General features: G+C 41.5%; 3 protein-coding genes and 1 long non-coding RNA gene across 10 annotated transcripts; 2 read left to right on the top strand and 2 right to left on the bottom strand.

The window, feature by feature from the left end:
• The first annotated feature begins 12,034 nt into the window (after positions 1-12,034).
• On the top strand, positions 12,035-16,298 carry VAX1 (ventral anterior homeobox 1). Its single transcript, XM_085229229.1, has 3 exons — positions 12,035-13,062; positions 14,590-14,777; positions 15,650-16,298. Exons 1-3 carry the CDS (start codon positions 12,825-12,827, stop codon positions 16,193-16,195), a joined length of 972 nt encoding a protein of 323 aa, XP_085085355.1. The 5' UTR covers positions 12,035-12,824; the 3' UTR covers positions 16,196-16,298.
• A 42,967-nt stretch (positions 16,299-59,265) lies between these two features.
• SHTN1 (shootin 1) lies at positions 59,266-117,761 on the top strand. Its single transcript, XM_085229019.1, has 17 exons — positions 59,266-59,584; positions 67,354-67,406; positions 74,414-74,474; positions 78,113-78,207; positions 80,272-80,440; positions 83,595-83,692; positions 84,688-84,769; positions 86,747-86,841; positions 97,394-97,540; positions 97,627-97,780; positions 99,756-99,861; positions 101,639-101,721; positions 104,139-104,248; positions 104,450-104,503; positions 107,769-107,889; positions 108,115-108,298; positions 115,834-117,761. Exons 1-17 carry the CDS (start codon positions 59,527-59,529, stop codon positions 116,042-116,044), a joined length of 1,881 nt encoding a protein of 626 aa, XP_085085145.1. The 5' UTR covers positions 59,266-59,526; the 3' UTR covers positions 116,045-117,761.
• A 230-nt stretch (positions 117,762-117,991) lies between these two features.
• Positions 117,992-135,334, bottom strand: ENO4 (enolase 4). 7 transcript variants are annotated; one of them, XM_085229020.1, is made up of 15 exons: positions 135,091-135,333; positions 133,902-134,030; positions 133,215-133,405; positions 132,243-132,376; positions 130,306-130,472; positions 129,976-130,101; positions 128,557-128,622; positions 127,807-127,872; positions 126,773-126,940; positions 124,731-124,856; positions 122,355-122,550; positions 121,363-121,430; positions 120,685-120,802; positions 118,310-118,506; positions 117,992-118,184 (listed from the first exon to the last, which is right to left on the bottom strand). In XM_085229020.1, the coding sequence occupies exons 1-14, from the start codon at positions 135,223-135,225 to the stop codon at positions 118,331-118,333; spliced, it is 1,866 nt and encodes a 621-aa protein (XP_085085146.1). In that variant the 5' UTR covers positions 135,226-135,333; the 3' UTR covers positions 117,992-118,184; positions 118,310-118,330. The 7 variants fall into 7 exon arrangements, with proteins under 7 accessions (XP_085085146.1, XP_085085147.1, XP_085085150.1 ...); XM_085229021.1 differs by having other exon boundaries at positions 127,807-127,869; XM_085229024.1 differs by lacking the exon at positions 120,685-120,802 and having other exon boundaries at positions 135,091-135,334.
• LOC146543886 (uncharacterized) lies at positions 134,066-135,084 on the bottom strand. Its single transcript, XR_014884596.1, has 2 exons — positions 134,404-135,084; positions 134,066-134,308 (listed from the first exon to the last, which is right to left on the bottom strand). It is a non-coding gene; the product is annotated as an uncharacterized LOC146543886 (long non-coding RNA).
• Positions 135,335-143,426: the final 8,092 nt, after the last annotated feature.

Here is a 143,426-nt window from a genome sequence, read left to right as displayed (position 1 = left end):
CAGGTATAGTTCCCCAAAACCAAATAACCAAACCGCTCCCTGCCCGATTTGTTTTTCCTACTGTCGATGAGGTGAACCTTCTGCATAGTTATTTCTAAAACACCGGGCAAACCACAGGCATAGGAAAACACAAGTGAATTCTCTATTTAATTGTGCAACTAATCCATTTTGAGCGGGTAATGGATAGCGGTGTCAACAGGTACGCAGCAAGAGCCAAGTGCTCTGTGCTCAATGGAAGACCCTCCTTCTGAATGAGGATTATGTGCAAAATGTAAGTTGGCAAAAGGATCCAAATTAAATTCCTGCTTCAGTTCATTCAGATTAATTTTCCTGATTGCTCTCGCCCACCAGACAACCAAATCCTTGTTTATAGCTGCTCCTTTCCTTTGAAGCAGTTGATACAAATCCCTTCTCCTGGGGAGTGTTGCAAGGTGCATACAGTAAAGATTGTGATTCACTCCGGCAGTAATTAGAGTTATATAAATACCTGAGATAGATTTTTATATCACTGCTATTACTACAAACATTATTTGGAGATATTGGATCCACCCGCTGACTGCTTCCAGTGTTTTTTTTCACTAATATGCCAAGAGAAACATTCCAACTAATCACCTTAATGGAAATTAGAGAGGAAAATGGTCTATCAGGACATCTAATCTATCCTCACTCAGAAGAATTTTCGTACATTTTTCTGTCCAGCTTTAAATTTAAAAACAATCCATGAGAATTACCCTGCAGACTTGAGAGCCTGTTATACCCCCAAAGCTCAGAAGAGAGAGGCAATGTTAATAAGGGTTGCTAAAAATGTTTTCTGATGGTCAAGCACATATTCATTCTGGAGGTTTGATTTTAACCCATAGCTTTATGATGCACATCCCTCTGACAGCTTAAACATGTGTTCTCTGCTCTCCATCCATACACCTGTCAACACGACCCTACCAGGTTCTTAATACCTTTTTTATGTTCCCTTACAGAAGGTTAACAGAGAAGTGCAGGTTTAGGGCCTCGTTCTATACAGGAACGTGACTGCTTAATTACGTCCAAATTCTTGCTTTTTTTTTTTTTCTTGCTTTTTTTTTTTTTTTCTTCCCATTTAGGCACACTGATGACAAGAAATGTAATTTTTCTTGCAGATTTTTTTCTCTGAGGGGATTGGAGAAGCTGGAATTTTCTCTGGTTTGGCCTCAATAGGCATTCAGTGCTGTTTGTCACTCTGGACAGGTGCACCCATCACAGAACAAGCACACGGTGTGACAGCACATGGGAGCTCTCTGGGGCAGGTGAGTGCATTTCATTCACATTCTCGGTGTGATTTTACCCCTGCCTAAGGGATGGTGCCATTCACCCTTTCCTGGCAGCTCTCCTGAGCTGGGCAGCTCCTGTCCCCTTCTCCATCCTCACCTCCAACACACAGAGAAGCCCTGGGATGGGGTGACATACCCTGTCCTTGCCCTTCTGCTGGTGATCAGAGGGTTGTGCAAATTTAGACTCGAACAAAGCGGTCCATTAGTAGTGCTCCTGCCTCCACAAGCTGTGCTCTGTGTAGGATAGGTGCAGTTCTCCTCCAGGCTGAACTGGATGCAGCCAGGGAATTGCCCAGGCAACAATAAAAAAAATGTGAGACAAAGCATTCATTTACACCACTTTATTTCTGTAACAATCAGAGAAACTGGGATGGACCATTGTTAAAGATCACTATTTCCTGCGCTGCAATAAATGTCTCATCTTCCCTGATGCTTGTTTATTTTATAAATGTCTCTGCTTTGGCTTTCATATTTAGCTACCAGCAGGACACCATTATTCCCTGACAGCTTTCTGTTCCTTCTCCATTGTCGTTACGGCCAAAACGATGCTATATTGCTGTGCCTGGCTGGGATGGTGGGGCTTTCTTACCATGCTTTTCCCTTTGCTTTTCCAAGCTGGACTCGCAAAGAGGCACAGCACATAGGTAGCAATGCTAAAAAAACGATGCTTTCTTGAAGCAGCTCTGCTTTTCACTTTAAAAAGCAAAACAAAACCCACAGTCCTTTATTATAATTTTTCCAAGCACCATGGGAAGAAGCCGGGTTTATGCACACGGGCTGTGCCTGCATTGCAGCCCTGAGGCTGAAGGCACTGAGCAGAGGGTTGGGGGATGCAGGAGGAGATGCTCTGGGATGTGGGCAGCAGCAGAGCCCCATGGGCTGGGAAGCAGTGACTCTGAGGGCAGCACCCTCACCCTGTGCCCATGCAGTGTGCTGGGGACCTGCCCGTCTGCACACGGGAGTAGATTGAGTGCCTGTGAAACACAGCAAGATTAGCAGTGTAGGGCCTGCTGTAGAGCTCCTTGAAGTCAATGAGAGCATTTCCATTGATTTCAAGGGCTCTGGATTAGACTCTTTAGCATCCACAAATGAAAGATACTGTATTAGAGCAAACCGTTATTATTTAGGGCCACACTGCCCATCTGTTGTGCTGCTCTCAAAGCATCACCAGCAGATCAGCAAAACCAGCAGAGCCCCATTACGTACCGCTCTGCCTCTCCTTTAAACTGCTGAAATCTAATAACCCACCTAACTCTCATGGCTCTTGGAAATGCACACTGCATTCCCTTTAACGTGGCCATGTCTCTCTTCTTTTTTTTCTTGACAGAATTCCCACTTGGAGGTATCAGGGCTTTCCTACAGCTCTATTTCATTTACAAAATAAGTGGATCGTTATTTTTCTTTAAGAACCAAACTTCAACCATAAGTAATTTCTAGAGATGTGTCAAGTGGCTCAGCATAAACGTTAATCTTGATCTATTGGTTTGTTAGATATGTTTACATCCAATCAGTTAGCTCTTCTTAAACAAAAGTGATTTAAAGCCCTTTCTGGAGAGCATGAAAATGATTCCCCTGGCACTCAGGGCCATAATCCAACAAAAGCAGGCTTATCTTTAAGCATATGAGTAGTCCTGCCAAAGTCAATGGGGCTCCAGATGTGTTTAAAGATAAACACACACTTGAGTGCTTCCCTGTGTTGGAACTCTGAATGTTTTATTTGCATTTCATTTCCATAGCAGACTTTCACATACATTGAATTTTGTATGCAGCAGGAGGGGATTGTTGCTGGGTATTATACTGAAATACGATTTTTAAGAGTATGGAAAGAAAAACCCCAATCAACCATATGTCTTTTAATGATTGAAATTAGTTATTTGAACTACGTCCACATTAGAATTGATTTATTTTGGGCTTGTAGCAGAAATGCTAAGAGATGGCTTGACCCAGTAGTTTAGCACCTGGTGGGAAGGCAGGGCCAACCCAGGGGAGCTCAGGTGCATGCAATGCAATGCAGTGCAATGCAATGCAGCTGAGTGACTGGAAGGGGTGAAGCCAGGATCCACCCCTTCCCAGACCTCATTTAAGGGTTGGCAGTGGAGGCAAGGGTATCTTGCTGGAGATCCCTGCCTACCTGCAGCTTTCTGAAGGTAAGCAGCTTTTTTTTCCTTTATTTCTGTGCCTATGGCTGTTGTGGTTGAGCAAGTCCTCACTTGCTGTAGCCTAGGGCATTGCTGCTCTGCTGTCATTGCTCACTTTCCATCCTGTTACAGAACAGAAGCGCTACGCACATGGAATTGGGTGGCCTGCTGGTCCCCACCCCTGTTCTGCTACAGGTCCATGTCCCACCGAAGGCATGTTACTTCATTTCTGCAAACATGAATGCTATCAATATTGAGTTCACCTCACTGCAGTTACCTATGGCATGTTTGGGCTGTGATTTGGCAATAGGCAAATCTGAAAGCTTCTGTGGATAAAATAAAATGGTGAAATTCCTGATCAGAAAACTACGTGGGCAAAATATGCTTCTTGAGCTATCCACATGTCCTAGGGGTCAAATTAACCTAACAGCAGCTTTATGCAAACGTTTCTGAGCAGTTCTTAGTATTTCTCAGAATGAGCCCAGTTATGGATAACTGAGCTCAAGGTGAAGGTGTAGCACCAAAATCACCTCAGGGAGTTAAACTAAGCAAGGTGAGCTTTCTAACACAGACAGTGGCCTGGATGGCCCTCTCTATAAACTACTTTGAGCTGAGTTTGTTTTTTGGACACTTGTTAAAGCTGCTCTACAAACACCTTTGGCAGGAGGAAGATGGGTACTTCATGTGTCAGCCTGCTCAAAAGCTCTACAAAATCTGTGGTGTTTTGCCCATCTAACACTGAATTCTTTTTGGCAACTCATCTTTGCTTTTCCCCTTGGGATTTCTTGGTGAAGAAATCTGCTGGCTTCTTTTTAGCCTTGAAGACCAGTTTTTCTGTTGTTCTCTGCCTCTGTGCAGTCATTTGTCCTTTCCTTCCAACTCAGCCCCATCCAAACAGCCCTGTGAAGCTCAGTCCATTATTCTCTTTCTCCATAAAGCGTTTTTGACTCTTCATATGTAGTGCTCTCTATAAAAATAAAACACATTGTGCTGTTTTAATAGCATAATTCTTTAACAGTTATGGCCTCATTCTCTTTCATTCAAAGTGCATAATTCCCACTGACAGTAGTAGGAGCTCTGCCAGCACAATAGTGAATTAGTTCCATGATAAAGGCAAATGGTTAGGTACTGGAAGGTCCAATTCTCATCTCCATTAGGATGGAATGAAGGTGTAATACACACAAAGACAGAACTGAGACAGAATTGCATAGAATGGCTTCATATGAACCAGGCAGTAGGTCACCAGCTGAGCATTCCTGGGAATTGACCCTAATCTGGCTGGAGCCTAAATCAAGAGTGATTTTAATAACATGAGCAGCACTTGGTGACAATGTCAGGTGGGTCGCAGAGTCATAGAACTACAGAATCGTTTGAGTTGGAAGGAATCTTTAGAGCTCATCTGGACAAACTCTCTCTCAGTGGGGTCCTCAGAGCTGCATTCTGCTGAGCTAGAAAAGGCTGTGTGGAGTGGATGTTGGCTTCCCATGCAGGTACGTGGGGATTTGAGCATTTTAAGAGCATGCCTTTGGAAACAAGCCAAGAAATACTTGCTCTTCACAGCCAGATACCACATCTTTATGTCATGTGTGCCTTACTGAAAGGTAGAGAGTGGGTAGCATCATTTCCACACCTTAGAGCTTAACAGCGTACCTTGGCAGGTATTCAGCAACCCTGCTGAATAACCCTTCTGTTTTCTGAATGTTTATCACTTCTGGTGATTTAGAGCATGGCCCTGAAGACCTCATTCTGTTCCTCTGACACTATTGACAAAGCAAAACGTTTTTTGTTCTTCTCCTCCACCAAACCAAAATGTGATTTAATACAATAATATAATGAAAATTAAACATGTTCTTCCATCTATAAATGTAAAATAAGCATTATTTCTTTCTTTATCCAATTGGTCTTGTCCAGGTTGTAAGCATACTCTCCAAGCATTTGCCAGCGCTACAGACTTCAGGCTTTGCTTTACAAACACAACTTGTTGAACCATCCTCCAAGGTTTGAGCAAAGCACAAGCAGAAAACAGCCCATGTCCTGAGCCTCACAGTGCGTGGATACCTCTTGTAACTTCCTACCTCTGAAGTCCCAGCTGAGCACAAAAAGTAATGGAGAAACCTTCTTCAGAGAAGAACAAACCCAAACTTAACGGCAATGCACATCTCTCACCTGTAAATACCTCCTTTGGGTGATGGATTTCCAGCTTGGGATGTAAGATTCAATCACGCCTATCGCTGTGTGCAGCCCTGCGTAATGAGATAATCCTAACAATGTCCAATTCACTTTAAAATCAAGCCAAGGTACCTTCTTCCATAACCGTCTGCTGCAGCAGCTCTCGCAGGTGATGAAACGTGTCTGGGCATTCTCTTTGCATTCTAAATTTATCATTTTTTAATTTAACTTGATTCTTGTTCTCATATGATGTGATAAAATGAAGGTCTGATGCTGTGTTCTTGAGAATTTTGACTTCCGCAATCAGCTCCACTTTAATCTTCCTCTCAGCAAAATAATTCCAGACTGTGCCATCTCTCATATGTTAATCCTATCAGCTCTGTAATTATTTTCATTATCATTTCTCGAGCATTTTTGGACTCTTCTCTCAGGAGATACAGCAGAGGATAACAATATGAACGCAGAATTAATGGGGATCTGGCATAATCCTGTGTTATCCCAATGGTTTTGGCATCCTGCTCTATTTTTGTTTAATAAATGTAAACAAGCCTTTTATATTTTTAGGCTGCTGCTACAGATTGAGCAACATCAGATGCTGATGACTCTCAGTGCAGGTTCTTTTCCCTCAGAGGTAGCTGGAAATTCAGGGCTTTTCAGATCACTGGAGCTATATGGCTAATCACTGATGATTTGCATTACCCTGTGTTTAGCCATGTTCAGAGCTGTCTGCCATCGTGATGCTCAGCTTCCCACTGTGTTTAAATTCGTTAGACAAAGTATCCTTCAGAAATCCATGCACTGTCTGCTACGGGTCCTTACAAACCAAATGGTGATGATATTTTGGCTATGTTTTCCACCATTTTCCTTGACAAACTGTTGTTAAGAACTTTGCTGAAGCATTCCTTCGGGCACCCATCTACAGGTAACAAAAACCTCTCTACGTTCAAGCTCAAGATCCAGCCCAAAGACTTCCTGTAAATGTGGTCACATTTTTCTTTATGATATGAATTAACCTTCAAGTTCTATAGCTCAGGGATTCCTAGTTTAGCTTGCAGCTCAGTGTTCCAGTTGGTCATGACTGAAACACTCAGGCAAGCAAACCCTCTAAAACATTTAATGTTGTTTATGGTTTATTCTCATGGCTCTAGCTGAAATTTCCTGCTTTCACGTGGGAGAAATAATAGTAGAGCAAAGAAGTAATAAAACACCAACATCAGTAATTTAAAGATCTCCACCAAGTCTACTGGATGCTACGCCACACCAGCACTGGGATGATGGCAGAGTTATTTTACTCCATAGTGTAAAGTGTAGTAGAGAGAGTGTTTGTTCTCTGTAGCTGTGAGATGGTGCCTGTGGGGCAGGCTCTACCCAGTAAGGCAGTGCTGCCCAGCCTTCCCCCAGTGGCAGGAGGTTGGGACTGTGTGATCCTTAAGGTCCCTTCCAACCACCGCCATTCTGTGATTTTCCTGGAGAGCACGATGACAGGTGTTTGAGGCAGGCTTTGTGTTCACTCCAACCCGAATGAAGCATTCAAAAGGAAAGAACTGAATTGCTTTAACCCAGAATAAGGCTTTTTTTTCTTAAAAAATTTATTTTTGTATTTTTGCTTTTGATGTAGAATAAATCTTCACGGCTTAAAATGGAAGTGCTGAAAAGAGTACACTCCAGGTCTGCTTCCCTGACCGTGTCACCTTAGCAAACTTCTCCTCGTGAGCTGTTTAAACCTTCAAGCTTGTATTTGCTATGGGAATGAATAGGATTGCAGGAGCTTTAGCACGCAGCAGAGGCTCGTGGGCTTGCAGCTTTTGAGGTTATACCCATGAGTGCTCGAGCAGAGCTGGTACAGCTAATTCCTCTGTCTGCAGAGGGTGAAGTGAAGGCAGAGGGAAGCTGAGTGTTCAGTGCTGATGGTCACGGAGGAAGCCAGAGACACGGCCGAGGCTGAATCTGAAGGCTCTCAATGTGCTGTCAGAGAACAAACAGTATTTCCTTCTAATTCGCTGTTTTCCCTCATGAAAAGAATCATGTCTCATGGTTTTCTCTCCCCATTGTTCCTATGACTCACATAAGCCACGGGCATGATACAGGCAATGAAGCTTTGCATTAATCTACTGTCCAGATTGATAACTCTAAGGAGCAGCTCATAATGACCAAAATGTGATTAATCATGATACACGTGTGATACCCATGCTCATTATTACTGGCCTCCAGAACAGTGCTGCTGATTCCTGCCAATATGCTCATTTTCGTATCTGGAAGAGACAATACTGTAATTACTGCCAAGTATGCAGGAAAATTAAGCAGCAGCTCGGTCTGCATTCTGCATCAGGCTAGTGAGGAGGAGTATAGAAAAGCATGGGAATCAACAGCTACAAGGAGTAACAAGTATTTTCTGTGTATACTTTATTTTAAATAGATGTTGTCTGACACAGTCATTTAGTTTGAACTGTTGTCCTGCAGAATTCTTTCTGGAAGAGGAAAGTGTAGGTCGTGGTGGACACAACAGCAGGAAAAAAAAAAAAGGAGCTGATGAAGTATATTTGGAAAAGGGTCCATCCCTGTATGATATCAGCACATTTTTCTGCAGAGCTATTTGTATCATGTTTCCTACCTGAAAGACAAATTGTCTTGCTGCAATTGAGTTCTTGTGCACCTGTGACAATAACTTCAGGTAGAACGCACCAAGAGATAGCTTTTTTACCATGGTATGGGGACACACGTGCCAGTGGTCAACACAGTAGTGCGTATATGTTAAAATTCACAGTAATGGCCATTTCCTCCCCAGGACTGACTAATGCCAGGGAGCAACTGTGGTTCATTATGTCATGCACTGTGTCAGGGAGGTGCCCCAAGCTCATGGTGACCAGAATCCCTATGAGAGAAGAACTTTCTGTGTGTATGCACACAACAAGGAGGGATTTGGGTTTCCCCTTTGTTTGCCCTTTGCAGTGCCCAGGGGTTGGATGTGTTGGAGCATGTTCTTGGCCCTTCTACACTACGTAACTCTACCATATTTTCTGTATGTTAGAAGCAACCAGGAAGGTATTCAGGCCCTGAGATTCCAGTTTAGGAAGTTAAAGCAATGATGGGCATCTTTCCTACTCATTGTTTGAAAGATCATGGTAACAGCAACAAAAATGATGCCAGGCAGTCAATGAGAAATGAAGTTCTTAGTTCTTCTCTGCATCGGAATACTCTGCAAGCTGATAAGCTGTGTGTGGAAAGCATCACAGTAGTCTGTGTAGCAAAGTACAGCAAGGGAGTACACATACAGTGTGCTAAGGCATTTTTAAGCAATATTTAAGAGGAAAAGAGGTAACCCCTAATCTGCTTATCCAGCGGTGCATGGATAAGTGTGCTGATGCTGAGGAGATCCCTGAAGCTATGGCAGCAAGAAAGGAAAGCAGGGAACCTCATTCCAGGGTATGAAAGAATATCATATGTGGAAGTGTTGTATATAAGTCAAGTAGGGGAAAAAAATGGACAAAAATAGGGGAATGGTGTTGTAGTGGCTGTTACACTACAGAAGACTTGACTTTAGAGTTGGTCATAATGTGGATTTCCTGCTTGTGCTGTTTGTAATGTGTGAGAACAAATTCAACTCATTTGGTGGGAAAGTTCTCACAGAACTGATGTCTGTGGACAGAAAGGTGTTTGTAACATAGTTATTAAGATACTGCATGTACAGAACAAAATTTCCCTGGTCTTCACTGGGTTTTGGATAAGGCCATCCTTGTGAATTAAAAAAAAAAAAAAAAGAGAGAGTATCACATAAATACAGTATTAATTCTGCAGATATTCTGCTTCAGTGTAAGCAAGTTCAGCAGCTCCATTTTTATTATTACAACAAATATCTCTACATTAGCATAAGGAAAACCAAGGGGTGAAATGCCAGGCATGCTCCCACGCATCTAAACAAACAGAATCGCTCTCTGCATTTCTCAGGTGATTAATCATTATGCCCATTCTGCCTTAACAATTATTTCTGATGTAAAAAGTGCTCACAAGAGAACTTTGTTTTATTTAGCATTAAATAAATGTATCTGACAAGGACTGCTTTACTTATATGTACACTATATCCGTATTTATGTGCCTCATGCAGCAAAGCTGCTACCCGCTAAACACAAATCTATACTTTGGCCACGTGAGAATGCCCCACTCATCAGCTCCACTTGTTGCACCTCTCCTGGGACAGCCAAATCTCTCTCAAATGTGCAGTTTTATGAGCATCCCTCGGCACGACAGGCGTCACGCAGCACTGCAAATTCATGGAGGAAACGAACTCACTCCATCCTCTCTCTGGATCCGCATGGAGCCTCGCACAATGGGGCTGTGATTTATTTGGGGCCTCTGGGTATGACTGCCATACAAGTAGTAACTAATGACAACAGACCACCAGAGATTGCTGAGGTTCGCTTGCTGTAAGGAAAAATAAAGCTGGTCCGTAGCACAGGCATTGCACATCTGCTTACGTGCATAAACGTGGCTGATTAAAATCTTGGGGGCACCTCCTTAATGGCGAGCTGGATTTTCAGGCAACAGCAATAAATTATTTTGGGTTTTTTTGTGGGAAAACAACCAAGATTTAAGATCTCCACTACAGACCAACTCTCTGAGGTGTGTCTCAGAACTGCCCGTTTCTTTCCTCCTTTTCTCTTTCCTGCTTTCTTCTTCCTTTCTTCTCCTTTTTATTTTTTCCTTTTTTCAGTTTATTCAGTTTTCCTTTTTTCTTTCTTTTCTCTTTTTTCTTTTTTCCTTCTTTTTTTTTCCTATTTTCCTTTTTTCTTTTTTTCCCTCCTCTCCTCTTTTCTTTTCTCCTTTTTCTTTTATTTTTTTCCATTCTCATTTTTCTTTTTTTCATTTTCTTTTTTCCCCTCTTTACTTTTTCCTTTTTTTTCCTTCTTCCCTCCCCCTATTTTCTTTCCTTATGTTTTTTCCTACTCTTTTTCTTACCCTTTTTCTTTCTTTTTCTTATTCTTCTTCTTTCTCTTTCCCTTTTCTTTCCTCTTCCATCTTTCCATTTTCTTTTTTCATTTTCATTTTCTTTTTTTTTCTTTTTCGTTTTCTTTTTTCTTTTTTTCTTTTTCCCTTCGTTTTTCGCTTTCCTTTTCCCTCTCTTTCTTTCTCTCTTTCTTTCTCTCTTTTCCTCTCTCCTTTCCTTTTTCCTTTTCCTTTTTTCCCCCTTTCCCTTCCTCCCTCCCTCCCCTCCCCCCTTTATCCTGCGTCTTCCCCTCCTTCATCCTGCTTTTTCCCCTTCCTCCCTCCTCCGACCATTACTCCGGACGGTCCCTTCCAGGGCCGGACCCAACAGCAGCTCTCAGACCGCGGGGCCGTGCGGGAGGCCGGGGTTCTCCAGGTGGGTGAGACGTGCCCTGGGGGTGACGCGTCGGTGGGTGACACGTCGGGGGTCGGCAGCCCGGGGCTGAGACAGGAGCCGCCCGCCCGGTGTTCGGCGCTTGTGTGGAAAATTCTCAGGGAAAATTCTTTCTCTCTCTCTCAGGCCCCCAAACGCTTTGTGAATGGGGCAGTGCAACATGTGGCCTTTCACCTCGGCCGAGAACCACTGCCAGACAGCCACACTCGGAGAATTGTTTGTTAATAGTCCAATTAGATAATTGCCATCTTTCACTCCTTTCGTTCTACGTTTCCCATAAAGGAATGAATAAGGAGAGCAGCATGAAGAGGGCTTCTGCCCCGCAAGGTGACAAGAAGGGCTGGAGCATGCTCTTTGCACAAGGCCATTTGCTTGAATTGAATCATTGTCGCCTAATCAATGGTCTTATTGGATTACGGGCTGTTGAGGTTCTCAGAGATATTGTAGCCCGGACAATGAAATCGCTAGAGTAAAACTTTTTTCCCCCTTCAGCGGATCACGCAGCTGAGATTTTCCACGGGCTATCTCCGCTCTCCCTCCGTCCCCCTCTCTCCTTCCTTCTCCCCCCTCCTGGATCCACTGCACACACAAAGCTGGCTCTTTTTTTTTTTTTTTTTCTTTTTTTTTTTTTGCCTCCTTCTCCCCCCCCTACCCTCCCCTCAACGAGCACAGCCTCTGCGAATAGGTTCAGTGTTTGCGAAGGTGCGGAATTACACACACACACACGCACACACACACACGCACGCACGGCCGCAGCGCGCACAGCCGCGGGGCGCAGAGCAGCGCACGGGGATGGCGCGCAGCGGGGAGAAGCGCTGAGCGGCCCGGCCCGATCCCGCGGAGCCGCCGACGGGAGAACTTCGGGGCTGCGTACGCGGTGCGACCCGTCGGGTCTGGTGGGATCCGCGGGGGCTTTTTTTCCGCACCCCCCTCTTCCCCCCCCCCCCCCCCATACACATACACACACACCCCTTTTACCCCTCCCTTCCCTCCAACTGCATTTTTCCAGCCCTACCCGGCAGCGTTATTCACATTTATTTGGCGTGCTCTGGAGAAAGCCACTCTATCATCGGGAGGTCAAAGGCGTATCGAAGAAAGTTAATAATGGCTGCTAATGGTGCGAACAATTCCGGGTGAATCTTGTCAAAAGTTTTTTTTTTTTTTTTTTCCTCCTTCCCCCCTCCCCTTTTCTCTCTCTCTCTTTTTTTTTCCCCTCTTTTTTTTTTTCTCCTCTCTTTTTTTTCCTCTCTCTCTCTCTCTCTCTCTCTTTTTTTTTTTTTTTTTTTTTTTTTTTTTTTTTCTGGAAGTCTCAGTCTTTTGATTGTGTGTTTCCTGAAAGCAAGACCAATCATTTCGGTTTATTCACTGGCTAAACTCCGCTTGATTGGGGACAAGCACACAAACCATCCATTACGATCTGATATATTATCCAAACAATTTAGTGTATTCATGAGGTAACCTAAATGTGGAGGCTGCAAAATTACCCGTAATCAATTGAAGCAGCGAGTGCGCGTCCCCGGGCGCCCAGCAGCCGCGTGGCTCCGTGATAAGGCGGACACAGCAGCGCGGAGCCGGAGCGCGGTACCTGCGCGCGGAGCGCAGCGGGACGCGGGGAGCAACGGAACCGCAGCTTTGCCAGTGGGATCGACCCCGACCTTCCCTCCTCGAGGTGCTGTGCGGATCCCACCGGTGTGACCCTGAGCCGTGCAATATCCAGCGGAGACTTCGCCGCCTTCTACCGCCGCCACTCTCTCTTTTTATTATTATTATTATTTTTTATTTTCTATTTTTCTTTTGTTTTTGTTTTTGTTTTGTTTTGTTTTCTTTTTATTGCACTACATGTTTGGGAAACAAGACAAAATGGACGTTAGATGCAGCACAGAGACTGAAGCCAATCGGGTCTCGAAGAACGGACACAAGGAGGGCAAGGACAGCAAAGGGGCTGAAGGAAATATCTCTACTTCTTTTCTGAAGGAGCAACAAGGGACTTTTTCTGCCTCCGCAGCTACCGAAGACTGTAACAAAAGTAAATCTGGTTCGGCGGACCCGGACTACTGCAGGAGGATCCTGGTCAGAGGTACGAGCCCGGGGTGCTCCGCGGGGTGGGGAAGGTGCTCCGCGTTCACGCCGCCGTATTTCGGCCGCATCGCTTCGCTCTGCCCTGGGATCGGGCCGGGCACTGCCCCCGGGGGTGCGGCGCTGCCCCGTTCCGGTGAAGAAGCCCCGGAGAAACGCGGTGCATCGCGGCGGAGTTCCCCGCTCCGTTCCGCCGCCGCCTGCGGGATCCGCCCGGCCGCGGCCCGCAGCGCTTCTTCCGCGCCCCGCGGGGGCCGGGCAGGGTGCGGGGCCGTCCCCGTGTGTCCGCGCTCAGCCTCCCCGTAGCGGGGGTGTGGGTGCAGCCGCCCGGCCCGAAGTCAATGAGGAGATGACGAAGGGCTTTGTGTGCTTTTTACACTCGGACGGTTTGTTTCTTTCCTTTCTCTCTGGGCCGAAATGAACGAAATCGTTCTGCTCTCAACCCCTCCCAGAAAAAAAAGAAAGAAAAAAAGAAAAAATATATATAGATATATCCGCGAAGGAACGGTGGTTTTCTCAAGGTGCGATATGGGGGGAGGAGGGAGCGCAAGGCGGAACGTGGGGCCTTGGAACAGTCCTTAATCCTCGCGCGACCGATTGACCCAGAGAGGGGCAGATTACGGCGGGTGCTTCCCTCATTTTAGCGGGGAGGTAAATTTGCGGGCAGCGAAGTTGGGAGGGATTCAGGCTACGCGGATGGTTCTGCCCTGGCAGTGGTGCCAATTGGGTCTGTCCCTTTCCTTCGCTCGGTGCTACAGAAAAGGGTTCGGGGCCGCTGGGAGCCTTCTGTGGGGTTATTTCTACCCTCGTTGCTCTCCTGTTTGCCAAAAAAATCCCCCACGATGCTGAGCCCGGGTGTCCCCATGCTGGAAGTGGGCAAGCGGCCCGCAAAATGCCTTTATCGTGTGAGAAACTTGTTTAAAGAAATAAAAAAATTTAAAAAAATTTTAAAAATCTAAAAAGATGGTTTTATATTTTAGGGGACTGCGGTTAGGGGCTCCCAGCACACCCACAGCCCCGGGGAACAAAGGGTTGCCCAAGTCCGCGGCCACAAAGCCCGGCCCGGAGCATCCCGACCTCTCGGTGGCCAAGCGGGGCTGATTCGCGATGGGTTCAGAGAGGGTGGTTTATTGCCCCATCGCCCCTTCCTCCCTGCCCTCTCGGGTTTTATTGTTTCTTGTTCCCTTCCTTGGGCGCAGCCCCGCAATATCAGGGCCAATACCCCAAGCCTGGCTGGGATCTCTATCTTGAAAGAGGGGAGTAGAGTCTCTTCTACATCCCTTTGGAAGAGAAAAGGGGAAAAAAAAATACTAAGGAAGGAAAAAGGAATAGAATAAGAAAGGAAAATTAAGAAAAGAAAAAAAAAAAGGAAAACGGTCTAAAAAGAAAGAAAGAAAAAGGAAATAGAAAGGAAAAGATAAAGAATGAAAAAAAATAAAGGAAGAAAAACAGGGGAAAAAAAAAAAAAAGAAAGAAAAAAGGAAGGGGGTTGCCTGTGTGTAAAGCTGACTGCGCCTTGCTTTGCCAGATGCCAAAGGTTCCATCCGAGAGATCATCCTGCCCAAAGGCCTCGATTTGGACCGTCCCAAGCGGACCCGCACCTCCTTCACGGCCGAGCAGCTCTACCGCCTGGAGATGGAGTTCCAGCGGTGCCAGTACGTGGTGGGGCGGGAGCGCACCGAGCTGGCCCGGCAGCTCAACCTCTCCGAGACTCAGGTACCACCGGGACCGGCCCTGCTCGGGCTGCGAAATGCCGCGTCTCCCGTATTCCGGCGGCTCCGCGGCCCTGCGCGCATTTTGCGCGCCCGCGCAGGCCCCTGGAACGGAGGGTTGGGAAGGGTTGAATAGAGGCCGGGCCCGAGGTGCCCACAAGCCGCGAGGATGCGGAGGGGGAATCGCGGAGCTGCGCGGGGAATGGGAGGCCCTGAGCCGGCTCTGCGCGCTGCTGACAGCTCCGAGAGCTGCTGCCGGGCTGCGCTGCGCTGCGGCCGGCTGTGAGAGCCCGTCGTGTGTCCGAGGGGAGGAACGGCCCCGCCGGGAGAGATGGCACTGCTAAGGGAGCGGCCCCGGCCCCGCAGCCGCCTTCATATTTCTGCAAAACATCATCCAGCAATAAATCCCCCTGACAAGCTAATTGGCTTTTTTTCTTTCCCCTGCCGGATAGCGGTGACAAGTTCAATAGTGGTAGGTTACAGAGACCGCCATGCTTTTTTTATTTGGGGAGGGGTGGGGGTGGGGAGGTCTTTTTTTTCTTTTTTCTTTTTTTTTTTTTTTCCGTATGGGCGCAGGTTTCCTCTCTAAAGCAGGTTTAAGGAGACGAGGGAAGCGGGAGAGAGAGCTCGTGCGGGCCCGGCGGTGCGGGAGCAGTGCGGACCCGGGATAGACACGGCCCGAACGGGGCGTGCGGGGCTGCGCGGAGCCGTGCGGGGCTGTATGGAGCCGTGCGGGGCCGCGGCGGAAGGGAAAAGGCCGGATCCGCTGGCAGGAAGCTCCCGGCCTGCCCTAACCCAGCGGAAGGCCGTGGGGGGGGGATCGGGGCACTTCTGCTGCCCCCGCACCTGACCCTGCCCTCTCTCCCCGGCCCGCAGGTAAAGGTGTGGTTCCAGAACCGACGCACCAAGCAGAAAAAGGACCAGGGCAAAGACTCGGAGCTGCGTTCGGTGGTATCCGAGACCGCCGCCACCTGCAGCGTCCTGCGGCTGCTGGAACAGGGCCGCCTGCTCTCCCCGCCGGGGCTGCCCGGCCTCCTGCCGCCCTGTGCCAGCGGAGCGCTGGGCTCGGCGCTGCGGGGCCCCGGCCTGGCTGCGGGCAGCGGCACGGCGGCGGCGGCGGCGGCGGCTCCGGCCGGGGGATCCCCGCACCCCCCGAGCGCCGGCACCGCGGCGGGGCCGCCCCCTCCGGCAGCGCTGCACGGAGCGGCCGCCGCCGCCGCCGGGCACGGGCTCTTCGGGCTGCCGGTGCCCACTCTGCTGGGCTCGGTGGCGGGGCGGCTCTCCTCCGCGCCGCTGGCCGTAGCGGGCTCGCTGGCGGGCAACTTGCAGGAACTGTCGGCCCGCTACCTGAGCTCGTCCGCCTTCGAGCCCTACTCCCGGACCAACAATAAAGAAAGCGCTGAGAAAAAAGCACTGGACTGACTCGAAGTAACTTCCCCGTATTTATATTTATAGTATCTATTTGTGGCGATATTTATGCCCCCCTCCCTCCGTCCCTCTCTGTGAGGCTCCTTCAGAGGGCCGGGGCGGAGCGGGGACCCCGCAGCCCCCGCCGGGCCGGGAGCGTCCGTCCGTCCGTCCGTCCGTCCACCCGGGGCCGTCTGTCCGTGCGTTCGTCAGCTTCGGTAGGAAAGGGAGAGCGCACAGGGCGCTCGATGCCCGGAGAGGATTCGGGGAGAGGAGCTGCCAGGTGATGCCCGGGTTGTTTTGTTTTGTTTTGTTTTTCTTTTTTTTTTTTTCCCCCGGACTTCAGTGACTTAAGCACAAAGGTTTGGCTTTACACACCCCCTCACGGCACCGCTGCCCGACCCTGGCCGCAGCCGGGCACTTCCCGGCGGCCGTTCCGTTCCGCGGTCGATCCCCGCTGCGGACGTAGCGCTCCGAGCCCTGCGGGACGCAGCACCGCGCCGTGCCCGAGCCGCGCTCAGCCCGCGGGTTGCAGCAACGCCCTTTTTGCCTTCCGCCCCGCTCTGCTAAACGAGTCCGCAGAGAGAGAACGGAATTGCGACTCGGTTTGCACCCAGATCCGTTGCGATGGTCGATTTTATTTTATTTTTTCTCCTTCTGTTTGATTTTTTTTTTCTTTTCCCAAACAACTGCAGTGCGCATCACAAAGCCGTCAGCGTTCTTCCTCCTAAATAACCCTCTCGGTTATCGCTCACACTTCAATTAAAACGAACGTAAAATATACAAAGCGCATCTTTTGTTGTTATTTTTGTACTTTAAGACACATCTCTGTAGCGGCCTTATCCCCACCGCTTCCCGCTGCTGTTTTCTCTACCACCGCGTATATCACACCGGCCACATCCCGCATCGATCTCCCGTTCGATTTCAGTACTTGAATTTGCCAGAAAAGGGATTCTGTATTTACTTAATTCTTCGGGATAATAATAATAATAATAATAATAATAATAATAATAATATTTCTTTGCTTTGGTTTGAAGTTTCTTTCTCTAAACTTTAACACATGACGTTTACAAACTGTATAAATGCGTGCCACCAAACTGTAACCAAAACAAACAAACAAACAAAAAAAAAAACCAATCAGACTGACAACGAGTGGAACGGTTTCTGTAGTGCATAGAATTAATAATAGACCAGAAGTGGACAGAAGGAGCTGGACAGAAAGAAAATAGTAATTTTATTGTAAATTATTGACGTCGGAAGTCTCTAGGCAACTAGTCGGGAAATACGGAACGAACCGAGCGCTGAGCCCTTGCTACTAACTTTTGTTCTGAATGTTTTGGATATTTGGATGTTTTGTATTTATGTGGTGAGAGTGAAATATATTATATCTATATGACGACGGAATTAGGTGTATTTTCGTCTTATATTCGTAGCACCCGAACTGCCTCGATCGAACACTCGCGCTGCCACAAGAAAAACAAACAAACAAACAAACAATCCTATACCTACAGAACTCCCCTAATTTTGTATTTTTTTTAAATTGATTTATTTTTAATTTCTTTTCTTTGAAGCGGATGCGGGAGCCGCGAGCAGCCGGGCCGGATGGGGACGTCGCGCTCCGCCCGCAGCTCCCGGCGGCCCCGGCCCCGTCCGGCCCCGCTCCTCCCGGTGCTCCCGGCCCACGGGCGGCTCCTGCCCCACGATGCTGGCCCTGGGCACACTGCGAGTGTATTTCTCTCTCTTTAAGTGCATAGAAATACATACGCGCACACAGGCACGTCTACAAGCGTGCGGAATGATGGTTATTAAGAAGGGTTTTCTTAGCAGCTAGTGCTTCCATCCCGCTTGGCAGCTTAGCCCTGAGAGCGGTGCGGGGCAGTGGCGGCGGGCAGCACCCATGTTTCTCAAAGCCCCCCCAGCTCTCGGCTCCCCCAGGGCCGCTGTGGAGCATCAATGTGCCTCTCCCTGTGTCCCACCGGCAGTGCACTGCTGGGATGCTCTGGGGCCTGTCCTGGATAGGATGAAGAGGGAATGATGTGGTGGCCATGGTGGTTTTTTTTTTTTTTTTAATTATTATTATTATTGTGTCTTTTTCTTTTTTCTTTTTTCTTTTTTTTTTTTTTTTTTTCTTTTTTTTTTTCCCATTAATAGGAAAGGCAATGTGGGCAAAGGAGGGTTTCACAGGTGTCTTTTGAAGAGCAACACTGCAACTACTGGTCAAGGTTGAAAAAGTGCAAGGGGAAGCAGCGTTAGAAAGATAAGAGTGCAGTGTGGCAAAGCAGAGCTGCCTGTGGGAGATGCTGGTGTTTGGGCTCTGCCTTCACCCATGTGGTTGGTGCGGCATCACCACATCCCCATGTGGATTGGGGAGCCCAGCCCTGGCTGCCTTTGCTGAGGAGGTGAACACCATCCCTAGGTCCCCAAACCAGTGTGATGGGTTCACCTCATATCACAGGGAACTATCTGCTTTGTTGGGGGCCGGTTCCTCACTGAAACCAACTGCCACACGGGGACATGAGCGGCAGTGCGCCTTGCCAGGGCTGCCCATGTGCCTTCAGCCCAAGCAGGGATTTCACCACTACCTTATGTTTTTCAGCTGGGGGTTTCTGCATCCTCATACCGCTCTGTGAGTCCCCTTTTCCTCCTCAGTCCGAGGGCTGGAGCTATGTTCAGTGAAAGCTCTCTGCTCCCCATCTAGGACCATTTGAGCCACTGTCAAGCTCAGTAGTCTGCACCAACACTGCGGCCACAATCCTTATTTTGCAGCTTTGCAGCCCTTCTCGGTGTACACGTGAAAAGTAAATATTTTTTATTATCTTATTAATTGTTTACAAGTATTTCCGAATAAGGATGTGCCCTTAGCTGCAGTGGAGTCTTGTCAAAGCATTCAAGTAAAAGAAATACTCTGAGAAGTTCTTTTCTCCTAATACATTTTTATTTTTTTTTCTTGGCTCCAAATCCTATCTGCCCCAGCTTTCTTTGGAGGCTGCACCATAGCTGGAGATAGAGGAAACGCCATACACTGCATCCCACCCAAGAGGGAGATTATTTGTTTGTATTTAAACTCCCCACACCTCAAATCCATTAGGTTCCCCCCTTTTCGTAGCTGGAAAAACTAGAGTACATTCACCTGATTTTTGTAAAAAGAGACAGAATGCCACCTGTGGCTGCGTTGCTGCATAGAGAAGTTAGAAGTCATGCTCACACACATCCATATGTACTGTATGTCTGAACCAAAACTGCTGGCAAACAATAGCCCTGTTTCCTTTCTTTGCCAACTGCATCAGCACTGTTCTGAGCCAGGCACGCTGCCTGCTTCTGTTGATGTGTTGAATTTCTTTCTCCTAGAGCAATGAACACAAACCTCCCTCCTGGAAGTACTTGCTGCTAAAAGCGTTATGCTATATCTCATGTGGGATCATTATTTGTGCCCATCCCTGCTGCACCTGAGCTTAAACAGAGGAATATTTAGTAGTAAAGCACGTAAACAAGATATAGACCTATCTCCAGTGTGATTTGTGAAGGAAATAGGGGAAGTGTTTCTGCGGCAGGCAGACCTCATCAAAACTTCAGCAGCAGCTGCACTTACTCAGGGTGATGAAGCTACAATAAAAGAAAGGGCTGCTCAGGTTATCACAGCTGGTTCTGCTGAGTCTGAGGACTATTTCACAGGAACATCATGCAGTGTTAGGTCCTGCGGCTCTCAGGAGGGTACAGCTCCCAGAATCAGCTCCAGGGTGAACGCAAGACAGCCTTCGCCAGGTCCATGTAGGGGGAAGAGGAATTAGTCTGTTTAGAGGGGTTTTTCAAAAGCATTTGTCCACCCACTTAACATGGGCCCTGCTTTATTTGCTGCTCCTCCACTTCCCTCATGCCAGGGATTAGTGCAGCCCCTGGCCACTTTGTCTCCATTTGCAACCCTGTCATCAGCCCGAGATACATGACCTTGTGACATGTAAAAAAGCACACAAGGTCCCTGATTAACTTCAGAGTATTTTATTTCTTTAGAGAAAAGAAAAACACTTCAAAAGAATAACTCTTGAACAGAATCAAATCGCAGTCACTGGCAAGTGTTTAACAAAATTACCAGGGAAGCGAAAGTGAAATCCATCGATGTAATGCTGTCTGTGCAGCAGCCATAGCACAAACCGTGACCCTGCATCGCCGCCGTGGTCCTGAGCTCTGTCTGGCAGGAGCCAACACGAAACGTTGCTGACACAGAGGTAAGAAGCCTTCAATATGCAGCTTAATCCCTGCGTTAATTTTCTTCTGAGAAGTATTGAGGAAATTTAAGCTCAGCGTTATCGCTTCTGCACGTTGTTGTTACAGTTAATGCTGTTGTTCGTATCTATGGGAGTGAATGACTCTAATTTGAATGTTGTCTTAAACGTTTCTAGTGGCAGTGAGTCGCATGGTCAATCATATGGAGAAGAAAAATTACATTTTGCATATCCATCTTCTATCTGTAGCAGTGTGACTGGTCCCTTGTTCTGTCATTAGAAGCAGGCAATGAAAATTTCACAAGCCACCTTCTGAAACATCTTCCTTCTTTTTAATTCTTTTACACGTTATCTCTCCTTCGTCTTCTCTCTACATGAACAATCAAAATCCTTTCAACTTCTTTTCATACGTGATTCTTACAAACTGCACTTAATATAACTGTTTGCCAAGAGGGCTGCCTTTTCTTTTTTATTCTCCCTGTGAGGAGGAAAAAAAAAAAAAAACCCACAAAAATAATAAATTCCCAGAGCCTTTTTTTTTTTCCTTCAACTCTGCATCCCATTCTTCTGTTTGATCCCCCTGCTGTGAGCAAAGATGAAAACATCTCATCGGTAGGGACTCACCCTGAACGCAAACCTTTGCCTGACACATGGTGTTACGACCAACACAAGAAGGCTGGATCACATGGCACATCTTCTGAGCTGCCAGAGTGAAAGAAATGGCATTTCTGACTTTCAGCTGAAGCAGCTATCCCACAAAGCATGTGTAGCAGAGGACAAATAACACAACCCAATCCACATGAAGCTAAGCCATTGGTTATTCCTTGTGTATTCAGTGATTCCGAATCAACGGGATTGGAACTAGATCTTTAAGGTCTCTTCCAAGCCAAGCCATTCTCTGATTCAACGATTCTCTTTCCAATAGTCTGTCTTTGTTGGGTGACACCCATGAGTCTGCAGAACATTTTGCGAGGAAATCTCATGGCATTCTTATATTTTTAAACATCCTTCTCTAGTTTTGTTTGTCTTATTTTAGAGCACAGAAAATGCGGACGTATAAAAATAAACTGATGCTGGGAAGCATCACGTTGGCAAGTCAGGAGCTGCAGCTTTAGAGCGGACATTGGAAGGAAGTGAGCTAGAATGGACAGAACTCAGGAAGGTTACTGAGACCACATCTAGAAAAAATTTGAAGACTGTCATTCAGAAAGTCAAACAAAAGAGGCCCTCAACCAGCATATGCAAATGTTGTCAGAGAGAGGTCAGTGAAGGACAGAACTGTATGTACAGAAGTATGGAAGGATATTCTTCATGGCTCTAGAATAAACACCAGAAATTAAGAACAGGAGAGCAGTCCTTGTTTTAGTCAAAACAAATTTAACAACTACTATAGTAATATAGTTATATACATTTCCTGATATTAGCCTGATCTTTCTTCCTTTCTTTCTTTTCATGCCTGTTTTTTTTTAGTTTAAAACCTACACAGCCTACTGCTATATGATCATAATCTCCTCGAAGCCTTTGAACAATTTCGTGAACCTAATCCTAAATGGAAATCAGAAGAAGGTAGAAGAAAGTGTCTGTTTCCGCAGAGAGCTAACTGGGGATAAACAGGCAATCCTAGCCATTCTGAGTGCACACTCCAAGATAATCTTTACACTTCTCTGGACACAGCATTACAAGCATCCTCAAGATCACCTGATTACTGAGATGAATTAGTAAATAAGAACCCATTTCATCAGGTGTTGAGGAGGACTTTAATTGTGCTTGAGCTACAAATGTGAAACTTCATACCATGGCCACAGCTGTTAAAACAACAGAGTCTTGTGAAAACGGTCTTGGATTACTGGCCCCATGCAGTGAAACATTTTTAATGAAAAGGGATTATGCTTATCTTTTCTTAATGCATTGTGTCTTTTTAGATATCCTTACTGTCATTGTTGTTATTTACTAAGAGAGCTGATATACACTCCCACTTAAATATGTTCTGGCACATACTTAATACTTTATTCTATTGGCATAGTTCTGATGTGGGCTTACAGAAAATAGTGTGAGATAAATGAGTTACTTACCCTTCAGCATGTACAAGATCCTGAGAAACTCAGTATGTTTGTCTGCTTCTCTCCCACTTGCCAATTCTCCTATTGATTTACTTGATGAAATCAGATCCCTTGTCAGATAGAATTTAAATAGTGTTTTATGAGCAGATGATCTACACAGATGACACTAATGCTTCTATCTTAATATACGCAATTTGTGTTTATAACCACTTTTCTTTTTAAAGTGCACTGGGAGATCCAAGTGAGTAAAAATCTAGGAGAACTGATTTAAAATTATAAGTGTGAAATTTATCCTTTGCAAAGAGAAAGCATCAGCCATATAAGCTGTATCTTCTGCTTTATACATTAGGCTGTATTTGATTTCCAATATGAGATAATGAAGTTTTTATCCAGAATCATGGCAGTCAGGTCTACCAACAAAGCTGCTCTAGGGAAAAGTCTTGTACTGTTTGTACAGACCTTCACAGAAGTAAGGTCTAAGATTTATATATGGGTGAAGAAATGTCTATTAGCCATCTAATCAGCTAGTGAATCTCTTGGCACATTATGGCACATCTTCAATGCCTGAGAAATACATTTGACACTGAGAACAAACGCATGAAAGCTGTATGAGCAGACTGGATTAACAGGGAAAAGATGAATAGGATAGAATAGGGTAGAATAGAATATAATGCAACACAACGCAATACAATACAACAGGCCTCTCAGCCATCTCTTCTCCAGACTAGACAACTCAAGTATCCTCAGCCCTTTACCAGCCTTGTTGCCCTCCTCTAGATGCTTTCAAAGACTTTAGCCTCCCTTTTATATTGTGGAGCCCAGAACTGCATGCAACACGTATCTCAATGTATATAACATTTGTTATAAATCTGCTTCAAAACTAGTGATGAAGAAAAGCCATAATCTTAATGGAGGATACTGAAATTGTGCTCTTCAGACTATTTCTCTAGGAAGCTCGCTCTTTAATGTCAGTTCTGAGTATGTAAGTACCCACTGTGAGCATTGGGGGACAGTGAATCCTGTTTCAATGATAAGATTGTGTTACTGACAGAAAACACTTCTGTGAGTCAAACCTTCCATCCATCAGGACATAATTAATATAAAAACTAAGATTTGAGCTGTATCTCTGTCTTTTCACCTGTAGGACAGTCAGGCATGTAAATCCAGAAGGGGAAGACACAGTGCAATCCTTCAGAGAAGCAGCTCAGCCAATGAGGACAAAGGTATCACACTTTCAGACAGAAGCTTTTTGTACAAGCGTCCTGAGCAACAGTGATGCTATGAAAAAAGTTAGTAACAATGTCAATAATGTCTCCTTTATGCATGGTCAGAGAGAAGCTTGCTCCCGTGTGGTGCAGCAGGCCCAGTAATGTCTGGTAGGCTTCTGTTGGTCTTCACGTTGTCTTTCTCCACAGGGAGCATGATGAAGGCATAGACTCCTCTTAACTTGAGACCTGACAGCATATCCATGGCCATCTCCACCAAACGCGGTTGCAAGAAACGTGACAGCGAATCTTTTCCCCTGTGCCCGGGGAGGTGGAGGCGCGGACCTCGGGCGCCGCACGGGCTCAGCACCGCGGACAGCGCCCACCCCGCCTCGTGGCCGCGTTCCCGCGTGTGCGCGGAGCCTCAGGGGCTTCAATCTGAAGCCTCAACTGCTCCTGCCAGCCCTATGGTTGTGTCTGGGAACTGCTAGGAATATCGCACTGTGACAGTGGGTCAGGCCAGACCATGCAGACCTAGGTTGGCATTCAGAAAGCCCCGGTTCTAGCACTTTGTCTATTCGTTTTCCCTATATGTATTCCTCCCACGCTCATTTATACCATTTGCAGGTATAAACTCTCTCCTGCTATGCATTTACATAATTAGGCCAGTCAGTAAGCACTGCTTTAATATGAATAACAACAATAAATTGCTTTTCTATACTTCAGCGTACAGTAAATGCTGAAAACTATAGCTTTGACATCAAGCTATTTAACGAACTGTAATGCCAGTTTATATTAAAACCAAGATAAATTATAATTTTCTACCTGTGGATATAACACCACTATTAAATACAATTATTAACTTCCATGAGACTATATTAATGAAAAAGAGATTTAAGAAATTCAGTTGTTTGAGAACTTCCAAGAAGTTAACTTGCTGGATATATTTATACATAAACATGCTTCTGCTAAGAGAGTCCTTGAAACAGCCTAAACTTCGTGACTAATTGGCATGCTTATGCGGATAAGACAGAAGGCAAGATGGAGAATTTCAGTGACAAATAAGATTTGCTATGTTCAGTTCTGCTGGCCAAAGCAGTGAGAATTCCGACAGAACAAATCCAGAACAGACAGGTAATAATAAGGGAATAAAAGCATAAAGCAATTTATTTCCTGTAAACTGCATCAACATGGAAGGGTCCTTGAGGAAGTATTTCTGCCTCTATATGGCTCTCTAATGCATGTAGATGAGAAGTATGATCTCTTTCAATCAAGATCCTGAAATGGCTCTGGTGCAGCAACTGGTGAAAAGCTGAGTATTTTTACCTTGGTTACTCTAAACTTCATTGCTTAAGATTCAAAGGCAAAGACAACAAAAGTTTCAGCCAGGATATTCTTGACTTTTCATACAGAATTATTAGATGTCCTACTGTAAGTCCTGGATGTGTGAAGACTTGTAGCATTAGAGGCAAGAGGTCACAAACACCAGAAGAAAGAGAAAACCTATTTCAGCTTATGTAAGATACAATTCTTATATATGATGTGCTTCCTGTTTAACAGCTGCAGATTAAGAAGGTGGTGGGCTTCTGTACTTGCAGAGTTTGATTTGGCAGGCAGTTGTAGTTGGCAAAGCATGGGGATTGCCCAACTGTGTATGGGTTAATATCAAATCTATTAATTCCCGAGAGTTCTTGAATACCAATCAAAGGGGTTTGTTCCTTTTAATACACCTTGCAACAACACTAGCAAGAAATATCTTTAGTCTCAATTAATATAAGTGTTCATCTGCTGGAAGATTTCTAAAGTACTTTTCTAGAACTGGTGTAGCAAAGGGGTATAGGACTTGCATTTATAATTTTTCCATTGCTGGAAATGTTTATTAAGAATGGACAATTTTTCCTCTGCATTCAGGATTCAGGTCCAGAACTCAATGGGATTCAATACACATGAGGTACTGTGCTTTAGTCTACCTAACAATTTAAAGAGATGTCAAAGAAAATTTGCTTTTGGAGCAACGCATTCTATAACTTAGAATGTGATCATTTAGTTCACTAGTTATGATCACTAGTTAATATAATTTGGCCTATTGCTATGTAATAAACACAGTTCCAAGCATAGCTTGGAACATAAAGTGCACTGAGAGACAAGAAAAAGAGTAGCACAGTCAGCACCTCTATTTTTTCATTGATCATACTAGGAAAAAAAAAAAGGAAAAAAAAAGAGTAGTAAATATTCATAAAATTACACAGAAAGAAGAAATACTCTTATGAGCAGGAAATAATTTGTCAGCCTTAATGGTTGATTATTTTTTTACAGGAGAATAATTTTTTTAAAAAAAGGTGTTTAGGAATTCTGCAGTGGAGACGTTAAAACCTTGTATTGCAGAGCTGCACTAGAGAAAGGTGAAGGGAAAGCTTGGAGTACAAGCTACCATTTATCTGGTGCTAAATACTGGAGCGTGATCCAGCAGCCCCATTTACAACAAATTCCGTCTGACTGTATTTGGCATCGTAAGGCCTTTGGGGTCAAGGTGCTCAGTTTCTAGTTTTGCCTTTTGGGTCTCAGAAGTATGGAAGCATTTCAAACCTTGTGCTTCAAAAAGAATTTAGGAAATGCACAAGAGAGCCAACTTTTAAATGAACTGGAAAGATTTTATGAGGACAGAAGATCAACAAGTGACCAGGACTCCAACTGTGAAAGAAAATGTGAGAAACAGGCACCTCTTCTACTGTGAAATTGGTCTAATTCTTGGGGCCTTTAGAGTGGCAGTATCAAACAACTGGCCAATATCGTGTACACTTTCTGCCATCCACATGGCATCAACTCCATTACCACATTCTGTGAAGCACTCAAATTTGCTACAGGTTTGTTTAACCCTTCATTTGGAAGTGGAGATGGAAATTTCTTCTCTCGCTGAAAGCTGAATGTGCTTTTCCTAACACACCTGGGAAGCCAGTCTCAGCCCAGGGCTCCAACCTATGCAGAAATGGCTCTTTAGGAAAAAAAAAAAAAAAACCTGTACAGCTAAGAGTCATATGAAGTGAGGATGCAGAGGTATCTGATCCATGGGCTGCAGGTGCAACTCCCTTTTAGGAGACTGCAGGGTACGTACGTGGTATGTTACCCCCCAGACTACAGCTGTATCTTGAAAGAAGCACAGGCTTGGACTAAGGTCCAAGCAAGCTAAATACAAGCTGCTGATCACTGTTATTGGTACATCAAAACAAGTGAAGTTTGGCACACTTTTTATTTAAACATGATGAGTATTTGCAGGGTTTGAAACATCTGATAATTTTGACAATTTGGGAGAATTCTATGTATCATTAATGAAACAAACTAGAACTTTGGTAAATGTAGTCATGACCTATGCTTCACAGATCTGCTATGTCTTTCCCTCCTGCCCTGCACTGTCACCTGGAGGAATGAGTGTCACTGGGTCTGGTTGCCAGCTCTGCAGTAGTTTTTATTCTGTGTTTGCATCACTATGACTTCAAATCCACTACTGCAAGACTGTGGGAGCAAAAAATGCAGTGTGCAGACCTCTTCCTTGTTCCTTGGGAAGCAACTCTTGCTAGTCTAGCCACCCTTACTGCTAATTGACAGCATGCAGGAGCAACCTTTTAAGGAATCTATGCGTTCTTGTGTGATTGTATCTTTTTCTGGAGGGCAAGTCAGGTAAAACTGCTTTTTAGTAAAAGCGCAAACACAAAGAGAATGAATTGTGAGATTCCTTAAACCAGTGTTCTGGTTCCTTAACTGACACAAATTCATAACAGATCCTGGTTCACAAAGATGTATTGATCATCTTTCCAAAGGAAGGAATTTCCACAACGATATTATTGAAGAAAGGGGGAACATTTTGTTGAGGAGCTGTATTTCAAGCAAAATAACCCTCCAAAGAGCATTCACTTTCAAATCAGTAACATGCAAGTATAGCTAACTCACAAAACAGCAGCCAGTTATATGCACAGACTTCAATGAGGCTTTTACAAGAAACAATGGGTCTGTTTTTAAGGGCGGTTGCCCTGTTGAAGTGCATTTCTCTGAATGGATACAATGCTGTAGTGCTGAATGGATTCAATGGTTCTGTCTCAAACACGTCCAGGAGTGTCTAGAAGTGGGTGGAGGTAGAAAGAGCTGGTGAGACCCTTCTGGTGGTTGACTCAGGCTGCCTCCTCCAATCTTTTCTTCGCTCTCGCTGGGGCCGAGGTTTCCTTTCCCTCTGGAACAAGCTTCCTGCTCTGCATGAATTTTCCCTGTCTGATATAATAGACTGATTTTTTTAAAAGTGGACTTAAAGAATTCAGGCATAACTTTGCCCGAATGAGACCTCTGAATAGGAGAGGAATCTCTTAGGAGAAGTCAGTAATGTCTTGGTGCCTTGGCTATTTGAAACTAGGGAGGAAAAATACATGCACAGATAGAATATAACATAGGAATCAATCCTGCCTTGGCCTCTGTAAGGAAAACAAGTGACCTTAATGATCTATTCTCTGTCTAGAGCACTCACAGAGAAAGCCGTGTTCGTTCCAATTCAGCTGTGTGCCCAGCACACAGCACAATGGATCTCACTCCTCAGGAAGCTCTAAGTGCCACGGCAATACAAATAAACAAGTTCTGCACAAGATGGTGAGGGCACCAGCAGCCTACAAAAAGCAGCTCTTGGGGCCACACGGAGATTGGGAGCGGGGGCTGTGCAGCAGCAGCGTTTACTTAAGGAAATTCACTTCTCTCATTGAAGACTACACTTCAGTTCAAAATGTATGCTTCCCGTTTACCTTTGTCTAATTTCACACGCCCACTCCTCTATATGTCAAAATAGAAACACAATGACTGCAAGCTTATGGGTGACACCAATGAACAATGCCATAAAATACAAGAGATGAGGCAGAAATATATAAATAGCTGCGGGCCATGATCTGCTCTCACTGCTTGTGTGCAGCTCTATTAATACTAATAGGAGTTAAGTGTGCAGAATAAAGTGACAGCTATTGCCCCTCAGCTTTGCCAGCAGTTCTTAAGTACTGCAGTGTCCAGCCAGCATTTCTACATGCTAACCAGGGCTGCCTCTGCCATCATGCAGAAGCTGCCATCAGACGTCAGGAATAATGCGCTCTTCTGGTCCTGCCTTGTGGTGTAGGATGTTTTGTAAGGTTTTCACCTCCAGTCTCTTCCAGGCTGGGATGAAGCTGCCGAGTATGGGCTGGGTAGGACAGAGAGTTTCTTCAGCACTGTGTAATATTCCCAAAGAAATCCTTGGTCTGTTCTTGGAATGGCATTAGAGGGGTGGGAGGGGTCCTGACTACTTCAGAAGGTAGTGAAGTCATTCGATGTTGGAAAGGATGATGAATGAATTATGTATAAAATAAGGATGGTGGCTACTTCTCTGTTCTTGGATCCCATTTTCAAAACCAATTTCCAATATATCTTAAAAAGCATTTTAAATGCAGCTCACCTACACTCCAGTCCCATTCTAGCGGTTACCAGATTTTTATGCACTGAACCAGACCTCCAGGGGAAGTTGCTGCGCGAATTACTTGAAGCTTTTATTCATCCTAAGGTCTAAACATGTACGTGTTAGCTCACAACAAATAAAAGAAGTTTCCTGTTCGCTGTGTGCTCCACTGTAGAGCAGATTGCCCTTGGAGGTTCAGCACACTTGGACACCTGTGCTCTATTGCCAGCATTCAGGGTACAAGTTGACATACTCATCTCTGCTGCAGGCATGCCATCATAACACCAGCCCAGCCCCACGCAGTCACAGCCCTCACACCCCTACAGACCCCACGTTCCCATGCAAAATCATGGCAGCTTGGGACATGATTCACACATCACCCCTAGGAGGATCCTGGGGACCTGGAAGGAGGGAGATGCTAAGACAAGGCTGTTGCTGCAAAATTAAAGCTACAGGCAGAATTGCGAGGTAAATTTTCTTCTAATCCACAATTTAAAGGGAGTGATTTCTTCCTCTTGCCCCTACTGCGATGCCCACTACTCAGGCAGGGTACTTAGACTTGGCTCCAGAAGCAGAACTTGAAGCTTACTGTGCCTTTTGAAAGAAAATATTGAAGGGCCCGTTATATCTCTTTATTAATAGGTTTTGACTAATCCTCTATTCATTGATGTCCATTATGAGATTATACGGCTAAAATTAAGTTAGTACATACAGTATGTCTACAATGAATTCAATAATTGTGTGTTTCTAAAGGAAAAAATGGTTCAATAATTATGGCTGAGACCAGCAACTGGCATCACAGTCTTTGTTGGCTGAGGAATATTGCTAAAGTGGGGCAGCTTTTATTTGCCTTTACAAGTTAAACCCCAAAATTGAAGTGGTTCTGCTTGCTTGGAAGAAATGTTAAGGGGTGGTAGTAGGGTGCAACAGGCACAAGCATGCATTTTTAGGAGGAATCAAAAGCCCCAAGCTGGTATCAGCGAGACGTCTGGTGGCAGGAGCTATTCTCAGAGGAGAAGAGATTTATTAGCGGTTACATTTGTGGTTTATTTCTGTCAATAGGATTTGTATTATGGGAAAATATGTCATATGGTCTAAATCCTTTTTTGAAATGACTGTGTAAGTGAAAAATTAAATAGCTTTTTTTTTAAATAGCTTTTTTTTTTCCCCCCCGACTAATTACATTACAGAGGTCTTTTTAGTGCATATAGTGCATATACTTGCTTTTGACTCTTGCTATTTCTCGTAGATTGACAGGTCATTTTCTGCAGAACTTAGATCTAAAACGAGGTAACTCCATGACAAAATGAAAGGGAGGGGGAGGATGTAATTAATTACTCAATCCTTGGGTTTATAAAGCATTTAATTCCATGTGGTAGCTTGGAGATGGATTTGAGACAGCAGCACTGGACCTGAAGGCCAGGGAACTGGTATGAATCCAAGCTGTACAGCTATCTTGACAGCAATGACAGCAAAGACCCTCTGCCCCCTTAGGGCACAACACTGTGTGAGCACCTCCTAGTCGTTGCTCTGCTCCTCAGAAAAGGACTTTCTCACAGCTGCGTCTGTGTAGCAGCCCACCCTTGTCTATTCAGGTGACCCTCTTTGAGATGAGGGTTGTGTGTCTGATAAGTGTCTCCTGCAGTTGTGCATAAATGTGGTATCTATAGTCACCAACAAAGCCAACCTTACTTGCTCCTGGGAGGTTTCGTGGATCTGATACACAAAGTGCTACATCATCTGAGGACCAAGCTGTGTCACGATATTTTGAAGATAAGGTTTGTTAGCTTTGTATGAGGAAAGGTATTTCTGTGATGCTGAACTAGCTAAAGCATTGCTTTCTATAAACTGTAGTTTGTTTTGTATCTGGTTCTTATTGTGATCAGTCTTGGATGACACAGCAGTTTTCTATGCTTAAGAAGACAAAAATAGCATACCTAAAATATTGTTCCTGCCTGATAAATACACAGATAGAATCTGGTCACAGGTGCTTTTATGAGGAGCTTCCAGGAGTGAGCAGAAGCTCACTATAAAAATAAACAGCCCGATACAAGAGATAAATTAATGCTTCTGAACAAAGTCAATACTATATGCTTCAAATGGCTACTTGCTGTACTGAGTAGATGAATTGTAAGACCTTTGCAGGGTGCTTGCTTCTAACCATGGCAGGTTTTGGTTCTCCCAAAATCTCTCCCTTTGTGTTGGCCTTGCTCCTGGCTGTGCTGCCTGCAGGATGGCACCCAGGAACCAGGCAGGGTGATCTCTGCAGTCCTTAGGCACACTGCTACTGACCCGTGCAGGTGTTACTTCTACAGTCAGGGTAATACCTTTGTTTCAAAGGGGAATCATCTGAAGGGCAGCTGCAAAGAATGAAACAAGGCAACATGAGAGCTCCCATCTTCACACTGCATCTTGACAGTGGGTGAAACCCTGCCCTCATCAAAGTCAGTGAGATTATTGCCTCTGACTTGCAGAACCAGAAGCTTCACATTTTAAATAGATGTGATATGATCTCTGCAGACGCCTGAAAGAACTGCAAGACTGACCTGAACGATTTCCCTCTCCAAATATGATATATTGATCTGACTCGTGCCACTCACATTAGCTGTGTTGCCTTTTAAATCCTAGCCTGCCTTCTACTCTGGTCCCTGGTGTGTGCACCAGGCCCAAACTGCTCTAGATTTAATTTTCTGCTGCTCCTTCTTTTGTCCTTATGTTTAGTAATAGAAATTAGTCACTCTTTGAGCAAAGTATGACTGCTACCATGCTTGGATGGGATGCATAGCACCCCAGACTGGCTAAAGAATCCCTCACAGAGAGATAGCATCCTTGGTAAAGCAGGCAGTGATATTCACATCCAAATCCACGCAGCAAAGAAGCATCTAAGCAGGCAGCGAGCTCCCTACAGACCACAGAAGAGCAAGGAAGGAAGGAGAAACGTGCAGCAGAGCAGGCAGCTGAAGGGTAATTCTTAGAGCCGTAAAATTTCAGGCAGGGATTTGTAGTTCCTGAATCTTTCTAAATATTCTTTGTTCTTGCCCTATCAGTCTAAAATCAGGAGCAATGTAACATATCATAGATAGCTGGTGCTGCCAGTTTTCTTCTTTTGTGTGCTTGCAGTCATCCACTGAGAGTTTGCACTCTGTGTTACAGAAATGGCAAACACTAAACCCCTGCTGTATGCTGTCTCTGGAGAGATGCTCATGCAAGACATTCACCTGGCCATTCTGAACAGCAAACTGATTTGAAAACAAACAAACAAACAAAAAAAGAGCCCGAGCAAATTATTTCTCTTGTATACTCACGAAAAGAAAAAGAGATAAAGTCCTCGAGTACATCAACGGCTACAAATCATGCCAGCCTTCATAATCATGTTCAGAGACAGTGGAGGAGAACAAATGCAAATGATATACACCTGTTTGCAGAAAAACTAACCTGGTTGGGTAACAGGAAAACAAGTAGGAAAAAACCCATTAGGAAAATATTTCACATTCTGTCAGCTTTTGCCTTTGTCAGACAAGAAGTAAAAAGGCAGGAGAGCATGATATTAAGATGCCACTACCTAATAATTTCTTGATAATTGCCCTTCAAGAGCAAATGACAATGAAATGAGTAAGGTAGAGCTTTCACCCACTCTATCCTGATTTAGGCAGTCTACTTTGGTACACACTTCCTTTGAGTAAACAGTACCTATAGTTATATGGGATCTATTCACCCATTGATGTACCAGGGATTTATGTAGGTGAGTCCCATTAATGCTAATGGAAGTTATGTGTGTAATTCCCCTTTTTCAGCAATGAGAGAATAGACCTTTATGTTTCTAAAGTAATTACAGCCTTAGCTCTGGCGAGGCTGTTCTCCCTACCCTCCCCCCTTTGATAACTTCTTTGCTTCCCTCCCCAGCATTGACTCTGGGAGAAAAAAAAGGGATAAATTCCTCCATTCAGAAAGGAAAATTGGAGAAATAGCTGAAAGGTGAAACAAATGTAACTAGATCCACTCATTGTGTGGAGGAAATGCAAATACAGGAAGCCAAGCTACATCCCCTAGGTTTGCTAGACAGAAGTAGATTCATTTTCCTTAAATTGTGTATTCACTGTGTATTCAGTTTGCTGGGCATGTAGGTTATTTAGAGAGAACAAGTTGGGGTTTCTTTTTGGCACTTTATCCTCAATCTGCTTTAGAAAAGCTTCACGTCTTGATACTGCCAGACTTTTGCAGAAGGTGGTAAAGAGTAAAGTGAATGGAAAGTTTCAAGAATGAATTAGTTGATTCATAGATACCACTGTTATCATCTGCAACTGAGCTGGGGGATGGTGTACCTCATCTGGGAGCTCGAGCAGCCTGGAGTTTTGTGACATCTCCTCTTAATGGGATTTCTCAGCCTGGGGCTCAATGCATGTATCACTGGGTGTGCCGTACATACAATCAGATTCCCAAGTTGTAACGTTCCATTCCTGATTTTGTGACAGATTATCAACAGTCATATGCCAGCCCTCTTATTAAGCCTCCCAGTCGCTAAGGTATAGGTGCTAATATTTTCTGAAGAGAGGGAGTCAAATTTATTGATGCATAAGGGATGTGTAGAACACAGCTGCTTTATCTACCTGTTTGGTCACTGGAGGTTTATCTGTCAAGAAAACCACGGTCACAATGTTTAGCATCCTTTTGGAAAGCCTAGGTCAGTTTTGCAGCAGCTGGCACCATATGCACCATGAGCCCCCCTCCCCAAACACAGCACAACTGCCTGGTTTGGGGCTCACTGACACCTACAAGCAAGTAACAAGGACTGTTCTGCATCCTGCTGCCCACTTTGCCCATATTCTGGGGCAGCTCTAACACCTTGGAGCCGATCTGAGCAGCTGTGAACATGGCTGTGGAAACCCTCCTTCCAGAAAACCCACAGATGTAAATCCAACAGTGGAAAATGCAACTTTAGGAATTGACAGAGGCTACGTAGCACACAGCTCAAAGTTTTGGAATCTCACAGCACACTCTGCCTCCATTGCTTTCTTTCACTTAAATTCTTCATCTATTTTTTCATCTGCAATAGAGATCAGCAGGGACAGACAGGACCCAGCAGGATCAGGCCCTCATTTAAGAATCCTTCTATTTTGTTAATCTGCCATAAAAATGAGCTGTATACTCTTGTGGGTCTTTGCCACCTGGCAGGGCTAACAGCAAATACCCAGTAGTTCCCTATAGGCTCACCCAGAGTTCAATACCCCTCCTGCCATGTCAAGAGAAGAAAGGAAGAGTGGGTGGAAACTTTTTTTTTAAGTATCAAATCAGTCAGAATGCTGATTTATTTTCTTAAAAGCTCGGGAGAGATTAACCCCAGTGACATTTACAACACACATACATTAACTGGATTGAAATACCACTGGAGCTGTGACTGTGAGGGGGAGTGAAGGGAAATGATTGGAATGAGGAGGAAAAAAAGTTCAACCTACACACTATGCACTCACCTCCCCAAGGATGCCAGAGTGGTGTTCAGAGGCCACTTCTCTCCCTGTTATTTTTTTTAAAGTGCAGTAATAGAGAGGGGAAAGCATGGCTTTGCATATCTTGGACTGGTAGCAGACCACAAGCTTCATGTGAAAGCCCAAGGAAAACCCAGAACTGCTTGGTGCTTTGGAGCAGTTACTTTTTCCCCATTCTGGGAATGAGTAAAATTTGGATTTTCCTTTTTTTAATTATCCAGTCAGTTTATCACGGAAAGCCTTTGCTTTGCATTAAACTTCATCTTCTGCTCTGGATCCCATGCAACTCAAGTGCCCGGCAAGGTCTGTGGGAGACACGGGTGGGGTCACAGCAGCATTCCTCAGTCAGTGCATTCCATCATCTGTTCTGCTGACTTCAGGCATGGCTTGTAACGAGGACTTTTTTTTTGTTGGAATGTCTCAAATATGCCTCTTTTTCCAGAGACAGGTACCTTGTGCTTGTAGGCAGCTCCCCTGGTATGTCACAGGAACAATGTGTGGTAGCTGCACCCACCAACATCCTGCTCCACAGTCACTCCAAATTCCTTCTTCTTGCCTTTGTTTGAGTCATGAAGAAGTCAATTAAAACAGAAATAATCCCATAAAACATCCAAAGTTTTTGACATATGTGCCTATGCCTCACAATGACAAATATGCTGAGGGCAAAGGAAGGGTAACAGAACTTCAACATTGGCAACTAATTTTTGACATTCCCATTCACTTCATTGTTCAGCTTCTGAGCAAATATTTATTCAGCCTGATCTTTTTTTTTTTTTTTTTTTTATCTTTTGAGATACCTTTGTTGTCCTGCACTGTCTCCAATATATATTCCTTATCTCAACATTTTAAAGCAGCTGGCACAGAGAGCCAAGCCAGAGATGATGATAGCAGTGAATCAGTCATTCATTTTGAAAATGCACTGTGAAATAACAAATGACCAAACCCTAGTTTCTATCATGTCGTGATTGGCATTAAAAAAATATTCATTTTTCAAAACACAAGCACAGAAAATGCCGACGATCTCATTTGCAGACCTTTCAACATCAGAGATCTTTTCTGCTGCTATGTCCAAATGGGTACCCAGCATTTCTTCAGCACATTGTATTTTGAAGCGCTGGTTGGTTTGTTTGACACAGTTAGTGCAATTGTTGTGCCTTTGTCTTACCTTCTGTTTCTAACTACAAGTCCTTGTTCTTTAAACAAGTTTGCTGGTTAAGGGATCTATCATTTTATATGCCTCAAGTTTTGTCTTGCGTTGCAAATGCTCATGGAAAAGTAGTTGTTTTTTGGTGCAAGAATTGTAGTACTCTACTGTAGTTTCTTTTCTGCTTACACTCATGTTCTGTGGAAGCTTTTATTACGGGGTTTTTACGTTTAACACCTTGAAACACTTCCATGAAAAGACTCTCCTAAGTGTTTTGCCCTTGCCTAGAGCAGTGTCTAACGAAAAAGATTCATTATGAACAAATGCACAGATGAAAATATACCAAATGTATTCTGTCTAAAAACTTGCATTCAACAAGATTATAATAATACACACACTTCATATCTTTCTACTTTATCAGCCTGTGGGAGGCAAACTCCTTTGACCTATGAAGTTGATCTGTGAACTGTGTCAAAAAATTCAAAACCTCGCGGTTAAGGTTTGTGCATTCTATTAGCATAATTTACCACCCAAGCTGTAAATGTACACTTTGTACAATGGCATGCTGAACAGATAGCATTTTACAGCGTCCTAAGGGGGATTGTTTACATCTAACATTTCTTCTGCAGGTTTGATTATAAGATTGCAGTAATAGCTGTTTTTTTTTCTCCATTTTTCCTTCCTCACCTCTTCCTCCACCCCCCCTCCAGCTGCTCTGAAAGTGCCTAATAACAATGTCTTCTCTACTTCATTCCCTGGATGCTTATTTGTGGCCCAGAAAGGGCAAGTGGAATGCAGAGGGAAGCATGCTGCGGCCTGGGCTTGTGCCGCTCCGCTTGGGTTATGGAGAGGCCATTTTGGGCTCGTATTCGGTCTGGACTTGTGCAGCTCCCTCTGGGTGAAGGAGTGGCCATGTTGGGCTCTTATTCAGAATAGCCTTGTGCAGCTCCCCCCAGGTGATGGGGGAGGCCATGTTGGGCCCTCACATTGCGTTTGGGTTTCTCCTTCCACAGCCCCCAGCCCTTCCAGATGCAGTCTGTGCACTGGCAAAGCCAACATGGAAGAGGAAAATCCAAACGTGGGGCTGACACACACGCAGCCCGCAGCTTTTCGTGTGGAAGGGATGTTTGCTGAGCTTACTTCACTGCTCCTCCTGCTTTGTACACCCGGCTCAGAACCAGGAGGATGTTGTGTGCCGTCCCCCCGCTGCCACAGCCCTCTAGCTACACCCTCCCTTTTTTTAATTCCTGAAATTAAAATGTGTTGGAATGCTCAGTGCCGCTTTTCACTCTCTTTTGAATGGGCCCTTTAGTTTTTCACACCAAGGTGTCCTTTGGGGTGCCAGGTCAGGCTACCAAAACAGCTTCTAGGAGGGGATTAGGACCAATTAACATCTTTGTACACAAAAGCCACTGGCAGCTGAACAGGCGGCCTGGTGGCCTGCTCGGGAGCTGCATTTTAAATAGGGGCCTTCTGTACTTGAGCTCAAGTGGGAAGAGGCGGAGAAAGTTTTTATTTATAATTGAAAATGCTGCTCCTGGATAAAGTCTAATGAAAGGCAGAGTGGTGTTAAAAAGTATCTAACAAATACCATTTGAATATTGGCCTTTATTGTATGATTTCCATCAAGGATAGCGTAACAATATAGTCATTTCTCCTACATATTGAGATGGAGTGATTTTTTCTGTAGAAGAAAACAGCTAAATCCACACGTTGCATCGGCCCTTCTAGTTTTCATTTCTTCTTTTAAAATCAGCTATACATTAAAGGCAGTCGGCAGGGCGGCTGCTTAGGAGTGAGAGACATCTATACATCTCGGTGCTTTCTAGGGGGAATTCTGCTATTCATCCACTTGATCCACCAAAGCTCAAGCCTATAGGAAAAAAAATAAAAAAGTAGCATATTTAACTACATACATCAGGGTGGAGTGGGAAGGAGACCTACAAGGGAATCTCCGTGTTTTACACAAGTAAATTTGCATTCCCACCCCTTCAGTTTGTGCAAAGAGGAAAAAAAAGGGTTCAAAGTCTGAACCGTTGAATTCAGCTGAGCCAGATCCTCAGTAGAGGTAATGGACTTCGCAGCTTGGCCTTGGGTATTTTGCACCTGACTTAATATCTACTCATGCCCCACTTTGTTTTCAGCACCTATCACTTCTAAATCATCACTCTTGCAATCTGATCAGGCATTAAAGCTGGGGAAAGGGAAGGAAATATATGGTATGTGAATTACTATTGTACAAGACCCAGTAATTTACAAAGGTTTGTAAGTGGGAGTTTTGTGAATTCTAAGCGATACTGTGTTATAAAGATTGTAATGAGACTGATTTCTGTTTGTTGAGGATGAGTCTTTCTCAAATACAATATTTGTAATCACCATATAAGCATCTGGCCTCCTCCGTTCATAACAGTAATAGCAGTGCAGTTTTGCATATTTTTATCTCTCGGAATGAAAAGTAATTTCTAGAAGTTTTCTAACCACGCTTTTGGTAGGGAAAAGATGCATGACAGGAAAAAATTGCATGACTGTTACAAGTCATCCAGGCAACCTGGAACTGACATCCTGATTGATATGGCCAAAAGGAGGAATTACACTCTGGAAAGATGATGCACAAAGTTTTCGAGAGGCTTGCAACCAGATGAAAGAAAGCAAATAAGATGGAGCCCAGGAGCCCAGTCTGTGTTGGCTTAGCTGCCCTGATGTGTGTGAAGGATGGGGTATGTCAGAAGAACGCTGGATGTCATTTGATACGGTGTTTGTACATTCATTTTTGGTATGTAGCTAAAATATGGATTTTTCCCTCAGTTGACGTGGATAGAAAAACCCTAATCACGATCATTTTCAGCCTCCTGGCTCAAATAAATAATGAGAGATTCCACAGTGTGGTGTTCTGCAGCAAACATTAATACACTCTATGTGTGGCTTTGCCCCGTCCTACCCCCTCTTTAGTTTCAGATACTGTATTGTATTTCTTCCGACATGTTGATTCTACCTAATGTTAAATGGTAATTGGTAGTAGTATAGGTGGGGAGAGAAACATTGTTATATTTTGTTCATTTTTCACACTTCAGCAGTTATCCCTTTCTCTCTCTGGCTGTACGCTTATTAGTGTATGAAATGCAGGTGTGTGGGAAATGGCAAGCACACATTGACAGGTTATTTTGTTGGCCACTGCCTAATTAGTAGCATAGTGGATGCACCCTGCTAAGCTTTAGTGTGGTGCAGTAGAGCTGGTCTGTTCTAATTTCCTCACAGCTTTGATATTCAGCAAGAGATTGACGGTTAGCACAAAGAGCCAAAGCGCGACGGAGGCCTGCAGAAACAATGGCCCTTCTTGCTTGTAGACACCACAGATGTGAGAGAAAGCTGACTAAAAACAATTGGCCGACACTGTCTAATTGTCTCCAATGTCAGCATCATTAATGTTTTCCCATGTAAAAAGTAAAAGGCCAAGGTTGTATCCTCCCTTTATTTTGAGTCACATGATTATGTAACTTACTGAGATTCAGATTAAGTGTTAATTGTATTTGTGCAATAAAGAAACTGAAGCTACCTTGAATTTAATGAATATGTACTTAATTAATTTTGACAGCCTTTATCTTTATTACCTATTGAATAATCACAATCAGAATTAATAACATTTATAGGCAATTAAAATTACAGCCTATTTAATGATAATATATGTTTACATCTTTTGCTGAGATACAAATTATGAATACTTATTAGCAAAGAAGTTGTTTCCCTGCCAGGAGGGTTTCTTATCTGTATTAACAGCAACAAACAACAATAATCAGTTCAATGTGTAATAGTGCTTTTCACATCAGACAATCTCCCAAAGCACTACACAAGGGCACACGAGAAAAGGCTTCGCAGAATTTAAAGGTAATCACTAAATGGCAAAAATTATAGTGTGCCTGGAACAAATGCTTCAAAATTACACACAGTCAGACAAGTCCGACAATATTTTAGCAGTTTTAAAGCTTTATTTTGTCAAAGAAAATACTAAAAATATATAAGACCTTCAAGGTGCAATATCAAATTCTCCACTGATGTGGTGAGATCTGACCAGAGCCGCAACACCAGCATCCAGAACGGCTCTGTCAATGTCACTGTGGTTTCCTTGGCTCGCAAGAGCTAACAATTCTTTTGGGCCCGAGGTTTTACATAGAAATCCCAGTTCCTTGGTACTACCAAGTTGGAACAAACACAGCTTTAGTATCACCAGTGCCCACAAGAGTAGGCAGAACGACAGGAAAAGCATTAAATCTTACAAATAAATATGCTTTGAAACCATGAATTCTTTCTGCCATCCACCAAAAAGCAGTAGGGCTGCTGCAAATAAAAAGAAAAGGTCTGTAAGCAGCAAGGATACAAGCCAGACTGAGCCCCTTGTCTTCAGGAATACTGATTTCCCTTGGATCTCTTTTTTTTTAATTAACATACATATGCACTGTAATGCATTTCCTATGAGCAATCTTTAGAAACCATCAATAGCTGACAAACTAACTCTATCCCCAATAAAACCAGTCCTGTCCAACATGTGGAGAGAACGATAACAATCTAAAAAAGGGGGAAAAAAACCCAAAAGGAGCAAATAGTGTGACACAGGTGTGAAAAACAGGAGTCTGGAACTGAGGCTCTGACAGCGGTTGCAAAGAGGCATGCAGAACTCCCACTGCACTCAGGTGGCTGTTTTCCTAGATGGATGGGCATGGGACTCCTTAACTGGGAGCAGGACTGTCCCAGCTGAGACCACCTACATATTACTGGAGAAAAAAGAGCCTTCCCTGGCTCCTAACTGCACCTGTGGGTACTCAGCTGAGTGCTGGTATTTAAAACAGCCCCATGGGGAGGATGTTTTTCTTCAGTTCATATCAACTTGTTCTGAGTATTCCTCAGGTTTGTGACATGTGAGTTTTTTTTCTGACCTTGCATTAGTGGTGTGTGTTTCTTTATCTTCTATCTTGACTACTGGGCTAGCTTGTAGCTCCTTAGTTTATGCATTAATTTATTTCATTTAAGCAATTTTTGTATAAAAACCTTTAGGTTCTAAACAAGCAGTGCCTTTCTAGAAAGTAAGCATGAAGATAAAATCCTATACTTTGTGCAGCTGTGATCCTAGTGGAACGCAGCTGCTTGCTGGTTGTGTTGCCTATGTGGAGCTCATGGGATACTGTGCTTGAGTGACTGCTGAGGAAGCAATTGCCTATGGGGTGCAAAGGAGAAGGGGAGTAGGACAAGTGAGCTAAGGGCTCACTTGATGCCTATCGTTCAGAGAGGCTAATGGCTTTGTTTGCTCATCTTATCAGATTGAGAATGGAAAAGTGAAGCGTGCATGGAAAAAAGCCCTAAGGGAGAAAAGCTGTTTAAGCTATAAGTTAAGGTTGGTGCAATTAATAGGTAGCTAAAGTCCATCTAATGTTTGGCTTATCATCTGCATAGCTGGCAACCAGGTAAGTGTGAGCAGTGTCTACCTGGTCACCAAAGGGAGGTTGATAAGTTTATGAAAGGTGTGGTATGAGATGATGCACAGGGCTGGACACAGGGCATCCTAGATGCTCTACTGCAGCTGAAGTTTCCTGTGCAGTAGAGGATCTGGTCAGATTGGATGTGTGCAGACATATTTTGTGAGAAAAAAGGGTTTTCTCCCTGTCCTGACCTCATAATATGGGCTGTTAAATTAAACTGGAGTAACAAACAGAATGACAAAACTATCTGGACATTACATCTCCAAAGAAATGCATGCTAACGTTCCTAAAACTGAAGTAGCACATTTGAAGGCTTCTCACCATCTAAAAATTAGCCATATGGCTGACTCCCAGATTGGTCTTCTGCTAACTGGCCTCATGTGCAGGGAGGGATCAATCAATAACCAGTAACTGCTGGGCATCCATAGAAGCCAAACAGTGCATTGCTTTAGAATAGCTACTGTGTATGAAATCATTATGTTAACTTATAAAATCAATCAGTGCCTATATATTACTATGCTACTCATTAAGCTGTGGAGTACTTTCACAACCCTCAATGTCTGCTGCAGTCTCTTGTATTAAAATACAAGATCCAATTCGTTAATGCTGTAACACATCAACTTTGTTATACTTTAGTCTCTGGCTTTTCTTTTTGATCAAGCTTAAGGAAGAGAGTTATTCATCCATTCTGCAGCTGTGTGTCCTTACATTGGCTTCACTCACCTTAGAAATGTGTACTTAGTTGTATCTAAGATAATTGAGAGCTCAAAGACAGATTACTTCAATTTGGGGCTGAATATTACCCTTTTCTGCAGTGCAAGCAGGTGCAGGGCGGCTGCGCTCCTTGCATACCTACTCAAAAAGTGTAAAACAGGAGCAGATGCTGCTTGTGTCAGAAAGCGACCTGGGAGGCCAGAGGCATGTTGGCCTTCTGATGGAATGACAGCCAAAGGTGAGACCTTGGGGGCTCTTTTAGACCTGATTATTTCCAGGGATTTTATTTCCTATTGCAGAGGTCCTAGGTCTCAAGTCTTACCAAGCAGTTAATCTTTAGTTGTTGGGTGAGTAACTGGTTTTTTCAACTTGCCCAACTGTGTGCTGCAGACCGAGTATGCCTGTAATAGTGGCTTGCATTAAAAACTGAGTATTCAGCTTGGTTTTCCTCACTTGATCTCTAGGCAAAGGGTAAGCTACAGGTGTCTGCAACTTCTAGGGCATCATCTTTTCCTTGGTGTGGCAGAGTGAGCGGTGCTGCTGGATGGTTGTTCACAGTGAAGCACTGCCCTTGCATTTCTCAGAGCTCTTCAGTGCCCTACTTGACAACAAAATGATAGAAGGTAACCGCTCGTCAAAAACACTGCAGCCATATAAAAAAAAAAAATCACAGGTTCTGTCTGAATTACACATTTCTAGGGAAAATGCTCCTTTCTTTTGCAAGGTGCTTTGAAAAGCCTTTAAGGGACTGTGCCCTCGCTACCTGTGCTGGGAGGCCCTGAACCTCAGATGTTGTAGGACACAGGATCCCTTTTCCCAACTTGGAGCTTCTGCACCTAGTAAATACCAATTTTCTCCTTTAAAGTGGTTGGAGTTTTGCCTCTAGAAATTACACTGCGTTTCCTGCCAAAAGTACAGATTATATATAGGTTATTTCTGAAAGTACGCTCCTTACCTTTTTTTTTTTTTCCTGTGCCTATTTTCTTAGTGCTCTGAGAGTTTACCTGTATGTGTTTTGTTTATCTTAATAAAAGGCAATTTAAATAAATGGTCACGTTTCATCCATTACTATAGTACCCATCAGAGAGATCAACAAATGAAGTGAATCTTCCTGGAAATAAGGAGGCCAAGGAAAACATGTAGGTGAGTTTTCTAGTATCATTCACTTGGATAATGGCAGTATGCAGTAATGTATGCAAGAACAACGGTATCGACTTGTAATCCATTATGAATCAAGGTGTTAGCTTTGTTGCATGGTCTTGTTTTCATTTTCTAAGACTTCCCAGTGGCTTTTAATACTTTACACCTTCATTAAGGATTTTAAAAGCAAAGATCTTTGCTTACATTTAAAATACTTCCCTAGTGCTGTGATGAAGCAGTCACTTGCTAATGGATTTCTGAATGCCATTTTCATTACAATATTTTTCTAAGACCCCTCTCTTCCTCTATTATTACATTTGCTTTAGTAAAATGGTTGAGACTGCTCATCATGTACTTTAGGTCCTTTAAACATTGTTCATATTTACCATTATGTGAAGAGTCAGTGTTTTATTTATATAAGAATAAAACCATAATCCAGTTTGTATTTGGCAGCTAAGTGCGTTCATGTAGCACATACATTTGCTCCCAGGATGGATAATAGGCCATCCTCCTTCAGTATGAATCAGTCGTGTGCTTCACTTTGAACTGTATGTATGGAATATTGGCTGAAGCATTAATCAATGCAGTCTTGTAAGAGTGTAGGGATTCCATGATCCCATAAAACTAAACTCATCTGCATAGGATAAATGGTGTTATTTAGGGGAGATGAAGAGCTGGCAGCTTGACCATCTCAAGCCTGACTATGTAGCCCGTATGAGCAAAGGAGGATGAAATGCTGTGAAGTCCTACTTGTACATGAGTAGTTGCTGATAGCAGGGGACACATGAAATTACCTTAATTAAGGCACTTTGGGGTGGCTTAGCTAAGGATGCTTTGGAACAGAGCCCACCTTTTATTCAATGAATTAGTCCCCCAGTCTGGCAAGACACTGCCAGCCCAGCAGACTTTTCCTTGGCTGCTTTTCTCCAGTCTCTTCAGACAGCTCAGAAGAGCAGCTCATGGGATGGGGGCTGAGAGCCCAAACCTTTCCCTGTTACTCCATGCAGTGCCTGGGAGATGAAACAGATCGTTCACTGCTGCTGGCCAGGCTGGTGTCTTGGTGGAGGGTTTGGCTTGGTGGTAGTTCTCCCAAGGTGTCCAGTGCCTCTCTCTGCTTTAAAATTCTCTTCTAAACTGTACTAAAACACAGAGGGAAAGCAATTGTTACTAAAATACAAATATTTCAATGGCAGTCACTCCATCATCATCCTATATTACAGCTATCTTGTTAATTTTAATTCAATAGAAAGTTAAGCTGATTTTTTTGTTGTAGTTATTTCCTGGATATAGTTTTCCAAGTTGATGGCCCTAGAGAGGCACTTGTACCTTGTGTAAGAATAAACTAAAATGTATGTTGTTCCTGGCTCCTCAGAGTACTGAGCAACTCTCTATGAGCAGTGACAGCAGTAAATACCAATAATGTTAAGATGCTTCATGCAAACTCTGCAATAAAATATTGTATTTTTACTAATCTTTTCCAGTTATTCCTGAACAATTATGTCAAGAAGCTGAGTCAGCAGCTCAGGATTTGCTCCAGTGGGTAGAAGTCAAGGAAAGAGAAGCAATTCTTGGGTTTGATGAGTGTTATACTCTACCTTAATGCATCTTTTAACTGATCTGTCAGAAACATTTCAGACCTATTAATCCTGAAAATCTTCTTTCAGTTTGTCTGTGATTCATGCTGATAGCTCTCGTCTCTTGGAGCAATGATAACAATGTTTTATAGAATTTCTACACAGTAAAAAGCAGATGCTACCCTTATGAGGGTGATGAATTCCACATGTTGAATGGGCCAAAGCAAGGACAAAAGGCCCAGAGCCTTGAGCCTGGGGGCTGCTGATGGGCAATAGAAGACGTGAAAAACAGCAACAGAGGTTGTCTAATGACAGTACTGGTAGTGCTTCCTTTCTACAGATTTCTATTCTCGTTATCTATTGAAGATGCCTCTTTTTTCGGAAGTGGATGGGGGTGGAGAAGTGTAATTGCTACATACTGTCTCCAGGCATTTTTATGACAGCTAGGATGATGAGCACAGGGCTTAGCAAGAGCTGGGTAGGTGCTACTGTAAAGCAAACACTGGTTACTGAATGCAACCTCGAACAATTCCAGATGGGAATCCATGCCCCAGCTCCAGAAGGTGGGCATCGCGAACAGCGTAGCCCACTGGATCAGTGTCATGTTTTCAATCTGCTGAGCAGGTGAGAGAAATGAAGAGGGCAGGAAGGCAGGGGGAGACAAAGTACACACTAGAAGGCTGATCCTTGTTAAGCTGTTCAGTATTGTCCGCCTTGTTGAACTCTCATTCCTGTGATCTGATCTGACCTTTGTTTGATTTTTTTGTTTGTTCTTTTCTCCCCTGTATCAGTTCCACTTCTAATTTCTACTGTTTGACCATCTGTGGACACTGAACCTGTAGCACCAGTGGGGTGGATGGCTCTGTGTTAGACAGCAGGATGGGAGGGCACTGGGTGTTCCGAAGGTATTTGACTCCTGCGCCATTGATGAGAGGATGATTTTTCTGATGTTTGACAAAGCCAGTTTGTTCTTAGGCTGGAACTCATAAGAGAAGACATGTTTTGAAAGCATTACTCAGATACTAACTGTACTGCCTAGGAACAAAGGCCACAGAGCATTAGAAGCAACAGAATAAGAAAATCTATATTGAAAGTGCAGCTGGCTTTTAGTAGCTGAGGTTGTGTGGGAACGTGTTCTGGTGCAGTGGTATAAGAGGAGATGGAAATTCAAATATCAAACTGTTCATCTTTAGGCTGTCAGTTCAGACTGGGTCAAGGTTTATTTGCTAATGTCAATACCAAATAAAATTCTAGAAAGAGAAAGGCATTTGCATGTGTCAGTGCTGCTAAACTTAGATGTGAATTGTGGGTGGAACAGTTTGTAGTGGCTTTAAACTGCAGTATGTTATTCTTCAGCAGAAAGAGTAAGAATAGAGACTATCTCACCATTGGGGTATGCCAAGGGCTTTCTCAGATCTGGATGAGATTTGGGCCTGCTGTGATGCTTACACCAGTGTCTGCTGGAGGGGTGCTCTGGGACCAGCAGCTCTGACCTTGGCAAGCTGCCTGTTTCCAGACTCTGCCTGCAGGTTTGGTTGGAGGATCTGTCCTCACTTCCATAAAATACACCTAGTTCATCTTTAAAAGTCAAGTGATGCTTTGATGGTGTAGGACAGACCTGCTAGTCAAGTTGGACTGTGATCCATGCAATATACAAACGTGTATTTTTCACTAACCATGCTGGAATGTTGCCTTTACCAGCTTAATAAGTGCATGCTAGTAAAACTTCCCACAGCACATCAAGAGTAGTGTCTGTAAAATATAAAAGTATAATTCTTGCCAAGCATTTGTTCTAAAGAAATCTGCTGCTCACTGAAAGCTGTGTGTCCTTGGCTGTTCTGCCTCCAGGCAGGCTCGCGGCCATGTGTGCGTGTGCACGTGTGTGTTTGTGTTTGCTGGGAGGAACAGCAGGGCTTTTTTGCTTTTCTTTTTTTTTTTTTTTTTTTTGGCAGAAGATATTGTGGCTGTAGGTCAGTTCATCTAGCATGGGACCCAGAGCCAGGATGTATCAGTGTAACATTTTTATTGCAAGATTATGCTATGCCTATTTGAATAGTTAGGCTGCAAACTTCTAAGCTGGTTCAGGATGCTGCTGTACAGAAGGATGCCCTGCCCCAGTAGTCTCATGTGAGCAGTGCCACGAGAAGGGATAGCCTGACAGGCTTGTTTCTCTTGGAGAAGAGAAGGCTCCAGAGAGAGACATCATTGAGGCCTTCCAGTACTTGAAGAGAGCTTACAAGCAGAAGTGGGACTGACTTTTTATATGGTCTGATAGTGGCAGAACAAGGTAGAATGCCTTTAAAGTAGAAGAGAGGAGGTTTAGGATAGGTGTTAGGAAGAAATTTTTTACTCGGAGGGTAGTGAGGTGTTAGAACAGGTTGCCCAGAAAGGCTATAGATACGTCATCCCTGGAGGCGTTCAAGGGCAGGTTGGAGCTCTGGGTACTTGATTTAGTGGCTGGCAATCCTGCCTCTAGTAGGAGAGTTGGAACTGGATGATCTTAAAGGTCCCCTCCAACTTAAGCCGTTTTATGACTGCAGTGACATCAGAAAATGAAGCAGCTCTGCATCTCCCCCTGTCCAACCTTGTGGCTGTAGACAGGGATGCATGCTGTACCAGCTCAGGTTAACAGGGGTCAGTGCCCCCTTGGCTGCACTCCCCTTTCACTTCCTTTCTCCCACACCTGCCACTGTAAATTCCTGCTCCCCTGAGGAATTGTGAAGATTAGATCCTTTGTTTAGGGCACTCTGACCCAAATCTTTTATTTTCTATGCTGAGTGCCTAAGTTAAGCTCCTTGTAAGGGTGATAATTTTGTGTTTGTATTAGAATACCACCTAGAGGCCTTGGCTGAGTTTGGGTGGGTAAATGCTCAGTTTTTTCTGGAAATCACAATCCTTCAGGCTTTTCTCTAATTAGATGCTTCCTGGCAGAGACTAGAGCAGCTTACTGATGTTACTGAGCTGTGCAAACCTCTCGCAGCAGGGATTACTGCTTTGCAGCAACAGCCTTGCAGATGTTCTGCTCCAGATGTGTATTACATCAAACAAGAGGGCATGTGGCCATTACACTGTGCTCTGGCTGCATCTCCTGGATGGTTCAGAGTCAGTGGACATGCTAGCTACCTGACTATTAAGTCTGAGGCCATCACGTCTAAACATCCAAATGGAGAATGAAAATGAGTGGAAGCTGTGGGTCAAGATGTACAGAAAAGCATTGAGCACTCTTCCAGACAGCAGCCCTGGAGCATGGCCACCTGTGGGAGATGGGGCTGTTTCCTACCATGGCCAGGGTGCTCTCCACATAGAAAATGAGGTAGTATTAATGCTCAAATCCTCTTCATCATTCTTTCTACATTGGGGCCGTGTGGCATTACCCAGGGCTCAAGCAACTCTTGTAGGGATGAGCTCTCTTGTGGTATTTCTTCTGAAGTGTGCTAGGCAGCAGGATGAGTTTCCTGTCAGTTGCCAGGTGGTGATTTCTTGTTTCATCTGGGATTGCTTGAGCTGGCGTTCTTTGTTTTGAAATGCGCAAGTTACTTCCATAAACTGTAATACCTGATGTATTTGTAATCTTGGTTTTAATTCAGATGCACAACTGCTGACGGTTGTGAGGAAGTTCTGTGCTGTGAACTCAGTCCTTAAACTAGATCTTAATTCCCTGCGCTCAGGAAAACTTTACACTCAGTGTGGAAAATGGAATTACATTGTCAGTAAACAATATGAAGTCTCTCAGATAATGCAAGCTATAATCTTAGCTTGAAAAAGAGGATTGTCTTTGATAGCATATGGTAAGACAAGCCAGACTTACTGTGGCAACAAACTCCCAAGCTTTTCAGAGTTGAATAATGCTAGAGGTTATAGTTCTGGATACTACTTCTAAAGGTTCAGAATATAAAAACCTAGGAGAAGAGGGATAGGCAGATGAGAACATTCTGGCCCTTCCCTCCCTGTCTTCTGCTTTGGAAAAACCAATCTGTGTGGCCAAGGTATCCCTGGCTAGCTCTTAAGAATGATGGCAAGATGCTAGAGTTTCTCAAGCAGGTGATGGTATTTTTTTCTTTATCCAAAATCAGGGTAGTATCAGATTTTTGCATTTCAGTGTTTATGTTAGGCAGGAACATGCCACTGATAACTTCAGCCTAAATCACTGAATATTTTGGCAATGCTATAAACAAAGACAAGCTAGCCCTTGTAATGATATACACCTGGCACAAGTAGACCTGCTTTTTGTTTAGTCTGAAAGCAGTTTTGATTCCTATACATTTGTACATAAACAGCGCTGTACCTTTGCAGGAAGTGTCAAAAAATTAGTGTATTATAAGATTTTTAAATAGTTATGTGTAATATAGCCCTCTGTGAAGTCTGGCTGCAGTACAATGCCCACCAACCAAACCCTCATTGATGTCTGTAGCCTTTGGCAATACCTATGAGATCATTCACTGAATGGTGCAAAGACTGACTTTTTTCCCCCCTCAATTTTCAGAGGCATTCAGCACCAGCACAGCCCATCAATGTCTACACATTTAGATCTAGGCCTTCAAACAACCAGGAAAAGAAATGCTGTCTCTTCAGTTTCTTTATTTGAAGCATAACGTTTTTAAGATCAAAGCTAAGCTCTTCTGTGAGAACTCCTCTCCAGAATTTCAGCTCAGGAATGCAGAAGCAGGGTGATTATTTAGTATCTAAGGCAGACTTCTGCACGCCATCTTTAAGTGGCTTATACGACAGAACGGCCTGATCTCCAGCAACAGCATCCCTTCCTTAATGCTTTGTTGAGCACTTCTGTGTGCAGCTGGTGATGATTCAGAGTTTAATCCTTGGACCTTTGCCTACAAGTGTGTAGTAGCAGTGATGGAAATGGCATCCTGCAGGAGCCACCGTGGGAATGGCACTGCGGGCCCTGCAGCACGTCCTGCAGTGTGCAGGGTTGCGTTTTGCACGTAAACTTTCTTGAAGCATTTTCACCTTATTAGGAGTCGCTTTCTGTGGCCAATGTAAATCATATCCTCATCTTCCTTACACAGCAAAAGGAGGAAATAATAGAATTAGGGATGAGGGGATTGCTTGGCATTCTAGCATGAGGCGTAAGTGGCTGCCATTGCAGTGTGAAGCAAATATTTCCTGTTGAGCAAACAATCAACAATGGCAATTGTTGCTGGTTCACTTGCAAGGCAACGTGGTGAGTCAATGAAAGTAATGTCTCCATCTGAGATGATGGTAGTGGGAAGCTCTGCTGCAAACACTGAACTCGAAGCTTGAAGTAGCTCAAGCCCTGCTTGGGCAACAGCTTTCCCATCCCTACAGATCAGGTATGTGGATTGGAGGCCACAGCTGCATGTCTGAATGAGACAGTCAAGTAAAAGTATCCAGTGCAAATCAGATCACAAGCATCTCATTCTGAATTTTTCAACTGAGTGCTTTTGGGAGGAATAATACAAGACAACCATGCTGAAGGCTGCAGGGACAGTGCTGCTCTATTCAGATGAACACTAGTACAATTTGTCTGCTTTTTTTTCTACCTTTTATCCTTAGGAACAATGTTCCTGAGGAACCTTTTGATTTATTAATGCTTATCATCTAAATTGCTTTTTGTCTTTCAGTTATTGCCACGTATTATTGTAGGTGGTATTCATAGGAACTTCTAGAGAAAGAAAAATTATTAACCCCTTTTTTTTGCCCTTCCATCTTCTCTTGATTTTAATAAGAAATGAAAGGCAAAAATTTGAGGCATCTGTTGTTTCTTTCAGTCATTTCCACAGAGACATTAGATTGCATTTCAAGCACTCAGCTGAAACAAAACAACTCACCTTGAGATAACGCTGCTTTATTAGATTACTGCATTGCACTTGTTTGGTATGATGTAGCTTTTTTCTGAGTCTTCCTCCATTTTTGCATTAAAACAGTGTTTTTGTGCAGTTCTGTGGTAATTTATTATACATGAGTAAGCATGTAAGTGATATGCAGAGAATGAAAGAAGTTGGTTTAAAAAGTGCAACTAATCCCCTGAATCCTCTGATCAGATCTAGAGATGTAGCTAATAATAATAATAATAAGCTGTAGTGCAGAATCTATATACCAAACAAAAACACTGACAGAGTGAGAGAATGATACACACTACTTCTGGTGATAGAAATAGAATGTTACGACTCAAGGAATACTGCAAACTTCACTTGGTTAAAATGGGAGTGAAATTAATAATTTTAAAGCCAGGTGGTTAATGAAAACTAATCTTAGCATGCTGAGCAAGGTTTTTACACCAACTGTTCACACTAAGGAGTTCTTCTATGTTCTGTTTGAATGGGGACGGTGCAGTCAGCGTCATGGTCTGCTGCAAAAGTGCTCTGCGCAGGGCCATGGTTCCTCTGTTCACATTCTGTTTGCAGCTTCAGGCTCCAAGTAAGAGCTTGCAATAACCTCTTGCTACAGATCTGGAAAGACCAGGTAAGACAGAGAAGTTACAGAGCAAACCATTGGCTCCAGCCAATCCATGCAACAAGTGCATTCGGATGGCTGAGGGCTTGGAGAAATGAGCCGCTCTGCCTAGGTGGCAAGAGCAGGGAGTCCTCTTACATACCAACAAACACTTTGGGCCAGGCTCGGTGCCAGAACAAACTTCTTAGGACTTCTGGTGCAAGAGAATGGATTTGGTCCATTACACAATTCTCTCTGTATATAGCATTGCCAGTAACAGTGCTTGAGGATATGGTAACAGCCGCCCTGTGGTATGGCATGTCAGCAAAAATGAACACTGTTGAAAAGGATGTACATTTCTTTTCCATGTGATGATGAACAGTTGGGTAAGTGGGAGAAAGTTTGTCTGATGGCTCTATGGAAGTAAATTTGCTTGTTCCTTGCTTACTTTATTTCTGTCTTGTTGAAGGACTTCCAGACGTGCCAGTTAACTTGGTGAGAACCCTTGTGTCAACTTGGAGTATTGTCTCTGGCCCTAAATTCTTACAAAGTGCCTGATTTTCTACTGGCATGAACTAATAGAGCTCTACAGCATACATTAAAGCCACGGTGATTTTTATCAGCAAAATACCTGGCATAATTATCTTAGCATAGCAAGTGAGGTCAAGTGGTGTAATGTAATCCAACACCACCTAAAGAAAGCATGTGACAGCTTTGTTTTGCAAGAAGGGAGTAGAAGGGCTTGTTGGAAGGAGAGCCCAAATGCTCTTTAATTCACAGAACTAGCATCTGACCCTAATTATCTAGTGAAAATGGAGGTAGTGCAAGCACCAGAAAATGGTCAAGTCTGCAATGGGAACAAAAGCATCAACTACTGTTGAGGTCTATGTAAAGTTCAGCTGAGAGGAGGAGAGAGAGAGAGAGGCAGAGTGGCTCCAGTTGCACATAAATACTTGATGGAAAGTGCACTGAGGAAGCAGGGCATTGGGTTATTTCTCATAAGCTGTAAAATTGCTTATAAGTGAAATGAATTGTTCTTCCTGGAGAAATTAATTATGAAAGTAACTTTACAGAGCACTGTAATAGGGATGTAAGCAAAACAACAGTGGTATTGAATTCAAAAGCTATGCATAATGAAAGGGTTATTAACATGTCTATGATCAGTACCAAGAGACCTTGACTGTTGTACAGTAACATAAATTTCTAACTAACTGATTTTATTTTGCCTAGCATGATGTTAGTTGTTTACCAAAGAACAAGGTCTAAAACAGCATTATTAAATCCTGCAGTAACTTAGTATGGAATAACTCTTATTCACTGACGCTTCATTATCTTTCAGTGTGTTCTTTCCGTATGATTTCTCTCATGGTAAACGTCTGTGCTTGCTGAATTCTGATTCTCTCCTTGTTCAGCAGTCAACGTATGGGCACAGAGGTACTTGGCTAAGATTATGTGACTAAGATTTCTTTTCACCCAAGCTGATAGATCACGCCAAATTCCTAGGATAGAAAGGTAACTTGTTTACTATTGTCATTTATCATCATTGCACAGCATGTCAGGTAAAATACTGCAACTGTTCAGAGGTCTCAGAATTGGGACTTCTGCACTCCACTCCTGATTCAGCCCAGGACACCATCAGCCTCCTCTGTGACAAGGGTGCATTGCTTGCTCATGTTTAACTTGGTATTCACTGACATCCTCAGGTCCTTCTTTAGAGACCCACTTTCCAGCTGGATGGTGCCCAGCAGGTGCTAGTGTGTGGGGTTGCTCCTCCACGGAGCAGGATGTTGCACTTTCCCTTGCTGAACTTTAGGACGTTCTTCAGGATCCCAGTAAACCCTGGCGGGTCCCTTCAAACTTGGGATATTATATGATATTCAAAAAGAGCATCTGTGGTGCAAACCTTAATCGCTGCTCTAATGGCCCATTTTATCTAAGCAGCTACAGAGTACACTGGGGAAGTACTTCAGAGAAGTGCATAAGAGGCACTACAATAACTGCTGGAGGTTATTACAGCCTCCCCAGAGTGATACTGGTGAAACTGGGTCCCATACCTCAGGAGAAAGTTCTGAAGACTGAGTCACTTTCTTGCTTTCCAAGAGTGTGATACTTGTCCCTGACAGGTTGGGAGCAAATGAGATCTCTCGTTCTGCAGATAGGAGCATAGTGAATCACTTCTGAGCTATTTGCTCTCTCTAAATATGTGTCTTTGCACTCGTTGGCAGGTGTTCACATCTCAGTGGGAGAACATCACCACCTGTCTGTCCTTGTAGATAAAGGGAGCACCTATTTTATCCATATTACATGAAGTGAGCATCCATAAAGCAGGGTGTACTGCTATGAAGGGCAGGCTGCTATAATTTGCCTAGTTATCTTTTATAGTTGCAAATTTAATTTGCAGCATTGTTAATTACGACACAAAGTATTTTAAAATGCCATGCTAAATGCTTAATCTTCTGATTTGTCCTCCAATCAGTTTGTGCCTTTTTTTGTGCATAGACATGTCTGCCATCCTAGGAGGGAAGAACTAGGAAAGATCGTGTCACTATCTCTAATCAAATGGTTAATTTTTTCAAATGAATCTATATTATCTGGGATTTTTATTTGTAATCATACTTGTACTTTGGTTTGAATGTCTGCTGATTAGTTAGTTGTCACCTTAGGGGAACATGAAATTCTTATATTTACCTAAATACATTATGCCAGCCATTATTCAGCACTGATTGGTTTGATGAAAAAATATACATTATTTCAGCAGATAATCTGCTTAGTCTTATTCATCGTGTCAATTATGTACTCAAATAGCTATTCTCATTTCATTTTTAATGGAGTTTATTAATAATTGCTTATCTATGCACTGATTGTGTAGTTTATTTTTCCTTGTGCTTATTCTCTCCCTGTTCCCCTGAAATGTCTGCTATAAAGTGGTAAACATATGGCTGCAGTCATGCCCTGAGGGTAACTTCAGCCTGTAGCCACAGTGGTATCCACAGGGCAGCTCTCCTCAACAGTGCCATGACAAGAATTAATTTTGCAAGGGTGGATGGATGTCACTGCTCTAGAAGAAACAGAGAGAATGCAGGGACAGTCACAGCAGGTCCATGCTCCCTTCTTTCTCACAGAATAAGAGCTAATGACTTCAAGTTGCACTGGAGGAGGTTCAGATTGGATACTAGGAAACATTTCTTCTCAGAAAGAGAGGTAATAAATCAGTACACGGTGTCTGGCAAGCTGGGGGAGACAATGATCCTGGAGGCAAGGGGAGATGGGTTGGAGTTGGACTGGATGATCTTAGTGGTCTTTTCCTACCTTTTATAATTCTGTGGTTTACTGTAGGAGATATTAAGGTTTTATTTGCATATGGGAGGTGAGATTATCTTTGTGTTCATTAAAAGTTGCAAGTAACTTGTAGTCCAAATGAGGAATAGGAATATGCACATTCTAGCATGGATAATAGCTACAGTAAATTTCACTGTAATGCCTATTTGGTAAGGTACCACACTCGATTTCTGCAAGTACGGTTATGTACTGTGCTCTCTTGAATAGCTTAGTTATGAGAGAAAAAACTGTATTTTGCAAGGATGAACAGATAGGATTCAGAATCTGCTATCTCTGGATCATCCTGGGTCAAAAATATTAATTCTCAAGATAAGTGTTTCTGATGCCCTTCACTGTAAATCCTATGGGTTTAGAACGCATTTCAAGTGAAAAATCACTAGCATTTCCTTCAGTTTGTCATTCTATGCTATTTTCAACTTGCCAAGTCTGCCTGCCTGAATACTCCTCAAAGTCCCATCCAAGGGGAGAGCAGGCTTAAAACATACATTTAACCATAGGGGGGGAAAAAAAAAAGTAAAATGTTAAGCAAGCTAATTATTAGTAAGATTTTGCTCAGGTACAACAGTATGACTATACACATGGTGGGAACTGCTTGTTTTTATAATCTCCAAGCATTAGTGAAAACAATGGAAGGTGCCCAACATCTCACTAAGATCTATCCCAAAAAAAGAAAGTTACACCTTTTAAGTATTTTTCTTTACTTTCCATTTTCTTTAGCGTTACCCTACTTGATATGGTTGTTGGCTATGGTGAAATTGAGGATCCCACCCAGATACTTATCTATTCCAGTTCTGAGTACTTTGTTACTTGTGTTTCTCTTTCTTAACCCAACTGCAGCACTCTCTTGTTTAGTTCTTTGGAGCTGTGGAGCCATGCATGTGCCCCCTTCGCAATGGGTGAGCCCACATGGCCTGTAAGCGGCCCAGGGAGCTGCAGACAAAGAACAAAGCAGTTATGCTTCATGGGGTTCAGCGGTTGGGCTTTGAACAAGTCAGTGTTATTTTCAATAAAGCTTATTGAACATCATCTGTGAATAACAGGGAATGGAAGCCCAGAGATATGGAGACTGAATAATCCCTTAAAACACAGACTTTGCAAATCTTTCCAGATACCTGGTTTGGGTTTTCATGTTTGGAGATTCAGCAGGGAGGAGGTACTGTCATTCAGCTCTAGCTATCTCTCCTATCCCTCTTGTAACTAAGAGGCAATCGCCAGTTCTTGTGTCTATGTAAATCTGCATGGAGATAGGAAATTGTGAAATGCTGGAAGGACTGCAGGAAAGATCTTTTCATGATATTAACAAATTTGTGTTAGTCTTTAGCTATTATATAAATTATTATTCTTTCTCTCAGTTTCATCTACAACAAACAATCTCCCCAAATGCACCCTTATTTTTTTTTCTTGCCAAGTCTCCTCAGCTGGCCTGTGCTTCAATGTAAAGCGTGCCATTAGAAGCTGACATGCTTCTAATTCTCTCCAATGTCCCACCAGAGCTAAGCATGAAGAAGCCATGTGTCTTATGTATGTATTTATATTCCAGTATTTGTCTTTTGTTTGCAGCCATATATTGCCTTCATGTAGTGTAACTTCCAGAAATGATGCACTTACAGTTGCATATGTAGTTCATGCATAGAATAGTATAGAATTGTGTATAATGATATCCAGCTTAAATCACTGCTCCACTTGAACAAGACCTGAATTTTAATCCCACTTTCTAAAGTGCTTCTAGTCTTTCCCTACCAGTTATCAGCTGTGGTTTTCAAAACCGTGCACAATCTGTGATAAAACTATTCCAGGTTTTGGAAGTAGATGTACAAAAGGGTAAAACCTAAAGATAATGGTGAATCCATCTGAATTTTCCTCTCCACAAGGATGTGGATAGTTATGATGTCATTCACTGACATGAGTTTTCCAGCAGAAAGTGACCTAATCCTGGATTTTCCCTTCCATCCCAGTGCTAGTACTGTCTGGGAACTGGACAAGTTTTTGAACACATTCATTCTTAGCTTCCCAATTTAACAAAGGAGAAGTGATATTATTGAAGTGCTATGACAAACTCGCTATTTATGTTCAAAGTACAATCTCTCTTCTCCTTCTTTTATACAGGAAGCAATAACTAATCTCTATGTAAACATTGTGAAATCCCATGTTGGATGCTTGTATTGCCTGTGCAAGCTTTTTATGGTCTCAATAGTTTACTGCATCTACTGTCAAATCACAATATAGATATTACTTATTACACAGAATAGTATGGGCATTATGGATTATCTCTTATTTAAATTAACTTGGAAACAATGAACTGAATTCATGATCCATGGAAGCACTGATGGAGATGTGAAGCATTTATAGAGCACAGGGGCATCCATTAGAAAATTCAGCATGAGTTAATTTTTCTGTTGTCAGTTAACTTGGAGGAAAAAAAAAAAAGTAAGCTTGTCTGGCAATTAATGATTCATTAACACCTTTGAATGTCAGTGTGGCTTTCATCCTACTTGTTATTGCAACCAAAAGGGTCTGCAACGAAGACATCATGCTTTAAATGCCTACTTTTCAAGGTACTGTAACTTGACCTAGTTTAAAGTGAATAAGAACAACGCTGAAGCTGCAATATTGAAATTTGTGAAAGGGAAATGTTTTGACCCATAATACTTTAATTTGAATAAATAAATAAAATAATGAAAGAATTGCCTTAGTGTCTCTCTGGAAATCAAAGAGATTTTATGCTCTGTTCTGGCAGCACACAACAGACAGAACATTGTTGCAAGATGAAGACGTCCGGTGTCTTGGCACAGTGCAACTCTATACAATGGTTCTTTTGCAAATCCTACTATTGCACTGTATGAAAGATTGGTTTGGGAGTAGAGAGGATGATATAAGCAAAGGGATGGGGAGTTTGGAATGAAACCTGTGGCTGAAGGGAAGCCAACAGGCAGCCCAAGAAAGGATGCTACAATTCAAAACGCTGGCAAAACTGCTCTGTCTTAAAGTGGGGGCTACTTGAAACCAAGGTCAGCCCAGAACTCTGAAGACTTAAATAAGACCTCTGTGTTATTCAAAATGGATGCATTTATTGATGTGTAATCCTATTTGTAGCCTTCATGTTCAGATTCTGGTTGAATCTTTTCCACTAAGCCAAAAAGCCCTCGAGTACTAAGGATTTTCTCCTGTGAAATTAACATAATCCAATAATTTGTTTTCTCAATTAAAAAGATCCAAAATTTGAAGACTTTCTCCTCAAGCCTTGGATCGCTTTTTTTTCCTATTTTGCTTTTTCTACAAATGACTCTGTGCCATCTTTTGAAGAGCTGGATTATAGTATCATTATTTAGGTCCTGTTGATGTCATGGGAGAATTTTTTTCCTGTAGTTAGTGAACATCCCATTCTACTGCAGCATCTCACTGGCAGTGTGTCTGTAATTATTTGCACGCTGCTTCCCACAGCCGCTGCAGAGCCTTTGTTTTCCAGCGTAATTTCCCCTTCTCTGTATGGCTGCCTGCGGGAGAGTGGATTTATAACTTCACTTTTGGAGCAGTTAAATGTGTTTTATGCTGACTAGTTCCAAAGAAGATGACTAGCTTCCGAACTTTCCCACGTGGCCTGGGTAGCTGTACCTGAGCATATCGCACCAGTACAGCTCACGTGGGCTCCTGGCTCCTTTCCAGGGCACTATTACACGTGTTATTAACCAGCTCTAAGACAGATAACACTACAGAATAACAACACAAAGTCTCATTGTTTTTTAAAGGTTTACTGGGTTAAGAAGACTATGGGTTGCAGTCAGACAAGAAAGAGGCAGGAGGTCTGAGCGGCAATTCGTAGTGAAGTTTTTTTCCTTTCTTTCACAGATCTTTCTAACTAAGGTTGCCATGTCTGGGGCAATGTTCCATGTACTGAATGCCATGGTGTGCTACGGGCGCTTGCCAAGGAAGGAGATGGAAAAGCTGTGCCTTTGCCAGTGCTTAAAGAATGAATCTGAAGACTGCTGCGGTTCAGTGGACCGCTACTGTGAGCAGCTCCAGTGTGACTGACAGGAGGCTTTTGAACATGAGCTCAACTTCAGATTTATCCTAGTATTGTCCATTATGAATCGTGAGTCTCATAGCATTTGGTTAGTTAACAACAAAGACAGCAATTTTACTTCAAACTTCTGTCTTTAAAGTTTCTGAAGTTCAGCAAAAAAATAGGGTAGAATCAAACTCTGCAATGACTGCATGCATTCAGTGCCAGGCTCCAGAAGAGCTGGGTAGGGTCACTGCTTTAGCACAGAGATAGAATCATAGAGAGATCTCTTTGGTATGTTGTGATAGGACAACGGGAAATGGTTTCTAACTAAAAGAGGGGACATTTGGATGTAGACTGGATGTAAGGAAGAAGTTCTTTTTACAATAAGGCTGGCACAGGTTGCTCAGAGAGGTGGTGGATGTCCCATCCCTGGAGACAACTAAGGTCAGGCTGGATGGGACTCTCAGCACCTGATGGAGGTGTAGGTGTCCCTCATTGCAGGGAATTGGACCAGATGGCCTTTAAAGGTCCCTTGCAACTCAAACGATTCTGTGATTCTATGTTCATTGCCAGATCCTCTCCTTTTTCCCTCTGGGATTGCTGGGAAGAACAGCCGTGTTCTTCACAGACAAACAGAACAGGATCTCCACCAAAGCTCTCTGCAATGATATCGTCCCAACGTTTTGTCCACATTGGACGCTGGAATCGCCCCGCAGCTGCTCCTCTGGAACCTCTGGGAATGCCGCTCTCTGCGAACGGTGTAAAAGCGCTCATTGAAGCCCCTCGTGCGCATATTCGACACCACCCAGAGCAGCACCCCGAGCGCCTCCCGGCGACCTTCCCGCCTCCTTCGCGTCCCTCAGGATCTCGCTTTCGCCCCGCAGCTCCGTGGGTCTTAGCGCGGCCACAGAGGGGCCGCACGGCCGCCGCCCGTCAGGGAGGTGCCGCGCACAGCCCGGGGCGCAGAGCCGCCGCACCCCGCACATGCTCACTGGGGCGCCGCGGGAGTCTGGGCATGTGCAGAGCGGAGCGGGCCGGGCCGTTCGCCGCGCCCGCCGCGCCCCGGGGCCGCGAGAGCCGCCCGAACGTTGCCAGGTGTAGCCGGGAGAGGTGAGGCGGAGCGGGGCGGGATGAACAGCTCGGACGAGGAGAAGCAGCTGGAGCTGCTGGTCAGCCTGAAGGACCGAGGTAGGGACGGGCGGCGCCTCCGGCCGGCTCCGAGCGGACCGGCTCTCCTTCTTTCCCTCGGCCGCCGCGGGTTCGGGAGGTGGGAGCGCGGCCGCGGGGAGGCGCGAGGCGGCGGCGTGAGAGGGCTGTGCGGGGCCGGGCGCGGCCTGCGGCGCGGGGCCGGCGGCGGGCGGTGCGGCCTGGGCGGCCCCCGGCCCCGCTTAGCTTTCGGGCCCCTGCGGGGCGAAAAAAAAGCAGGCGTGGAATCGGGAGCCGGCACGTTGCGGCACTGCTCGTCCCGGCCGCCTCGGCCCTCCGCACCTGTCAGTTTTGCGTGCTGTCAGGTGGGTGTCGAGTGAGTGACGGCGCGGGGCCGGCTGAGGGCGAGGAGCGCGGCACGTGTCTGGGTGCTGCTGCCTCGAGTGCTGGGAGCCCTCAGCGACAGCTCGCTGTCAGTCTGGCCTCTCACGGTGTCAGTCCGTCCTCTCCCCTTTGGAAGAGGAACTCGACGGGAGTGCCGAGGCATGGAGAAGTGAAAGCGTGGCTTCCTGCAAAGGCTGTTTCATGAGAAGATCCTCCTTGTTTCTAAACTCCATGTCCCTGCTCTGTTGTGCGTGGCAGGAGGTGTTAACCAGCCCATGAAGCATCCTCTACTCCACTCCTAATCAGCATGTGAACTCGGTGATACAGCCCACGGCTAGCCCTGATATGCCACGAGTTTCTTTGCTGCCTTTATAGTTCCAGTGTAAATGAATGAAGGGTGCATTGGGTTCCCTGTGTGAGTCACTGCTCAGTGCTTTTGTAGGGAAGTTCAGTGTTTCAGCCTTATGGGTGCTCATGTCCTAAGATATTGGAACATATTGTGTTGTTGGTAAGAAGGGACGAGGAAAAAAGTTGGGTGCTCAAAAGGTAGCCTGCATCTTCACTAGTCAGTCTGCTCCCAAACCAAACTGGTCTAGGAAAGTTTCTTGGCTGGTTAAACAGATGACAGTCATTGGGCTTAGTTATCAGTCATCTGAGTTGTGAACGTTTTCTGTGAGCATCTCTCCAGAGACCGGAATGCCTCTGTTCTCAGCTTCATATGCAGCAAACATATTACAGGCTATAACTGGATTGGGTCACCTCTGCTGTGCAGCAGGAGCTTCTCTGAAACTAATTTCAGGTGAAACTTCGTGGTCACCCACTTCGACACTTCCTTTTTGCTTGTGCCTGTACACTCTGCGTTGTAAATTCATGATGTTTAGTTGTCCCAGCTGGATTTTGACTTACAAGGATTACAGTTGTTGTAAAATTCATGATGATATCTAAGTATGAGTTTTAATAGTGTGGGACCAAAAAATAAGGCTAAAAAATTGTTTGTTCCCAATCGATTGCTTCTTTCCAATGCTGCTGGCTTCTGAAGAGATGGAAGCTAAAATGGAAATGCTGAGTTACTAATGAGGCAAGTATGGGTTGTTCTTCAGAAATTCCAACATCTTGAAATTGCTTTGAGTTTTCTCAATTGACTTCAGAAGAACTGTGGTTTCAATATTGATGTCTGAAAGTCTTCTGCTCAGGTAGACTGAATGTCCTTTAATGTCTAAAGAAACTTTATGGGACTTCAGGAGTTAGTTCAAATGAAAGGTACTGTAACTTGAGTGCTAGCTGCCCTCGATCCTTTTAAGCTGTTGAAATAGAAACTAACAGGCAGATCCTGTCCTGTAACATGCTGTTCTTGATAGATGTTCTCCAAATGTAGGAGTGTTAGTAATTTGTTGTGGGACTGACATATATTTTTGTAATTGCATGACTGGCTGGAAAGCTGATTTTTATGAGAGAAGAATTATCCAGTGGAAAACTAATTGAAAATACTTTCTTTTTGGTATTGCACTGTTTTAGATGCAAACCAGTGCATTATGCTAACATGCTGCAGTTAAACGGTGTTAACTGATGGGACTGAAGTGTCCCGAGTAAAGAGCCCAGAGATGGTTGGAAAGAGGAAGAAAAAAACTGAGCAGTTTTTCTCTTTGCTGCTTCTAGTATAGGTAACAATATTACACTGAGAGTATATGATGATAGAATGACCTGCAGTCTCTGAAGGCTTGAGATTCTGGGTGTATGTACTGTTCAGGAGTCCTGTGTTTATTGCATTCAAAGTGGTACATGGCTTGAGATTTATTGCTGTCAGATTTCTGGGTAACACACATTGATTTGAAGGAGTTGGAACGCATTCTCTCGGTAGCCTGCATTCAGTTCCTTTTTCAGGGTGTGTTTTCCAGTGTTGAGAAACAGCCTGTATGTGACGCCAGGTAGCTGCCCTGGCTGGCTAGGTGGATAGGGCAGCAGTTGTGTACGTGGCTGATTGCAGAAATGTCTCAGTGCTGCTTTTACTTCCCTTACCAAGGTCAGCAGATTGCACCTGAGGCAGGTATTTGGTGGCTGCTGTGCAATTCTCAGTGGCAGCTGTGACACTGACTGGTGTCTGGACAAATTCACTTGGCTGTTTGGCACAGCTCTGCTCAGCGACAAGGACACTGAAACTGTGAGCATGATAGGCTTATCTTTCACCCATGCTGAATTTTCCAGGTCCCGTGGATTAGACCTGGATACTTGACACTGCTTGTTTTTCAGCTTGCTCTGTTGCCAAGTTTAAGGTGAACATCATGGAGAAACACGATCTCTGTATCAATGATATTTAAGCCTTAGAAGTATTATTTGAGTTTTCATTCTATAAATAGCTTTCTGAGATGGCTTGATTAGATGAAGCCGGTATGCTATGAATATTAGCATTACCTAAATGCCCCTTTTTTACCTAAAAGTGATGTTTTCAGCAGGGCACCAAACCAGCTTAACAGCTGCATGGTAGCCAGCATGGAAGACTGCCATGCTTGTCTTTGGTTTTATTGGTGCTGCTGAAATTTTGCTCTTAAAGAAGCACCTTCAGCTGTGTCACATCTTTGTTTAGCAGCATTCAGCAACCACAACATCTGGAGTTATACATTATGGAAGCACTTCTCCTGCCACTGTCACAAACTCCTGGCTAAATTACTGTAGTTAATGACCACCATTAACTGCAGATGTACTAAACATCATTTTCTTAATCTGTTTTAAAGGTCTTATCTATCTTTGTATTGGCTTTTTCCTTTTTTCTCAAGTGTGATGATTTTGAGTCTCTCATCCCAAACGTTCATTTTAAGATCTACTCACTCTCTTTAAAAAAACGTAGTGCCATGAAGTTTGAACGCATCTTCTTTAGAGCACACTGCCAGTCTGGCATGAATATCTGAGAGTAGTGCTACGTATGTGTTATTGACAAACTCTTAATGTGATTTCACAAATTTGTTCTTTGTGGCAGAAAGGTAAGTTTTATGGCCAGAGGGACTTTTTTATTCAGTTGGAATGCCCTGTTGGCTTCTGCATTTTCTTCTGTAGGCATCTGCTCTACACACTTTTTCCCATGTAGTGTGTTTTTGAGTTTTTGTATGCAGAAGCCATCGTTTCCCCAGCAGGACCCATCATGTATAAATGCTTTCTTCATTTGTTAGAGTTTAACAGTGTTTCCTGCTTCAGCTTTTTGATGTAATGCTATCTGTTTTTTCAGAAAGTTGTGAAGGCAAATTGATATAAGCTTAATGGTTAGGCTTTATCAGGCTGTGGTATGTTTAATTTCCCTTTCTGTTTTCCAGGGAGCCGTGGGACTCCCAGGATGCAGTGCAGGGTACAGCAAAGTATTTACTAATTGAATCTTACAGTTTGTACGTGGCTGATATTACCAATACCACGCCGTGTCCTGCTGGAAGAGAGGTTGCCTGGGCTTAGCAGAATGGATCTTTGACCATAAGATTGGGAACAACAGAAAAATCCAGTCCTTCTGGCCTGTGTGTTTACTCCTGAGAGCAGTTCACAGGTCTTCTGCACACTTGGCTTGTCAGGAGATTGTTCCACAAACTGTCTCCCAAATAGCAACAGATTTGGCCCGACTCAGTTTTCCAGGTGCACTGGGATAAGGGGCCAGCCTGATGGAGCTTCTCTTGTGCTCTTGCTGTCAGGGATGATTCTCCCTCTCACGGTGTCCAAAGCTGCCAAAGGCCAGGTGTGAATTTGCTTCTACCAACGCAGTTCATTAGGATAGCTTTTTGCACTGCAAGCTTTGGCTCTTGCCTGCACCAGTAAATACATGCCCAGCTTGCAGCCCAGAAGGATAGGTAGTGGAGCGACATGTGCTTTCCTTGTGCACTACTTATTTTTTTGATTGAGTAAGTCTGGAATGCTGAAGTGGCATTATGGGCTGATTTGATGTGGAAGGGCTCTCCATCTACTTGAAGGTTTGCAATATAAATGCTGAAGAATGTAAGTGTAGAATTTTCTTATTTGTGGTTTTTAACAATCAGCTTTGGAAGGTTTTTTTTTTTTAATAGAAGACTGGGAAATCTCACTGTGTATACATGCAGGTGTCTTTTCTGTTGTTCAGTGTAAATTATAATAATAACCTAATTGTAACTATTTTGACCTTGTTTTACTAATAAGTGCTTTTTAACATAACATGCATATAAATACAAAAATCAACTAATTGAGGTGACACATCTTCTGTTAGTAAATCCAGGTTCAGACTAGTTGAAAATAAGATCAGTGCTGGCTGGAAGTACGTTTTGCGTGGGTTGGGAGCTGTAGCCAAGAATATTCTGTTCTTTTTCCTTCACAAAATTTTTGTTTCCTTGGTGTTGAAATCGACTTGTAGTGTTGCACCTCGGTCTGCAAGAAGTTAGCCTGCAGCAAAGAAATTTATATCCTACTATGTTATTTCCATCACACTGCTGTGTATCAGGAAGAAATCTGTTAAAGATAAACTGAAATCTGTCAGGCAGTGGCAGTATTCCAAGGTATGTGATAGGTATTTAGTAAGGTTCTTCAGAGTTTGTGGGAGGTGAGTGGATACAGAGTAGGAATTTTACTATTCATGTGTGTTACAGTGCTGATTCTTTGAGGAAAATGATGTAGAGCTCTAGAATTTCAGTAGTGTCTTTAGTATAGCATCTTCATTGTTTGTTTTGCACACCACTAATTTTTATTTGCAGGGTAATGTAAGTATAGCATAATCTGAATGAGCCAAGATTTCAGATGCTGAGATGCCATTGTCAGGGCTGTGCTGTGTGGGAGCCTTTGTAGAATAAGGAGAAGTGATAGTTCTGGCTTCTACAGAGGAGTTAGATTCTGTTGTACCAGGATTTGCTTATGGTTTGTCAATCAAGGGAAAAGTGATAATGATACTTTTTCTCCCAAAAATGATTTTAGGGCTAAAAACTCTGTATGAGTTTTACAACATAAAGTGACATTGGTTTTCTTAGGACAGCTTTAGAGTGATGAGATCATTTCTACCTTTATGCAGTTCAGCACTTCAGTGAACATTAGTTGGACTTGTGACTCTTTCAGGGGCAGCCACAAAACTCTGTTGTACATTAAACTTTGAAAAGGTTTGTATGAAATCTCCATATAATTAAAAAAAAAACCAACACACAACCTCTATTGTTAAAAATTACAAGATCCTCCAACTTTCTGTTCATCCTTCATAATTTATAAGTTGTATTCTTTGTAGAGAATCTAATATACAGAAGAAAACATGTGGCCATTTTCTAATTATTATTTCACTTTCCTGATAAAAAGAGCGGACTGTTCATTAGCATTTTGTAAATCCATACTTGAAAATCTGAAGAGTGAGGTCTGTGTGGAAACACGATGATCCAGAAATTACCTTGCATGAAGGTCTCAAAATAAGATAGCAGAACATTGCTACTTATATTCAAGAAAAAAGTAATTGTTTCCTTAATTCCAACAAGGGGGTGGCCATGGTGAAAAGACACTGCAGAGTGAGCTTGGCACAAAGCAGCTGATCATAGAATCACGGAATCACAAGGTTGGAAAGGACCTACAAGATCATCTTGCCCAACCATCCTCCTATTACCATTGCTACCACAATGATGATTTTGTGTTTTCATTCCATGACAAATGTGTTGTGCTCTACCAACAGCTGTAGAAGAGGGAATGGCTTCCTCCAACATGCAGTTCAATTCCCAATCACGTAGGTGAGCTGTTAGCACAGGTTGTTGAGCGTTGTGTAAGCTCCTGGCTGCCTGGCTTTGTGGGAACTTGTTCCTGTGTCCCAGCCTGAGGGGCTTATGACTTCAGAACTGTTGGTTCACAGAGCAGATGAGAGCTGCACTCACATTTTTCATTGCATAACGAATGTGAGTTGGCCTTAAAAGTGAGCACATGCTATCAGTTTACAAGTACAAGGAGCTTCCTAAAAGAGCACAGAAATGGCATAGTAGTAGAGCAGTGATCAGGAGACATAGCTTTTACATTCCTGTATAAGAAGTGTGTTTTGTTTCACTTCACAAGCTCTTCAGGTGAACGTAGCAGCAAGGTGTTGCCATGGTCTGGGCACACCAGAGCTCTGTGTTAGAGGGACTGGCCGAGGAGCTGCAACTGCAGTCTGTCTCCGAGACTCCTTGTACTTTGCACCTTTGTCTCTACAATGAAATGGTCTTGGAGAAAATAAAGTAATTTGAGTTTATTATGTTTGGTATATTTCTGTGTGAGTAACAGATGTGCTTAAGACAAGCAGAACTGTGATATCTCAGACATAGCTTTCAGGAGTGAGTTGAATTTGTTTTATTTCAACAGATTTTGAAACACTGGGGGTAGGGGAGAAGAGAAACATCCCAGCAGTGCACAGCGTAACTTGATTTCTAGGAGCTTTGTGTTTGAAAATGTTGAGGTATTTAAAGCTGGAAAGCAATAGCAGGTTTTCAGGTGGCTCATCTACCAGACTTTACATGGTCATGTCTTCAGATGAAGTTTCTCTTACCATCTTACCCTACAACATCTATCATCTGAAAGCTATGTATTCAAAACCTTTATCCAGTTCTGCTTAAGCTGGATTAAAATAACACTGGTGTGCTGATATAACTTCCTCTTGTATGTGAGAATGTGTTGAAGAAGTGGGTATTGAGGGGCTGGAATAAGAGGTAGGATACTGTCTCATTTTATTCGTATAGTACGCATCTTAAAGATTGAACAGAGTTCCCTGCTAGCACAGTTAGTGTCTTTACTACTTTGAAGGTGTGTTCGCACTTTTTCATAATGGTAGTAGAATTTCTTGAAGGCCAAAGCAGTCCTGACACACACAGAAAAATCCCATAGACTGACTGATTATTTCTGTGCATCGTTTACTGGTTTGAAACAAGGGACCGCAGGCATCCCACAGGTTGAGCCGTTCCTTGCTGATCCCTGTAGCCGAGTAATTGTGTGATCTTGGATAAATCATGCTGTCTTCTTATGTCTTCCTCATGGAGTATAAAGGAAAAAAAGCGTCTCATAGGACTTCTGCTGTGAGAAAATATGTAAAGAAATAAAAAAGGTTCTCAGCTCTTCTGTAGGTACCTATGCGTAACAGTATTGCATCAACTGTGCACTTATCTGTAACCTGAGCCAGTGTGGGTTTAAGCTTGTGTCTACAAGCCAGTGCATTCACCTTGTAATTTTTGAACTCAGTCAATAAGATTGTTTAACTTTCCATTGATCAACAATTGATTGTTTGAGAGCTACTATCCTTTTCAGATGCTTTCCAATTACTTCAATTCTAAAAGGATGTCCAGTTCATCCATAGGCTATTAATAAAGTTTATGACCCATGTTATTCAAAGTCTACGTAGATAACCAGAAGAGCTTTAAAATGAATAAGTAGAAAGCTAGTCTGAGTAAAAGAGATGTTGCAATGTTAACCTTTTTTTTTTCTTTATTTTTCTTTTATAGCTATTGGCGAATATGAAGAGCTTAGAGCAGAAAATAAGAAAACGAAAGAGGAGGTTTGTATTGAAGGATAATTTCATTAATACTAAAATGTTAAATATCAGAATATTTTCTTGGGAGGTTATTGTCTGCTTTTGTGAGCTCAGCTGATTATTTAAAATGGCATCACTAATCAGTACTTCTTGCACATATATGTGTTAAGGAGCAAAGGAAATAACTCCCAGCAGCTGTTCTAGCTGTCTTAGACCAGACAAGTTGCTATAAATATATGAGTATATATATTTAAGTGACTGTTTCTATAGCTGGTTCACACTGTCAGCGTAGGCCAATACAAGTGTTTAAATATTCTTAGGAAAACTTGTTTCCTTTGGATCTAAACATTGTTATATTGCAGCTTGATTTGTGTGCTGAAACTTAACGAATAGGAAATAGAACAACTCCTGCCCTAATCCAGTCCTTCTAAAAATTCAGAATGTGGGAGTATGATTTCTGAAGGTACTCAGCTCTCTCTCTCCACAAGATTTCTTCGAAGAGGAGATGTCTCACCTCAACAGTCAGAGTGCAGCTTAAAACAGATTTGCAGTATATCACATATCCTGTTGTGAAATATGTGCACCCGTGTAACTTGAAAAGAGACTTTGAATTTATGGACTGAACATCATTCATTACTGTGGGCTCTATTTTTTTAATGTTCTGAAGTTTGTTGGTACAAACATAAGGGCCACTTTCCAGATTTGTTAATGTAATTATGGTAAGCTGTCTTCCTAGTAGTGAAGTTCAGCACATTTGGCAAAGTATCTCTCCTCACCCTGGACTCCTGTGAGGAACCCCAACAAGAAGAGAGGACTTGGAGAGGGGCTTGATGACAGTGTTGTGTTGTCTAAATTATTGTCAATGTGCAAAATGTATCAGGTATCTGCCAAAAGAAACTGATCAGTGAAAACCTCTTATCAGGTCTAGATAGTGGGGAAAGCAATGAGGGCACTGCCATTCTGTGTGGTGAGCAGAAGATTCCCCTTTCTCCAGTACTAGGGAACATTATTAGCTGCCAGAGCATGAAGGTTTAGTTCTGCTTTCCGTGAAGTCATTTCTAAAATGTCAATTTGAGTCTGGTTGTTATAAATGTTGCAATTCAAAGCTGTAATGGGGAGACCTTGTCCTTAACTACTTTCTCATTATTAAAGAAACCTCAAAGCTTCTTTTTATATTATGTTTCAACAATGATTCTGTATATATCCACTGAGCTCAGCATATTCTGCTTCACTCCCTCCTTCCCAATGATACCATCTCTTTTGTGCTTGTTCCTGCATTCCCATTCACTGTCCTATGCCAGAGCCCCAGATATCCCAGGAAATCTGTTCTTGATACTCACTGTTGAGAAAACTGTGGCAGTTAACTTCTAGTGCATGGGAGAAGGAGTCTGTCCAGCACCAGTACACAGTCTCTGGCAAAGGCCAGCAGCAGAGAGGGAGGGGTGTGAGATCATATGCAATACCTCCCCAAAGTATTCCTCTAGTCTGCGGACTGACTGTAACCCATATCTTGAGCTGTGTGTTTTCTGTGCATTCTGTCTGCAACACCTCTGTCTTTATTGCATGTGTCCAGGCTCCCCTTGAGCTGATGTTGATGAATTGGCTTCAATCACGTGCAAGGAGTTCTGTAATGGGACTTTCCCATGCCTGGAAAATAAATGCTCCAGCTTTGCCCTGAAACCTTGTCCAAATACCTTGGGAATTTCTACAGCAAAGTTTTTTTTGTGTCAGGAAAAGGACAGGGATTATTGTTCAGGAGGGTTTCTTTGAATTGCATTTTTATTAACAATTTTTTTTTTCCAAAGGCAATTTAAATGAAAAAAGAAGTCTTTCCAAAATCAAGATGAAATGCGAGGTTCTGAGGTTACTGCTATGTTCTGCTTTTTTTTCTTTCTTTCTTGTTCCTCTTTTCCACAAGATGTCTTATTACTGCATACGCCTAGTCACTCTCGCATGCTTCTTCTGAAACCTGCTATGATGTTTCTCAAAATACTTGCCTAACAGTTGAGAACCCTCCAGCATGTTCTTAACTGATTTGCCCAGCTGTAAGATGGGAGGTGCAAGAACCTCCATTCTGCAGACTGGTGAGCTTATGTATGCAGTTCTGCCTAATTGTTGAAGTGCTTGGACTCAAGTGGTTAAGTGTGAGGCCGTAAGTACATTTCTTGCACACAAAAAGAATCTACTGTTAAGGAGTTCATGGCTGTGTTTACTTACAGCACTAATACTGGAAAAAACTATTGTAGGGCTTTGTAATCCTGCAAGCTTATTAGTGTCTCTGTAACTGTATGTCTAGTCTATGCTTTGCAGGATCAAACATGATGCTGGAGCAATTGTGACACAAGCTGTCTGTGTTTTTGGCTCTTGGAAGCTGCAAGTAAATTCTGTTCCAATTTCTGCCACTGTCTGTCAGGATGTAAGCTTCCTCTATATCCATTATGGACACCACAATTGCATCCAAGATGCGAGAGAATTTTTTCAAGACTTGCAGATGATTTGTGGGAAGTACCACATAAAGTTAGTCTTTATGTCTCTGCTTTTGATACGCTCAATGGAATTTTTTTTTCTAAGTCACCAGTACACATATATGACTAAAACATGAGCTGTCTCAGTTTAACTAATGGAAAAATGATCCTAGTGGAACTAAGTGCACTGCAGGTGTGTAACTGAGAATCAAATGTAATTTTAATTTTTGAAAATATGTACTCTTTATCCCGTATTTTTTTTCTTTTTAAGATTAGAAAGTCAATTGTCTTTTATGCGTACTACTTTGTTTAAAAAACCACTGCTTAAGAGAATGCTACTAACCTTGGCAATTCAGGAGTAAAAGATCAGATCTTTGGTCCACGGTGTTTCTTCCTTCCTTGTTAAACTGCTGATTTGGAGATCTCCGCAGGGCTCTCTGACAAAATTGGTGCAGGCATTTTTTTAACTTGTATTTTTAAATACTTTCAAAAACTGGAACAAAAATGACGTTGGCAGATTACTTCGGTCTTCCTTTTAAATTGAAGTAACCAACTAAACATGCGTGCTAGTTCACAAAAAATAAAAGGTAACTAACATTCAGTTACACACAAATATAGTTAATATGCAGTTCTGACATATTCATAGTCAGAGCATGAATAAATATTTGACTACTTGCTAATCAGCCAGAAATGACTCCAAACACTGGTTTTGACAGTGTTTTGTCATTCTGCCAGTAGGGGGAAAAAAAAAGCAAGACAGCTTTCCAAAACAGTAGGTGTAATACTGTATCTCTGATACATCATTCATGGTGTTTGTTCTGTTGAAGCGCTTGTACAGAGTGGATTATATGTTTTGTCACCAAATGGGAACAGAGAAGGGATTCTGCCGTGATGACATGCTCATTCTTTCTAGGAGCATAGAAAATGTCATGGGATACTTTTGCACGCTGCGCCAAACTAATAATTTTAGAACAAGCATTAAATCTGCATAAATCGTACAGTCTGTGTAAAAGGGACAGAATGTATCTTGTGTTGCTTAGCAATGGCTTAACTGACTATATGGCTGCTATGTGAACTTCTTGTATTTTAATATCTGGGCTGAACAATCTCCTTCTTGTTTTTGCTCTTTGAAGGCCTTTTACTGAAAGCAGTAGGAGCTTATGCAAAAAGTAGTTGGCAAAATAGATGACTGCTAGATGAAAATCAGAGAAGAAATCCACCAATTGCCTCCCTGAAACTAATGGCAAAAGGTCATGGGGTGAGCAGAGTGGGTGTGCAGACCACAGTCTTCCAGGTGGTTGTATGCACTGACTGCGCAGAATCGCCTGGTCATGTCAGGTTCCCATGCTGGCAGGATACCCTCTTGCTACTGTGCTCGTTCCCAGTGCAGGCCAACTTCATTTACTGTCATTCACATAACTGAATATGCAGTGTTTGGTGTGAGCACCAGTGTTTGCCACGTAGGTGATTTGCTTCTAAGCAGTCAGCATATTAGTCTGTTCTCTCTGCATTAGAAAGGAAAGGATTGTCTCTGATTGTTTGCCTCAAAAGCAAAAATTTCATAATGGGCTGCATTGGCAAAGGTCCTACAATTGCTGCTTTAAAGGTGAATAATTGAGGAATTAAAAAGATGAATTTTGGAAACCGAGCTGTTACTTCTTTCTAAATGTACAAATGCAATGACTTCTTATTGTCAGGAATTTAACATTGGCTCCTGTACCTAGTTCAGGACTGAAATGTCTATTGCCTATTAGCACTGGTTTATATTGGGATAATGATACTATAAATATTAGATAAAACATAGTAAATAAAATGTATAAATGGTTATTTTGTTGGAACTCTTACTGTAATAAAGTTTAAAACAGAAGAAATGGCTGATAAACCAGGAGTAATCTGCTTTTATTCCATTTGAGGATATTCTTGAGTTTGGAGCTGTTGGTTACTTCTGACAAGGGAATAAATGCTTGAAAACTGCTCTTTTTTTCATCAGTTCATGCACTTGAATGTGGAAAGTGAGCAATGTATTTTACAGCAGTAGGACACTGCTTCTCTTTTAACATTTAGGATGAGAGGCGTGCTTGTTAATTAACAATTCTCTGTATATGCCTCTGCTGCCTTTTTGAAATGAAGAGGTCTTGAATTTTGATGACTTCTGTACATTTTGTAAGAACAGCTGTTATATCTGCATGTGAAATTTTTCTCCATTTCCTATCAGTGTTTCTTGTCACAAATCTTAATCATTTTGTGTGAATAGCTTGCAGAACTTTCAGGTTATAAACTGTACAAAGAGTTAAAGATAGTCTCAACTTTCTCTTACTTTTAGCCAATTTGAAGATAAACTACTTTTTGTTTTTGCAGGGCTGTGTAGTGGCTTTGCTTGCACAGGTCTGATTGCAAGACAAAAGGCAAACTGCTTTCCATTGATCATTTCAGCAAGGGCAACAATCTGCTGCTCTCCTTTTCTTCCTGCTCTTTTATTCTGAAGCGCAGCAGCCACCAAAGGAAAATATTCAGAAAGCTGTAACTGGGAGCAGGAATTACTCTGCAGAGATCCAAAACTGCAGACCCTGATTGTGCAAAGAAACGTGTAGCTATCAGGAGAATTGTCTAGTTTGCTGTGGTCCGAGTGGAGCCCTCTGCAAATAGCACTCAAGGTGAAGTGGAATGGGTCATTTAACTTCCCCTTTCACTGTACAGGCAAAGCTGTTACACTTTGCAGCGTGTTACTGGGGGGATTTCAAAAGGAATTTTTTCTCCTGTGATAGAGGATGTGATATGCTTGCTACATCAAGGTTCCATCAGCAGGAAAGCATCTTGTTGACTTCCACAGGCAACAGATTAGATCCTTAAAATGCTAATTTTTGTGTATATATATTTTTTAAACTGAGCATTAGAAAGCACTTTCTCACTTCATGTGCAGAGGGCTGTAAGCCTGCAGAGTGCAGAAAAGTCCGTGGGTGCACTATGCCAGTATAGTACAGTGTCTCTGTTGTAAAATGTGAGGAGGCAGCAGCTGCAGCAGCTCACGCTGCTCCTCCTTTGCAGTGCAGCTGTGCTGTGCGGGGACAATCAGAACTACTTCCTTTCTGTGTCTTACTGCCTTCTGTTCTTAGACTGTGCTGCTGCTGGTAAGGTAAGACAAAATTCTGCCGAGGAAGCTGAGAGGGAGGGCAACAAGTGGCAGGATTCTTGCACACATTTCCCTTTCCACCTTTCCTATGCAGGATGCTCCTAACTTTGACACCCCACAGTGCCAGATGAAACAGCGTGTCCTTGTCTGGCACTGCTTGGGCAGCATGGCTTGCTCCTTCTGCAGCTCTTCCCTGTTTCACAGACCTTCATCCCTGCTCAGCAGCTGGCCTTCATCTCATCACCCTGAGGCAGCAAGAGGAGAGATTGCTCTAGTGCAGCTCCTGCAGGCAGCCATCAGCAGTAGCTTCCAGTGCTAGCACTGAGACTGCTCCCATGGTGCCACCGATGACAGCCTTTCCTTATCCAAGAGCAGGTCCTTCTTTGGGCTTCATCCAAAGTCCCTGGGGGTTGAGAGAAGGGCTCTCGTGAATTTGGCTTCCTTTGAATCAGGCTCTCCTCCTTGTTACTTAACAGCAGGCTCCTTTGCCAGCTAACTCAAAGTGGGTCCTCATGTGGAAAAACTGAAAATCGAGCAAAATCATTTCAGCTTTCTTCTTTTCCCAGTTCTGTTCCAGTGATTGGAGTCATTGTAACTGCAGGAGGAGTTGCACTGTAAGGAACTCAGTCACATAGATCTTTTCCAGAAGTTGATTTGTGATCTTGAATACGCACGGCTGCGTGTGAGGAAGAATGTTGGTACACCATGAGTGTGAGATGCGTTATGTGCCAGTCATGCTTCCCCCCGGGTCATGTGTTTTTCAGTGTGGTTAATCGCTCACTGTGCCTCTTGTGAAGTTTACCCATTTCTGTGGTTTCTTTCATTTGCTTCTAAAAGGGGTTTTATTAGAAAAGTCTATTGAATGTCTGTTTTGTTCTTTGTCTTTGATGAAATCTTTCCATTGTAAGATAGATGATTGCAACCCTTTGTAGTATTGGTGTTAACCTGAAAATTAATGGAAGTATGGAGATGGTATGAAAATGAGTATCCTTCCCTTTTCAAGATAGAAGTGTCCCTGGTTATTGACTGCGGGTATTTTTGTTGCATGTGGTACGAATAGAAATGGATGTATTTTCTAAATGTGTTTGTGTTGAAGAAACTAAACTTAAAGCATATTCATGTCGTGTGGTACCTGGATGACTTTGTTTATATCAGTTTTGGGTAACATAGGTTTTCTAAAGCATTTTGAGTAGCACTGAAGTGGAACTGAAATCAAGTACAACTTGCCATTCTGTAAAGAAACGCTCTGGATGATGACTTTTAAATTAAAGCTCCCATCAATCTAATATGACTGAAAGTAAAAAGATATTATGCTTTGATAGGCTTCTGTACATTATTGTTCCTGTAGGTGATCTTTGTTTATTTTTGCATGTTGTGACTGACTGCTAATTAAGTAACTGGGATCAGTGTTTCATTTCAGTTTTCTCTTTTCCTAGTGTGACAAAATCAAGCAAGAACGAGATGAGGCTGTCAAAAAACTGGAGGAGTTTCAGAAGAGTAAGTTGATGTGTTAGTGGAAATTTTTTTGATATGAAGGAGTTAATATAGTTCTGCAGTCTATAAAGTGATGTTCAGGATACTGAGATTGAGATCCACTTGATGTTTCTCTTTCAAAATCTTATTTTAAGGAGCTTATCGGTAAGACTTCGATTATTGCCAGACAAACTGCTGTCACAGAGTTTACAGGTTTTAACACAGGTAGTTATTTTTAAGGTACAAACTGGTGAAAATAGTGGTACAGATATGGCTCTGTCTCACCAGGACTTTGCAAGTGGCTTTGAGAGTAACGCATGCTTGGATTGAGTGGGATTTATCCTACAGTTGAAGCTACTACTACTAATAATGTTTTTATCTTCAAGGCAAAAAAATTTGCTTTAAGCACAGACACACCATCAAAAGTTTTTAGGATGATCTGATGTCTCTCAATAACTTTCAAAGCAAGTTCTTTCTCGCCTAGTCTGCGAGAATGTTGATATTCAGTTCTGCACTTCTGTGATAATGGTTCTATTGAAATTGTACGGTGTCTGGAAGCAACAAAGCACATCTAATGGGAGTGGAAGTATCCTGGTGGACTAGCTCCTTAGAAGAGACAATTACAATAGGACTATGGTCTGTTGTGTCTGGTTTGTGCCAGTATGGTGAACTGCAGGTTGAAGCATTAGAAACGTGGATGAAGTTAATGCAGGATAAGGAAATCACATAGTCTATACTTTTGTGTGACTGCGTTAATAGAGGAATTTGCTTCCTTCTGTTTTATAATTGTTCGCATGATACAATTATGGAAAATAGTGTAAGATCAACAGGAATCATCTACTGCCATAAGTGATCGTAGAGAACTATTCTGTGAGGCAAGAATGTTCTCTAAGAAGCCTGTTTCTTCTGGGAAAAATTGAAGCCCGTTTTGTTTTTGTTACAATACAAGGAATACCAGAGTGTGGCAGAAAATGCCAACTAGTTAAGACATAAAATTTGAAGTAATATTTGATGTTGTAAAATTTTATAGGTTTCTTTTATCTTCCTTTCACGTTTTTAAAGGACATACCTTGTAAACATAGTGATAAAATGCCAGAAATATTAGGATTTTAAGGCAATAATAGAGCCCATTATTTAAACGACAATATAAAAGGCAATTATATTGATGAAGAGCTACATCGGCTTTGTGTCTGTGAATAAACTTGGCCTGTACTCAGCTTCTATTTGTTCTCCTGGCATAAACACATATTGTGTGTGATTCCAGTTTAATGGGGCCCCGTTTGTATGCCAAGCAGCTGCATTTTAGGCCCTATTGCGTGATTTCATAGCTCTCTGAAAATTGGTTCTATTGAGCACAAGAGATAGAAGGTGGTGGTGGGGGGGAAAGCTTCAACACACAATCATTTCTTTTCAATTGGAGCCAGCAAGGTTGATGACAACATGACCATTGTGTTATAATGATAAGACCACTAAGGATCTGTACCTCTCATCAAGGCTTTCACACAACAGCAGATACAATTTAATTCACTGCTCTGTCAGCAGTGCTGATACCATTATGCCGTCTGTCTCCACAGTTATAATCACTGTCCTCCGAGAAATGCAGTTGAAATGATCTTGAGCAGTCAAAGAAACTCTCAATTAAGGCTGCCACTTCCAATGTGTCAGATTGTGTCTTATGCACTTGGTACAATTTTCACTTCCAATCCTGTTTATTTACAATGTCTACCAGTAATTACGCTTAACATGTCATTTAGTGAGGGTGCCCCTGCCAAGGAGATTGTTGGGTGCTGTAGTACCATTGAGTGGGAGTTTCTCGCAGTCAATGCCATCAGCAGCTTTTAGTCCCTGATGGGATGCAGTAGTAATGTTGATAATGCAAGTATCGTGCTCATCAAGTCATAATTAGATGCCACTCAAATGTGCCACTTGTAATAACAGTGTTGATTCATGTTTTCTCGGTGACTGCAACTACTAATTAGTTAAGTGGTTTTTGGTTGGCCTGCATTTGCTGCGGATTATTATTACCCCTGAAAAAAACTGTCAAGGTTAGAGATGTTTCAGGCCATTTAGTGCTGCTTTATGAATTTTAATATTGACATAATAAGAACTTTGGAAAGACTTAGGAAATAATATATTTTTGTATTTAATTTGGAAAGATTTTTTTTCCGTGAGTTAATCATAATTGCAGGTTAATTAAGTTTAAATGAACCAAGAGTAATCTCTAGTTCTACCATGTGAGCCCAGTCCTTGTTTCTTAACTTGTGCTAGCTTGACTTGGGGGCACTGGATTTCTGTCTATGAAATGGGAGCTGCTCTGGATCTCCGTGGGCCCCTCATCCTGACCAGAGCATGTCATTGCTTCAAACTTCTAGAGCTAAGTGGAATAAAAGCAGAACAGAGATGGGCGCATATTGCCTGAAGCTTTTCTTCATCCAGATTACATGTAGCCTCTGGTAATGGCATACTTAGAGCACAGAACTTCTCTAAAGCCAGAAAAAAAATGGAAATAAAAGACAACCAAAGAAAGATGTGGTTCTGCTACTAGAAGAAGTTAGGAATACAATTTGTGGACCAAGATTTCCCAGTTCCCCCCTTCTCTGTTTTTTCCTGCTTTGGAGGGCAGTTAACAGTGCTTCAGAAGACTGAACTGCTGTCCTTCAACTCAGATGATCTGTGGAATGCCATTAAAACGGCTCAGATTTTGTAGAACTTGTTAATTGCATGCAGCTTCTGATTTGGTAGCACACTCCAATGTACTGCTGGCTTCCTGTGTGTTTAACTATAACATTAGTTAATATCGACTAAGTATCAATAAAAGTGCTTAAGTGAAACTTGCCAGCAGTCTATGTTTCCTATCCTGAAGCCTTGTTCTGTAGCCATTAAGATGATTTCTGGATGTCAAAGAGGACTTAAGTGTTTCTCTTCAGGTTTCAGGGAAAAGTCTCATAAGAGGACTATTTGCTATTACTGTTATTCTGTTACTGTAGTACTTTTGAAATCAGAGGACTGGAAGGTGGAAATAATCTCTTTGTAACACCTGGGTTAAACTTGTAGTTTAAAAATATGGAGGTTCTCATTTTATAAAATCTGCATCTGTGCCAAATTTTCATAGAATCATAGAATGGCTTGGGTTGGATGGGACCTCAGGGATCATGAAGCTCCAACCCCCTGCCACAGGCAGTGCCATCAACCTCCATATCTAATACTAGACCAGCCTGTCCAGGGCCCCGTTCTAGCTTGAACACCTCCAGTGGTGGGACATGCACAGCCTCTCTGGGTAAATTATTCAATTTTCAAACGAAATAATGATGGCAGTATTGAAGGACAATCCTTAAGATATCACTCTGATTCCTCGAATTAATGAAGTAAAGCTGGTGAATAACGATGATCAGCAGAAGCATTTCTGCTGGCCTTCTGCTTTCCTTAAGTTCACTCTGGATTCTTCAGTTCCCTGTCTGGTGCTGCAGGCATGGCTTGAGGGAGTTGCTTAAAGCAGTGATTCCAATATTCAGTGTTCAGAGCAGTTCCTATCCATACAGGTTATGTACTTCCCAGTTTTTGAAATTTTTATATAGAAATTAAAAAGATGTAATACTTCTCATCATGGGATGCATGTGTCAAATGCAGGAGAACAGTGACTAATTTTCACATTCTCCCCACAGTTTCTCACATGGTTATTGAGGAAGTAAACTGTATTCAGAATCATCTTGAAATTGAGAAGACATGCCGTGAAAGTGCTGAGGCTTTGGCTTCTAAGGTGAGAATTACAGTGTTTCTATTTCACCTGATTTCTTTTTTTTTTTTTTTAAACTTGCTGTTGCGTGCATATCCTATATATGTTTTTGCATAATCTTGTGGATCTGTGGTTTTGAAGTAGCAAAAGCTAACGCCGTATGTGAGATGTAAAATACAGTTCCTGGCTGTGGATAAAAAGAATGCCCATTTGAATTTTGTTTTTGCTATTTTTGAAGAATAAGTCACGGACCAACTTGTTGATATCAACATTTCATATGCATTTAGGTTAAATGGAAAACAAGTTTTAGAGCTGTCCTGTGTGAGATATAAAACAGTAATGAGCATTTCAATGTCTAAATCAAATGGAAAAAGTCAACCACTGCATTACATTTCAGGTGATTGTTTGTGAAAGCAAAGCGAGGGCAGGGGAAAGGTGACCTCCGCTGCTCTGTTGATTGCGTCTAGTCTGATGAATTTAGCAAGTGTGTAATTTTCTATATTCCATCTCATCAGAAGTGCATTATTATTAAAGAATGTTTTTATCTCTCTGTTGTATATTTTTGGTTGTATAAAATGCATCTGAGCCACTTCATCAGAAAATGGATTACAGCAATTTTGAACCAAATTTCATTAGCAATGCTGACTGCTTTTTTTTTCCCCCTTCCTCTCCTCCCCATCCCCTGCCCAAAGTACATCTTTAGATATGGTAAAAATCACACCAGCAAGAAATCACTTTAATTTAGATGCATTAGCAATGTACTTTCTGGAGGTATTTACTTAATTGTTTCCATAATGACACTATATTAGAATTCATAAGATAGGCAATCAGCATATACATAAGAAAATGAATGTATTTATGTAACTTTTCTTCTTCTCTGTGCTCTTTCTGTAATGGGCACGCAGGGGCAGTTCTGAGACTAGCTTTGTCCCCTGGGGCTGCTTTGCCAAAGCGGATTTGGTGCCTTAAGCTGACTGAACCATGTAAGGTTCCATACGCCCTTCCCACTTTCTCAGTTTTGTTCTTTGGGAATAAGATGAAGTTCTGGAGTAAATCTCCTTTAGTTAGGGGGCTGAGGAAAGGCTTGGATCAAAAGCGATTGCTCAAGTAGGAGGTCAGGGTAAGCTTAACTGTTCAGCATATGTTTTATTTCAGAGCAGAGGTTGGACTTCTGAAGTGTAGGTTGACTGGAATGTGTTGTGTGTCATTAGTGGAAAACTGAGTGTTGTTCTTGGAGCTGAATCCAGGGAGAGTGCTTGGCCAGTGTGCAGACACCCCAACACACACCTGTCTGCTCCTGAGATTAGCAACTGAGAGCTGCTAGCAGGGGTGGTTATGTGTGGAACAGTGAAAGAAGCTTTGAAAGTAAATTTCTGCAGTAATCCCTGTTATTCATTTTTTCCTGGCACCTTGGTCAAGATGGAGATGTGTTACCAACCAGGCATGTGCTTAAGCATCCAGCCCAGAGTGGTTTCTGTCTTGAGGTCTGGTACATAAAGAGTTGGTATGTGATACGGCTTTCATTTCACGTATGTGACTCTTCAGAATTTTGTGGTAATTCTGTCCTCACTGGGAGTATAGTAATTGTTTGTTATATGTTGTTTACAAGCTAAGTAAGAGCTTTTCTTTGACCAGTTGATAGAAGTGGCAAAACCAGTCAAGCTTTCAGGAACACAGCCCCTTTCTTCAGGTCCTTTAGCTGGGGCAGTTGTTGGTACTGGTACATGCTTGATGGTCTGGAGCTGAAGCAGCTATCACAGAGACAGCATAGCATCATGAAAGCTTAATAGTAGATTTGCTTTGAGCCTATGCAGGTTGTTTACTAGTTGGAAGTATGAGAAAGGAATGTCTTCCCTGATGGAAAAAGGGCATAGATGACATATCACATTGAATTCCAGCCTGCTTATAGAAGGAGGGGAAGCTTCCCATCTTCAGACCATTTTAATAGTGAATGGAGCATTTAAAGTAATGTCACTTTGTCTTGCTCTTTGTTCCTTTCAGTACGGGGGAAAAAATGTTTTTTTCTTGCGCAACAGCTTAAAGAAAGAGTAACCAGCTTCTTACTGTTTTGCACTCTTGAACTTTCAGCTGAATAAAGAAAATAAGACCTTGAAACGAATTAGTATGCTTTATATGGCAAAACTGGGCCCAGAAATTATCACTGAAGAGATTAACATTGATGAGGATGATCCATCCACAGATACGGAAGCAAACTCTGGATCGTGCAATTCTGTGCATTGTCAACAGCAAATAAAAGGTAAGCGTTGTTGCTGGGCCTACATCACCATAGTAAAAGTGGTCTAGAGGGTGGCCTGGGGTTAGGTATCTATCTGGCTCCAAATTATGCTTCTGAGGCTGGTCCTCAAAGGATTTCTGGGAAAGACTGTAAAGGACATGGTAGGCCTGTACTGATACTGTATAATGGATATGATAGATACCTGTCCTGCAAAGTAGACTGCAATGCAATAGGAAAAAAGGGATCTACACAGCCAAGAGAGTTCGATGTTACTGAGTTGGTAAAAGAAACGTTTCTGTATATCCCTAACAAAGCAAAAGTTAAGCAGGAGGATGAGGTCACCTTGGTATTCAACTGTACTGTAACTATTTCAGAGCCTGTTAAGCAAGACCCTCCACTGGTGTTTCCATTGTGTACCTTTGTATACTCAAACTTTGTTTATATTCCAGAGTTACTGCCAAATAAGCAAATTAAAAAGGGACTGCTGTACTGGGAATAGCAGTGAAGTTTGGGAAGTTCATTGCTATGAGAAATCTGTATTAATACAAGAAATCTCTGGTTTCTTTTTGACAGGCTATTTGTATTTTGGTATACAAAATCTGCCATTCTTTCTAGTCTAACTCTGTGTGAAGCCCTTGTAATTCTGTGTGGTGTTATATCACAGTACAGAAAAGGAGGATGCCTGTATTTTGCATTTTGAGATAGAGACTTATTTAGTTGTTTGCTTTAAAAGAGCAACCAAGCAAAAACTCTTCTTGGTTGTTTTTTTTCTGTTAATAAGTTACAGTAACAAATGCTGTGTAAGTACAACAGTCCTGAATTTTCAGCTTGACCTTGCTAATTGTTGTCTGTCTGAATATTGCAGCCTCAAAGAAGGAGGTCAACATATTGCTGAAAAGAATAGTTTTTAAGTTTTCTTTTTTAATCAACAAAAAAACTCCCAAGAAATAGAAGAGTAGAATGACATCCTTTAACAAGTATTTTTCCATCCTACGGACAGGAGGATGTAGGACAGGAGGCAGAGAAGATGTGATCCACACCATGCAACCCATCTGAATTACAAATGAGATTCTGGAATTCCTCCTGTCTTATATTGGAAAAAGATGTCAAAGATACGTTAGAGTGGGCAAAGATTCTGGCTGCAGATCAGAGGATGGTTTGGGAGGGTAAAAAGGCCAAATGTGAGATTTCTAAGAAAGCCTGTTCTGTCTATGCTTTCTGCCTCACTGAAGAATTCACTAAGTAACAATGTAAAATATATAGAACTCCTGGCTTCTCCTTTCTCTGTCCTTATTAAATGTTAATGACTATACGAGTGCTGAGTACTTTGAAAGCACTGGATGTAGGAGAAGATACTCTGGAAAGTGGGTGTGTGTGTATGGGGTAGCAGAGTGATCTAACAGCATGTACCAAAGAAGAATATCGAGGCTCTGCCCCAGGCTAAGCCAAACTGGTTGGTGTCAGTATTGAGGAAGAAGTCTAGTTACATCTTGGATTACCTGTGAAGTGAAGGATCACATACAGTGAGAGGTGTTTTCAGATCTCCCCTTAATGTTCTGTGGTGCTGCCCAAGTTGATATCTGCTCTTCTGTTTATGTCTGTGCTTTCAAGCAGCGTTGTGTTGGAGATCCTGGAAATCTTTCAGCTTTTCCAGCAAAATACTGGATGTTTCTTTCAATGATTCACTCCCACTACTTTTCTAGAAGTTGTATCAATAAGGTAGCACAATTTGAGGTTTGAGGAGTACTCTCATTTATTGAAAGAATAAAGTTTAGATCCTAACATATAAACATAGAGTTCATCCATTAGATAGAGATGATGGCAAGGCCAGAGCTCCAGATGGAGGTGGAGGGTTGCATTTTTTTTTTTGTCATTGTAGCTGTTCTTTTCAGATGTAACAAGAACTGAAAACTTTACTGTGCTGGTAAAGCAGCCTAGTATGTACCTTGTCTGGAAAAATAAACATTTATGCAATTTATGAAGATTTAGATATATTTGTATATGCCTCCTTCTCTATACATAGAGGTTGATAGATGTGCCTGAATTAATCCAGTTACCATACATTTCAGTGAGAGAACTTTTTCACATTAATTTCACTGAAAAGCATACAGAAAAAAAGGAGACTTGATTCAAGAATCTTCTGGGAAAAGCCAGTCATCTTCTTTACATCAGAATGCACGTGCCATTAATTGAGAGGAAAATAAATCTCTTGAATTGGGAGGGGAGGGTGGGGGCACTCGACGTTTTGAAGATTGGAAACAACAAAAAAAATGACATCCAGTATGTTGTCATTTGCAATTGATTGGCAACAGTTTTCTTAACTGGTGGCTGGTGTTTGGTGAGCAGTAGTGTCATGAAATACTGGAAGCAGGTGGGAAATGAGAGCACTTACTGAAAGCTAATATATATCAATAAATTTGTGTTTTTGTGGTGTTTTTATGTTAACCTAAACCTTGATATATTATGTATGCAAACTGATCTCCTGTTAGGAAGTGATTATAATCAAATGGTTTGTTCCATTGTGAATTTAATTTATTTCATATTTTCATAATTCAGGAACAAAAATTCTGAGGGGAAAATTACAAGCATTAGCTCTTCCATCAGTAAAGGTTATATTCTGACTCTGTTCACATAATGTTACAAAGACCAAAAATTGGCAGCTGTTCAGGACAATTTCTTCAGTGCAAATCTCCCAAGTATTAACTGCCTGTTGTTTTGTTTATTTCCCTTGTGACAAGAACTCATGATCCAAAAAGAACTGAAGTGCATTAATTTGTTTCAAAGGATGCCCATTAAAAATTGCTTTCTGCTACCTGAGTACCAGAGTCTCTGTGATGTGACAGTCTCCCGAGTAGGACTGAGGATGCTTTGCAGTGACAGAATTGGTCCTTTTATAGCACAAAATGAATCATTCAGAATGCAAATCAAGGCAGCAGCACTGAACAAGGCGGGGTGCCACAATAGGGTAAATCTGGAACTGGAGCCCAGTTAGATATCTACTACTTAACACTTGTACAAAGTTCCTAAATTACTGCGGATGTGCCTTGAATACTTCCAGTGCTTTGCTCAAGGTCATTTTGTGTTTGTCTGCTTGCACTGATATGCGATTTCTTGTGTTGTTTTCTTCCAAGAATAAAATAAAAATATATTTTTCATTTCCTTCCTCAAACTGTAGAGCTGCGAGAGCAAATCATATCTGTTCATGAGGAAAAGAAGACCTTAGCCATTGAACTGGAAAACCTGAGGTGCAAACTTGTAGAAGTAATTGAAGAAGTATGTATTGTACCATGGAAGGCGAGACCACGTTAGTGTGTAGTCAGTACTTTTTGTATCTAATTTTGCTAAAAATGCTCAGTTGTGAAGTTAATTGAATACTGTCAAATTGAAAGTCCTGCCAGCCTGCCTGTATGATGGTGCATTTAGAGTACACATCTAGAAGGGGCTTTCTACGTCAGAGTCCAGTCTTGCTGCTGTTACTCACAGATGACTCCTCATTATGTGTTCCAATGCATGTATTTTGATTCTTACCTCCCCTGCCTGAGATCCCCCTCATCTATCAGCCTGTTGTTGTCCTTTTTTTTTTTTTCTTTCTTAAACCTGTGCACGTGCAATAAATACTTTTGAAAAATTTCTGTTTTAATCACTGCTGCTACTTCATTGAACATGTCCTTGAGTTTAGCCATTGGCAGTGCCCTGTCATGGTAATTAGACCAGCAAATTGGCTTTCTGAGCCAGCAGAATTTTATTCCTGTTTAAAAACTGGATAAGCCATGTACTGATGCAAATCAGGACTTAGTGGTTCTTCCTGTCTGTGTAACACTTGAATTCAGAAAGACACAGCTGACAGCTCTTGGACAATGAACAGAGCTCAGGGGAAAAGAAAAAAAAAAAAAAACAAAACTAAAAACCAGCAGCCTGTCTATATTAAGAGGCAAGCAGTCAAAGGCAAGCTAGTAATTTTTTAACCAGGTGCTATGGTGCCTCATCCAGGAAAGTTGAAAATGTGTTGTAGCTGGGGATGATACATGCTGTGAGAATGGGCCGTGGAAGCCCCACTGTAAGGATTAGTTTGTAACCCCTTAATCCTGCTTGTGATGGGGTCTGTAAGTTGGGATCAAAATTCTTTCCATCCCACAGGAAGCCGTAGCATCCAGACAATACTATGAAACAGTATAACTGAAAGCAAAATGTTGCTTACGTTATGTAATGTGTTACGTGCCTTATGCCTTTAACTAAAATAGCCTTATTTTTTATTTGTAATTTTATAGGTGAATAAAGTGAAAGAAGAAAAGGCTGCTTTGACAACAGAAGTTAATAAACAGCAAAAACTGTTGGAAAAATGTAACAGAGGTATGTTGTCTCAGTAGATTCTCTAAAATATAGTATAACCTTTGCAGAAGGTTATATTATTATTTCAGAATTTTTATGTAATAGTATGAAGAATATATTGCAGAACAGTGACTGCAGTCTAGAACTGAAGCTTGGCCTTATTGCTGTAGGCACTGCATAAATGCATGGACAGTTCTAGACTTTCTGATTTGTGGAAGCATGGCAGAATAAATAGCAGGTTGAATGGAAGAGTAGGAAAACTTTTGCTCTGTGGCAAAAATGGCAGACAGCCACATTCCCATTGCCTAAAATTGTTCCAATTTATCTTTGAGTTCTTCCTCTGCAGTAATGTTCTGTCTGCTTACACGAGAAGATAAATAAAAGCTCTCAAAGCATCTTGATTGTGTTCTGAAATGTTTGTCAGGTAGTGAAGGGAATTGCCAAGGCTGCCAGTATCGCACAGCAAGACTTGCATCCAGCTGCAGGCAGGGCATAGCCATAATGAAAACACAGAAGTGCAATCTTTGAAATAATGAAGATTCCGATTGTGCTGTAGCCTTTTGCTAATAATGCTCTGTTTTTCTTTGGAAGAAGTATACAAAATGCACACAGTCTGTGTTTTCAAAGAAACAGATGTGTGTTGAATTACAGAGAAGTGTATGAACTAGTGGGACAGTATTTTACCTTCTGTGGATTCTGCGGGTACCCTTTGGTATAGGGAGAAGAGATTTGCTTAGTAGTGCATGTTCTTCAAGGTTTCAGGTGTTCTCTTGTCTCTGTCATCTGTCTGCACTGCTTGACCCTGTGACAGGCTATACTTAAAGATTCTTAAAACATCAATCTTTGGTTAGATTGGTTAAATAGACTAGCCTGAAAAAGCTTTTGATGGGATGGCGTTACAGATTAAAGAGTTCCAAAATGTTTTAATTTTTCCTGAGCACAATCAAAAGAACCACGCTTATTTCATGTTTGCCTGTTACTCTGGCCTCATGAAATCATACTGTGAAGGGAAATTCCAAACCTCACTCGACTGAGCCTGGCAAATACAGTTGCCTCCAACATGTGTAGCAATGCTTGGTAGCTTGAGCAGGGCTCCCCTGAGTCTTTGATTGCTCTCGCACACAAAAGCAAAATATGATCTGCGGTACTTAGTGTCTGTTACTGGAGTTTTGAGGTTGGGTTCCACCAGAAGATGCTCTATCTTTATTCATTAAAAAGAATTAACAACCCTGGAGCAACAGGGAAGGAAAGAGGGGGCAGATTAAATTTTCGTGTCTGCCTGGATGCTTTGCTTGAAGATTTCCTAGGACAAAGAATCTGTTATCCTTTTCTTTCGTCTAAAGAGCAGTGAAGAGGAGCAATATTCTGAGAGAATTATCCACTGAAACATGTATATTTTTTAAGTCTCAGTTTTTAGTTTTGCAACTGTAAGCTGTATTTTCTTGCATTTTCTTGCATGCTTTTTAAGGTAGTAGCTTATAATATTTAGCCTGTAAGCTTAATAACACCCAGGTGTCAAACTTTACCCCGCAAGATGAGTAATGGCATTTCTGTGGAGTTGTAACCTGGCAACTTGGAATATACATATCTAAACTAATATTCGCAAGCATGCTTCTTTGTGGAACAGTCATGAAAGAATAGGTGAAACTGCTTTCCAACAGGTTTTCAAACACCTGATTTTGTGGTACAGCCTTTTGATTTTGAGTTCACAAGTCAGCACAGCAGTAACTTTGCTCAGCAGTGCAGGACAGGAGGAGTGTTACTCTGTTCAAAAGATCAGTTTTTGTGTATATATAATGAGGTTTAGAGCAAAGAGGATAAATACTGCAACGTGGACTGTACACAGGAAATAAAAATTGATTTATAACTTCATTCAAAAATTCACATTACTGAAGAATAAGAGCCTATCTGCATAAATCAAGCAGTATTTTCTTCTCACACTGTGGTTTGATATCCGTTCTGCTTTTACTTCTGATTTTCTTTCATTCTTGTAAACAGTGTCCGTGCTAGCAGTAGAGGAGTATGAAGAGCTTCATGTAAACTTTGAACTGGAAAAGAACCTACGGAAGAAAGCAGAATCATTTGCCCAAGAGGTGAGTAATGAAGAAAAAGGGATCTCTTTTAATCTCTTTTGGTCGGCCAAAGCCTAAGCAGCCTACTTGATTTCAATTCCTGGCTCATGCAGCGGCTGTCTTTGAATTTCCATGTACCACTTAACCAACATATATTTCATACGTGAAATGGATTTAGTATATTTTACAGAACTTATAAAGCATTCCACAATTATCAGATTCGAAGGAGTGGTCCCTGAGAGCAGCCCTGTGGAGAAGGACCTGAGGGTCTTGATAGATGAAAAACTTAACATGAGACAGCAGTGTGTCCTTGCGGCTCGGAAGGCAAATGGTATCCTGGGCTCCATCAAAAGAGGGGTGGCCAGCAGGGATAGGGATATGATTGTTCCCCTCTACTCTGCTCTTGTGAGGCTCCATCTGGTCTGGAGCCCCCAGTACAAGAAGGACAGGGAGCTGTTGGAGAGGGTCCAGAGGAGAGCCATGAGGATGATCAGGGAACTGGAGCACCTCCCCTACGAAGACAGGCTGAGGGAGCTGGGCTTGTTCAGCCTGGAGAAAAGTAGGCTGCCGGGTGACCTTGTTGCAGCATTTCAGTATTTAAAGGGAGCCTACAGACAGGAGGGGAATCAACTCTTTGAAAGGGTAGATAACTGCAGGACAAGGGGAAATGGGTTTAAGTTGAGGGAGGGGAGATTTAGGTTGGATGTCAGGGGGAGATTCTTCACAGAGAAGTGGTGAGGTGCTGGAACAGGCTGCCCAGAGAGGCTGTAGATGCCCCATCCCTGGAGGTGTTCAAGGCCAGATTGGATGGGGCCCTGGGCAGCCTGATCTAGTATGTGGTGGTTGGTAGCCCTGCATGTGGCAGGGGGTTGGAGATTCGTGATCCTTGACGTCCCTTCCAGCCCTGGCCATTTCTGTGATTCTGTGATATCCATGCAATCTTTCCTCTTTCCTTTTTCAGGTAAGACTTTCAAGTTACAGCAGGCTTAGTCAGCCACAGCATTTCAGTGTGTTGCACGTAGTGACAGGGTCTGGGTAGGATAGTCACCTTTCTAGAGGCATTGAAGCGTTGTGTTTTTCTTGAAAAATAACTAAACTCACAAGAAAAAACAACTCTAAAACAGCCAAGTGATAAAATAGAGCATTAATTGAGGTTTATGTGAGTTTAGCTGCTATTTAACACGTGCCTTTTGAATTACCTACTGCAAAGAACATTTGAGTTGAAAAATTGCTTCTGCTTTTTGCTATGAAAGATATAAACTCCTGAAGAGGAAAATGAGGTGCTGGGTAGCATTATGGAATGGCTAGTGATTGCTCAGATGGCTTCCAGCTGGTAATGTTGTTTGCCCCAGAAAACACTGACAAACTGTCATTCTGTTGATAGAGCAAAGCTATATAATTTTTTTTCCCCCAGGTGCATTTTCTGTTTGCACTCTGGAGAGTTCTGCACTTGGGTTATATTTCAGACTTTTCTAACCTGTGCCTTGTGTGCAATATTTTCCTTAGTAATAGTTGGACTTCCTAAATAATTGTTTTACCAGGAGCTCTGCTTTTAAAAGCTGTTACACATCAGAATCGTGCGTTGTCATTGAAATACTGTAAATAAGAAAAACATGTGATTTCAGATTTCAAAACTATGGCTGCTAGAAGTAAATCTTTAGCCTTGAGAAAATCAGCTTCATGCAGAGAGTTCTTTTGTTTTTTGTCTTTGCTGCTGCTTTTTTTTTCATCACTCTTTTTTTAGTGGGAATAATTTTTTTACTGCCCTAGATCTAATTGCATCCAGTCAGGGCTGGTAAACGAGGGCATATTAGTAATTTTGAAACTGTATGGAAAACACTGAATATGCTTATTGTGTTCTGTTAATACTGTGTTTTGTGCTGGCTATTTGATTTCTTCGGGTATGAATAGAATCATATAGGAACATTTTAAGCAAAATGTTATGGGGAATTGAGATAAAACTGTATGCAAATTAGAAAATGTGGAAGCTAGTGGTGATGAAGTTGACCAGACACTGCTCGTGATCTCTCTGTCACGTGTGCTCTCTCTGACTGTGCTATGTAAAGGCTGAAGAACCTCACAGCAGCTGAGCCATGGGTACTGCTCCTCTTTCTCCTCATTGCACCCACTGCACCTCTTTCCCGTATTCTCCTTTGCAAGGTCACAGTGTTGACCTCTCAGGAAAAGTATAGCTGCCATCTCCTGCCTGTTGTCAGTGCTTCTGCCACGTGTCTGAAATGTAACTGTACTTCAGGCAAAGCAAAGGCAGCCGACACATTTTTCCTCCAAAAGAATAGAAATAAGAAAAATGCAAATAATTTACTAGTTAATAAAATATCCATTTACTTTCCAAATTTGTGATGTGAGGCTGGACTTAGTAGGATGCTGTTAAAATCAAGAGATATTAGAGAAAAATTGCTCAAGAGGAGCAATTTCAGAAGTCAGAGAGACTGCACATAGAGCATCCTTCAAAGCCCAGTTAAGCAGAGCTGTGTGAGATGGAGCCCACGTTCCTCTGCAGGACAGAACTGCCCTCCTCCCTTTGCCACGGCTTCAGTGCCATTTGCACATTGAAATTTTGCTGTGGTGGGTTTTTGTTTGTTTGGTTTTCTTTTAGAAATAAAAAATCTTCAAGTTCCATTGAAATTATTTAAGATAGAAGCGTTTATTAGAGCCATAAGTTTTTAAGTAAAATGTTGCCTATATTTATTAAATATTCGCTTTGATTTTTTCAAGACTGCTATCAGTTTGTGCCATAGAATGCACAGATTGGTAACTTCTAAGCATTTCTAAAATTTGGGAAAGCTGTAATATTTCATTACCCATATTTTATGATAAATATATTAACAGTGCATTTTTTAAAGAATCTTATGAGGCTGTGCAGTCATTCTTGTTTTATGAGCAAGTTTGGTTGGCTGTGATATCTGTGGAATTATTATTTTCAGGAAACAAATTCCTAAGAATGAAGAATGTTCACTTAGCATGCATTATTACAATTTCTGTCTCACATTTCATACTGTTGCTTTATCTTCTGTATAGAACAATTATGTGCTTCTGTTCATTAACTGACAATAGAAGATTGTGTGTAAAGGTCTTGCATCTCTCAGATGTGAGTAATTTTGTAACTGCATAGTTAAGCTGGCTTTTGGATCATACAAGAGTATTATCTGGTACTCCTGGCCTAGAATGTTGCTTTTGTTCAGATGCATAACTGTGGCATACATTTTGGAAGATATATCAAGGTATTTTCTGAGTTTTGAATAATAAACTGACACTCCAGTTGTTAAATACAATGCCAAAAAAAAAAATTCTGGTTATTTGCTAATCAGGTTATTCTTATTTTTTTTTATTTCATGTCATTATGTTAAGATAGAAATATTTACCAATTAAATATCATAGAATCCTTCGGGTCGGAAGGGACCTTTAAAGGTCATGTTGTCCAACCCCATGCATTGGGCAGGGCCGTGTAGAGCTCCCCCAGGTGCTTTGTGGTGGCTGGACAGCAGGGTGTTGCCTGAACTCTTTCACCCCTGGAGCACTTTGAGATGGGAAATGGGCTCAGATTTATGTGCTTGTCTATGCCACATCATTGCAGTGACTTTAGGGTAGTGTATTTTAGTGTGTTGTTCTAGTTTGTGATGTCTCTAATAGCCTATCTATGGATGTAGTATATGCAGAGCTGTGCAGCAGAGGATGCCACGAGCAGCTGCCACAGCTGTGCTCCAAGTGATGCCCTTTCTGTCCTGTGCTTCTGTCAGGAGGTGGGGATTTGCCACAGGATGTGAGCAGTTGGGACTGCTGGTGTGAGAGGATGGGAAGGGGAGTGAGTGTGTGTGCAGAAGCAAATGCAGATGGGGTGAGAGAAAAGACAGAGAGGGAGCAAGTGCACCAGGGAGTGAGAGAACACTTGAAAATCAGCTTTTGATTAAAAAAAAAAATAAATCCAATCCAGCTTTAATTATAGTCATGCTGCTGGCACTACCATAATATATATTTAATTAATCAAAAACGATCCAACTTCACACATTAGAATTCATGCTCTTTAGAGATTCTAAAGAAACTGAGTAAATATTGTCAGCCATGGTGTGGAGAGAGGGAAGGAAAAAGAAAAGGGTTTGAAGTAAATCACAATCCATTATGAAAGGTACAGGAATCTGCATAAAAGAACTAAATAAATAGAGTGTGTAAGGGGTGGGGGCATGGAAAAATCTGTACCTACCTGAATAAAACTGGGTTGTTAACACAGGAATCTTGGCAGGCTTAACCAGAATTCTAGTGTCATGTTTTAAGAGACACTTTAAGATCTCTCAGCTCTTTGTAGAGCAGTTTATAAGCAAACAAAGGAAGGAAGAGAGTATCTTGAAGGCCACTGCAATAATATAGAGGCTAGCCCTGAAAAGCACTCTTCCACAAAGATGAGCAAAGTACAATACATCCAGCCAAAGCAAGCCAAAAGGGGTGGAACACAGTGCAAGATGTAAATTGAAAGTCTTAACAATATAAAAATCCTAGCAGTTTAAGGGAAAATTTCTGGCATAAATGGTTGATTAAGCATACACCCAGCCTTGCAACAATATTTTGTAAAGTGAACAGTTTATTACAGTTGTATATGCTGGCACAGGGCTGACAGCTGCGCCTAAAATTAAAATAAAAACTAACTCACAGAGTTAGTTGTGAGCTGTTCCTATCTCTACCCTGCATCTCAGGTAAACACAAATGGAGTGTCAAACTGCTGATCAGATCTGTTGGGTTCCTCACACTCTCATTGGTTCCCCAAATGTTTATGGCTATCTGTAAAGTATTTTGTGATTCAAGAAGTTGCACTCAGAACTGTCATCCAGATAGATGAAAAACAAAGTGAGTCTGTAATATGCCTTATTCATCTTTTCCCTGCCTTCGCTCCAGTTCTCACTACTTATTAATTTGTTTCCCTCAAACTGTCTTTACCCTTTACATGTACCAGTGCATAGCTGATGTATTACTTAATCTGAGATTGAATCTTCCAGAATCGAATGGTAAAAGGTGGCTGTCATTTTATATCACTCAGGAAAAATTACTGTATTTCTTCACACATGTCTGCACTACTCATGGGATTGATTATGTGCTATGAGTTCGGTTATCTCAGTGGTTTGTGTGCAAGCTCTGGAAGAACTCTTCATTGGATGCATTTGTGACTTTTGGGTTAATTCATGAGGACTTTTGTGTTAACGTGCTACATCTGTGAAAGGGTACTGCAAAGCCAGCACTCATAGAGCAACTCTCTCTGCTTACAAGTACAGCACTCTGTGCATTGCCAAGGATGCTTTGACAGAAACTGGTGTCTGAAGATAATTAATTTGCAGTCCAGCTGATTGAACTGGAAATAATAATTAAAGAGAGTGGTTAGTGCTTCAGTTCTCCTAAGCTTGGATGTTAGAACTTTTGAAGCATGATCCAACACTAATATGTTTCATCAAGCTTTTTCCCAGGAACAAGCTTGTGAGATGGTGACGGATTAACAGGTGTATATAGGAAACTCTTTGGTCTCTCTTTCTTTTTTTTTCCCCCCCCCTCCTGTTTTTTGTTGTTGTGTTTTACTGTTCAGGCACTTGCTCTATTGGGGAAAAAATGAAGAGTTTTCCTTCTCTTTCATAAAATGTTATGGATCATCTGAAAGAGGGGAGTGACTGTCGGCTGCCCATTGCTCTGCATTGCTTAAACCTGTGGTCCTGATTGACAATCAGTTGGTTCTGTGGTAGTTTGAAAATCTTGGGTTAGTCGTTAGCTCTTTTGAAAATCCCAATCTGTGGAATTACTAGAAATGCTCTGGTTTCCCATAGCTCACGTTGTTCTTTGTTAAAGAGAATCTCATTTTGTGCCATCAGTGCCCTCCCTATTAGCTGTTTTAGTAATCTTGTCTTTCTGTTTGACATCTCAGGGTGGTAATCCTTTATAGGAGTAGGTCCAGTGCAAGGCAGGAATATAAGCACCTGATACAGAATTTTCAGTTCTGAGTAATGACGTGTGCACTTAAAGCTAAGCATGTGCTGAAGTAAGTTACCTTCAGAACCATTTATTTGTTGCAGCTTTTTTTCCTGAGTAGTGCTTCAGAAACCTATGAACCCACTAGAACACGCAGCCTTTGTAACTCACACTGGGCTAATGTCACTCCTCGATATGTAGCATTGAGCCTGAGTGTAGGGAGAGCATTCCTAGGTCAATGTCCAAACTATGGCTGAGTTTCTTAATGTGCTTTAATGAGGTGTGTCTGTTTATCAACTCTTCCGTCAATCTCCCCCCCCCACAACACTAGGCATTGTTTCCTGCTGTAATATTCATATGCAGTGAAGCTCACGAGCCTAGATGTCCTTGATAATACAGCACAGTTCAGCAGTTATGAAGTTGAAGTGTGTGTATATACATATTTTTCCTTATTAGCCATTGAACTAAAATACACGCTTGGACTTGCGATTCAAATCCAGAGTGCCTCCTGAATTTAGACCTACTTAGTGCTCTGTCGAGCCATAATCTGGCAAGATCACTCTTTCTCCCACATCACATAAAATCCTCCATACAGGCTGTTTGTTCCCTTGGGGAGATACAAGTACCTTGATCCTGCCTCTCTTGGGGACTCAATGCACATACGAAGGCGGCAATATAAGGCCTCAGGTTATCCGTATTGCAAAAGACATTGGCTCCTGTAGGTTATGGCTTATGTAAATGAGTGCTTTACCACACCATGAGGTTGATTTATTGATTCCTCGGTAGGGTGTGGAGGAGATGGAGCTGTCCTGCTGGGGATTTGACATCAGGGCCAGCTGGTCAGTTGACTGATCTTGTTCTCTTTTCTCTTTAAGCTTCCAGATTTTGTCTCTGCCTTAAAACGTACGTAGTTTTATTCTACTTGCAGTGTTTGCCCTCGACTTTTCTTTCACTTTATGCTGCCAGTGATTGCCTTAATATAGCAGTGCTGCAGTGTTTGGATGTTATTCTGCCCTTCAAACTGTAGCTAAGACAAGTATTCATGTAGTGAGTACTCAAATGAATAATAGTTTTATAGATACGTAGCAGCACATGGATATTAAAGCATTTCCTTTGGCCTCATTTTGCTCCTGGGAGAAGAGTTAGTTGGAAGGCATCCAGTCGTATCCTCAGCATTGCTTGAACAAGACTCGCAGTTCCCAGGGACTTGACACTGACAGGATTGCTTTCTAACTTCTTTTTAATTAGGAAGAATTATTTTTTGTGGCTCTGGTGTAAACAAAAACCAGCTGCAGTGAATGCTCTGTAGGGTGATGGTTAAAGCAGGGGTCTGAGAATGAGGTGTGGCCTCACTGAGGTCAAAGGAAAAGCCTTTATTATTTTCAGGATTTCGCTCCCATCCCTGCCTCCCTCCCCCGTTTTTATGCAGACTTTTGATGGAACATGGCTCACAGATTTTCTGCACTTCAGAGCTTCCGTGTGTAAACTCAGGGGAAAGATGTGAGGCTGGTTTTACAGCACTTGCAGATTTGTAAAGAGAGGATGATAGGTGTACATCCTTTGTAGTCTGCCTTTGGTTGCAGTTTCCACAGATTCCCCCAGCACTGACCGACGTTTCTAGCACTGATGAGGATACTCAGCAGATAATTGTTGAGCAGGTGGCAGAGTCGGAACTAATCCATCAATTGGTTAAATTCCACCTGGTCCAAATAATCCTGTTAGTAGCTATTTTGCCCTTTCAGCAGTTTCTTTAGTTAATATTCAGAGCTGTGCAGGCAGACGGGTTCCAACCTCTCCAAAGCAGTAATTGTTTTAATTTAAAATTAGAATTGATTGTACAGGTCTCTTTTGTCCTGTGTCAAACACGTGGCGCAACCTCTCATAAACTTGCAGCTGGTTCATCACCAGCCCTTTTCTGTGTTATCTGCCATGACCATCGTGTCTAGTTTTGGCCTTTCATTTAGAATATGCTGGTACTTTAAATTACAGGAGTGGCCCTCAGTTCTGGAATAGATGGGACTTCCAATGAGAAATTGATTATCATGTATCTGGTTGCAAGAATTAAGTCAAAAGCAAGAAAAACTTCTTTTGTGGTGGAGAAGACCCTGTCATGTATATTGTAAGAAGGAAAATAGTTGCCATGTCATGAAAATAACTAATAAGGCTAATTGGAAATGAAGGACATCTCTTTTCTCAGCTGACAAGTGAGAGGATGTGAGGCGATGGTCTCCCATAGTGCCAGGGGAGGTTTAAACTGGATGGTGGGAAAAATTTGGGGTGGTTCTGCATTGGAAGGAGCTGCCCAGGGCAGTGGTGGAGTCTCCATCCCTGGAGGGGATTTAAGAGACATTTAAGAGATGTGTGAGTGTGACACTAAGGGATGTGGCTTAGTGGTGGGACTTGGTACATCAGGTTGGTGGTTGGACTTGGTGATCTTGAAGGTCTTTTCCACCCTAAAAGATTCTGTGATTTAGAGATGTATGACTTTTTTCAAGATGCAGTCTCTCTTAAGAAGATAAAAGGTTAAACAAATAAAGGAATCGCAGTACAAAGGTAAACCTTCACAGGTTGAAGTGGGCAGCACTGATTCCCAGCTTCCTTTGCCTTCGAATTGTTCTTGCCACAGATGCGACTGTCTTGGTTTTGGGATGGGAAACCGATACACCACGTGCATTTCAGCTCAAAGCAGTGCACAGAGTTCACGGTGAGCTCCCTTCCTGCGCAGCACGTTTGCTCCGTCTGGCAAACTCACTTCTGATGACATCTGTACAGCTCTCCAGAGAGGCCATGCACTGAGTGCAGTGGGCAGGGGCTGGCTGTGATCTCCTGCTGCCTGCACACAGCCTCTGATGACGGCCGTGCCCCAGGCCTGCTCGCAGTGAGCTGTGTGGAAAGCAGGGGGAGGGTTATGCTCTTACCTGCAGTAAGCATTGGCAGTTCACCCCATTTCATTGAGTAGGTCAGACAGGAAGAAGGCAAGCTCTTTCTCTGCTCTCTATGCGTTACAGTAAATTTGTTTGGGTTTGTTTTAAAACAAAGCGTAGTACTAGAGCCTGCGTTCGTTATTTCCCCTTCATCAAATGCTTCCAGTTCTTTATCGCCTGCCTCGTGGTGCAGCACTGCCCGATGAAGTGTTCTCTATTGGCTTTATTAGCGTTAAGGCCGCATCATTTGGTTCTTCTTGGCACGCAGAGTCAAGCAGGATATGTTACAAGTTCAGAGTTCAGGGCGGTCAGGAGGCTTCTCATTCTGCATATGCTGCCAGAAGAGAGGTGCTTTCTAGAGGGGCTCAGAAATGTCTGTGCAAATCACAGAGTAGAGCACTTGCTTACAAATCTGCATCAGCTGATGGTTCTTTACAATCCGATTGTACTGAAAAAAAGACAAATCACCTGGCGGTGCAGTAGCACTGGGCAGGAAGAAACCATCACTCAGTGTGTAGTACCTGGAATTTTGGCTGGTAATAACAGTATAGAAACCTGGCAAAATCTCATGGAACTTTTATATTTGAAATACTGCAATTTTTAAATATCTTTTTGCTTTTGCTGTGCTGTAGAGCAGCGTTTTCACAGTCTGAAGGAGCCTCTGGCTGTTCTCTGCTCTCCTTCTGTAAGTGGCACACTTTGCTGAGCTGTGCACACTCATCTCAAATCTCAGCATGACCCTGTCTCTGTTTCTGCTGTAAGAACAGAAACAGCTGAGCTTTGCAAAAGTGCAGACTCAGGTTTGGTGGGCACCTTTCTACCTGGAAGAGATGTCAGGATGCAGAAAAAATTCACCAAGGAATTTTTTGGGGCAGGAAATAATTCTTCTTCTCCAAGCTCCTGAACAGACTGCAAGAAGCAGATTTTCTCTTATGGGAATCTCACATGCTGATGTGGATGAAGCCTAGGAAAATGTGTGATATTTGTATCAGTGTCATGCCTCTAAACGGATGGATTTTTTTTCCTCATGTATCCATTCCCTGAATCTAAAATATAACTGAAAAAGAGAAAACATGAACTTCAGAAGTAAAAGTCTGAAATGGATCTGAGATGCTTTTTTTTTTTTCCAAGGCAAGTACATGCACCGATTACACAAATATGAGCTGAAAGGCATTTCCCAAAGACACTCAGTCATGTACACACCCAGGTGATGCTGCAGTAAGTGGGCTGTATGCCAAGGCTGGCAGATGTGGTTGAGGAGATAGCTTGTGAACTCATAGGCTTTTCTTCCTCCACCCTGAATCCCTTTAATCTTCCCAGAGCTCCCAGAACAGGGATGTTCATTTTTCCAGGAAGTAAATCAGACATGCAGTTAAATCACTTACGCTGCCAATGTGGAGGTAGTAGAGGTGTAGCAGAGGGTTGTTCTGGTTCCTTTCAGTATAAGCTCGGTTCTTGTAAGTTTTACTCTCAGACTTTCTTCTTCCTTCTTTCTCACCACCTTCCCCTCTCTTCCTACTGTATTAACTCAATATTACTCAATATTACTCAATAATACTCAATAAACTCAATATTAACTTTGTCGCTTTCTTTCCAATTGCCTTTTCTTGTTTCTTTTTTTTCCCAAGATAGCATCAGACTTTGCTTAACTGTTGTTTTTGTTTGGGGCTGGGTGTTTGTTTTGTCAGATGTTTATTGAACAAAACAAGATGAAAAGGCAAAGCCAGCTGCTTCTGCAAAATTCTGCTCCTGATCAGCAGCTTTTGAAGGCTTTGGATGACAATGCAAAGCTAACCCATACATTAGAAGAAGAGAGGCTTCAACATCAAAAAAAGGTAAAAGTACTTCGCATTTCATGCAGAAATCTTTGAAAGCTTCTTGAATTCAAGGATGAATTAATGCTGCAGTTTGCCAACTACAGGTCAAAGAATTAGAAGAGCAGCTAGAAAACCAAGCACTGCATAAGGAGATTAGTCGTCTTAAACAGCAGCTGGAACTCTTAGAAGAAGATAAAAAGGAACTAGAGCTGAAGTGTCAAAACTCTGAAGAAAAAGCAAGGGACCTAAAGCATACAGGTAATGAGTTTACTTTTAGAAGTATAATAGAGAGTGAGTGAATGATACACATCTAATGGAATTACATGTGATGGATTTGAGACCCAAGAAGCAGCAGCTTTAGTGTAGCTGAGATCACAGAGTCATAGAATTGTTTGAGGAACTTTTAAAGGCCATCTGGTCCAACTCCCTGCAGTGAAAGGGACACCTGTGGCTTCATCAGGTGCTCAGAGCCCCATCCAGCCTGACACTGAACATCTCCAGGAATGGAGCATCCACCACCTCTCTGGGCAACCTGTGCCGTTGCTTCAGTACCTTTATTGTGAAAAACATTTTTCTTAAATCTAATCTAAATCCCCTCTCTTTTAATTTGAAACCATTTCCTTTGGTCCTGTTCCAACAAACCCTGCTAAAGTGTCTATCCCCTTCTTTCGTGTAGTCCCCCCTTAGCTAATGAGAGGTCACTCTCAGATCTCCCTGAAGCCTTCTCTTCTCATACTGAACAGCCCCAGCTTTCTCAGCCTGTCCTCACAGGGAGGTGTTCCATTCCATGCATCATTTTTGTGGCCCTTGTCTGGGTGCTCTCCAGCAGGTCCACGACTCTCCTGTATTGAGGACTCCGCATTTGGATCTCAAGATCCAGATGTGCACTTCACATGACAAGAGGTTCAGCAATTGCCTTCAGCTTAGAACAATCATGTCTAGAATGCATGTGAAAGATAAACATTGTAAAACTTCTGTAACATATAAAAACTCTGTTCTTAGATTGCCCTCCATCTTGTAGATGGATATGTACATCTCAGTGGGTTTCTGTGTGAAAGAGTCATTCGTATTCAGCTAAGATGTGCTCCTAGATTTAGAAAACAAATAAGATTGAGTGAGGAAGTTTGTTTATTTATTGCTCTTTATTTAAACTTGCTTTTAAAAAGGGCTCCTGCTGTGTGCAGCCTTACTATAAGGACTGTGGGCCTATGCTTTGTTAATTTGGTGGCACAAGTTTTCAGTCTTTTATTCAGCTGAAGGCCTAAGCAGGTACTAGTTTTAAGTATGATGCCTGGTCATGAAAACACTTCAACCCCTGTCAAAGTCCCAAATCCTTATCATTAGATAAGACTCCATGTATAGCCACAGTTTTCTGAAACATATTCTTAAGAGCAGTATTATCTTAAAGCTTGTTAGCAGTGTTTTTGTTGGAGTTTTACATTACCCAGCCTTAAAAATACACCTAAGCAGGCTTCAGAGTTCTTCTCAGCTGTCTTTGAAAAGATCTAAACATAACAGCAGATTTTGTCCTTCCAAATTGGTTTGTCCTTCAGAAGGAATTTGTCAACATAAAGTTTGTACCTGGGGTTTAAAGTCACTCCATTCTTACTTTGAATTGTAAAGACTGGAATTTCAATTGGAATTAATCATCATGAACTGAAGAATTATGTGCAGAAGAGAACCATATCAAAGTGAGATAATCCCATTCCCTCTCAGCTTGAGCTATTTGGTGAGAGAAAAGAAGCCCAAGTCCATCAGGAAGACATGATAGCAGTTTCTTGCCTTATCTTTGTTAACTTATCTCTTATTTAGTTTGTTATTTATGGCTACTTATGATTCCATTCTGTATTCTGGTGTACGCGAGGACTCATTCAGCTTCCATGGAAATGCAGGAGGCTGATGTAGAACCCACAGGCCCACATAAATTGTAGTAGCATGAATGTGATGAACTTTTATCCATTCTGAGATTTTATAGAAAGAATTCTGTTTCTGGGGGAGAGTCATTTTAGTTTCAAAAGTAGCCCAGGTTGCAGTAAATGGTTTAGTGGGATTTCTGTGCACCTAGGAGACTGCTGTTAGTAGAAAATGTTGCCAAAAATAGGACTTCGTAGCAACTGAGTGTTTTTTTTGGTTAATTAGTAGCTTTTTTTTTTTTTTGCTTAAGAGGGCAAAGTTGTTTTTAGAGCAGATGTGAGAAGCAGAGATCTCACCGAAGGTTTTTTCTCTTGCACAGTTGATGAACTTCAGAAACGAATACACCAATCTGAAAATCCTGCACCTCCTCCTCCTCCACCACCACCACCTCCTCTCCCTCCTCCGCCTCCTCCTAACCCTATACGGTAAGTGCTGAAATCAAGAGTCAGTGCTCTTCACTGCAGGATAAGTCAGAATACAGAATACCTCACGAGTTTGCATTCAAAGAGGAAAAGTGTCTTTAAATAAGAAGGATTTTCTCTGTCTGCCTTGGGTTTTATTCCTTCCACTTTGTCAGCTGGATGCTCTCTCTGCTAACAGTCTTGCACCCTGACCAGTTGTGAACAGTGGTTGTCTTCCCAAACCAAATTTACTGTCTGAACTGTGGCGTTGGAGGAGGAGAGACACCTGTCTCCTCTAAATTTAGGAGGTATTTCTATTATTTATCTGATAGCTATAATTGTAGACTTGTGAAATGCTTCTCTGAATCTGCTGCTAAGAATACCCCTTTGAACCAGAGAATATCTTGGGTTATAACTGTTGTCCCTTCCTGTCAGATAAAATTAAGATTGGATTTTTCAAAGAATCATAAAAGAAGTGGACCAATACCATGTACTGGGCACAAGCCACAAATAAGTGGAGTCCTAAAGTGTTTTAGTTAATTTTAGTAAAACAGCTAATGTTCGTGTTGGCTCTATCTTTGCTTGAAATAAAACACGTACTGCAGTGCCCTGTTGAACTAGAGAGATAGATATTGGCATCCCGTTTTCTTCCATTACAGTCTCCAGTTGGTTTAGAAATACCACTTTCAAAAAGTCTTGGAAGTCTAAGAGCTCTCCTTGCCTTGCAGAAGCACTTGTTTTTGATGTTCTTTTCCTCCATTTTATTTTTTTTATTTTTAAATGAACTTGGATAACACTTTCTAACCTCTGTAATGGGAAGTACATACAGATGTCTTGGTAACTACTGGATTCAATATGTTAAGACAAACGATTAGTGGGGAAAATTCAGACCTTTGTTCATTTTGCTCTGTATTTAAAAATCTAAACGTTTTCTGATCAGTTGTGTTAGATATTTTGCTCCTTTTATCTTCATTAATTCATTTGGTTTGCCTGCTTCTTTCTCATTAACATATAGCACAAATTAACTTTTGATTATTTATTTTTTCTTTGAATCCTTGGGATAGGTAGCACTATCTGCTTTAAGCCTTGTGGTAGCTAAGTCAGAGCATTTCTTTCAAGTATTGTAAAACGTATGTGAGCATAAGCTATTTCAGAACCTGGCTGCTGGGTGTTCTTTTTATTCTGGGGTGGAGCTTTGACACTTTATCTCAGGGAGGTCTCCCAGCTTCTTAAGGAGCAATGGGAAGTGATAAGCCCCACTGACACACTAGGTGCGACTAGGAGCATGTGCTTGGGCTTTGAAATGAATCATTTCCTTGCCTGGATTTTTACGTTTTGACTGTAGTGAAGGGATAATTATTTAACACTGTAAGAAGATTACAAACTTGGAATTGGTGAGAAGATACTGATCACCATATTTAAGTGTCCTCTGGAGAATAATACTTCACTTTGATATCTTGATATCTACAGCTCTTCCTTCTTTTTTTTTTTTTTTTTTAGAGCTGGAACAGCTTCAATTTGTCATTTGTCACAATGAGACACTGTCCTTTAATATTCAAATCTGAAGTGTTTTGATTTGTGCTAATGTCTGTTAAAAAGAAATAAATTTCTCTGGTGCATTTTGATGGGAGGCATTGTGGGGGGTAATTCAGAACATACATCTGCATTCAAGAACTGTTAAATGAGTCTGTTGTAAGTAGCTGTATAATCAGGTATAAGCAAGCTGTTTGTGTGGTATGTTCAGAGTTCATTGGTGTAGTAGAGGACAGAGTGATAGTCTGCAGTTTTGTTTTCCTCAAAGGTCTCTCATGTCAATGATTCGCAAGAGGTCTCACTCCAACACCAATGTGAGCAAGAAGGAGAAACCACCTCAGCAGGAGTCAGGTATGGCTCATCCTTTCACAGGTTATGTATATTGTTCACTAGACAAAGCTAGTGAAAATGAACTGCGTGTGCCAATTGTTATGCAAATGCTTGCAGTTGTCAGCATAAACGATTGCTGTCCGTGTCTCAGCATATTCATCTACCTTGCAGTCGAGAAATGTGATTGCAGCCCAGTTATACGAGCTCTGAGATGCCAGATGGTATCTTTGGCGTCGTAGCTTTGCACATGTAAACCCTATCAAGATTCCAAACAAATTTGCATAGCCCTCTTTAGTTATCCCCCTACAACTGAGCTTGTGATCGACATCCAGTATATTTTTTCCAAATGGATTTTAGTATGAGCAGTCATAAACCTTAGAGAAGACTTGCTGTAGCCACAAGGAAGATCTTCCTACTTCTGGGTGTCACGGTTATTAGAGACATCCGTGCACTGATTTCACTCACTGATGTGACAGAGAAATGTATCTTTCTTTTTTGTTTTTCTCCTGTGAGGAGATGGGTGTTCATGTTTATCACAGACTTGCAGGAAGGACCTGGCAAGGTGAGCACTCAGCTGGATATGGAGATGTGCTGGGTGAAACGGATGGGGAGATGTGCTGGGCTCCATTTAGGCTCCATGCAGCTCGCTGGGTTGCACCGTAGCAGTTTGGTACTGTCTGTAGCAGTTACACTACAGCAGCATTGAGAGACACAACCAATGTGTAGCAGACACAGCAGACACTTTACATGTCCAGTGCTATACCCTTCCACACGCTTTTGGAAGAAGCAGGACAAGCCAGCAGTCATGAAACAGGGTGCAGGTTATATACTGAATAACAGAGGGAACTTCCTGCTTAGAATGGCATCGATTTTGTGACTTCTTCTGTCTGGAGCCTTTCCGTGGAGCTAGTTTAAATGCTACAGTTTTTATCCCTTGATCCATATCTTATGAAATTACCTCTCAAATTTGACTATACTGCTAATCCTTTAATAATACTGAAAAACTAAAACGAAACGGTCGTGTGCTAAGGTGGCTCTGAATGCAGAATAACAGCTGAAATTCCATTTTATTGTTGTTTAATGGAACTGGAAACTTAGTAGGTTGAGAATGGGAGTTAAGTACGGATTTATAGATGATCATGAGTGAGTGAAGTGGCAGAGCTAGTCAGACAAGTGTTGCCAGTTAAAAAAAGCAAGATTTTCCTCATTATTTTTCTCTCATAAAATAGTAGAAGTTTGTTTGTAGCAAATTGCTTAGCTTATCTGGTGCCACTTAAACAAAGAAGGGGGCTAGAGAAGGGAACCAGGGTAAAATGATGGATATAGGGTAAAACTGTTAGAGAAGAATTACTGCTAGCTGATGGTTGGAGTATTGCAAGCATGGCTGGATTACTGGATGGGACCAATAAGCAAAAAAGGGAAGGAAGCATTATCACCTCTGGTTTTTAAGGGAGGAACTGAGGAGTGGAGTGAACTTGGACTGCGGGAATCTTTGGGAACTGGTCATTGGTCTGAGAAAAACAAGATTGCTGGTGTGGGTAAAATGATGAGACATGACCTTGTACTGAGATCTCTGATGAAGAGTCAGTCTTACCTTTCAGTAACAGTTAAATTATGTTCCCTTTGTTTATCAAGTTTACTTACCTTGAAGCATCCTAGGTGTTTTGATTGTATCTTTTTGTTGAGAGTTAGAAACAGTGATTGCAGGAAATACTATGAAATTTACAACGAGTTCTCAAAATCCTACTTCATTATTTACTAGGAAACTTTAACAGTTCTGACCTTTCTTCAATCTCGTGAGCTGCTGCTTCTCTTAATGGTTGAATTGTTCTTAAAATAAAAATAAAAAGGGGGAAAAATTCTTTCTTGATCGAATTGTTATATCCAACCCAAGGCTTGTTTTGACCCTTGTTAAGGACTTAGGATGAGTGGTTTTGATCCCATACCACCAATTAAGCTTTTATATTTGAAACAGCTTATTTGTGAAATTAAAGCCTGACATTAAATTGGCTTACAATACAGAAATTGCATTTCTATGAATCATCAATAGTACCCTGACAAGTAAGAGATCAAAAGTCTATTTAAAATTCTTATTATGTAAGGTACAACGTTGCAGCTTTGAATAGCATCAACCATATTTCTGCGTGTGTTTCTTTTAAGTGGTCTCTTTTCCCTTTTTGTCTTTTGTAAGAGTATCCAGAACTCTGAAACGCTAACAGGTACTGCTGAGGTTCGTCACATAGCTTCCAGTTTCTCCTCAATGTTTTGCAGGCATGATAGAGAATGTCTTGAAAATCAGCCTGTTTGTTTCGTGATATTTGAGTTTGGGCTGGTTGTGGCAAGCAAACTTTAGGAGACTGTTTAACATGTTATTTTCTTTCTGCTATTCCTCTGTAGTTCATATTTAGAATGTGGTATAATCTCTGATTTTGGAACAGGTGAAGAAGTTACAGATCTGAAGAGACAAGCTGTTGAAGAGATGATGGACAGAATTAAGAAGGGAGTTCATCTCAGACCAGTCAACCAGTCAAGCAGACCAAAAACAAAGGTTTGGAATAAATAGCAAAGCAGCAATGTTATCTGAGCATAGTAATTTATACAAAAACCAAATTTCTATAGAAGATTCAAAAGAATACATTTGCCTTGCATTCCTCTTTTGCTTTTGCTTTGAGTTTGTCGTAGCCCATTTCATCTGGGCCAGATTAGTAAGCATATGTTTTTTTAACATGTGTGTTGTGTTTATTTACAGCCAGAAACACCAAAGCCCTCTGAAAGTGCAATGAAAGAATTAAAAGGGATCCTGGTGAGATCATGTGCAATTTGTATTTCATTGTTTTCTTCTCGTGGAGTTGACATGACCTTCTGTGCATAAAAACTTGTATTTGAAAATTCTGTATTAATCTTTTGGTTTGAAGCAGCAGAGCAGTATTCTAGTTAATCCCTCAGTCATCCCCACTTTTGACGTTAGTGCTACTGAAAGAATGGTTGTTGAGAGAACTTACTTTGGAGAAAGCTAACCTGTTAACTGTGCTCCAGGTTTGTACGTTCCTGCCACTAGAGGGGTTGTTATGTTCTGCATCTGCCATAGGATCTTTGGAGGCTTTTCAGATAGTCACAGTAGGGATGCTTTGGTAGGGAGACTGAAGCCCCTGAACTGCACATCTAGATAGTCTAGTATTAAATGGGGAGGTTGGTGGCCCTGCATGTGGCAATGGGGTTGGAGATCCGTGATCCTTCAGGTCCCTTCCAGCCCTGGCCATTCTGTGATTCTGTGATGGATGAAGGTCTCTTATCATCAACTGCTGTCTCCCAAGGCACGAAATTGCTTGATAGCATAAACATGGCCTAAATAGAGCAAGAGCTCTCTAGTCTTTTTATATTTATATGTTTAAACAAAGACATCAGGCTCGTATTTGGTCCTCCTAAAAGTAATGGGCTTAAGCTTGCTTTTGTTTTGTCCTTAATTCATCCATTGCATTGCTTCTTTTGCACAAGTACTAAAATTGTATCAAACACTCAGGAACAGCCATAGTTCTTGCTCCCTGATTTTTATGATCGCAGAACTTTTAAAGTTGAACTTTGGCATATCAGGTGAAATTTTGCTTTTGTAAAGTGGAATATGGTAAAATCCTACTTATGTCAAAGCAAAACACATCCATGGTAGATAAGACTTTTTCTCAACAGCCATAATTGCACCTAGATAATAACTTCAATATTGTGTTGGGTGATGCAAGACAGTACAGCAAAGAGAATAGTCACTGCAATGCAGAGAGCTAATGTTGACTTAAAATCATAACATATTAAACCGAGTCTTTTCCCATCACATTAAATGAGACAACTATTGGAGGGTCCAGAGGAGAGCCACAAAGATGATCAGGGAACTGGAGTACCTCCCCTACGAAGACAGACTGAGGGAGCTGGGCTTGTTGAGCCTGGGGAAAAGAAGGCTGCGAGATGACCTCATTGCAGCCTTTCAGTACCTAAAGGGAGCCTACAGACGGGAGGGGAATCAACTCTTTGAAAGGGTAGATAACTGCAGGACAAGGGGAAATGGTTTTAAGTTGAGGGAGGGAAGATTTAGGTTGGATGTCAGGGGGAAATTCTTTATTATGAGAGTGGTGAGGTGCTGGAACAGGCTGCCCAGAGAGGCTGTAGATGCCCCGTCCCTGGAGGTGTTCAAGGCCAGGTTGGATGGGGCCCTGGGCAGCCTGGTCTAGTATTAGATATGGAGGTTGTTGGCCCTGCATGTGACAGGGGGTTGGAGATTCATGATCCTTGAGGTCCCTTCCAGCTCAGGCCAGGTGATTCTGTGAGGGGGAGAAAGGAAGAAAAAATCTGGAGAGCCACCAGACCTTAATGCCAAGCTGTAATTAGAGGGGCGCATGATTAAATATGGAAGTAAAGAGAAAAGGAATAAAATGCAACATGTAGGTTGCTTTAAATGGAACTCCATACGTGTGTGCATTGTTTGCTGTGGTGTGCTGTTTGTACTGGTGCAGACTCAATGACCCTGCTGAAGGCTCTTTCATTTTCTAATAGCTGTTTCATTTCTTTGATGCTGTATCACTGACATCGAGGGAGACTTGATTATGTACTTTAGAGGAAGCAGAAGGAGATCTATAGTTACAGTGTCTGACTTGTTTTTGAGTTCTTAAGGATATTTGCAGTGTAAGACATACTAAATAAAACCCAATTCCAGTCTGCTCTTGAGACCAGTCATTATGCACAGTCAGACAACAAACATGGGGGTGGGATGTGATGGAGTAAATGTTTGTTGTTGCTATGCTAATTATGCATTTCGTCTAGACCTCCATATAATTGTTACAAACAAAGCATTTATGTTCTCTAGAGCACAGAGTTTGAGCAACCCAATTGCTCAGGTTGCTTTTGTATATGTGTGTTAATACAGATCTGCAGCACAGTGCTTAGAAATAATGTATTTTCTCAGTTAAATTTCAAATAGGCGTCAAAGAAAATATTCTGGGAGCAGGATGTGGTGGTGGTGAGGATTTAGTTACTGTGCTAGAAGCCTGAAAGCAGCTCAGCTTTTGTAGCTTATGGTGATAGTTCCTTTTGTCATTGACTGTTCCCACTCATCTTACGTTTGTCAACAGAAGTTGTTAAGAATGTTTTATTTATGCTCTGGAAGAATGTATAGGAGTCTGACATGTTTTGGAAGACTGAATAAACAGATATCCTAGAGATTCCCAAAGATGGCAAGACTTGGAGGGAGACTGAGACAGCATATGGATGCCACATTTTCAGTTGTATGATAAATGTTTTGGAGAAAGTTTACATTCAAGTGGATGCTGTTCCAGTAACTGACCTGTCAGGTGGGAAAGGCTTGCAGTATTTTCCATGTGCCTATTGAAATTCGTGTGGGCACCTTTGGGAAGTTGTAGGCTTCAATTAAAGCCTTCTCTTCTCCTGAAGCAAAATTCTGCTGTCACAGCTTAGCTGAAACAAAATGCTAACACTGGCATAAAGCAGTGACAGCACAGCAGTGGATTTCTATTTTGCGTATGTAAAACAGTATTTTAACCTGAGAGCTAATCCTATGTGTCAGAGAAACGATCAAGTACGTGGAAATATGCTCACATTTATGCCAGATCAATCAGATTCTATGATATAATAACATGTTGCAGTTGCAGCTAGTGCACGATGACTTCTCCAGGTGTGTGCACACCTGAGTACAACACAAGCACACTAAATGCACAGTGTGCTGGGTAAGTGAAATGTGGCTCTTTGGGATTTTGCTAGTAGAGGCACTGGGCAGTGTTTGAAGATCTTTTAAATTTTAAGAGGGAGGAAGGCATCAGAGTTTGTTTACTGGGAATCCACAGCCTCATTTCTTAAGTCTGATATCAACCCTCAAAGGTAGGCAGGTGTGGTTAATCCATAGATAGGGTTTAGATGCTCCCTGTTCAACTGTGGGGAGAGTTTTTTGACTGATCTAGAACTGCACTTGTCTTCCAGAAGCTTAGAAAGTTGTCACACAGCGCGTGTGGGCGGTGTGGTGCAGTTTGTTGTATACTCAGAGAGCTTTCTATGCCTGTTTCTGGCTTTAGGAAACACTGAACAAATCCACTAGTTCCCGAAGCCTGAAGTCCCTCGAAACAGACAGTGGTGAAACAGAGCTAGAACGAGTTCTGCGACGTCGGAAAGTGACTACGGACCAGGACAGTGGCAGTAAGTGCCCTCACTCCTTCATAGACCTCTTCCTGCTCCTGCACTGAGATACTCTTGAAGGTTTACTTTCTCTTCCACACCATTGCTGTTTCAGCCATTATGTCTTTAAAATTACTCTTTAAAATTCCATTTTGATTTCTGCAGGTGACTTGAGTTCTTCTTATGCTTTGTCTCTAGACCTGTCAACTTGGTTAACATAAGCTTTAAACTTTCTTTGGGTTTTAGATCCCACTGGAATCTTGGCCACGTCAGAATCCAAATCTCTGCCTGTGTTAGGTTCAGAAGCCAGTGGTGTACAAACAGCATTGAAGAAGAAAGATTTGGAGACAGAATTCAGTTCCAAAGTACCCGATTCAGGTCCTGTTTCCAACCAGCTGAAAGGTGTCACAGATGCCAAAGCTATGTTACAGTAAGTACAATACGGTTTTCTGGATAGCTTTCAGTACCAGATCTGTTCAGTTTGATGCATTTTGAAAGTGGTTTCACTTCAGTGTTGCTTAACAGGATAAATGTAGTGTCTACAGCTGTTTGCCAGTGACTCCTCCAATAATTCAGTCTCACATGGAGACAGTTGAATTTCCTGCAGTAAAGCTCTTTTCCTCATTAAAAAAAAAAAATTCTTCTCTACCACCAAAAAAAAGACGTGAAGATTTTTTGAGGAGTAGCAAAGTTGAGGGCTTTTCCATATCCTGAAAAGCACATTCAGTTACATAGGTAATTCTTTTTTTAAGGTAGTTTTAGCTCTGTATTTTTCATATAGCAATATTTTCAGGTAGAATCACAGAAGTCATACTGGTCTGTATGCAGTTGTGCTGGGTTGTTTCTGTTGGAATGAAATGAATGCAGGCTATTACTCTTAAACATTTTTTGATAAAAATTGTGACTTACCCTCAAGATTAAAGTTCTCCAGAGGAATAAAAAAAAAAAAAAGCAGTTAGTACTGTATTTGCACAGACAGAGAGGGATCTTTTATCACAGTGGATTGAAGATCCAAGGTGTCAGTTTGGTATCAAGGAGTTAAACCTGCTTCAGAAGTATTTATTTCAGACAGATCTGCTGGAGGATTGGCTTTGTAGCAGTACCACGCTCCTTGTGAAGCTGGACTGTGCACTTGCTTGGAAGTTCTCCTCCTATCTATTTTTGTGATCTGATATTTACTTCATTCTCCTGCAGGTACTTTTATCATTAATTTTTGAATGGGTGAAGAGCCCAATTTCCTTTCTGTGCCCTTCAGTTTTATTTAATTTACGCTGAGTTTTAAAAGCAATACCTTTTTCCACTCGTGTATTTCCCCCTTTTATTTCATTAAAGTATTCTTAGAAGAAAGATGATCTTCATTTTAATTTAATCAGAAGGATGAAGATTTGTTCAGCAGGTAATTGGATGTGAGTAATGCTGTTGCATTTTCTTGGACTGCCGGAACGGTTCACCCTGTCAGAAAGGTGAAGTTGTTTCTGAAAAATCCTGTGTTTGTAGTTTGTGGATTTCCACAGTTTTGAGCAGATAACCTTTATCAAAAAACACAGCAACTCCCACCACCTTTTGTCTACCTTTTATTCCACTAAACTAAGTGGAAATTGCATTTGCAAGAAAGGAAATGAAATAATTGCAGGCCCCAAGGTCTTGTAGAATGCGTGGTGAATTGACAGTGAAAAGGATCTTGTGTTGACAGTCACAGTTGTTATGTGTTATAAAAGCATACGTGAAGCTCAATTTATTTCTCAGCTTGCCTATTCAGTGACATCCTAAAAGACACATTTCATTTTAATTTTTCTGCTTAAAGCATTAAAACAAACGTGATGGGCCAGATTCCTCAGTGCTGCAGGGCTTCTTTGCGCCCAGTCACCGGTGTAAACCTGGAAAGGCTCAGCACTAAGGATGGTTTTCCAATGGGAGAGAGAAGGTGCTGGGGCACCCCTGCCCTTCTGCTGGGCTGGCAGGGAGGAGTGGAAGCATCCAAGGTGCTGCTGAAGTGCAGTTACTTTTCTTTGCCTCCTGGGTGCTGCTTGTAGCAAAAGTGAGTAGAAGCAGCCTCCAGACTGCAGGGAGTGCAGAGCTGCTGTGAGACAGGGCTCATTTGAAGCAGATATCAGAAGGAAGTTCGTTTGTCGTCCACATCTGACAGCTTAGATCTGTAAGCAGGCAGTGTTGCAGTGTTCTAGGCTTCTCTGGGCACATCTGTACAGGCAGTTTAGTTTGGACCACAGTGCATTTCTGAAGGGAAATCTCCCTGTTGTTCCCTTTTGCTGTGCTCAGATGTTCATCCTGCAGTGCTTTCAGTGCACAAACCGGATCCCTGGCTTCACTGTAGGGTGAAGGTAAGTCAGAGATGTGATGCAGCCTTTAGTGGCTCGCCCAGGGACCACACAAGAGCTAGTTCAGTGCATAACCCCTGAAGGGTACCGTGAGGACAGGGGTGCAAAGCACAGACAGTTTCTCCCTGCTGCAGCGCTGTTTCCTAAAGCAGTCTGCGTTAACTAAACAGACCGCTTTCACCAGGAACCCTTCCTGACAAAGACTCACAAAAGACTTATTGTGGCACTTCTTATTCATACCTGAGGTGAAACGTTGCAGCTGTCTCATCATTTGTGATTCCTTGAAATCTGACAAAGGTGTGACCTCCCTCAGCTGTTTGCAGCAGCCGAGCGAACCTTTTATAGCACGGCAGAGGATTGCATGTCTCATAATCCCCAGGTGTCTCTTCCAGTGCACTACTGAACTCTTTTTTTTTTTCCAGCTAGATTTTAATGTGCAGCTTCTTACAGAAAACCCTGCAGATAGTCATGCGTGAGGTGTTTTTCTTTGCTGTGCTGTCCCTTTACTAAGACTTCTGGTGTGAAGGAGGCAGGGTAATACTTAGAGATATTTAAATGCTGCCAGTCCTGTGCATCTTTCTTTATTCACATTAAGTGCATCTGTTCTCCTGGAGTAAGAAGGATGCATGTTAGAAAATGTCTGTGAACAACAATGACAGAAGTTGGCTCGTTGAGTGAAGTCCTGGTTCCTACACCAGCACCAACTCTGACAACCTAAATGCTTATGAGACAGTGAGATTGCAGTCTTTGGTTCAAGCAGGGCTCCATGCATAACGTGGTTATTGCTACAGCTCGGTGTTTCCCAAGTATCACCCCCAGCAGAATCGGGTGGGCTGCTGACTGGTTGCCAAAAGAGAGATAGAGGAAAAAGGCTGTAATGTAAGTCAGCATGGTTCGCTCCAAGATTTCCTGGTATTCAAACTAATTATGATAACTCAGTTAATACAGAAGGAAAATTTAGGGTATGAACCACAAGGTTTGGGATAATTTCAGAACAGGAAATTGCTAGAACAGAGGTGTGCTGCCTTGAAGCAGATGGTTTGGAATGTGTGAAGTTTAGCTGAGTTGATGGTGAGGGGAGATGTAAATAATGTGTCCTATAGAGGGACTGAGGCTTTATCTTGGTATTCACCTAACTTCCTCTGGAAATCATTTCCCAGATGTTTAACCCAGCATGGGTGTAATTCTGTGACAATTGCTAGAAGACAGTAGGTGACAATGTGGCTCTCTTGGGAGTGCAGAGCGTTTTGTGACTCCCTGCAGTGCAGAGACACAGAAGGGAAAGGTGTGTCTGGCTCTGCCCCGTTTGTTTTTTTTTTCTCCTCTTCCTCCCCCCAGAACTTGGGAAACATTTTGTTTCTGGGCAGCACAGACCTCGGTTAGCAGTGAACCACAGAGACGGTTAGTCTTAATCTCATGATTTTATACAATTAAAGGATTTGTCCTCCTTCTCCTGGCTGTAATCTTAGTACCCCTGAATCATCCACCAGCTCTGCAGGAAGCGGCTCAGCCGCAGTGAGGCAGAGCTACAAAGGTTTTCCAGGGCAGCTTGAGCATGGGCAATTTGGTCTGAACAACAAATGAAGGAAACGATGGGATGTTCTGAAAGTTTGAGGTCTCCATAGTTTTAACTGTTTTAAAAGCTACTGTCATGTGTTTTTCTTCGACTGTACACTGTGTGCTCTAACTCAGTGCAGGCAGAAGCTCTTCAAGGTTCCTCATGGAAATTAATTTGCTGATCTTTTTTGAGCGTTTTCAAAGCAGTGCCTAAAATGGAAGCGTTTGCCATGACTTGATCCTGCATAGCAGTCAGTCCGCAGTTGCATTCTGCTCACTGCTGCATCGACCACTTCTACTTGGCTGAGTGCAGCAGAGGCACTTCTGAAATGGAGAACGGTGCTTTTTTCACGAACACCTGTTGGCAGACACCGGCAGAGGAAGGAGTCAGCAAACTAATTGACTTGCATCACTGCCTGCATCCCCTTGCATTGGACAAATGCTTAACTGAAGCCTTTTTCAGGCTTGTAATTGGTGTCTTTCTGACTATTGTTTGGTTCCTTTGGTTCCACCTGTTGCTGTGTTAAAAATTCTGAAGTATTTAGTAAACAGGGAAGGTTTTGAGGAAGATAAAAGTGAGCCAGGTCTCAGCTGGCAGACCCCTAGGGCGGCGGTATGGAGGGGACTTTGCAATGAGAAGTGCCTGGGATGCTGCTCTCTGGAACTCGATCAAATTGAAGGCTGATAGAGATGAGTTTTGTCACTGTTTTTTGTCGCCCTGTGAGCGCATGAGCTCCACTGCACGAGTGATGGTTGTCTTCAGTGTTGGGGTCTTGAAGGAAAACAGGAATGGTGGGAGGTAGGTGGGTGTATTTACAGAAATGAGAAGCTGTGGCCACGATTTTTAAGCTTCACTGGGGATGTAAGTGTTGGTGAGCAAAAGGCAGGTTAGCTTAGTGCTTTGAATCTCATCTTTTGGGCAGTAGGGAGTAGCTCTGGTTGAGTTTGATTTGGAGTTTAAGAGCAGTTTTATTTGAAGAGGGGCTACAGGTGTCTCAGTGCTCCAGAGCAGGGACCTTGCTGAGAGACAAGGACTGCAATATTTACATAACATCCTGGTTTCTAATAGAAAAATTTTTTAATAATTTCATGAACAGAGCATCAAGGAAGGTTAAATCTCAGTAAGGTTATAATCTGAACTGGAGGAAACAAAGAAAATCCAAGTCTCACTTGACTGTCTGATACTTACTTTGTCCTTTTGTATTCTTACTGTAAATGATTTACAAAAGGCCCAGCAGCACTGCTTCGCTGATGATCCATTGGTTATAACCCTTTTATTGCTTTTGATCTCCTATTGCAAGCAGTCCTTCTTAAAGCTGCATGGAACTTTGTGTATCCCATTCTATTAATCTAAAAAGCATTTGTCATTTGAATCAGGATTTGATAGTAGAGATTTTATGTATTGAGTCATAAAAATGTATGCAGACCTATGAACAACTACGTATGAGTAATAGAACTAGGAGCTCAATTTCTGACTTAAAGCTGTAGTTGGACAAACAGCAGGAATACTGATAGTGATATTAACAGTCTCAATGAGGGAAGAGCTTTGCATAGGGCCGGACAGAGCTACCTTGGCTGGACAAATCTGTCATCATTCAAAGCTGGCTAACTACAGCTATACTAATTGTTTTTTCCAAGCTTGATTTGTAATGGCAAAAACTGTTCTTTGAAAGAAGGCACCAAAATTATGTTCATTCTTGCACTGAAATTTTGTTATGCCTGCGTTCTGCTCTTGACAACTATTGAACAGGAGCAACAAATACCTAATAAATAGAGTTAATGATTTCCAACAATACTTCGGCTCTAACAACAGCACTGTCAGACTGGTGCTGCAGCAGTGTAAAGGATTTGAAGAAGGGGATGCTAGTACAACAGTCTGAATAGTAATTCTTATTTTTATGCTTGAAACTCTGGTTTAATCACTGGTTTTCTCCATTAAAGTACTTTATATCGACATCTTTCATTTTTCTGACCTTTGAAGGTGGTAAATATGATTGCTGTTTTATCCATTCTTGTTATAAATGAAACAGACTTCAGAGCGTTTGGCCGTGCATCAGTTGTTGGAATGCTGCCATACACTAATGCAGACTCCCCACTGTGAGCCCAGTGAAGAATTATACTTTGATTCACCAGATTGTATTAAATAGTCCAGCTGTTGGGATTTGAAAGATAGTTACCTCCAAAGTGAAATAGAAATGAACTTGGCATTTATGGCTTTGACCATTTTTATAGTGTTGGGCAATCAGCTTTTCAGAGGTAGCACTTTTAAAAATAACCCTCTTCTGGTTACGCTGGTTTAAAAACTTTAATTTGCTGTAACGTTCAAAATACATTTCCTGGAATGATTGGCAACTTTTGCATAAAATAAACATTATTTTCCTTATGATATCACTAGCTTCCGATAGCAATCAAGTGAGTCTGAAACTGCATCTATTAGCACCAATTTCTGAATTAATTAACTTACACCAAAGTTCTAACGTTAGAGACAACTCTTGTAATTAAGGCTTCAACGTGGAATTTCATTCAGTACATCCAGAGCTTCAGTAGCGACCTGAGTTAATGGTGAGTGTGACAGCTGCAGTTTGTGGGAACATTTATGTGTCAACATAATTCAAAATAATGTGTCAACAATTCTGTGATTCTGTGATTCTGTCTTTAACCTGCACACTGACTCTCCTGCTCAGGTAGGAGCCAGCCATGGCCAGCCCAGCACTCTGGTTGTGGAGCAGGTGACCTCTGTCGTCTTTGTCATTTTCTGTAGGACAAAGACTATCAAAATAAAGGGCCATTTATAGCAGATGGAACCACCAGATGAATTCCTTTTTTTGGCCTCCAGTAGGTTCTACTTTTTCCTTTAAAGAATATGTGTTACCTTTGCAGAAGACCGTTCCTTATGAATAAGCATGAATATAAAAAAAAGAAGTGGCTCTAGACTAGTGAATGGGTGCAGTGCACACAGGGCCTTCCCCTGCTAAGGTTTTCTGTCCATTTCGGTGGTTATAGCTGTGTAGTCAGTACTGCGTTCACCCTATGGTGTAGGGCCCTATGTGAAGATGTGCTGGGTATAGATGTGTAGCCCTAAGAACCTCTCTCTGAGCATGTCTGGTTATGTACCCACAGGAATCAGAGCCAGCTGCTCTGGAGGGCTGGTGAAGGAGCCGTTGCACATGAGCTGTCTGCCTGCAGAGCAAGGCAGCCCTTGGGGCAGCCCGAGGATGGCAGAGGAAAGATCCCCACCTGCCACGTGTTCGGGTCATGCTGTCCTCTTGTTGGCCTTGTTCTATTCTGGTGCACGCTAGCTAATCTAAGGATTTACCTGCATGCTCTCATAGGTAGAGCTTTTGAATGTGAGCAAGTGCTGTTAGTGTTTAAGCCAGCCTCAGTGTATAATCCTGGTGACTCTGACCTTTCCTTGCTCTCTCCTTGCTCTGAGGGATTTTCGTCTGCAAGAATCTGCGCTGCACACAGTCAAGGCATAGTTCCATTTCTAAAGCAGGGAACACAGGTCTAACACTGCTCTGCATTTCAACAAACACATTGGGTGAATTTTCAGATCTCACTCCCTCCCAGCCTGCTGGTGCCGAGCCACAGTAGAAAATTTGGTTTTGCTGCCCTTAGCTTCTGGTGTGCAGTCAGTTGTAGTACAGTGAAAGCCCTGAGATGCAGATGGGGAGAAGCAGCCACATTTTGGGCTACAGAAGGCAGGAACAGGTAGCATTTTCTCTAGGTCCAGCTGCTATGTTGGACAAGGGGATCCTAAATCCAGCTCAGAGATGATCAGAGAGAAAATAAATTCTTACGTTTATCTTGAAAATGATGCTCTGTGCTCTGTAAGTTCATTTTTGTGGTGAAGTATCTGACTTCATTTATGTAACAAACGATTCAGGAAGGGTAGTGTGACTGTTGCATTTTGTGTACTGCTATCTGTAACAGCTGTGTAATCTGTAAATTTTATCAGCCTAGTAGACCCGTCCTGGTCACACATACTAGCAATAACATACATGTTTTCCTGTGCTTTTCTTAAATATGTGCGTTGTTATCTGTATTCATATCTCTATCCTTTTTCCTTTAGATCACCGAGTCATACGGAATTTTCAAGAAAAGCTTCTACTAGTGAAAAAGAGACAGAATCTGTTGTAGTGTTAGATCCCGTGTCCGCCAGTGGAGATCAGATGGCTGCAAACACACTCAGTCAGAACAAAACAAAGGAAGAAAAAAGCAAGTCGCTGCATAAAGAAAGTAACGTTGAGAAAATAAGAGAGACAGACAGTTCTAACTGCTAATCCCCATTCTGAAAGGCTCTAACTTTTGGGAGTCATGTCGATTGCTTAGGTGTGGTACTGGGGGCTACAGTCTGCATTCCAAACAGTTTTCAGTAATACAGATTGAAATGGTCTTTTGTATGCAGTTTTGTTACGTGCATTAGTGTTAAATAATTATATATCATCAAAATCCCTTTCCCTTTTTAGTTTTGCAGGTGTGGTTGATATTTCCTTAGATATGGACGGTTACCTTACTTTTCTTTAAACTGCATTTGAAAAGGCTTTTTCAATTATTCCTTTATTGAGAAGCTGCTCTGTTAAAGGTCCAGAAGCCCCTTGTGTCCCTGTTGAGTTTGGGACAGAGCGGGTGACTGCACTCACCTCAGCTTTAGTATGGGGGTATTTTGATAATTAAAAAAACAAAACAAAACAATTTTTAGACACGTTGCTTTAAAAATATTTTGATATCTACTTTAAAAAAAAAAAGTTTTGTAGATCTGCTCACAGCTGCCTCCATGCAGGCCATTTGGATGACACGGAAAGCACAAAATGTAACATTTCTGTTCTAGTTTCCCCAGCAGACAGCAAGCCCGGAGATGGAGGCAGCACAGCGTGCAGTTTTGGTACCATGCCTTCTGGTAATGATAGTGCCAGAAGTCCGTGGGTAGAGAGCGGTGCTCTCTTCTGGATTAACACCTCTTCAAATGAGGATTTATCTCCCGGTTTCTCTTTCAGTCTTATGTAGCAGTTTGGTACAATGTAGCTGAAGTCTGCCTGTGCTGCTGCAAGAATGAGTTGTTGTGGGCTTCTTGGAATTCCTACATTTGGGATTCAGCCATTCTAGCATTGCAAGTCATTTGGAGTCAACATTTAGAGAACTCCCAGGTGAAACCCTGTAGCATCAACAAAGAATCCTTTGCTTTGATCCTAATACAGAGCAGGGACATCAAGTTCTCTTTTAGGTAACACTGTAGATTCCTCTCTTTGGTAATAGGGCTCCCAGTTTCCCTCAGCCCTTATTTCCTATGAAGATAGCCAGATTGGTGCATAGTTGATTTGCTGCACTGCCAGTTCACATTCCACTGTAGCTTCTTTTTAAATCCAACAGGGTATTTCATTCTGTTATAATGAACAAACAAATGTAATCAGGGAACAAATGCAAACCTAAGGAAGATCGGTGTAACTGAAATGGCGTGGTCACGTACCTGAATGCACTTGGGTTATTTTTTATTTAATGATTTGAAACAGTGATAGTATTGAAGGATGACTGTTCTGAGTTTGTTAGTTTGGCTCTGCATGCAACTGTCTGGTGCTTTTTCTCCAAATAAAGTGATAGTAGCGAGTGTGGTGGTTTCACATCTTTTCTGGTGTTTTTGCATGTTTGCTAAGATAATCTTGGATTTGATCTAATTACTGAACTGTGTTTAATTCCTAAAACTGGGGAAATTTGTCTCTCCTTATTTGATACTTTGCTTTCTGGAGGGTAGTGGTGGTTTTGGTGGTTAATTTTTCACTTACATATCTGTTACACTGAATACAAAATGCAATGTTTTATATGTGTATTTTTCCTTGAATTATTACTGCTGTATTATATATGTTTAAATTTTCAAATTTAAAAAAGAAACAGAAGTTAAAAAAAATACTTCTTTTATGTGAACTCTTTGTTACCTACAAGATAAATAATTTATTTATCTTTTCACTGTTGCTTATTAAAAAGACTACTGACAAGTTTCCCAGACCTTGTGAAGTTGACTTGTTATTCCTTGCTTCAGACTAAAGTGAGCTTCCTAGTGATGCAAATTACAGCTTTGTGCCCTACATTTGGAGTTTGCACTGATGCACTTGTATTGATAGCTCGCTAGAACTGGTGCAACATTTCCCTTGTAGGCCAGATCTAAGAGCAGCATTGAGGGTTGTGGGGGGGGGTGGAGCAACATAACAGTCAAGGCCTTTGTTTTTTGTAAAATGTTTTTGTTTTTTTTTTTATGTCAGTAGCTTGCTCTTTGTGTGGAGAGATCTCTCTCAAAACAAACATTTAGTTTTGAAGTTAACACAGAGGCACTTGTTTTGTCAATTTGTAAATACAGCATAGAATTTTGCGGCGTTTTCAAACTGCAGTCAGTGTTCAGTTAACTTGGTTTCAGCTGAAAGCAATGGTCTCCTGGGGAAAGAGAAATGAATATTTGAATGCTTTTAAAAAATTTTAGCTGAGGTGCTGGAAAATAAATGGATTAAAGAACAGTCAGTGTATGGGTCCCTTACCAAAAATAGTTTTTAGAAATTTACCTGACAGTTATTTTGGGCAGCTTAGGTCAATGTGCTGCTCTCCAGGAGCTGAGCAGGCACGTTGTGACCCTGCAGGGCTGGCACAGAGAGCTGTGAAGGCACTGAATCCTGCTGTGGGGGAGGAAGGACTTCAGGCTGCTGTTTTTCTGGCTGTGATTCTTCAGCAAAATCAGTAAATTCAAAATTTGCATCAAAACCTGCAGTAGAAGAGAATAAAGAAGCCCTGTTCTTATCTTTGCTGAAATCTGGTTCCTTGAAATGTTCTCTGATGCACTCAGATTTTCTTTTCAAACTTCCAGATAGTGCTTACATCAGTCCTTAAACATCATTAAGGGTTTGGCCTTAAGAACTAAAGGAGCAGAGCTCCTGCACTTCAGTTACAGCGTTAGGATGTGGAGCAGGAAGATGGAGTGTCTGCGCCCACAGCAGGGCTGGAACTGGATGAGCTGTCAGGTCCCTTTCACCTCAAACCCTTCTATGATTCTCAGCAGCCTGAGCTGGGATATTTATTGCTTTTCCTTCTTCACATACCACCTCACCTGGTGCTTACTACCCTCGCTCTTGCTGCCCTTTCTTTGAACATCCATCTTCCTCTGCACTGATGTTCTTGTAAAAGTTCCCACTGTCTGCCTGTGCCTCCTTCCTCCTCAACCCCAGTCTCTAACAACTTCATATAAGCCCGAGTTCAGATGTTGCTTCTGACACTTAACCTCTCTCCTTACTGCTGTTTTTCCTCAATCACATCACACTCACTACAGATTATTATTTTTGCCATGCATACAAAGCCTGCCCATTCATTGAATAGGTCACATCTCTCTGTGAGTTCCTAGCAAAGTGTTGACCAATCCATGATTTCATCTTATGAGCAGTTCTCGTCTGCCTTTCAGGTGTTCCTGGGGGCTGAAATGCAGCATCAGCATTGGGGCTGCAGTAGATGGAGAGTTCTGTGCAATCCCAGAGCCTGACAGCAAGAGGAGAAGGCAGCAGGCAGAACGTGGCTCCCTGTAGCTGCCGTGCTGTTGGGCCCAGCTGTGTGCCCAGTTCAGTCAATCCTGGGGGGGAAACCTGATGGGTCAATGTCACCTTCTATCCACGAACCATTTACAGAGACCTCCGTGCTCAGCCCTCCAATATATTTTGTAGCTTGCAGCCCAGCCAAATGAAGAGTTTGGTATGCAGCTCAGACATGCTATCTCAGTATTTCTCTGCAGTTGATTTAATTACTGGATTTCATTTCTGCCAAATGATTAACAGCTTCAGGAATTGTTGCTATTTCATTTCATGAGATACAGTTTTAAACATGTCAAACTCAAGCTCTTTTGTTTAGACTATATCCATTTGAATAGGGAATATATTAATATTGCTAAGGCAGTGAAAGGTCATCGTTCTTCGTAATTATTATGACTTGGTTTTGAAAACACCTTTTGTGGAACTCATCAAAACAAATCTGTGTATGTTTTTGGGGTTTTTATGATGACTAAATGTGAGCAAGTGAAAGATGTCCCAAACTCGAAATATTTTCAGTAATTTCTTTGAAAATTACTTGTCAAACATTGCTATTCCATGTATAGAACATAAAGAAAACAATAATAACAACAAAAACAAGATCAGATGACTTAGTTCTCTTTCATTTTCCTTCACTAAGCTATAATAAATTTGTGTAAACTCCTTCCTTCCTTCCTGCCTCCCCTTGTCTCTGCCCTCCCACCCCCAAGACTGTATGCCTTTATCCTGTCTTGATTAATACCTGAGCAAGTGCAAAATGGCTCTAATGAAGGTTAAGTATTTAACTGTATAAAGTGGTGTAAAAAGAAGATGTAGATTAAGAAATGCAGACAGATGCGTACAAGTGGCTAAGGCTGAATGTGCATCCTCAACTTGGATTTTTCTTGGGTTTATTTAGTACTTACCCATGCAATCGTAGCTTTCCAAACACATTTTGCTGTACACATAACATACAAAAAGATGGTGAAATGAAGTTTTGATAGGAATATATACTTAGGGGCTTAAGGGAAGCGTGGGGTATTTGGCCTAAAATTCCATTTTGGCAGCTTTTTGGAGTGTTATATGCTTGGTTTTTGCTTTGTTCCTTTTGCACTGTGGGCTTCAAGACTCCTACCAATTAATTCTGGAAAAAGGCTTAATGTAGGCTACTCCTCAAGAAGGGGTCTATTTTAACATTCAGTAAACAGATAATCCATTAGGACAACAATATACATTGTGGCAAGTGCTATCCTAGGTTTTTTTTTGTCAGCGCTTATTTATAGTCTTTTGATTTCGCTTCCCTCCTGCGGTGCGGTTTCAATCATTCTCCCTCCAATCTTTGTTCCCGTATTCATTGCAAGCTGAAAACAAAGTAAGAAAGAAGCTCATACGTAGCGTTCTATTCTTGGCCAGTTCTTCCTCTATAGCAAGAAGGCGGTTGTATTTGGTCACCCTTTCTCCGCGGGAAAGACCTCCCAACTTGACAAACCTGGCACCCAGTCCAACAGCCTTGAAACGAGAAAGTGCGTATTTTAAACCTGTTTGGTTTGGGGAGTGAAGTCATCTGTAATAATTATACACGGTACCCTACTTCCAACTTAACAATTTTCTTATCTTTTTACAGATAATAAACCTCCTTTAAGTAGAAATAAAATCTCTCGATGAGAGATTTGCTGGATGCAAACAATAATTTTCACTGGCGTACAAAGTGGAATTTTATTTGCAAAGGTAGCTTTAACACAAAAAGCCTAAATATATCACTGTTTAACAATTTTATAGATAATATTATTACCATTCAGAAATGTTTTAAGTAACTCTCTTTTTTATAAACGAATGCAACCAAATAGATCATATACCCTCATGAATTTACTCCCTGCTTTGGCAAATTTCCTGCATTTTCTCTTTAGACTCAACGATTAACTTTCTGTGGGGGAAAAAAACAACCCTAGAAAAAGACCTTTTTGTAAAATGTTTCTTTCTCACACAGAAACAGGCTTTCTCCTAAAAAATAATTCATGTTAAAAGCAGTGTTTTGGCAGTTCTGCAACTGAATAGCTTTCAGTACTTACCAGATCCACAAGGCTATCATCAGAAGATTCTCCATCTGGACTTCCTAATATGGTAATACGTCTTTGACCTATATGTAACAGCAGTGTACAACCTTCATTAGTATATATTTTATAAATTCGATACAAATTGTTTACATTTTTCATTCATTTTTTTTTTCCATTGGGCTAAGATGAAATGAAACTCATTTCGTGAAAACGTAAACTATTCCGGTTTGCCACAATTATGGCATTAATGGTACATTTTCTTTTATTTTCAGCACGAATAAGGGAATATCTAACATCCTATCCTACTTACCTCTAGCTGATGTGTCCGGTAATGTATGGTACACACCAGGAGGCTGTTCTATTTCTTTAAACATGCTTTTTCCTACAGTAATGATTTTTCTTCACTATGAAAAGGAGTTTACCCTCATGACTGAATGAAATGTTTAAGTTGCTATTTACTCACTTTGATGTAGTGATTCTGGAATTTTTGAGGGAATAAGGAGAGGGAAATTATATAAAATTTGTCCATCTATCTCTTGGGGACAAAGATGAATAGAACAAAAAAACGGTGCGAAGAAATCTTACGTAAGAAACCGCACAAGTTTCTGGTACCTGTAGCATAAAGGCTCAGTAATATGCAAAGTGCCCTTTTAAACATTTTGGACTAGTTTGCATTTCTTAATTATTAATATTAAGCAAAATTCAAATTCCTCAGCTGTATCATTTGTTTCATTTTAATTCTGACATCAAACTGCGTGACTCTTATCTGCAGTGCCAAAGGGCATCCGCATTCAAAGCACACACAGTGCGCTCGCTAAGCCTGCGTCCTGTTTCAGGCTCCTGAATGAGAGATTTGTGAACAGAACATGACTCAGTTTCTTCTGGCAAACGCTTACTAAAATAGAAATGGTGCTGATTAAATCAAAAGACGTAATATTTATAGGTGTTACAACATGATTTATTGACTTGCAGGGCTTGCAAGCAAGCCTTTTTACCTCTCTACTCACCATCTAGACGTCCAGTCAGTTCGACGAGGTCTGATACCTTGGTTTGATTAACATATTTTAGGACAACACCACTGCACATTGGTATGTTTATGTTCTGGTCTGTTTGAAGTTTGGAAGTATTTGTGGCAGCATCTTCAGCAATCAGGTAACATTTCGAACCAAGAGCACCACACAAGTTATTCCATTGTTGTCTGTCCTGCATAAACAAGCAAGCAAATACCTGAAGTTTAAAACACCAAACTGAATGAAAACTCTAACTCAAGAGGCACAATTTAAAACTGGAAAAGTTTTGTTTGGATTTCATCCTACTCTCTATATAAAGATATATTTTATATTTTGAATCTCTCTCTATGAAAATATAACAATTTTGCTTGGCTTTTAAGATTTTGCTAGAAAACAAAAATTCGTACCTGGAATTAATCAAAGATAGTTGCACAGCAGGACAGTTTGAAATACTACAAATTAAACTAACCGTAGGACTTTGCTATTTTAATTTCCTTTCCTACAGTGTATTTAATTTAAATGGATGACAAAACAATTTTCTATTGTTTTATTTAGAGGACTCATTCTTGTGTTCATATTTTAAGTGTCATTCTATCTGTTTGAATATAAAGTGATGAGACAGTAGGCAGACATAGATTCAGTGAAGTATATCAGGAGAGGATGATCAGAGCTACAAGACTGACCCACAGGGAACTGTGGAATACAACGCTCTCTTTCCAGCAAAGCTCCAATATTTTAGGCTCTCTGTTTCTTAATTTGAATGCACTATCTACATGGTACTGAGATTTAAAGATAAACAGAGGAGAGGAGTATACAAATAATTTGAAAAATAAAAAAGAAATTTAAAAATGTTTGTTTTTTGTGTGTCCACAGAATGCAAAGCTCTCACATTAAAATCATGTACAATTTCAAGTTAGTAATTCTGAAACTAATAATTCTTGGTCTGTGGATCACATTGAAATGTGTAGCTGCATTCTTGCAATACACACGAGAGTCCATTCCTGAAAAGCTGTCAAGCCCACAAGTAACTGAAAATGAAGGTTTGACACATGGTCAAATTTTTAAACTTAACCACTTAGGTGTTCTTCCATCTAGCAGTGGATTGTTGAATTGGTAGCACAGCTAATCCTCAAGGACCTCATTATCTGTGGCAAAGATGTGGCTTGGGTTACTTCATAGATGTGCTGCGGGGGGAGGAGGACGGGCATTTTCCTTAACAGTACTGTTTGTAGCAATCCTTCCACACATTTTTCCTTTACTATCTTTCCTCATAAGAATTTGCAAGGAGGTCTGCAGCCCCAGCAGAAGCAGGGAATAGCCAACTGTCTTGGAATATGGGGATCAGTTTGAAAGAGGGCAGGGGAGCAAAGCTCACTAAGTAACAATAACAGGTAACAATATAAACCAATATCTGAAAAACAAGCTGTTAGAATTTCAGCTAAGAACTCAATTTTGCAGTTCATCTATTACAGAATTATCAACTCAGGCACTTGGCAGATTCACAAAGATACTTTAGTTCCCCCTTCATTCATGCTCAACTTTTTTTTTTTCTCTTTTCATGAAAACAAAAGACATTATTTATTTTAAAATAAAGTCAAACTTCCAAAGGAAGAACAGTTTTTGTTAAGTCGTGCAACTTTAGAATCTTCTACTACAATTAAATTTATATCTTTTGGTAATATATGGGAACTGAATTATATGCATAAATGCTAATCTCTGAGGTTATTCCATCCCTTTCACCTATCTGTAGCTTGCTAAAACATTTGTGTTCTACTTTGTTGTTTTAATCTGTTGCCCACACTCAATTATCTCCCCTAACACTGCTCACAGTGATAAAATGCACTTTACAAATTCTGCTGAGCAATGCTGCCAGCTACAGATTTGTTCTGGCTTTGGGTATACATCTCAGTCATAAAGAAGAGCAGCTATGTGAGTTTTCTCATGGTTCTAAGGAACGTACAGCTGTACTGCTATGTAGAAATTTTTAGTTTCTTCCACATAATGTCATTTATAAATCACGTGAATTTTGTAATTTGATTTTATAGTACAATTTGTATTATTTGTTTTCATAAGAAGGAAAATGTAATATGTAATATGCTTGAGCAAGAAGAATTGGGAAGAATTAGCATTTTCTCATAATAATTGTGCTAACCATATTCTGTTCATGTCAGGATTATTTTCTATCAGGAATTAGCTCAAACATAAAAAAAAAAAATATCTTGAAGTATAGTCAATTAAATATATGCAAATGAATTAATGCATGCTTTTTTTCATACTGGCATTTCTGTGTCTAAACACTCTGAAAATAGAAGCTTCATTTTGGTATGTTTTGTAAAAGCTTGAAAAGTTCAGTGGTCTCACACAAACTCTTACCTCTTTCCTTAAGGGATCTACTAAGGCAATAATAGAAGGAAATTTGTTAACCAGTTCCACGTACGTGTCGACCATTTCATCAGGACTTCTGAATGTTCCAGTAAGTATTTCATATTTTCCTTTCACCTAGAAAGTACAGGATAAAGTATAAAAGAATGGCAATTCTCTAATTAGACACAGTCCTAGTATAAGCACGCAGGTCTCGTGACTCTGATATCTCCATGAGGGCACTGGATTGTGTGTTCTTCAAGAAGCACACATTCACTCTGCTTACTTTATTCTATGTCTGTGAACATTATTATGGAAATCTCTGCCTGAAGTAACAGTAAGCTCGTGCCAAATACACCATTCCCAAAAGAAGGGAGATCTCTTTCAGCATTTCCTAGGCAACGCTGTCAGTTTTACACAACTTTGTCATAAAGTTATCAATATTTGACATTTTTATTAAATCTTGCATGAAAAATCTCTTTTCACTTCCAAAAAAAGGTTAATTCTTAGTCCTTATTTGCATAAGGGAAATGTTGCTATGAGAAAATGAGAACACCCTCTGTATTCAAAAATAAGATATTGCCTTTCCTTGGTGCTTTCCCATTTCCAACAAATAACTAAAAAATAAAAAGAGGAAAAAAAATGATCAAACAAAAACATAGGGAAAAAATCCAATCAAACAAACAAAAAGTAACCCCCTGCTCCCCTCCCCCCCCCAAGAAAAAAACCCAACACACAGAACCAAAACAAACAAACAACCCTCACTCCACACACACAGAACAGCCAACCCAGCACCACCAAATAAGAGCTCATTTCGAACCAGTCCCATCTTTATGGAAAACATAAACCATAACACACGAGTAGAAGGATTATTAAGGGATTATGAGTACACTATCAAATTGTGCCAGAAAGAAAACACTGCTTTATTGACTGCAGCAGTTAAATAAGAGAATTACTCATAATTCTTTAAGATGTTGTTCATGGAAATTGTCAGGAAAGCAACTGTTTTCACAGAAGATCCTGTGCTCGTCTTGTGAGTACAGTGTACCCTGACAGACTAAATGTCACACAGTGCTAAATCACAGAGAGCAGCAAGTTTCTTTTTCTGCTCAGAGAAAAAGCTGACTGATCTCGGAACAAGGGCTTACGACTTTAAGACTTCAGCTGGAGATGAATAAACTGCATCAGATAGAAAACTTGAAATATAATCGCTGTATGTGCATGCTGATATACAGTGAGATAAATGTTCCCAGGTACGCAGTAATGTAGTAAAAATATACTAAAAGGTCAAGAAGAGATGTAGTGTAAGAAAAGGGAGAAATAAGCATCAAGTGGTGCAAAGGGATTACAGAAGTATATTTGCATAAATTATTTCTTGCTCTTCATCTTTAAAGACAAGATAGATAGAAGATTAATTTGAGATAATTACTTAATTTACTCCGTGTGGTGAACTGAACAAAACAGTGTTTGCTGCCTACTACTCTAATTCAAAATCATCTGAGATGTTCTGTGATAGGAAGCTGGTTTGCTGAACAGAAGGCAGTAGCTGCTTGCCTATTAAAAGTCTGCTACCTTTAACACAGACTCATCTGAAAAATGTTACTAAAAAAACAAGCAGAGAAGAGGAATCAATGTGGCTGACACAGGGTGGCTTGTAACGATAAATTTGTTTAATATGATAAAAGTTAAACGGTGAAAGTAGCAGAGATTTTTGTAGGCAAAATGCAGGGCATAAGGAGAGGCTGCCTTGCTCCACTGAGCCCTATTCCACACGAGGTGTGTCAGTATGCTGCTACAGCAGCAGAGGAGGAATACATACCAGCTCTCTGCACTGGGCAACAAAAAGGATGTCTGCATGCCTTGCCCCTTATGCTTACAATCCAATAGCACATCTGCTGAACTTGTAGCACTGATTCAAACAGAATTTATAAATGCAGAGATACTTCTTTTTCTTTGCTTGTGGAAAACAAAGTCAACAGATTCTGGGCGAGTCTGCATTGCAGTAGTGAAGTGTTAACAAATAACTATTTTAATAAACAGCAGAAGTAACTTACGTAGTCCATTAATTCATGAGCAGCACAATTAATTGCTAAATACATATCTTTTCCTAGCTCCAGACCTATATTGTTGCAAGCTGTCTGCATTAGGAGGAGAGGTTGCTCTAGATTATCACATCCCGTTATTAGGCAGCCTAAGTGTGATACTCTTTTTAAGGCTGGTGGCTGAAAGTAAAACAAAAATAATCAATTTATTTACAAATATATAAAACTTACATATATATTCACTGTCGTTACAGCCTGCCTTCAATAACCAACACATAAATCTGTTCTCAAAAACAACATTAGCATTTTTAAGGACAGCTCTCTATGAAGAGGGTTTACAAAGTATGAATACTTTTTCTCATCCTGTGTTTTGTACACTCCACAAAAGCAGGAGTTCTTATCTGTTAATATTTTAATCATCTCACCATGGGAAGCAAAGCCAGCACAGCATCCTCATCCCACTATTGTGAAAACTCATCTATAAACTATGGATTTTGAAGTGGAAATAAAGAAACAATAAAACAACCAAGGATCATTTGAGTCGCATCAAATAATGCCCTGCTACTATTGTGAGTGCTGCCCTTTAGCTGCTTTTTCTGATCTGCCATTATCTATAACCTCAAGCAGGAACTGGGAATTCAGTGCAGCATGACTAAGAGGGAAATTCCATTTCCAGTGTTTAGGAAGTAGCACGATACACAAGTCTTACAGGTAGCAGTTCTGGGCTTACAAGATCAGAGGTGCTTGTACACTGCCAGTGCAATAGGCCTACAAAGTGCTCTGTTGGATGACTTGATAGGTTTTCTATATCAGAAAAAATGCCCAGGTTCCAGAAGCATTCCCCCTTTCTGTTACTGTTCCACAGGAAGGAAGGTATAGTCAGAAGAATCCAAATTATTACGTAAAATAGGGGTTTTGGAGTATTAAAAAGTCTTGCTTTGACCTTTCCAAAATGGTAATGCAGACTTATGTTTCATTTCTTAAGAACATTTTGGTTCCCTTCAATTTTTAACATCTTGCTGAAGACTTAAAATCTCTTTTCTTACCGAAGCGTTCTTCTCTTTATTACGTGCTCTGCCTTTCTTACTGTCTGCTAGTTGAGGACTGGGCTGCTGCCATTGAAGGAAGACAGAAACAATGAAACAATGCCACGAAAAGGTCCAAAAATGACAGAGAGACCTCAGATTAAAAAAATAAAAATACACTGACCAAATTTTGGTCTGAAGAGATTGCATATATTTAATTTAGGAAATAATATTCAAGACGAGGAAATTATAAGCAATTAACTCATCTTATTTTGTGGTGGTACTCATTTCACATATTTATTTCTATGTAGGCACCACCCCAAACATCACCTGTTTTTCAAAATATCCCCACCATGACTATCAGCAATACAGAGGTTCTGAGAAGTGAGAATCTAGACCTTGTATTAGAAGAAACCTAACCACCTGATTTTGCAAAAAGCATATGCAAATACTGAGCTTGATAAACTACTGCAGTACTACTACTTTGAACAATACATGATTTTATTCTTCCCTAGCAGACTATTTCTGGTATATGTAATGAAATAGAAAAGCCTTCCTATACATACAACAATATTTTATTCTATTTCATTAATGCTAGATCATTAAATGCTCAATGTTTTATTCATCTGTCAGGGAGGCACACCTATTCTGTGCCATAAGACTAAATATGAATGATAAGATGCAAAATATTCTATGTTTAAGGTTAAACAGACAACAGTAATAGAAAGGCCAAGTGAAGTACATCACATTAATAACACATTTTTATTGTACCGCTTTCCCTGCAGGCTCCAGCAGTCTCATCATTTCTTTTTGAATGTCCAGAGCTCTTTCTATGCCCTGAAATTAAACATCATCATTCTTCAAAAGAAAGATAAATTACTTCATTCTAACTGCTTGAATCAGAGCACTTCTGAACACAGGCCTCAATACAAAGTCTTTTAAAAATATATATTAGAGACATCCTAAGCACAGTCTCTCTCCTATGAGTGTCCATAATTAAAGAGTTAGCAGCAGTGGAATGATCAGAAATATTTGATTATGCCTTTTAATGAGATGGCAAAAAAGTGGCCTCTTCCACAAAAAAAGAAAAAACCCCAACCCTTTCCAGATGAAACAAGTAAGCAACATCTTGGTCTGCCTAATATCCGAGGAGGAGGAGCGTCCACAACTGTGCATTTCTCCAAGACTACTTAACTGAAAACTGACCAAACTGATGTTTCCAGATAGCAGGGAAAGAAATGCTGCTGTCCTTGTTTCTAAAACTAGGGAATGGAGGAACACTCCAGTAATGTGAGTCCTCTGTTTTTAACACAAGACTGTTTTCGGCTGAGTTAGGAAAAGTTTAATGTTAACTTTGTAAATCACATTTCAAGTTTCCTTTATCTGTGCTTGTAAAAGAAAGCCGAAAAACTGAAGGGGGCAGAAGTCAGTCACAGCTGACAACATATCAGCACAGGAGGCACTGCTATGCTTACTGCACTGCAGCAAACAGCTTGCTGCTCTCCCTTGAGCACTGGGAGGAATCAAGTCTTTGAGAAGTACGGAATTGGTAACCTTATTATGAGCTCTAGTGACAATTCTGAAAAGTTAAAGGAAAAGGAAGAAGAAAGAATCAAACTCAGCTATTTGTTCAGGTCACCAGCATACAAAATAGAAATCACAGCCCTAACGTAGGCATCTTGTGCAGATACATTCTTTAATGCACCATGTGGCTAAACAAAAAGAGGGTGTTGACCCAGTCTGTCTCATCCACCCTTCCTGCCCCTTGAATAGATTTTGTTCTGTTTTGTATTCCCTTCTATCTTCACAATTTCATTTTTAAAGCAATATGTTCTCAAAGATTGTATGCTCTGCTGTGAATTTGTTGGTGTTTTTGTTTTGTATGTGCTACAAATAACTAGTACTGTTTATAACCTAGGAATGTAAAGTCACATTTTTGAAAAGACTCAAGTGTTTTGTAACAGATTTCTGTATCTCCTTCAATGCACTGATTTTTTTCTGGTGTCCTAACACACAGAATTTAAAAAAATGTTAAAACATGGGCCTTACAGGTAAACAAAAAATGAAAGATGTACTTTCTAAGGTTTCTACTGAAAAGATCTATGTACTCACTCACATATATACGAAATGTATAGGATATATTAATTAAAAAAACAGAATATATTAGTAAAAAAACCAACAAAATAGTACCTGTTTGAGCGATAACTGAACTGGTGGTATGAGCATAACTTCTTTCACTAATTTTAAAGGTGAAAATTTTTCACAGCTCAACAGAGTAACCATTGGAAGTGGCAAAGTCATTTCTTTAGGTGAATCCTGTAATTCAGAGTGGCAAGTGAAAAAAGAAGTGTTAAAAAGAGAATCATTTACTGTACGTTTTAAGTACGGCACAGGGCTAGTTCAAAACCTGCTACTCAAGAAAGTATTTTATGAGGACTGTTTACTCCTAGTTTCATGAGAGATCCCCAACTTCACAACTGTAGTAATGAGAATAAACAAAATGACAGAAGTCACACGTACCTGACTGCGTTTCAGCAGGGCAATGTGTAAGTACAGTGGGATACGATTAATAGAGGCACCAGCCTTAGCTATAGCAAGTGATGTTCCCCCAATGGCTAAGCTGCCACAGAGCACTGATTCACTGGGTTCTGCAGGTGGGATTGTTGTCTCTATACTTGACTTCTTCCCTGAAAGACAGAGAATAGTAGCTAAATATTTTACTGCTTTAAAACATGTGCTTATATACCAGGCTTATGCAAGCAAATACAATATTCACATTACAGCAGTGCACTCAAAATTACAAAACAAAACAACCAACCAACCAACCAACCAAAGAACCAGTTTTCTAATTCAATCTTGTCATTTGCTGTATATGAAATGACCTTACAGACAAGTAAAGTATCTGTCCTCACTCTAATTTCAAATGTGTTTCAAATCCATCACTTTCAGCCATTGCAATCTATGTATGTTTGCATGGAATATTGCCAAATCGTTTTTTAGGTTTTTGGTGTTGGTATTTATTGCTCTCCTTATGTGCTCAGCTTTTGCATAAAGGACTTGGAATATTACATTCTAAACTGATTGGGAGTACACATACTTGATTCCTTCTAATAATGAGCATGAAAAAAATTGCAGGCCTATTAGAGTTGGATTTTCCAACAAAAGAACACGTCTTTTAAATATTCCACACACACAGACTTGTTAAAATCTTGTTAAATTTTCAAAGGAACTTATTTCCCTTTCAGACACTGTAGAATAACTTTTGTCAAACTGCTTGAAGCCCAGCAGTTCCCACTATTATTACCTTCCTTGCTAAGATGTACAGCAAGTACCTATGTGAAACTGAAATCATATGCATTGGGTACTTTTTTGTGAATCGATAAGAACAATATATAAATTTTCCTTCTCTGTGGAAGTTTTCAACAAAATATTTAAATACTGCAATATACAACTATGGAGGCAACAAAAGAGGCCCAGCACGACCTTATGTGGATATGCTGATTAGATTAAACATCATCTGCATACTATATACAACTTTCATACCTCTTACATTGAGGATAAAGAGCTACACACACAGAACATCAGTAATCCAGTACTGAGACACTCTGGTAAACAGACAGCTGCAGATGTTCCATTTCAGGTTAAAGGTGGACTTACTGTGCATGTGTTGAACACATGAACTGGGGGGTTTTACAAGTATTTGATGACAGTTCAAACTAAACTGATAAGCAACTGATAATTTGCCAAAATGGTATGACTTCCAGTAAATGAAAACAGGAGATCTTTTTTTTTTTCTGAGGATAATGTACATACGGAGGTAACATATTGAGCCTATTTTTTTTTTCCCTATTTAGTAATTCTGTTTCTCTACTCTTGCACCATTTTTTTATTCAGTGCCGTTATCTCCTTACTTCTTTTTCACCCTGTACTGCCTGTCTTTCCCATCTCCTCTCCTTCCTTTTTTCTTTCACTTCTCACCTTTATTTCCTCCCTTTGTCAGTGTTAGCCACAATTTTCCCTTCCTCCCTTCCCCCGTTAATTCTTTTCAACTTCTATATTCAAACTATTTTCATTTTCCTTTTGAGTTCTATGATTCTTTTCTTTCCTTATCATTTTCATTTTTATTCTTCATTTGCATCCTCCTCCATTCTTATTCCTCATTCTGAAGAGTAATAACCTCCTGTCTAAGCCAACCATAAAACAAAGGCAGAAACTCCGTTCAATAAATGCAAGCGAATGATGACAAAACTGTGTATTTTCCTCTCTATTTCTGAAGTAGAAACTGCTGTGATCAGAAAGAAGAAGGGCAGAAAGAAAGAAGATTTGGGACAGACTAACCTAACTCTCTGAACATGGGACATTAGTCTTTAATGTCTCTGAGATTACTGCAGGAAGTGTTTTAGTATCTTTGTCAATTTTGGTATTGCAGGAAATATTACAAGGAAATCAACAAAAACCTGGTTTTGCTTCCTTTTTTTGCCCAGACTGTGCCACTGCTGATGGAGCACAAGAAGTTACGGAAAGAGTGTCATCATCTTCTTCCTCCTTTTCAATTTCTTTTTTTTCTTCTTCTTTTTTTGAAAAGTATTCACTGAGAAAAGGAACAAAGATTGGTGGCTCAAAATATTGTCATGCATGTCAAAGGAGGCATGCTATACTTGCTGAAGAACATGCTGGAGATGGATTAAGAGCATCTGTTTGAGATTCTGCCCTGATTGTGTGAACCTGGAGAAGTCAGTAAAACCCTGTTTTTGACAGTTATCTGCAACACTGGATAAACAAAAAGAACCACAAGCGAGTATAACAGTCCTCAGCACATGATTTTCAGGCTGCACTGGTTTGAAAGTGAGCTCTTTGTAGACACAATCTCGAAGATAATCTTAGTGTACAAGATCTCCATTTACTTGGTATGGGTAGTACAGTGGTAAACTTTCATGACTTTATGACACGTAACAACTTGTTCTAAGTTGCTAATTCAGTAGGTCAGCTGTGCACTGTCAGGCAGGTGCTTGCAATCCCAGAGTGGCTGAGTTCAACTGCCTGCATGAAATGGAAACTGCATACATACATGGTCACAGCCACCCAATTCAGGCAGTCCGAGTATATAAGCTACATACAGTAATGTAAACAATGCATTAAAATCATATCTAGATTCACCTCAGTAGCCTACATCTGATTTGCATAAATTCTTATTAGAAATGGCATAATTTTTATATCAAAGTTATGAATTGGCAGGAAATCATACACTGCAATATATCTGAATGGCCTTCTCATGCTAAGCATATAATATAATGTACGTAATATACAAAAATATTTTAAAAAACATTAATTACTGTATATGCTTTTCACTTAAAATATAAATTAATAGTATTTCAAATGAATAATTTCTGCAGTAGCTTAAAAAAGTAGAAATTATATGCAAGGCTTACCCAAGCATCTTATCAATTTCACATTGGTCAGTAGGCTTCAAGTCTCTTAACATTGTGTTTAGAGATTCATTCACCCATTCCACAGCAGTGGTAACAGAGTCATTTCTTTCTTTCTCATCAGCTTGGGTTGTTTCAGATAAAGCATTCTCAGGTATTTGATAATGAGAAGAAATTATAGCAGAACAAATCCTCTGCAAGATAATATAGAAAGACTGAAAACACTAATTCTCACTTGGAAATGTCTTCTTAAAGATTAAGAAGTAGATGTCCTTATCAATGCTGCAGATCTGTTTGCTCCACTTCACTGATCTTTTTTTTATCCAGCACCTCCTTCCTGGTCTCTCACACCTCGGTAATCACAGATCTTGTTCAAGTTTCTCAATCTAATTTATAACTACTTAAGAAAAAACTTTTAAAGAAGAAAAAAACAGTTTAGCAGCAGGTGTTTGACTGAACTATCACCCACATCAGCCTATTGGTGCAAAGAAAAGAAGGTCCTTCACCAATACTTTTGGATACTGTACAACAGTTGTTTTTTTTAACATCACTATACACTGAACTGGTGAGTTATGGGGATTCAATCCATTCTCTAAAGCTGCAAAATAAAATGCTCACTAAGATATGAGTAGAATAGTACATTTCCCTGACAGTATCTTATTAAATAAATCAGGAAGGAGCAGCTCACACCTTCTCACGGTTTTTCACTGTGCAATATATTTCCACTTCTAATGTTGGTTGACCAACTCCATCAAGAACTTTTCTTCCAGCCAGTTTGCATATGACTGGAGCTTTTGAAAATTTAGAGAAGTAGTTAGCCTTAAATGAAAGAGAAAGAACTCGTTAGAAGGCAGTTTCTACGCAAACAGGTTTTTATTCCATTTAACAAATTATATCCAGCATTGAGTAAATCCATTTATTCATCCCAATATCAAACATACTCCAGCTTATGTCTGCAGTATCTGCTTATGTATCATTCCAGGTAACAGATCCAACTCAAATCTCAGCCTGGGAAGTCCAAAACCACATCCAGGTTAGACAACGTGTTTTGTTTTGCAAAGTTAGTGATGGGTATCATTAAATACATCCATAGCCTCCTAGAAAACAGGTGTTTGTCCAAGGTTTAACTGGATTTACGTTATATAACAAAAACAATTGTGTTATTTGCCTGCTACTCATGAAATCTACTTACATGAAAGTTCACACGGGAAGGTTCTCACCATGCGGCATTCAATATACCATAATTATTTTATCTGTGGATAAGATCTTGAAAAAGAAAAAATGTATCTCTTTGTCTGGAATGTGTCAGGAGAGAGGAAAGATTCCAGAAAAGAACAACCCTCAGAAATGCCGGCAGGTGCTGTGTTACCACAGAAGACAAGTGACGCAGCACAGAGGTCAGCGCATGGTAAACCTGGGGTTTCAGACAGAGGTGCAAGCAGAGCGCTCTGAATTATTTATCCACCAAGGTCTGCAGTGGGCTTGGCACTGACATCATGGGCTGTGCGAGTATAGCTGGGGCTCATCTGTATTTCATGAACACCAGAGTCGCTTTAAATAAAAAATCACGTTGCCACGTGAGGCTTGTTACAGACTTTCTTGGCAGTTTCATCCTTTCGACAGACGGTCACCAGTGCAAAAGCACGGCTTATAGCTTACGAGGAACCAGGAAACAACAGGGCCGAACATCCAGCAAAGCCGGAACAGCGCCAGCTCCATTTCCCACGGGCGATGGCGGTGCACTCGGAGACAGGAAACACTGTCACGTTTCCACAGACATGGCCCAGCCCTCCGCCCCGCCCCGCCCCAGGCAGCGGCCGCTAAGCCCCCGCCCCACCGCCCCTCACGGGGAGCGCCTGCGCGCCCCGCCCCGCGGTACCAAATCCCCGTAGAGGTCTGCGGGGCGCAGCGGGAAGAGGGCGTTGAGCGCCTCCTCCATTCGCTGCGGCACTCGGTGGTCTCGATAGTACTCCGCCGCCTCCCGCCGCAGCCGCTCGTCGCTATCAGCCTCCATCGCGGGGCCGCTGCTCTCGCGAGACTGGCGAGGCCGCCCCTCGCGGCCGTTACCCCGAGGCGGGAAAGCCCTGAGGGGCGGCGGCGAGTCGGGCACCTGCGGCGGGCTGGGGCTGGCCGTGAGGCGGGGCTTTGTGCGTCCTGCAGCTGCCCTCGGGGCGTTGCAGTGAGCGCGGTGGTTGTGTTGTTTCTTTGCCTAAAAGCGTGGGCTGCCTGCCTGCTCCTTCCTCTCGGGCTGGTTATGAGCAGGTATTGTTTAGTTTTAAAATCTCCGAGTAGCAAAACTGTGTAAGATTATTGTCCTGAAAGAGAGACAGATTACGGTCTGTGAAATGTCTGGTGAGGGTAATGCTGCAAAACGCAGCTGCCTTTAAAAGCCCTTTACTTTCGATGAAAAGAAACGTTTCACAACCTAAATGATCATTTTTAGTCTGTGATTTCCTACAAAAACTTTCACTTTGTTACGCTGCCCATTGGTAATTTTGTTGAAGTAACTGAAAATGGAGATACTTAAAAAGCTGTTAGCCACAGCTTCCTCGGCTCTAAAATCAATACGTGTGGACCTCTGCTCATTGTACGTTTGCTTCTCTGGGCTGGGTGATAATGAAGAAAAATCCCCACTGAATCATTTTCTTTTCCTTTCACATCCTTCAAAAATAACATGGTGCTTCTCCAGAGAGTTAAACCCTCCTCTACTACTACTTTTTTTTTTTCTTTTTTTTTTTTTTTTTTTCTTTTTCTTTTTTTCTTTCAGCTTTTTCCTCTGGGGAGGTTTCAGAGCTGGCACTAGCCATGCCCCAAAGAGAGTGAAAAGTGAATGTGTGGTGAGGCTTTCCTGGCTCAGAGCAGCTCAGCATGGTATCTGCTGCTCCTTTATATCATAGAATGGCCTGGGTTGAAAAGGACCACAATGATCATCTACTTTCAACCCCCCTGCTCTGTGCAGGGTCAGTCGCCAACCACCAGACCAGGCTGCCCAGAGCCACATCCAGCCTTGAATGCCTCTAGGGATGGGCATCCACAGCCTCCTTGGGCAACCTGTTCCAGTGCATCACCACCCTCTGTGTGAAAAACTTCCTCATATCTAACCTAAACCACCCTTGGGGGGTCACTCAGCTGGGTATGATATGAGGAGTAGGTTCAGGCCTGTGTGGCACATGGCTTGGCCCACAGCATTCCCTTTTAATGTTAAATGTTCCTGTGGGAATGCGGTTCTTGAGGTAGTGGTGCTTGCATGGTGCTTGGAGGGCACCAGTACTTGATTACTGGGTAACATGATGTGTTTTGGGGGTGCTGCCTGCTGCTGGATTTTGGTTGCCTTGAACTCTGTTTCCCACCTTCTGCTTTTTAAAAGGTTCAGAGTAAAATGTGGAGAAACAGCATTGTTTGTGGCTGTGTGGGTATTGATCAACAGTCTGGGAAGAGAAACTTGTCAATTTCCCTTGCTAGTTTTAGGAAAACAGTGAATCGAAGCAAGTTGGTAGTCACTTTCTACAATAGCCTTGCATTCTTTCTAAATTCACTGTTTGAAATAGCACCAAGGATTCCAAGTATTTATCACTTTTGCCCCACGATCAAATGAACGTTGCATGAATTATTGGCGTAGTCGTGTAATTTCCATTAACAGTAATAGGAGCTGTAAGCATGTAGAAAGAGGATGGCTTATCCTATGATCCAACCTATTATGAAGTATTTAGCTGATTAGTTAGGGTGCTGCAAGCCACTTCATACCATCGGTGAACTCTCTGCAACCCCATTATCTTCATTAGGCTTGTGTGGGTGTAATTAATTGGTGTTTAGTTAACAGTCGTGTTGAATGAAAAGAATTTAGTTCTATTTCTCTTAGTTTTATTGGCCCCATAGTGCTAACAAGCTGAAGTGTAATTAAAAACTCACTAATCAAAGTGCATGTAGCAAGCTTTAAGGAACTCACAAGTGAGGGAAAAACATGTGGTTGGTGTGGATCTGTCCTTTGCCAAATGAGCAGGTACAAATGATATCCTGCTGTAGTTCTTTTTCAGTTTTGAATTACAAAGATGATTCAGTTATATAGCACGTGCTTTTAAACAGTACCCAACCACAAAGGCTGCAATTACCCCTTTCCTAGGGATGTCTAGTAACACATGTACTGTGATGTCTTCTTAACTGGTTTCTACTCAAAATGTTTATAGTTATATTGAGCTTTGGGGAGATAGAAAAATCGATTTTATACTCCTTTACAGAGCAGCCATATGTAAATTTTTATCTCCTTTTGATTTTGCTGTAACTCCTTTGTCAGGAAATACACTATGATCAGCTGCTCCTCATTTATGATACCATTTTCTGTGCATTAGTTTGTTTCTCCGAGCTTTTTTTTTTTTAATCTCTGGCTTGAGTCTCGTAGGAGTGATTATCAGCATATTGCTGGGCATGCTAAACCCAAGTATGGTATCACTACGTGTTGCATAAAGGATATTTTTTCCATTCTGAAGTGTTGCTATAAAGGCATAAATGTGCCCCTTAAATCAAGTAAGATCGTGGTCTCCCTGACATCTATGTTTCTTTAGGATTTCACAGAGGAGTAATGTGTGCTTATTCTGCTGGCAGGGTTCTTTGAAGTCAAGTCTGAATGCATAAAAACTGCATGATGTTTCCAATGAAATCAGGATTGCCCTTTTATCTTGGCAATACAAACACTCTTACACAAATATATTACTGGTTTTAAGGCATCCTCATTTCTTTAAAAAAAAAAAAAAAGGCTTTTTATGGTTCTTCTCTTCACATGTAAAAATAATTCTAGTGTTGTTGTTTTCTGTTTTTTTTTTTTTCTTTTTTTCTCCTAGATATTCTATATGGGGCAAATGTGAGTAATGTAAGTAATAAAGTTGAATACAGGTTTATATAAAGGATCAAGACAAGGCTTGGGTCATAGGATGCAGCTAAGCATAGCATTTAGGTTGGACTTTCTGTCCAGGTAAAAGTTATCCAAGAACTTCTGCAACGTATCTAATGGATATGAGGAAATACATGTTAACAATTTAGCTTGTTTAGTTTTTTTTTTTTTTTTTTTTTTTTTTTTTAACTCTGGTGTTGTAATTTTAATTCCCAGAATACTCATATAAGTGTTCATGTGCCTTGAGTAATTGTTCTCCGCTCCAGTGGTTACTTCAAGTTGAGTGGGTTTTGGTACTAATTTATTTCTGAAGTTGGAGGATTCTTCCTGTGGCTCTGTGTGGCTCATGCTGTGCAAGGGTGAGCCAGGCCTTCTCCAGAGGAGGCCACAGGCCTGCAATGTGAGAGCTGATTGGCTTTCATTTATCATTCCAACTCTGAAGGTAATTTGGAATGTGTAGTACTTCAGCTCAAGTCTTTCAGTTGATTTTTCAGTTTACAAAAGATTGTCCTCAAATTTCTGTGATGTAACTGTTTTTTATAGTGTAGGTTATTTTTCTTTTTGTAATGCACCACGTCTTGATGAGTGCTTTGATAGTTTTATTCCACGGCATCAGGAGTTCTCTACGTGATTTCTTTGTGCATGCATTTTGAAGTACCCATTATGAATTTTAAGACATTATTGAAGCCTACCTATTTATAGGGTGTTGACATGATGGATTATAGAGATTTTTGTCTATATTTTCAATAGGACACTCTGAAATGTTAGTACTCTTGTGAATATTTACAGAGTTAAGATGTTATTGGGCTTTGTAAAACTCATATACGAACATTTTTTGAACAGAAGAGTGTCTGTTCATGCATCAGTTATTTTGTATCAGTTATTGACACAATTTCATAGATCATCTGGCAAACTGGTCATGCTGCATTTGGTACTTAGACAAAGCTGTGATCAAATTCAGAGGTGAGCAGAGAGCTGAAAAGCAGGAACATCTACTTAAGTTTTCTAGGTCTAGGGAAAAAAAAATTTTACATAAATCAGTGGAATATATTCTTTCATCTTTTTTTATTTTTTATTTACGGTCAGAATTATTTCCTAGGATGTGCTGGTTTTTGTTTTCTATTTTTTTTATTTGTATATTTTTATTTTTATAAATCTTTCTGCTTTCAAAGAACGTTACCAAAATTATTTTTAATCTGAATTATATTTTAGCTTTACCCCTTGGGTTTTCCTCTTACTTTTAAGCATCTCATATTTTATATTGGATTGAAAATCCCCTACATTTTCTCAACCATAGTAGAAGCATTCCTTGTGGTTCCAAGTACAGAAAGTTTTGGGATGGTTGGAGGCAATCTGTTCCTGACTGCAGATCGAAGGCTTATATGACTGAGAAGCTGAACTAGTGCAGGTTATCTGTGAGATCCATAAAAATTCAAGTTTTAAATCAGATTTACATAGGAGCTTGTAATAGTTGAAGTGTGAATATTGTGATGATTGAGAAATAGTGTTAACTGAATTCTCAAGTCCTGTAACTTGCTGACAGGTTTTAAGAGAAGCTGTTCTGTTTCTTTCTAGGAAAAGCAAAGCTGATAGCAGAGGATTTTAAGGAGTTCAAATAAAAAGGTAATTTTCACATTACTGTTTAGAACTGAGGCTTTTCTATGTCCTGTATTTTTCTTCTTCAACACATTTTTTGGGACCAAACTGAGTATGGAAGAAAAGGAAGAATGGCATTTTTTCCCCCATGGTATATCTCCTGATTTTTGCAACCTTAATCACTTGGGGCATGTCTTGAACTTTTAACCTTCTTTCTCCAGCAATGATGCTGTGAATAATGGACTCTCCTGCTTGACACATAACTAGATTGCAGTTCAAAGTGGATGTCACAAACACTATTGCACCATCTGGAACAAAAGCTTGACCTATCATTTTGGGATAAGCCCACAAGATTATATGAATTTATAACCGACTTCATGTCTGTATTAGAGATACCTAAACTAGTGCAACTGTAAAAAATATTTTTTTAACAATTTTTGCCTCTCTTGATGGTATTTTTTGCACAAAACCCCCAAATTTTCAGATCTCAGATGAAAGTGAGTGGGGGAAACCCCAGCCCCCCCCCATAAATGTTAAATATTTCCCATGAGGCCAGGGAAATGCTGTATTCATTGTGACAATAAAATTCTCTATTTCCTTCTATTTCTGTTAATGCCATTGTTACCTATAACAGTTGACTTCAGTTGGAGACTTGTTCAGTAAAAGGAGAAAAATATTGTTCCTACGTACTCTTGGAAAAAATAGTAATAAAAGAAGCCGGATGCAAACTGGAAAGCTTTTGAGAGCATACCTCCTGATGAGTACGCAGCATTCACAGTTCCTTGTAAGATACTCAGTTACAAATCTGAATAATGTCCTGCAGCTGCAGTGAAACACATCTTCTTTTGAAGAATAAATTTACTGAAAGGCATTACCGTTTGAGTGTGTATTCATCAACACATCAACAAAATATTGTTTTGGTAAATTCTGTGTGCTGATAGAATTATACTAGGAGCTACTTGTGTGGCTTGGCTGAAAGCACTGATTTGGAGTGAGTTCAAACACCTTTGACTTTCCTCAGAAGTCAGTGAGACTTATAAATCTGTAGCATTTCTTACAGAATGGCTTGAAATTAGGTGGAACTATGGACATGTGGTCAGTCCAGTGGTTTTGCAGTTGTCTTTTAGGGAAAGAAGGAATTCTTATAGAGACAGTACCGCATGGATAATAGTTTGATTTTCTCTTCTTTATTACCCCCCCATCAGTTATTTGTGTGGATTGGTAAGATAACTCCAGGCCTTTTCCAATCTGAAGAGTCCCAGCTCTGAATTTCTCTCAGTGTAAGAGATGCTCCAGTCCTTTAATCATCTTTGTGCACTGTGCTGAACTCACTCCAGTAACTTCATATCTTTCTTGCATAAGTTGCGTGCATGGAAATTGTGAAGGCATATTTGATGGTTTGATGGAGGATAACTGGAACTATGCTTAAGAATAGAGTTCAGTATCAGGCTCTGGGTTTCTATCAGGATTCACCAGAAAACCTGTGTGTGAGCGACTGAAAATATTACAGACTCATTCATTACGAATAGCATCGATAGGAATGTACCTTTAACTCTTGAAGACTCTTTAACAAATCTTCTGTTTTCTAGTCTCCGTTTCTTACAAGAGCTACTAAGAGCAACATGGGAGGAGAAACTGATAGAAATAATTGTTTGGTAGAAGTCCCTCTAGAACTGCAATTGCACATTTTGTGAAATGTGTGTAGAACAATGAAAAAGACAGTATGGAAAATGTTTTAGCCAGAAAGCAATCGGTACACCTAATGTGTCCAAACAGCCATTATGAAAACCACTTTCCACAGCAAGGAAAGAGGATACATTTGTTGTTAACTGCTGATATCTACCCATCAGGCCAAGAGTAATACCCAACCTGCACAACTGGATTTGTCAGAGTTGTTTGAAAAACATTTGCTTTTTCCCTTTGCCACTTTATTGATACTCTGTTTCTCAGTGCATTCATGAGGAGGATAACAGTTCAACACAATCTAGAACACTTCTGGCAATGCATGCTCTGTTTCAATAAGTAACCATGACATTATTTTGAGAAGTGCGTGTTCTATTTTAAAGTTAAATGAAATCCTAGTGGTTGTATTTTTAGAAGCTTAAATCCACAGTGGACTATCAGATCATTTACTCTTGACCTCCCATGTATACCAAGCTTTGCATTGCTTTTTTTGCATGTTATTTAAAAGATTAAACAGTTTTAGTTTTAATTTGAGAATAATTGCTGCCTGCTTGCAGCATAATATCTTAATAAAGAGCATAGCTCTTAATTAAAAATTTTATATCTTTTAATTATGTATTCTATGAGCATTGACTGTAACAGGCAAGAAAATGAGCATAGGCACATCTCAAATTCCCTGGCTACTTGTCAGAAGATAGTAGAGCTTTTCTTTTATGTTTTCTACTTCTAAACAGTCATTTTTTCAGGGCTGCCATGAAGTGTTTGTGAAGCTACTGCGCCAGCCTGCCCTGTGATGGGAGTTCATTCAAAGGCCATGTTGTTTCAGGACAAGCATCAGTAGCAATTACCACTTCCAGCTTTTCTCTGGAAGTGTGAGTTTTTGCCAGGGGCTCCAGAGTCACTCTGCTTCAGACAGAAAGAAAGATTGGTTATTCTCAGTTTCCTCTGTCAGTTCTTAATGTCTAAATTTTAGATAGAAATTGTATTCTCAGTGACTAGTTGTGGGGCTGTATATTCGAAAAAAAATCTGGATCTTTCCAGATATTCTTTTCAGTCAAGCTGATTGGTGTGTGATGCTATGTAAAACAACCACTGTGGTTGCCTATGTTAGAGGTACTACCAAAGAATAAGGAATTTCACTGCAGTGATGACTCAGCACATGAATAGCTTATAATGATCTGGTTCTCTGACCTTTTCCGCAGCCTCTAAGAAGCTTTCAAAAGCTATTCATTCTTTATGGAATTTGTGATTTAAAAACAAAACAAACAAAAAACCCAAACTTGACAGCTATGAGTTTGTGATGGTGTATTACTGACAGTACATGGAGATGGATAGAAAAAATGAATTCATAAAATGAGAAAAGATGAGATTTTGTGCAGTTTTTCAGATTTTTGTTCTGATTAAGTTTTACAAATATGGACTTTTTTTGCCTATTTGCACAGTCAGCCAAATAAATTATCTGAATTTTGTACCAAACCTCTAAAGCCTACATACTAAAGTGATTAAAATCATAATGCCTTTGGGTGCACTCCTGAATCAGTGCATAACATGACAGAGTTTTTGTTATAAGTTACTATACTATACTATAAGTTTCAAACAAAGAAAGGAATTAAATATGATCTCAAGACATTTCTGTTGGTTTGATTGTTATTAGAATCAGTGTCAGTATGGCATTTTTATAAGCTATTGCTTTCTAAAGCTATGGAGCAGAGCGACACAAAACATGGTTTTGTTAGTTGATAAGTCACTGTTAGCAAATGACTGATTTGAAGGGGATCAAACTCACTATTCAGTAAGTAAACCACTTCTTCCAGGCCACTCCAGGCTTTCTGTGAGGCTCTTCTGCATATGCACGACTTTTTAAGGTTAAAAAGAAATTACATTAGTCTGGCTTTAAGAACTGGAATCAGAAATGGGGAAAATGTAAAAGAGGCAATTACAGAATATTATCCCTCAAAGCTAAAAGAAACAACACATTAATTCAATGTAAATGGGAAAAAATATGTCCTGTGTGAATTGGTGTTTGTTTGTTGTTTAGCTTCTTTAAAAAT

This window comes from Meleagris gallopavo, chromosome 8, assembly GCF_905368555.1.
Source record: "Meleagris gallopavo chromosome 8, MGAL_WU_HG_1.1, whole genome shotgun sequence".
NCBI classification, from domain to species: domain Eukaryota; kingdom Metazoa; phylum Chordata; class Aves; order Galliformes; family Phasianidae; genus Meleagris; species Meleagris gallopavo.
The sequence above is the reverse complement of the archived record's forward strand: the minus strand, read 5'-3'. Positions and strand labels throughout refer to the sequence as shown.

What these genes read in the sequence shown, in the direction of transcription:
- VAX1 (XM_085229229.1), top strand. Translation starts at nt 12,825, where the DNA reads ATGTTTGGGAAACAAGACAAAATGGACGTTAGATGCAGCACAGAGACT. An exon ending in CAGGAGGATCCTGGTCAGAG is followed by an intron (nt 13,063 to 14,589) that starts GTACGAGCCCGG and finishes TTGCTTTGCCAG; the next exon opens with ATGCCAAAGGTTCCATCCGA. An exon ending in TCAACCTCTCCGAGACTCAG is followed by an intron (nt 14,778 to 15,649) that starts GTACCACCGGGA and finishes CCCGGCCCGCAG; the next exon opens with GTAAAGGTGTGGTTCCAGAA.
- SHTN1 (XM_085229019.1), top strand. Translation starts at nt 59,527, where the DNA reads ATGAACAGCTCGGACGAGGAGAAGCAGCTGGAGCTGCTGGTCAGCCTG. An exon ending in GTTGGAAAAATGTAACAGAG is followed by an intron (nt 84,770 to 86,746) that starts GTATGTTGTCTC and finishes TCTTGTAAACAG; the next exon opens with TGTCCGTGCTAGCAGTAGAG. An exon ending in ACCACCTCAGCAGGAGTCAG is followed by an intron (nt 101,722 to 104,138) that starts GTATGGCTCATC and finishes ATTTTGGAACAG; the next exon opens with GTGAAGAAGTTACAGATCTG.
- ENO4 (XM_085229020.1), bottom strand. Translation starts at nt 135,225, where the DNA reads ATGGAGGCTGATAGCGACGAGCGGCTGCGGCGGGAGGCGGCGGAGTAC. An exon ending in ATAAAGAGAAGAACGCTTCG is followed by an intron (nt 126,941 to 127,806) that starts GTAAGAAAAGAG and finishes TTTTACTTTCAG; the next exon opens with CCACCAGCCTTAAAAAGAGT. An exon ending in TAGATCCCTTAAGGAAAGAG is followed by an intron (nt 122,551 to 124,730) that starts GTAAGAGTTTGT and finishes TTGTTTATGCAG; the next exon opens with GACAGACAACAATGGAATAA.